Source organism: Calliphora vicina, chromosome 1, assembly GCF_958450345.1.
Source record: "Calliphora vicina chromosome 1, idCalVici1.1, whole genome shotgun sequence".
Taxonomy (NCBI): domain Eukaryota; kingdom Metazoa; phylum Arthropoda; class Insecta; order Diptera; family Calliphoridae; genus Calliphora; species Calliphora vicina.
Window position 1 is genome coordinate 153,361,079 of NC_088780.1, and position 140,532 is coordinate 153,501,610.

Here is a 140,532-nt window from a genome sequence, read left to right on the forward strand (position 1 = left end):
TATCCTACTCGCATCCCACTAAGGGACTAAAAATATCTTAAAGGAACGGACCTAAGCTTTCTTTTGACTACAAAAAAAATTTTAAAAAAAGAGCCCATTTGGAAAAAAAATCGTATTTGCAAAAAAAAAAGTCAAAAATTTTAAGTCTTGAGTTAAAAAATATTTATTTTGATAGATATCCCACTCGCATCCCACTAAGCGACCAAAAGGGTCTTCAAGGATAATATCTAAGCTTTTGTTTGACCTAAAAAAAAAGATTAAAAAAGGGTCCATTTTGAAAAAAAAAAGTCAACAAAGTTTTTGATTTTGCAAAAAAAGTCAAAAATTTTATGTTTTGAGTTACAAAATATTTATTTTGATAGATATCCCACTCGCATCCCACTAAGCGACCAAGTAGGTGTTCAAGGAAAATATCTAAACTTTATTTTAAGAAAAAAAAAAAAAAAATAGCGTATTTTAAAAAAAAGTCAAAAAAGTTTTTGATTTCGGAAAAAAAATTTTTTATTTTTTTTTTTAAATATTTTTTTTCGAAAGATCGAAGAAATAGCTATCTATACTATTTGGAACACATTTTGCTAAGAACAATAGGTAATAAGTTACATGGATAAGAAAAAACCCCTGTTTGACCAAATTGTCAAAATTTTACCCCCTATAACTCAGAGAGTTCTCGACCGATGTTGTTGAAAAATTGTGTCTGAGTTACTATCCAATAGAGCTAACCTTGGTGCAAATTTCATCCCGATCGGAAGACATCGATTTCAAAAGTTGGTTCACTTGACATGAAATCCCCCATATATAAAAATTAAATGGTCCATGTATGTAATGGCATCATGTGAGAACGGCTGCAGCGATTTGGCTGATTTTTTTTTATTCGATTCGAAATTTTCAGGAGATGGTTTGTAAAGAAAAAAAAATTAAAAGATTCCGGGTAAAACTCGGAATTATTTTTTTTTGAGTCCAGTCAACTGTAATAAAAAAGCTCCCTAAAGTATGCAGTACAAATTTAAATATTTTATTTGCAAATAAATAAGAACTGGCTGGTGTAGGTGGGTTGGAGAAACTTGAAGAACTAACATTAGTAAATGCTATCGGGCGAAGCCGGGGCTGTCAACTAGTTAAATATACAAATAATAAGGGTTTAAATTTGTATTTATATGTATCTATAAGCCATTAAAATGTTTCCAGATTTAACTTAATCGGACCATTGTAATATTTTACATTTTTGGAATATGTTTGGTTTAATTTAGTATTAAAATTTTACGTGAATTCAAGGGAATAACTATGCAGATTTCTTGTATAAATTTGTAGTATAAATTTAAATTGTATATAAGTTATTTGACAAATGTTTTGTCAAGGTCTAGAATTATTTGCCAAATATCAAAATTTGAGCAAAATTTTATATCGTTTAAGGATTGCATATTATTACGTTTTAACTTTTTCAAAACTGTGACTTATTTCCTTTAAATAAACCGTGTCTTTTTATAGGGACGAGATAACTTCTAGCAAGTTGTTTTTATTGTATTCGAAATTTTATCGGAAATGCAGATGAGATTTAAATTCGAACCTCCGTGGGCCCGCCATATCTAAAAAACTAAACAAAAATCGTGCAAAATTAAAAAACAAAATAAACCTAAATATCTCTTGAACTAAAAGATATAACTTACATACATATGTACCCAGCGGGAAAAAGATGCAGTAAAGAGGCCTTCCTAAATGCCTCATTTTGCAGACACAAGGACTTGCAAAATCATTTTGCCGCATTGCAAAATCATTTCAATTTTACACGGCGTGTCATTGCGAGCCAAGGCCTTGCATACTCGCTGCTGTTAGAGGGCTGAGAGAAGGCCTACTTATGATGGGCTGTTGGCAGCCAACAAGCTCACTTGTTATTAGAAGGGGATTCATAGGGCTTCTTGAACACCTTCTAAGAGCAGGCAGGGTGGAATGAGTATCGGATCTTCTAGAATGTGTAAGTATGCCTTTTAGAAGGCCTACAAAATGAAGTCCTATCATTTTTTCCCGCTGGATACCTTAAGGACTATTCATATTTGATTTTTCAGCTCATTCGGATCATATTTGGATTTTTGGAGATTTTTTTAAAAAATGTGTCACCAGAGGTGGCGTGTAGTTTTGATAATTAAGCGTAACGTTACAACTTTGGTATCTTTGGTGCCCCCACTGAAATTTAATAAAGAAATAATATTTTAATCCCTAAATGTCCTTTTTCAAAGGATTTTTTTTTATTTTCTCGAAAAAAGGCTCAAACTGACCCCTAAAGAGAGGAGCTAGACGGTTAAGATCTTGCACAAAAATTATCCATATAAAATTCCACAATATAACTCTGACAATAAGAATTCTCTCAGACATTAACTTACAACATTTTTTTTCATTTAGAATAATGCTCCCTTCGATCAAAAAATTAAAACTTCCCATTGTACTTTAAATATTTATATTTTTTTTATAGTATGATTTTGCTAAACAAAAATTAAGGAAAAAGTTTTATATTATTGTGCAAAATCTTAACTAATTCCGAACGCATTATTTTGTAACACATGCGTCACACACAACACATACACATATGCACATATAGAGTCATAGAGTTTATGGTAAAACAGCAGCAAAGTTGTTTGTAGGTAAAGTTAAGTAAAAAAAATTACAACATGCAACATGCATGCAACCGACCATATAAAAACCCTACACACAAACTAAAGAGAATAATAGCAACAACATCAACTTTAAATATAAAATGTTACACAAATTTATGGAAACCGCACATGTTGAGGGTTGCCACTGACAAGCACACAAACACAGTACGACTACAAGTAGCTATGTTAGTAGACTAAAGCACAGCACAGCAGTAGCTGCAACAAATACACAATTTCTAAGGTCAATAAGCAGCATATACAACAGATGTGTCTAGTGGCAACATAAAGAAAAACTAAAAATTAACAAAAACAACTGCAAAAAACTCTTGAAGATGATATTTTGGATGCATGGCTATGAGCACCTAAAACTATGCAACAGAAGATATAAATTTAAAAACTTGTTACCAATATACATACAATACATACATAACAAACAAGCAAAAGTGCTAACATGCATGACTTTCAAATTTAAGCAACAAAGCAGAGGAAAATCGAAAAAAGTGATGAGAAAATATTTAGAAAATACTGAAACTAAACAAACATTTTAGTGGCAGTAATTATAAAATATTATGGCAGCAGCAGCCTACAACCAGGACACACTTTTAAAGTTTAGTTTTTTTTTATATAAAACGTTTGCTGTACTTTTATTTTTCCAATAAAACAATAAAATTAATGCAATAAATTACATTTAAAAAAAATATCATACACTTGTTTTTCTTCCTACAGAAAAGAGTTTATTTATGATATTCAATATTTAATTTCATGAAATGCACTATGGCTCAAAGTTTTTCAAACAATTAAGAAAATACGTGAGTTTTTGTTGTGGCAATTTTAAAAAAATAGTGCAATATTTGTACTGTTGCACATAATAACCAAAAACTCTTTGCAACCCATAGTGCCTCATAAACAACAGCTTCATTTCTAGACGAAGAATATTGTAGCAGCAATAACAAAAACAAAAAAAAAATAGAAAAAACAACACAGAACTTTGAAACTTAATTTGCACATGAATTATGTGTGTTTATATTAGTTTCAGTTTGTTGTGACTACGATTGCTACTGCTACATGCACCCACCACAACAACTCATACAAAAACAATGTCTGCTTCAACCAACACAATTGCATTCAAATTCATACTTTATGAATTTGAGCACTAGGCTGCTTCAAAATTTTATAGGAAAAACAAACTTTATGGACTTCAAAATACAAGCCGATAATCTCCCTACAACTATTTAAAATGTGTCTAAAACGCTTACACTATAGCATCCGCTCTCAAATTTAGCACAGTGACTGGGTAAAAACGAGAGAAGTTGTCCTCGACTGAAATTGAAATTTGATATATAATGATTTGAATAATAAAATAGTATTTTACTACTTTTTTGAAAAATAAAATTTGGTCAAAAATTATAAAATTTTTACTTTAAAAACTCTTTTTTTAAAAAGGTAGTATTTCTACTACTTTTTTGAGTCAAAATTTTTTTTCACTAAAAGTTTTTTTTTCGCTAAATATTAAAAAATATTAAAAAAAATTAAAAAAATTAAAATTTAAAACAAAAAATTTTTTAAAATTTAAAAAAACAATTACAAAAATTTTTTTTAAAAAAAATGAAAAAAACAAAAATTTTGTTTAACTAAAAATAAAATTTTTATTTTGAAATATAATTTGGTGAATTATTAATTAGGAACACTTTTTAAAAAAAGTAGTTAATTTACTAATTTTCTCAATGTTGTTTATACTTATTATATGCTTTTTTCACTATAAAAATTAAGCAAATTTATTATTTTTAAAATTTTTTTTAAATTTTAGAACTTTTTAAAAAAGTAGTAAATTTACTACATTTTTCAATAATCAAATTCCTTAATATTTTTTAAAACATTAGTTTAAATTGAAGCAAATTTATCATATAAAAAAAATTTGATACAAATTTTTAAACTTTAGCCCTTTTTAAAAAAGTAGTATTTCTACTACTTTATTTTAAAAAATAGAATTTTAATTTTAGTGAAAAATTTAATAAATTTTGTTTAGGAAACCCATTTTAAAAAGATTACTTACTATATTATAGTCTAATTTATCGACCTTTTTTATTATTAATTTTATTTAGTTAGTGAGGCCACTTTTTTATATAAATATTTATATTTTTATTTATTTTCGATATTTCGCTACTCTACAGCATCTTCAGGAAAAATAACAACAAAATGTTTTTTAATAAATCAATAAAAATTGTCAAGCTCAACTAACTGAATAAAATTAAAGAGTACTTTCTTTATTTAGTACTTTTTTGAAAATTGTTTTTTTTATATTTTTTAACATTTTGTGTTTAGTTAAATACAATTTTAGATATTTAAGCACTTTTTACAAAAGTATTGTATTTACTACTTTTTCAATAGTCCAATTTTTCGCTATTGTAAAACTTTCATTCAAATTGAGCCAATTTTAATATTTTAGCTAGCTCTTTTTAAAAAAAGTATTGTTACTAATTTTTTAAAAAACGTAATGTTTAAATATTTTTCATAATACATATTCTTAAAATAAATTCTGAATAATTTATTAGCACTTTACAATTTATGTAAAGTATACCAAACAAAAATTTAGCTTATTCTTGAATATACTTGTTATGATTGATTTAATATTACTCATACGCAGACATTGCTCATGCGAAAAATGCAACTAAGATTAATATTGTTGGTTTGTAAAGGGAGGTTTTAATAGAGGCGGAGAACTTTAAATTGAAATAGAACAGTGAAAAAACCATACTATAGGTGTAATTTTCACACACCCTTCAGTTGAAAATTTTGTTCACACACTTTTGGTTAAATGATTATGTCAATAAACAGAATTATTATATTTGGAGCGATGATAATCCTCAAAACACCCAAAATTCGACTTTTGTGAACATACAATTTTATGAATTGAGCTCTTCTAAATGTATTTGAAAATCTGATTTGAGTTCTTTCCTTAGCCATGCTTTTATAATTCCAGTCACATTTCCACAGTGAATTAAATACATTAATTAAAAGGAGTTATTCTCCATAACAACGTGTAGTACTCTATTGCATATATTCTCATTTATGTTTGGGTATATAACAATATGTTGCTATACAAACCTATCAATTTATATATTTGTATGTGTACATAGTTATATTCTAGTAAATATATACATAGTATATACCTATAAATGTAAAAAAAAAAATTGTTCTAACCACTAAGCCTTTATATCACTTTACTGCACATACGAAGCCAACAATAACAAAAACAGTGTTGGTGGCAATATTTATATTGTTGCTAGCCGGTCTCCAACTCATAAGTTGTTGTGAGTGTGTATTTGTTTGAATGGTTTCTTTTTTGTTTGTTTGTTCGTTTATTTTTCTGGTTAATTAAATTTTAACAAATTATTTGATAGCATTTTGGTCTTTGGTCGGTTGGTCGCCCTTTACTTTAGTTCTGTTATTCTCTTTCATATGGTTGTATGTATATATGTATGTACATTAGACCTGCTTTAACAAAATATTAGCTTTGTCTTGTTTGGTTATTTAGTAGCTTAAACTAATTGATGTAAAATTTAAGACCCATCGGATGACGGAAGTCGATTAATTGTTGTAAAATTGGGTAAACAATTGATCAATTCACAAGGTCTCCTATCATGTCATATTCTCATAATGTCCTAATATTTTACAATGGTTAGAAAATGTTATTGCCTTTCCAGCTTAAAATAATACTACTCGGTACGCTATGTTTATTTAGTCAATTCACAAGGTCTCTTATCATGTCATATTGTCCTAATGTCCTAATATTTCACAATGGTTTTTATTGTTTTTCAAGCAAAAAATGTCCTAAAATAATACTACTTTGTATGCTATGTTTATTGTGATATCGTAACCAACAAGCAGAGACCTGCGCCGAATGCCTAAGAGTCGGTTAAGCCGAGCCGTTGAGTCGTATTATATTAGGACATTATGACAATATGGCTGATAAGAGACCTTGTGAATTGACCAATTGTATTATCGTAACCAACCAGCAGCAATTTGCGCCAAACGCCTAAGAGTCAATTTAGCCGAGCCGCCGAGTCGTGAAATATTAGGACATTATGGCAATATGACATAATAGGAGACCTTGTGAATTGACCAAATGGATTGTTTAATACAAAAATGTAGCTATTTTATCATTCTTTGTTTAAAATTTTACATAAGTTATTTTAACTACTATAAAACAAAATAATTGGAATGAAATCTATTTTATAAGGACAGGTCTAATTTATATATGTACCCATTTATCTGAATGTGTGTGTTTATAAATTAGTTTTTATTTAATATTTAACAACATAAAATTGGTTGCAAAATCCTGCTCAAAATCTATAGTTTATAGTTTTAGTTTCAGTATCATGGCCAGTAATAAACTGTTGTTGGTTTACAAAATGGAAATAGAAATTAAAGGATTTTAAATGCTTGATTTATTGATAGTTTGTTAAAGTTATTTAATAAATTGTTTTAGTGAAGTTACCATTTAAAGTTGATAATATTTTGTTATGCTTAGGCCTATACATTTTGTGTTAATGATTGCTGATCATTTACTTCTATGGGTTTGAAAACTGCGGTAATTTTATTGCGGAATTTCGTTTTTTTTAGTTTATTCAATAAGCTAAAACGTTTCTGAGTTTCCTCCATTTACGAAATAACGGTATATCTCGAAAACAAGAGCTAAGCTAGAAAAACGGATTCAGTGTACTTGAATTAGGTTAAACCGCTGGGTACCCTGCTTGACAGAAAAAAAGTGTCAAATTCGTGCACAGTGTTATTAATTGAATTTTGTTTAGCGCAATAACTTAATAAATCAGAATATTGAAAATATATACTTCAAAATTTGTTTAAATTATATTTAAAATAAATTATATAAAATATTAAAATGCATATGTACATCAGACAACAAAGTCAGTTTTAAAACTCCTTATATTCGTCAATAAATACATAAAGATGACACCAACTAATTCAATAATATAATTCTTTCACAACCATATACGTACATTAGGGTTGCCTTTATTTACAGTTTTGGAATTTTTTATGCTATAACGTATAGAGGTTGCACATTTCACTTGAAGAAAGTAACAATATTTTCAAAAAAAAAATAAATGTAAAAAAAAACAATTAAAAATTTATTTTGTAAATATTTTATATATATATGTATATATATATATATATATATATATATATATATATATATATATATATATATATATATATATATATATATATATATATATATATATATATATATATATATATATATATATATATATATATATATATATATATATATATATATATATATATATATATATATATATATATATATATATATATATATATTTTATATATATATCTATTGGAATACGTTATTTGTATACCCACCATCATTCTGTTAATAACACATCAAAATATTTATAGCAGTCCCACATTAATATATGGGCAATTCCATATCATGTGACATTTGTACGCCTATATAGTGGAATAGGTTTGCAAATTTAATAGTATTTGAAAATTATCTTTATGTTCCATTCAGAAGGTAATACATTTTAAAATAATAAAAAGTTCTTTCGAAACATTGTTGTCCAAAATATCGAGCGAAATAAGGGTATATCGTACATGACATAAAACGGAACTCATTTTGAGGTACATGTAGAAATATGCGAAAATATTGGAATCGTGAGATGCGTTATTTTTTTTTTAATTTCTTGCACTAAACGAAATATTTTTCCTTTACAATCCGTCATAATTAAATAAAAATAATCTTTGTATGATTTTATAATAAATACAATTTAATATCATACGTGACATAACGTACGTCACAGATTTTTCTCTTATAATAAAACAATACATATTCTGTATATATATGTATGTATACAAAAACTAAAAAAATTAATAGAAAATATACATTCGGTTTCAATAAACAATTTGACAATAGCAAAAAATCAATCAGAGTCAAATTCTTATCATACTACAAGCTAATTGGGAGCCTAGTTTTCGCCGCAATTTTAGCCTAAAACATATCTAAAACCATAGAGAACATAGAGCGGAAACTCGAAAAAAACTCAAACAAAAAAAATACTCAAAAAAGTTACACATACTAGTGTTGTTTTTGTTTTCACATAGTTTTTTTTACTAATACATTCTCACCACTTAGGTTTTTGACAACTGAGTTAGGTCTTTGAGAAGAGAGTTTCCGCTCTATGTGTTTTCTCTATGCCTAAAACATTAAAAAATTAAATATAATCAGTTTAAACTATTATTTTTGTCTTTAAAATGTTGTAATATAATCTAAATACTTTCACATAAGCTCTGTGCAATAACTAAAAGTTGTTAGAATTGTTACTGGAAAAGCGTTCATTAACTCAAAAAACTTGCAAGTAGAGAAAAAATCAAGAGCGTATAAATTTTAAAGAGTGTTCTCTCGTTGCAAACTATTACAAGTTCTATTTGGAACTCGTAATAGTTAGCAGCTTATATTTCAAATGTTTTGTATTATTGTTTATTCATTTACAATTTTTTTTTGTGGTGAAAAAATGTCAAAAAAAGAATTATCAATAAAATTGATGAAAATGTCAGTATTTATACATTTTAAAATGAATAAAATAAGAAAATTGTGTGTATAAAACAATTGTTACTGGAAAAGCGTTCATTTACTTTTTACTATTATTGAGAATTTAAGAGAGTAATTTTGTAAATTTTGATTTTATTCTCTCTCTGGGAAAGTAAATGAACAGACCTATAGTAATATTTTTTTATTTTCTTCTATTCAAATCATCTTGAAAAAAAGTATCAAGGGTTTTTGTATTTTCATACGTGGTAGGGAATCTCGTGGAATTGCCCATATGTATTCCGGGTCCTCATACGATTTTAAGATGATCTAGATATTTCCAAACGAAAGTCGCTAGTTGGATCACATTTTTTTCAAAATACTCTCTGTTTATGAGCTTTGTTTGGTATTGAAAATGGACAATGTCGGTCCCCTGGAATACTGTTTGAGCACTCATAAATATGTTGATTATGCGGCAATCCTGATAAAATCTTGCACAAATTAGTTCTAAGTATTCTGAAATTATACTGTAAAGTATAGCAAAATTTTGGAAACATTCGTTGCTAGTCCTCATATAAGGTCCCCTCAGAAAATGACTTGAATATTCATAATTGTCTTATAGTAATTCATATAGTGATGAAATTGGACATAAACATGTTTCATATGAACCTAAATCTTTCTACTAACTTTTGTGATGATCAATCTATAACTGACCCTACTCCCTATATAACCAATATCTCAGAAAAATATTAATAACACTCTTACTTGTTATGAATTAAGAAGCTACTTTTTGAATTTCCCGGCTCTTAACTAAAAGTGCTTCTGTTAACAGGCAGTTGAGTCCTGTCAAAATTTGAACAAGCTGCGTCATTTAGTTTCTGTTTGTCAGCCATTGACATAAGACTTCCTCGCGACTTGAGTATAAATTGGAAAAAAGTGAATTTCTTTTTCAATATTGCTAGAACTCGAAACTTCAGATAACATTTGCAACCCCAAAACGTTATCCGATTGTGCTCTAATTTTCAGCATTAGGTTTTCAGATAATGGAGAACAATAGGGGCACCACTAATATACATACACACATGCATTTTTAAATTTTTTTACCAGATTGAGTTTGTGAAAAAAGGATTTTCACAGTAATTACACAGATACTCACATTCAGAAAATATAATAAATATCGGCGAAGTGATTTTTATATTCCAACAATTGTAAGTACGTGTAAATCTGGGAATGAGAAATGTTTTCTTTCCGTTATTTTTTCATTATTAATTTTATTTTATTCATGTTTTCAATTCTGGCTTTTTTTCACTTTTTGTGCAAGTATTGTTGTCGTAATTGCAGAAATGTCGCTTTGGTTTAATTTAATTAAACGTAATCAATTAATGAATGTATGTATGTGAAAGGAATACACTTCCTTTCATATTCATTTATTGCATATATGATTAATAATTAGGGAAGTTCAAAAATGTTTATGGAAAATCAAATCTGGACTAAAATGCCAAATTAAAGCAATATACTGTTGCATATTTCTTACATATTCTATATGTATTAGAGGATTGAAACTAACTAAACTAGAATTAGAACTAGTTGGGAAAATGAAATTTAAAATGGAACTCCCTAATGTATGCTATGTGTTTGAGAAAGTATGAGTGATCGTTTTGAATTCAATGTTTGGTCGTCGAGATTGCTTGTAATTTTATGTAATACATACACGCACAAACACAAACTTATATAGACATATTGAACATGTATAATAAGAAGGATAATTGTATAACATTGTTGTTGTATAGTTTACATGCATACACAGACATATAATGTAAGCATAAATGTAAACTAGACTGCTCCATAAAAATTATGAATTCTCCAATTTACTGCTGTAATAAATTTCTCCCAAAACTAGGAATACATAGAGACTTTTTAAACCACTACACAATATTTATGTATTATAGTTCCAGTAGTACAAATATGGTCCAAATTTTAAATTCTATGTTTAAGTAAAATTGTGAATTTTTTTAGACCTTTCTCCACATAATTAATGATAACTCAAAAACGGTTAGTCCGATATTATTAAAATAAACTTAGACAAATTTAAATTTACATAACCCTTAATCCGTTAATATATTACGTGGCAATCGGCTCAGTAGTTTCAGAGTTATAATAACAAAGTGAAGCAAAAAATATATATTTTTTATGTGAAAATAGCTAATTTTATTAGAATAGCAAATTTGTTTGTTTCAAAAAAACACATGAAAAATCGAAATTTTTGTGATCGATATCTCATTTGATTCCTATTACATGTGTCTTTGTGATAAAGCAATAAACCTGAACAATTTCTGCCGCTATCGAATTTTCACGTATTTTTTAAAACAAAAAAAAATTGCTATTTTCACGTAAAATATATATTTCTTGCTTAAATTTGTTATTATAGCTTCGAAACTACTGAGCCGATTAAAATGCAATATACATATAAGCCGATTAAAGGATATACATATAAATTTAAATTTGTTTAAGTTTACTTTAATAATATCGGACTAACCGCTTTTGAGTAATCATTAATTATATGGGGAAACGTCTAAAAATAATCACAATTTTACTTAACATTTTTTTACAAAAAAAAACCTCTTCATAGAATTAAAAATTTGGACCATGTTTGTAACTACTGGAACCACAATACATCAAAATTGTGTAGTGATTTAAAAAGCCTCTAAAATTTTTTCGATTTCGTTGCCCTGTGTTATTTGTAACTTTCCGCAATATTTTTCCAATCGATTCTCGATACTTGTTTGCATCCATCGCTGTTACATCTGACTGTAATCGCCTATCGTTCCGAGCTCGGTATCCGTTAATAATCTAAATGGCCCACCGCACAGTGGTAAAAAGTGGGAAATAAATCTGTAACTTCTAAACCCTGGACCTCATGAGCGCACCAAGAGCGGGACCAGGGGTCCCCAAAGTAGGACACCTCGGGTATGTTCAATTTTAAAAATGATCCTATTTCTTCGTTTGTGTTCCGATTTCAAAAAACTTACATATCGATGGCTTAATATAAAAAGGCCCTAACTCGTGTTTTTTATGTTGTGATTTTTTTGGCTAATTATGATATATGATTGGACCATTTATCGAAATAAATGAAAATCTGGACTTGCAAAAAAACACGAGTTAGCGCCTTTTTATATTAAGCCATCGATATATAGAATCTTCTCATCGATCACTACATAAAACCTCGTCCAAGCTATCAATTACCTTTTATAGCTTAGGATTTCAAAATTTTATAGCTTAGCATTTCAAAATTAAATTTTCAACATTTTTACCCACCCTACTCCAGTTTTTTGATGACCGCGTTTCCAAATATTTCCTGATTTTCTCCATTTTTCTTTTATGGCATATATCAAATAAAGAAAGAATTGTTTAAAAATAATGACTAAGACCAAAGTTACATGCATTTGAATCTAAAAACATTAAAAAAGGCGATTTTTCGCTATTTTTTTTGGGAAAAAAGTACTTTTATTCTTTTTAAGTTATCTAAAAAATGTCTAAGGTGATGTATAATGAATTTATACTTTTTGAAAAGCTAACTTTACACCAAATATTTTAAATAAAAAAATAAATTATAATTTTTGATACCGAGGGTACCAGGTTCATTCAAAAAACGCCTATTTTTTATGTAAAATTCAATTTTAGGGCACAAATTCTCAAATCGCATAGTCGATATCAAAATATATTAACCTATTATAGATGGCCCAATATGTTCTTAATTACTTTTTAAAGGGTTCCAATAACCCCGCCCCTGGTATGGATATTATAGCTAAAAAAGGAAAATATCCCATTTTTAGAATTTTTCAATACTTTTTTGGGAATTGCCGGATTCCTGATTTTCTATTTTTTTTCTATTCTATTTTTCCATTTTAAATAGAAAAATCTACATAACTGTGAAATTTCATTAAAAAATATTTATAAATAAAAATTTAATTTCAATTTGAAAAATTTGTATCTATGCAAAAACTCAATAAAAAGCATTTTTGTCATATTTTTCAAAAAAGTATTCCATGAATTTTTTAATTGTCAAAAGTTATATACAATTTTGAAAAGTAGACAAAATCCTCTATCCATTGATATATAACATGTGTTTTACGTGGCAAATTAATTAGGGAAAACTTAACAACTCGCTGAGAATTTAATTAGGACTGTTATTTATATTCATACAAATGTTGTTGAATTGTCAAATTGCATTGTCAAAATGCTTTTTTTATGAATTTCTATGTTAAGTAAATTATCTGCAATAATTAATATATGAAAGTTAACTATGGTGGTGTAGGGTATAAAAATGTAAAAAATATGATCCATTTTACATGTTTGGATGGGTGTAAAATTATATAAGCACGAGATAACTGTTAGCAAGTTCTTATTATTTTATTATAATTTTTCATCTCAAGGACTATTTATATTTTTAATTTCAGCTCCAAAGTTTCTTTTTGATTTTATTTTGCAATAATTTTTCCTATATTCACTGTAGAATATAAATAACACTCTTACTTGTTTCAGAATATTTTTGGTATGAAGGAACAATTCTGGAGTAAATTAATTTGTTTCATTGAAGCAGACTAATGTACAGTAGCTGACATGTATTGTATGTACATATGTAAAATACATACATAGTATGTATATGAGTAAACATGTATAACATGTAAATGTGTAATAGTATTATGTTGTTGCTGTTATTATTGCACATGATTAAATTGCATGTAGGAATATGAATAAATGAAATTTACTTCGTTCGGTTCGATTCAATTCAATGAAATTCAACCCGCTACCGTGCGATTCAAGTCAAGTCAATTGAATTCGATTTGTTTGCAGCAGCTCTTTCGTTCGTTCGTTCTTTCTTTCTTTTTTAATTGTAATTATTTTTTGTTGTATTTTTACTAACGCGTAATTTACTCTTATTATGTGGTGCAGTGGTTTTGTTGTTGCATTTTACAATTACCGCCATGTAATGATGTTGATGCTGATAAAACAAAAAGCCAAAATGTATTTTACATATGTTTTAATAAGTTTTCTGATTTTTACTACTCGTTTTTACAATATTTTTTTTATTACATTTTGATTTTGTATGATTTTTTTTCGCGGGTTTGTTGCGACAGGTAATTTATGATATTTTACTTTTAACTTAATTAAAGAATACATTATTGGTTTGGTTGCAATACATTCATTGTCCATTTGTACTTGTACATTGTATACATTTTGTTTGTGTAATTATTCATTCACACAAATAGTTACATGCACTTTAAAATATAAAAATTTAATTTACTACCGTTTGCAATCAGTAGGTTTGAACATGATTACATAAAAAGAAATCTGATTAAATTTGTATGTATGTATATCATGAATTAATTAAGATTCATCGCTAAGAGTTCACAGTTAAGAATTGTAAATTTTTAACATAATATTATTAAGTTACAAAAAGGAAAACATAATGAGATGGGAATACAAACATAAATAGTTCATGATATTGGAACATTTTACTGGAACTGGTAGAAATAAGATGGATGTATTGCAAAAATAGTCTGCCGTTTAAGCATTATTTTTTGCGGAAAAAGCCTACACTCACATAAGGGCAAAGATTAACAAATACTATTGCAACTCTGCACCATCAATTTCAGTGGTAAAAAAGTGGTTCACTGAATTTCATTGTGGCCGTACAGGCACGGAAGATGCCTAATGTTCTGGACTACCAATTGAGGTCTATACACCCGAAACAATTCAAATATTCACAATATGGAGTTGGCCGATCTGAGATTGAATGTTCGAAAGATTGTGGAAGCCATAGGTATCCCACATGGCTTAATGGTTTCAATTTTGAATGGTCACTTGGGTATGAGAAAGCTTGCCACAAAATGGCTACCGAGTTTACATGTGCAGTTTTCATGGCAAAAATCCTGAATTAGACTACGAAATGCTCCCTCTTCCACCCTACAAATCTTATTTTTTGGGAGGGATAAACAAATTGGAGACACATTGGACAAAGTACATAACACTCAAAGGAAACTATGTTGAAAAATAAAATAATTTTTTATCCAAAATCCTGTTATAGAAACTACAACATTTAAAAACATTCCTATATATCATGAACTACACCAAAGAACACAAAAGAAACAAAATTTTTTTTAAATTTAGGTCTTCCAATTTTTACCATATTCTGTAAACACTTCACAATTATTCGAGTTTTATTTGATTCGATTAAAATTTTTGTTTTTCTATTATTCGAGTAATCGATTAACTATTAAAATTTCCTCGATTTCTCGAAAGAACAACTTGTAAAAAATATTATTAGAATAATTTACTAAAATATATTTAAAATCGAAAAAATTTTAATAAATAAAATACAAAATTTGATTCTAAATTAAACTTTATTCATTCGAGATTGTTCAAATACCTTTTATTCGAATGACAACCCTAGTAAACACAATTTGGAATCCTTTGAACACTTCCATTTTAATTCTTTTGAATTTCGTAAAACTCGAGATTTTGAAATGTTTAAATGCCTCTAGGCATCGATCAAAATCAGAAAACACAATGTCCTTCTTATGGAATTTATGATATGCTGAATCTCTTAAAAATCTAATACACATGCATTTTACAGCAGTTATGGGTATTTTCACGATCAAGAACGTGACATTTGAACAACTTTTAATTAAACAAAATGTTGTTTCTTATTTCCGTTTCTCTATAACATTTTAGTCGCACTATGTAATCTTTCTGATGTTTCCAATAAATAGCAATAATTAGCTCAAAAACGCGACAAAAAATAGAATTCGTTTCCGACTGCATCTAGAAAATAGGCAATAACATATGATTTTTTATCTAAAGTAAAATAATGTGGCTTTCATTTGATAGTTCTCATATTAAAACAATTGCATTCGTATTGTACAGCCTTTAGTATAATTTATTACGCGACATATTTCACTGTCATATTTGTAATTTTAACAAAAGCTTGAATTGAATTTATTATTTGTTGGTTCAACATAAAGGCTAAGTTTCAAAACATCAAATTACATTGAAGTTTGAATTTTATCGAATTAAGGGAAACAAACATTTAGTGATCATTTAAACAAACTTTGAGGCATGTAACATTGTCAAAGTTTACACGATTAAGTATAGAAAGCATGATTTTACGGCGTCTTCTCAGCTTCTTTATCGCTATATTTTTTAACTTCCGCATTGTTTTAAACCATTATAAAATATTAGAACATTATGACATGACAGGATACCTTGTGACTCCACATTGAATTTAGCTAAGAACAAAAAAATATATTTTCAGGCCAATCTTGTCATAATAATGTAAAAAAAAGCATATGTAATTTAAATTTTGTTTCAGTTCTGACCATATCTATTCTATTAGAATTGTGGTTGTGTGGAAATCAAGCAGTTACGATGCCCAACCTTGGAAAACATAGTTAAAGTAATAAAAAAATTCTTCAAATAGGATGTTTAAATTTCAATATTTTTAATTTAAAAAATCTTAGCAACGGCGTGAGTGAATTACTGTGTTGAAGTAAATTATAAAAAATTCTTCATTTCAAATTAGAGTTATTTTTTAGTAAACAAATAAAAGTTATAAAGACATAAATATATCAGCCCTAAGTCTCATTCTAAATTACACTGCTTTTTCAATAAAAAAATTAAAAACAGTTACTATTTACTACATTTTCCATGTTAACAATAACAACAAAATAGTTTCTCATTACAGAGAAAAAAACAAAAAGAAAGTAAATAAAAGAGATTACAATAAACACAAACTTGTTCTTACTCATTTGCATTGTTTACATTTTTAATTTAATTATTACTCTATTGCTGTTGTTGTTGTTTCAATGACACTCTCTCTCAAGCAGAGTCATTGAAATTGATCTCTTTATTTAGTCTTGTTTAGGTTTTTGCAAAGTACAATTGCTTTTGATGCATTTTATTAAATGTTCTAAGTGAAATAATAATAGTTTAATTAAATTTAATTTGAGAATACATACAATTAAATGAATAAGAAGTTAAATTCTCTAAATAATTTATTAAATAAATTAATTTGTGTTTGTAAATTGTGCTACAATTAAGTAAAAGATACGTATGAAAGTGTTTGGTGTAATTTGTTGTGTTTAGTTTCAAATTGTAGAAAACAAAATGGTCGCCACAAGAGGGTAAGCATCGTTTATAGTTTTAAAGAAAAGAAAAAAAGAAGACTTTTCGTATAAATTTCAGTTAAAAATTTAAAAGAAACAAAATAATTAATTTACCTTATTTAGATTATATGTATGAATGTAGTTAGCTTTAATGAAATGAAGTTTTGTCTTAACTAGCCGCGTCCTATTTTAGTATGTATTGTCAATTATTGTACAGTGGGATCGATCAAAAAAGTGGTTATATATTTGTTTTCGGATTTGAAATTGTCATAAAAGATTCGTAATATTAATATAAAACAATATTTATGAAAAAAAATAATTTTGGAATAATTTTTATGGAATTGAATTGAAACTTGACTATTTTTAAAAAATCTACAATCCTGACGACGTTGAGCGTTCATAGAGTAATGCCTCAAAAAAGGTTATATTCATCGCTTTCTTTTAACCATTTCATCGGAAATAGCTTCGATTGTTCTTGGAGAATTTTATTCCATCCTAAAAACTTAATAAGGTTTTCATTCATTTATCCAGATTAATTGGAATGTTGTAGTCTAAGCCGGACCATTTTAGAATTGATAATATTAACAAGGTCTGAAAAATTACTCTGATAAGAATGGGTTTATTTTTCACATGATTATCTGATTTAAATTTATTTTTTTTACGGTGTTCCAATTCATAACATAACAGTTATGGGATATCATATGATCGGGTCAAATATGTGTCAAAATAAAACAAAATAAATATGTATATTTTTTTAAATAAAAAAGGTAAAGTTTATTATACTACAAATAAAAAATAAAACTAAAAATAAAGTAGAAAAAATATCTACATAAATTGTAAAGAAAAACTATTAACAATTTTGCTAAAAATCTACTTAAATATTTAATTAAAATGTAATAAAACTTATAAAACATTTGTATAAAAATATAAATAATTCATAATTCGTTTCGTTTTTAAAGCATTTAATATTTCAATAATTGTTATTCGTTGTTATTCTATTATTCTAAAAAACTAATATCAAAGTTTATATAAAAACTGGGATTTGGGAAGACTTCATTACATCACTAAATGGTGGGTTTTGTATAAAAACAAACAAAATTCTTTAATTTTTTTTTTTTGGTTTTAGGAACGATTTTTTTTGTTATTAAATTTATAAAAGGAAGCACTTAAATTAGTTAGCTAGTTACTAAATGTGTAAATATTTTAACTACTCAAACTTGTAGAGGTTTAGAGATCAGTAAAAATATTTGTTTTTTAGAAATAATTATCAATGTCTTTGGTGGAATCTTTTGAGAGAGTTAGATTGATTAAAGTTGCTTAAAATCTAGGAGGCAAAGTATGAGATTTCAAATTATTTTGGTTAATGTCTTTGGTAGGTTTGTTTCGTTAGTTAAATTCTAAGTAAAAAATAGTTAATTAAAATGTAAATTTATATACAATTTTTCAATATCAATAAATGTATGTGTTTTTGTTCTACATAAAACTTTCCAAATAATCCATGTCAAAATTATTGGCAAATTCTTGTTCAACATTTTCATTATGTAAATTTTTATTAGACACATTAGCAACAATTTCATTTGTTTTCACCAATGCTGGGATTGTTGTTGTTGCTGATGACAATGTAGTTGCTACTGTTGTTGTGGGCTTAAGTTTATCCGCACTAATGACACCAATACCACTACTGGCCACAGCAGCAGCAAGTACATCAACACATGTTGTTGTTGATGATGATGATGTAGTTGGTGCAGCCGAGGAGGTTCCTGTAATATTAGTATTTTGAACAATATTATCACAACAACTGTCATTATTATCCTCATCCATATAATCGAATGTTTCGGACAGCAGCTTTTTAACATACTCGAATGAAACAAATTCATTTGTATCATTGTCATTGTCAGTTGTATTCGTCGTGGCTGGAATTGGACTGATGCTGCAGCTGCTGCTGCTGGTGTGGGTTGGATTGTTGATGTTGTTGTGGCATTGTGTGCTAATCGAATTTGTGGTAATGCCGTTTGTTGTAGTTGTTGCTGTTGTATTGGCCATTACATATTTTGCATTGTTATTGTTGTTAGTGATGTTGGTGTTGCTGCTGCTGTAATTTAAAACATCACATGTTAATGCTGTTGAGCCACTGCTAGTATTACTCGCATTCGTTTGTTGCTGGCATTTGGTTGATGATGATTTTACTTGTAGCAATTGTTGAAATTCATTTAATTGATTAATATTTTCATTGATATTGCTGTTGCCAGTTTTGTTTGCTATTGTTGTTGCAGTTGCTGTATTGTTACCCAAATTATATGCGGCTAGAGCAGTGGTTACAGTGGTTGTATTTTGATCACTGCTACTCTTGTCAATGTCATTGTTGCAACTATTTTCTAGTTGATTGTTTTTGATGCCGTTGCTGTTGTTGTATTGTTCAATGGTAACAATACAATTTGACAACTCATTAAAGTTCATTGAATTGTGATTAGCTGTGAATAATAATGATGATTCAGTTTTTGTTGTTGCCACCACCATATGCTTGTGATTATTATGATGCTGTTGTTGCAATTGTTTATTGTTTGGTGTATTATTGTAATTCACATTTGTTAATTTTTGTTTATTTTCATAATTTGTATTTACCATTGCAATGCTGGCTAACGATGCTGATGATGATGACATTTCGCTGAAGCTGTTACTGCGTTGCTTGCTGTGGTTACCATGTTGCACTTGTACGACAATTTCTTGTGGCTGCATGTTATTGTTATTATTATTAGTGTTATTTTTAGTTTTACTGGCTTGCAACACTGATGATTCCGAATGTCTGCGTGTTTTGGCATTTGATTTTTTGTTAGTTGTTGTTGTGGCAGTACTTGCCGATTTTCTGCGTCCCAAATGACCATTGGCATTGCGTAAGGCATGATTTTTCACATGTTTGCGCAAGCTAGAGGGATCAGTGTAGCGTTTGGTGCAGCCGGGCAACTGGCAGGCATAAGGTTTCTAAAAATATACGCAAAAAAAACAATTGAACATTAATTTTATGTAATAAATGTATAAATGTTTGCCCTAATATATTGAGGGAGATTGTCAAATTAGTAAAATTTGTTTTATCTTTTTGTTTAAAATTTGTATTGTAAGGATATCAATTATATTAATTAGTTTTCCAAGAAAGTGCTGCTACAAAAGTAAATTCTGAGAAATTAAATATTTTTTACATATTGCAAATTTAATAAATAGTAAATTATTTAAAACCCAATATTTAATTATTATTAATTACACAGGGCAACACGAATTCTGTGGCACAAAATCTATTAGTCTATAAGCCTATCAATTACATTGTGGCAATATACAGTATTATGTTTCATGATTAAACATTACAAATAATCTCTAACTATATTATCTACAACATTTCTATATCTTGTTATATTTTAAACCAAGCTGAACCTAAGTTAAACTATTTATTAAAATTTAATTAAATGAATAATTTAAATACACATTTAGTATATCAAAATATTTAAGCGATTTAAATACTTGTTTTTGTTAAAATTTTCCAAAAGCTCCTAATAAATTAATGCCTTTGTTATATTATAGCTATTTTGCAATAATTTCTAAACATGCCACAATTTGTGGCAAGTTAAAATTTTTCCAACATTATACAAAATTGTTGTGTTGCACTTAATAATTTGTTGAATTTACACATTAAAACTTACATGCCACAACATATGGCCGACCAAAAAGCAAAAACTGTTTAAATTTTCCAAACCAAAAACTCATTTCAACCGTTTTATTTTTAGCTTAAACCCCGAAAGAAATGTGTCATTATTTTTTAGAACATGATGTTTTCAGTGGAATGTTCACAAAAATGTTTTGTTGGTCAGCTAACAGCGAATGCAAACATTTCATTAACTTTTATAAGCCTTTCAAAACATGGTCGTGGTGCATGAGCTACTCGTTTAATATTGATAAGGCAACAGCGAGCTGAAAGCATTGTTGTTGAAGACGCACCTGTTTCACAATTTCGGCCTTATAACTGTCAAATGTCATTGTATATATGTAGTGAATGCATCCATGAAAAACAGCAAAACATTATGAACTTGTGCGTAACGCATCAAACACTTTTGCTCACACATTCAAAACAAATGCAGTTAACAACCAGTCCTCGAATCAGTTGGTATCCACAATTTTTGTTATTATGAATTTAGCAAATAACAACAAAAAATCCAGAAACGAAAATAACAAAATTTTTAGACATTTTTAAAGGCTCGTTCACTCACAACAATATGTTGCTTGCATATATGTATGTTTGGACTTGTAAGTTTTATTGCATGTTATTTTGCAACTGCATACACAAACAATAAATCACTCACATGTAATATGCCTAAAAATATTCAACAGAACGAACTCTCTATTTTATTGCCCCACAACTTTAATACACACATACGTTTTTTAAATTTTCATTGAAACTCACAGAATTTCAGGCACAAAATTATTACAGAGATTTCGCCGAAAAAAGTGGCCATTATAAAGTTTGATTTTTTATTTTTATTTTGTTCGTATTTGTGTTTCCTTTTCAATTTCTGGCTGCTGTTGAAACATAATTGTATTAGCATATTTTTGACACTTACCGTATCATAGTGGGTCCTTTGATGTTTTGCACGATCTGAGCTATTGCTGAATGCTTTTAGACAGCCTTTGTATTGACAACCATAGGGACGTTCGCCGGTATGTGAACGTTGATGGATTTTTAAGTTTTCCAAACGCGAAAATGCCTTATTACATCCAGGAAACTGTAAAATAAAAGATAAAATTTAAGAAACAAAGTTAGTTTATGCTGACATACGTAAAATGAGAGAGAGAGAGCGAGGAGTAAAGTTAAAATTAAAAGTATAAATAGAAGACCCTAGCTTTTGATATGCAAATTTAGGTTTGTTGTACAAAGCATTAAGGTAAATACAGAAATGGCTAAGGGAACAAATATGTTTTTTAACGTGCCACATTTTGTGGCAGCTTAAAATGTACATATGTTATTTAAGATATTTGTTTAACAAAGTAGTATAGTTTTATTAATTATTTACAAACATTTAAAAAAATTAACAAAATTACAACTTGCAACGTTTTGTGGATATTTTCTATATATTAATATTTTTAAATCTCAATTTAATGTTATTCTATATTTCAACATTTTAGTGAAAATTAAGTATTTGCAACATGTTGTGGCAGTATGTTATGTTATATTTAGCAAAAGTTCATTTTTATATTGATTTAGGGTCAAAGTTAGGCTTTTTTAAACAGTTTTATTACTTGCAACATTTTGTGGCAATTTTATAAATTTTACATTAACTAATTTTCTGTTATTCGCTTTAAAGGCAATTTTTTGCATTCAAGAAACATTTATGTTCTTGCAACATTTTGTAATAATATTTATTTAACATATTTTAATAAAAACCTTGATTTAATGTTGAATTTATTCATTTATGTAAAGTTTTTCAAGTTGCAACATTTTGTGGCAAGTTTCAGAATTTTACAAAAACTCCTAATTTTTACCATTTCATTAATTTTTATTAGTTTTAATGACAATATTTTGCATTTTTCACCTCAGTTTATTAATTATTTGCATAAAATTTGTCTAAGAAATGATTTTTTCCTTCAACTAATAAATTGTATACAACAAAACTTTGTCGTTAGATAATTTCTCTTGTCTATATTTTTCCTTATTTTACAACATATGGCAGTATCATAAGTTTAAATGATGGAGTATAATAAACTTTTTATGAAAACATATGGAAAAAGATAAATTTTCAACAACAAAAAAGTAAATTATAAAATATTAAATATCTTTATTAAACCACTTTAAATAGCATCACGTGCTACTTTTTGGACACATTTCATTTAAAATAAATCTACAAATGTATACAAAATACAAGCAAATCATGTACTGCAATTTAAACCTCAACCCTTTCTTTCTCTTTTTTTCTTTTTTTGTAAATAAACATTAAAATTTGTTGTTTTTTCAGCATGTGTGAGAGTTTGTAAATATAAAGTTTGTTTTTTGGAAAAAAGTAGAAATGAAAAACATTTAAATCATTTTCATCATCATTTATTTACAACAAGTGAAAGACTAATGTAATGAAATGTTATCTATGACAGCTGTTCACGTGCAGCACAAACGTACGAATGTACAACATACATAGTACATGCTTGGGGAAAACATAGAAAAAATATAATGAAAATGATTTTATTTAGAAACAAAAATTTGTTTTATTTATTCTAAACAAAAAGGAACCAAATACAAAAAAAATAAATGAACGCATTTGTAGATTTCATCTCAAATTACATTTTAAAATTAAAAACAAAATTGTTTGGTGTTCGACTATTAATGTGTGCATGTTGCACAGGTTATTAGTAGGTATGTTCGTATGTGGCCATATGGATTTTCACAATTTTTGTTCTTTGAATCTTAAAACATATTTTTAATTAATATTATACAATTCTAAACAATTTATATTAAAAAGCTTTCTAGTTTAAATAAACAAACTATGTAATGTAGTTTGTGGCAAGCTTATTAAGAAAACAATTTTAAAAATTAAAATATTTTTATCGTTTTTTTAAATTTTGCCACAAATTAAGAATAAGTCAAAGTTTTCAAATTGATTTGCTAATTTAATAAATACTTGATAGAAAAATAATTTCATCAATTTCATAACTTAAAAGAAAATTCTGTATGTGAATTTAATATTAAGAAAATTAAAAAATTTTAAGTTTCAACATGTTCTAATTCTATTTAAATAAGCTTTATCTTTTTTATATGTTTGCTCACAATTTGTGGCATGTTTTGAAATTAGCACAACAATCTTTGCTTGAATTTAAATATTAAATTCTAAGAAACAAAATTTGTCTAAGTTATATTTAAATTTAAGAAAAAAAAAATACACCACTCACCGGACATTTATTTGGCTTTTCGCCACTGTGCACCCGCATATGTATTAACAATTTGTAGCGAGCATTGAAGGGCTTGTAACGTCTGGGGCATTCATGCCAGAAACAAGAAAAATCTTCGCCTCTCTTAACATCAACGTGTCTCTTTTCGATATGGGCCACAAATTCCACTTGATTGGGGAAAATTTCATTGCAGTCGGTCCAGCGACAAATCATGGGCTCCTGTATGGGTTGCTCCACAACAGATATAGCTGTAGTAGTGGATGAGGCATTTGAGGTTTGTGAAGTGCAACGTTTTCTGCGCTGCTTATTAGTTTTGCATTTTTCCACTATAAACACTTCATCATTGTCCTCCTCAACACTTTCAGTTTCCAATTCCTCGGGAAATGTTTCAATTTCTTCGATAAGCTCCAAATTATTCTCTTCATCCTCATCGGTGTTGGTGGAATTATCATTGCTGCAGTAGTAGTGATGACTGTCATAACCGCAATTATTTTGTGCGGGTTGTTTGCAAAACTCACTCATTATTTCCTCATTTATTTCATCCAATTCATTAATGGTCCATATTATTTTGTGTTCTCTATTTGGTTTGTCCATATTCAACATGTTGCAGTTTTCGAAATCATCAGCCAAGACGGTGAATGAATTTAAATTTTGTGAATACTGAGCAGAAGTGTTGGTCGTTGACTGGGCAGGAGGACTATAAATATGAGTTCTTTGCTGGCCATAATCGCCGTAATTTGTATAGGAATAGGCACTTAGGGGTTCGTATTTCGGAGTGCCAAAGGTAGACATCATTGAGGGTAATTTGGTTGTCATGACATTTTCTTGCTTTATGCTGGGCTCATAGTTGATCTGTTGTGGAGGTGTGAAGCCAGCATAGCTGGTGTTGATTATTTTGGGTGACTCTTGTCTGGGTGGCTGTTGCATGGAATCGCATACTGTCAGGGACATCCAAGGATCCAAAGGAGGTGAAGAACAGGGTGATTGTTCTTTGGATTGGCAATTTATTTCATCATAATTATAATATTCGATATCTAAATTTAAGCAGTCATTGCTGTTGCCATTTAATGTCTGACATTCTTGCATGGCTGTTGGCATTACCATTTGCTGGCTGTTATAGGCCATGTCATAGTCATTATGTTGTTGCTGTTGTTGTGGCTGATGTGTTGTCGACGGTGTAAATGACATGTAGGTGGAAGGATATGGTGTATAGGGTGTTTGTGGGGTAAACGGTGTCTGGGGCATTACAGGCACACCATTGATATCCTCATATTGACAGGTTTCGCTTAAGCGAGCAATATCTTCAGGCTCAAAACGAAAGACACCTTGTTGTGACTGTTCTTGTATTTGCATCGTTTCACATTTTACATCACCATCCGATAAATGGCCAAATTCTTCCTCCTCGCCACCGGAATAGCACATGGAATGATGGCGTTTATGCAGAAAATCCTCATCATCCATGGCTGGGTTGGCTGCACTGCCACAGTTCATACCAATGCCGCCATAAATTGAACTTGGTGTTTCAACAGCTGCAAATGTTAATTGTGAAAAATCTGGAAAATGAGCATCGGCTGTGGCAAAATCGTTATAATTACTGCCACTGTTGAATGATTTCAAATTGCAGAGGGAAGCGCGAAAATGTTCGCTTATTGGTGTTGCACTCAATGGTGGAGACATTAAATTGCAATTTACTGGAGCTGGCATTGGTGGTGAAAGTGCTGTCGTAGCTGTGTAATTTTCAACTTGTTGTCCATTGCACTGCGATACGGCGGAGTTTGCAAATGGTGTGTAAGGTGGCGTCGATGGTTGTGCCATTTCGTGGTACATATTTAAGGTTGATAATTTTTGTATGGGAATGCTTAGATTTTGGCTATTCATGGTAGTATTAATTTTTAAAGTGGAAGACATTTTTATGGGTTTTATTTTTCTTAATTTTTTTTATTATTTAATAATTTCACATAAACATTTTTTTAATTTATTTTATTATATTGTTTAATCAATCATAACACAATATATAGAGTCACAAAATCGCGTGTATAATGTCACTTTGCCACACTTTTCGCTATAATGTGTTGTTCACTTTATTTAGTTTTTATTTATTTATTTTCAAATAAAATTTTCTTGGCTCATTTGCCAAAAAATAATGTGGTGTTTTTTTCACTTATTTTCTTTAAATTTTCTTGGGAAAACCCCATGTAAATATATATAGCAAAATGTATTTTGTCTAACAACGAACGTTTTAAAGAGGTGCGTCAAATATTCAAATTCACGTCTTTTTTTTATTTATTTGTTTGTCTTTTTTATTTAATTTTACCGATCTTCTCTCGAACGAGTTCTTGATCGCACCACGTTTCGTTTTAGAATAAACCATTAAACTAAAAGATGTTCATTATTTAAACACACGTCTAAGGATCAGTTTGTATACTTCTTCCCCTAACAACCACAAACGTCACGGCTGCTGCAGCTACTACTGCTGCCGCAGCAGCAGAGTCTTTAGCATTTAGTAGTTTCAAAAATTTTATGCTAGATCGTCGCCTTTAGTTTCCTCAGTCACCAGCCAGTAGCTGGTTGCTTGTAACGCTGTTGCAGTTTAAGTACTTTATGGATTTTCCCTTTGTTATGTTGCACAGATATTTATTTATGTGCATGTGTGTTGTATGCTGCATATTCACATTCACTTTTCTTTTTTTGTTTTACATGTGTGCTTTTAGGTTTTGGGTTTTTTTTACTTTTACTCTTTCTTATTGGTTGTTTTTTTAAATTTTCTAATTATTTGTTTTTTTTATTTCAAATTTGTTTTTTATTAGTGCGTATTTTATGTGTATGTTGTTTAGTTTTTGTTGTTGCAGTTGCTGTTCACTGCAACTCATCCAAATTTTAGTGATTTTCGTGAAAAAAAAAGTTTATTTTGATTTTTCTTATTGATTGTCGTTTGTACTTGTAGTAGAAATAGTGCGTGTATCCAATGAACCCCATTGGAATGTTTTTAACAAAATATAAACTGAGATTCTACATTTCGTTAATGGTATCTACCGATACTAAGAGATCGAGGTGGTTATATTTTGAAGCTCCTAGAAAGCTCGGAAATACTTTCTAAATTGACAGTGATGAATTAATCATTCAAATCGGTTCATAAACCAGTATTTTGGTCCTACTGAAATTGTTCATATCCCATTTAGATTTTTACCTCCAATACTATACTCGTAGTTATGAGTTAAATTGCGACATAAATTGTTTATATCTCGCATACTAAATTCTGTACGTAGACAATGTAAAAGTCAGTTTCATAGCAATGTTTATTTTGATTATATTCTAATGTCGCGTTCTTTTACCAAAATTAACTGTTGTTATCAGTACTTACTCCGCGATTGTTCTAATCAAGTGATCGTGTAATCAATTTTAATTTAAATCAATAAATAGTTCATATTAATTTTCAAAATGTGTCGCGTTCGTTAGTGTATTTATTTTATCATTAAGTAGATGGCTGTCAAGAGGAGAATATGGGAAAATTTAAAAGAGATCTACTAAAGTTTAATATTGCGATAAAGCAGCTGCCAATAGCTATCGAATTTAGGAAAAACAAATTGCATTTTTGCTTAAAGAAAAATGTGAAAAATATCATCAAAGGCAGAAAAAGTTGCGTGATCGAAAGAAGTTTGAGCCTTACACATGCAAGCAAACATTGGAAAAGTAGGCTTAGTTAAAAAGTTAATGTTTTGAAGCACTGTAAATACGAAGATTTTGTTGAAATTACTTATACATATCCTTATTACCAACTTGACGGAGAAATATGTCGCGTGCTAAATCATACTAAACAAAAAAGTCTAAAATTAATTTTTTTTTATAACAAAAAAACAAGAAAACTTTTACTTTAAACTAAATTCCATATAAATGCTTTCGAAAAAAGGAAACAAAAAAGGTTCTTTATTTTTATATACTTCAAAGATGTACCAATGTCGCGTTCTTGACCATGGAACTGCCTTTATATAAATATTTCGTCTCATTTGTGTTATGCATTAAATACCACCCAAGTACCAATTTACAGCTTTTTATCTTCAAAACTAAACGTTTATCTTTTTAGAATTGCTTAAGTAACTTCTATTTTGATGGGAATATTTCAATAACTAGTAAAATTTTTCGGCAAACTAAATAATTTTCTGTATTTTTGTTGCTGTTGCTTGATATTGATATTTTTAACGAAATTATTCATTATAAATCCTTTAGTATTCAGTTAACTCTAAACCGGAAGGACGCTTTCTTCGAAAATAATGTTTATTTATTTAAACCTATTAGAAACTATATCCTTTCTGTAAATACCATAAAAAGGAAAGGAAAAGGCATCCTTTATTTAGACATGCATATGTAAACACTTGCCAATAGAAATTGGAAATTTTTCCAATTGACCCTTTTCATACGCTTGCAACAACATCAACAACAATATAAATTAAACAACGTGTACACTCAGTTTAGCTAAACAAATGACAGCCAGCGATCTTGGCACACATGGTACATGTGTTTCTTTCTTCTTTTTTTTTTTGTTGGTATTTTTTTTGTTTTGCCTCTTTCCTTCTGAAACGCACAAAAAATCGTTCGAAAAAAATAGTTGACGATTTCGATTTTTTTTTAGTCATCTTGACTTATTGTTGTTGGTACTGCTGCTGTTGCGGTGTGCTAGTGTGTGTCGTTAATGCTGTCGAACTTTAGCACTATTTACTTGTTTTATTATTGCTGCAGATCAGGGCCGTTATGCATAAAAACAGATTAATTAAAGGATTGATTCACATAAAAGGAAACCATTTGAATCATTACTTGCGATGGATAATGGATTCATTGATGAAGCGTAAGAGATCGTACGAGAAGCTTGGCCAAGTATCCATGGCAGCAAGGTAACGCTCTCTATTTGATGGACCAAAAGTGCTGAAATCTGGCCAAACCATCACAGGGAACCTGTACCTGATTTGTGTGATGCGTTCATTTGCCGAAAAATTCCCAGAATATGCGGCCAGACATGAAACCGTAATATTCCATCATGACAACGTTAGGTCACATGTTGCAATAGCTATTAAAAACTACTTAGAAAGATGTGGTTGCGAAGTTTTGCCTAACCAGCATTTGCCCCGTCCAACTTCATAAATCCCTAATTTTGAAGTCATATATCCAATTAATCAGTCGCTTGGATTTCTGTTATATGCCATGTTTTGTTTTGTTTTGAATATTATAATTGAAAATAATTTATAAATTTCCCGCTCTTATACACATTTAGACCGGTCATGTAATATACCTAGTGTCGAATTTCTCGTAGATCAGTTCAGCATCATAAAATTGTATTTAATAACACCTTATTAGACTAGTTTTATTCAAATCTACACTCTAAAAAATGCATATAAATCTACTACTATAAAGTAAGTAAGTTTTCATGTAAACTTACACAATATGCGTAAATTTAAGCACAATATGTTTATCAAAATCAATTACATACTTTTTTCAGCAAAAATACAAACAAAATGTTTTATTTTAAATTTTTATAATATAATAAGCATTTTATATTTAAAATTACATATATTGTGCATAAATTGAAGTGTGTAAAGCATTAAAGTAAAGTAATTCAAACGTTTAATATACAAATTGTCAAAATTTTATTTCTAAAAAAAACAAAAATAATTTATTATATAAAAAAATATTTGAATTTACACACAACATGTATTTTTACCCTAATTATAGAAGGAGAAAAGTTTCCTACTATTAATGTAGGAAATTTACATGAAAATTTATTAGAGTGTAGAGGGTATCGAAACTAAGATACTAAACGGCAAATAGGAAAACAACAACCTCATTTTTCAGATCATCTGAAATATATACAATTTCTGTATTAATAAATAAACAATTGCATTCTTTTAAAACTCTGATACAAAATTCATATAAAAACTGCTAAAGAATAGTTTAATGTGGAATATTAAACAAAAAAAAAAAACAAAATAATATTTTATAAATATAATAAAAATAATGGCTTTACTTTTAGCATATCTGCCTCAACTTCTTTTGTTGTTGCAATTGTATACAAACTTCAGTTGTTTGGTGTTGTTGCAAAAACAATTTATTAATATGCAAAAAGTTAATGAACGCCAAAGTACACATGTGGCGTAAAATAAAATAGGAAAATGTAATAAAATAAACAACAAACAGCAGCACCAACTACCACCAACAACAACAACAACTACAACAGAAAACATATTGCAACAAAATAAATAAATGCTAAAAAAAATATATTAAAATAAAAAAGTAAGAATTATAAAAAGAAAAATATTGAGATTGAGAACAGTGTGTGCTTATGAAGAGGAGGATAGGATATTTTTAGTAATATTTTTGTTTTAATTTGACTTGTTGTTGTTGTTGCTGCTTATCTGTCGTTGCATGATCCTAGTGTGTTGTTGCATAGAAATGAAATGAAAAATAACACACATGACAATATGTTTTTAATTTGCAACAACACTTCTTGTTTGCAAATAGTTCTTTTCATTATTTCTTTTTTGGTTTTTGTTGTTGAACTTCATCATCATACCACTCCACAACTATTTTTATTTTAAAACTCTTCATAGTTTTAATTTTTTGCATGTTTTTGTGTTGTGTGGTTGCAGCAACAAAATTGTTCTCCAAAAAGGATTTTCAATTTTATGGATTGGTTTTTGAAAAAGAAAATGTACTTGTTGTTGTTGGTTTTTTTTTAACCAGAAAATTTCAATGTTGAATCATTGAAGGGGTTAAAATGTTTTTCCGTTTAAAATTGCACACACTAGCAACATGTTTTTAGTGTTGAAGAAATGGACAGTGGTTGTGGGGCATCAACATTTATGGACGCTTTTAAATTCGCTTTTTATAACAGTAATTAAAAAATATATTTCATGATTTTCAAAGTAAAATAAAAATGTTTTAAATATGAACAAAAAAAAATAACAAGCAAAAAAATCTCATAAAACTGAAAAAACGAAACTAATTCTTAAATGTATATTATAATAAAAAATCTGGTTACAGAGTAAATGTACCCAATCTATATATAAGTTATTGCAGACCCAATAACTTATATACGTATCTATGGACTTTTGACAAAACAACTAAAGTGGAATTTTTCATGAGAACGTATTATACAAAGCTTTCGAAATTCTTTAAGACAAGTAATAAAATAATTATTGATCAATTCAACAGTTTTTGCGTTCTCCTGAAAAATTTTAAAATTCCACTTAAGTTGTTTTGTCAAAAGTCCACAGATATAGATTTGGGGGTGGATAAAAACCACAAAAGTAACATTTGCTTGAAAGAAATCATAGTCAAATGTAAAAAAAATATTTTTTTTTTCTAAAAACGTCTTGAGTTAAAGATTATACGTTTACAACTGATACCAAAGTGCACTAAGAATCCTGCTGTAGTTAACATCTAAATGCATTTCATTGTACTCAGGCTCGGATTCAGAGGGCGAAAAAGGAAGTTTTCCACAAAAACCGATAAGTTTGAATACAGAAAAGGAAAATAAGAAAAATTTTAAAAAAAAATTACTTTATTTCCCCCCAAATGGTTGACATGCATCCACGTCTGATTGCACTACTAGTACGAGTATTTAAAATACAATTTAAAAGTCTAATACGAATAAAATAATATCATACACATAATTACAAAATCTTATTTATTTAAATTTCGTTTCAGAAATGCAGTTATATTAACAAATTTAGTAAATAAGAAATGGCAAGAGCTTAATACAAGATTGGGTAAGTGACTCTTATTTCTTACGTATTTTCCAACTATTAAGAATCAACTTCAAATAATTTCGATATAAGTCGCTTTACTTTCAGATCTTACATATCGAGCCCTTAGCGACAAATTATCGTAAGCGACAAAACACAAATTTTACAGGAGAAGGTTTTTTTTGATTATTTTGAAATTTATACATAGAATTAAAAATGTTATGATGCGATATAATATAATTTCGTTCAAGCTATTTGTCTATTTTTCAAAAATATTGATAAGTTATGACAATTAAAAATTCATGGAATACTTTATAGAAAAATATGACAAAAAATGTTTTTTATTGAATTTTTGCATAGATAAACATTTTTCGAATTGAAATTAAATTTTTATTTATAAATATTTTTTAATGAAATTTCACAGTTATATAGATTATTCAATTTAAAATGGAAAAATAAAAACGAATTTTGAAATTTATTATCAGCAATCCTGCAATTCCCAAAATAGTGTTGAAAAATTCTAAAAATGGTAATTTTTAGTTTTTTCGCTATAATATCCATATCAGGGTCGGGGTTATCGGGACCCTTTACAAAATAATTTGAAACATATTGAGTCACCTATAATCGGTTACTATATTTTGATATCGGATACGCGATATGAGAGTTTTTGCCCTAAAGTTTTATTTTACATACACCAGGTAACAACCTTTTTGAAATTTGTTTTCCTTTAAAATATTTTATGAAAACTTAGCTTTCAGAAAGTAGAAATTCCTTATACATCCTCTTAGAAATTTTTTGCGATAACTTAAAAAAGAAAAAAAGTTCTTTTTTCCTAAAAAAAATAGAGAAAAATCAACTTTTTAAAATTTTTTAAATTCAAATGCTTATAACTTTGGTCTTAGTCATTATTTTTAAACAATTCTTTTTCCATTTGACACATACATGTGTTGGGAAAAACTAAGGCGAGGTTTTTTGTAGTGCTCGATGAGAAGATTCTATATGTATAATTTTATTGAAATAGGAACTCAAACCAAGAAATAATATCGTTTTAAAAATATAACATACCATGAGTTCCATGTTCAAAACTTAAACTCGACAACACTTCTGCTTTGCGCATGTGAAATTTCATTCAAACCAATCTAATAATTTAGAAGTTACATATTTATTTCCCTCTTTTTTTCTATACCACTGTGTGTCGCTTACGATAAAATTTGTTTACTGTAAAATATAAAATTGACTTACGATAAAATCTTACCCCCTATATTTTTGATGTTATTAACAATTTTTATATTTTGAGAACGCTAAGCATCAGTCGGTCCATAAAATTTTAATTTCTGCAATAAAACAAAAATTTTAAAAATGTCGCTTACGATAATTTGGTGCTAAGGGCTCGATATTCATGGAAAGTGGAAATATATAGATTTTTATATCAAAATATATTATTATAAATATCTTGGTGTTCATATCAAATTCAGCATAAAATCACAAATTACACAAGCAACTTTGTTTAAGGTCAGACAGTAACTGAATCGTTTAATTCAAAAACCTGACAAGCAACAAAAAATTCAAAATATATATTTTTTTATAAATATATTTTAATATAGTTAAAAAAGTTTTATGTTTATACAGAAATTGATTATTTTCATAGAATTTTGTAAAACGTTTTGAAATTGCTGATTAAGTAGCTCCCAATGATTTTGCAAGCTCTTGTTGAGTCTGACAGCAACCTTCATCGATTAATGCCTCCAATTCTTGGTTTTCAGACTTTTTTGGCTGGCCTGGGCGACCTTTGTCTTCCATGTCATAATCACCACTTCTAAAACGCACAAACCATCTCTCATACGTTTCGACATTTTCGAAGTAAACAAACTTTGTTGTTTACAGTATAATATTCAATAACTAAGTAAGAATAAATGACAGCTATATACCCTTCAAAATGACATACAGTGCACTTGCGATAATAAGAACTGATTAAAACCAGGCCGGTTCACTTTTGCAAGATTGTTCATATTTGCGAATTGCATCCATCAACAGCTAGGGAAATCCCTAAATTATTATGCAGTTGCATAAGAATTTGGGTACTACCTTGAGGATTTAGATTTCAACTCTGTGTAGATAGATAAAATACGTTAAAAACAAAAAGAAGCTGTTCAAATTTTAAAGCTTTTGCACACTAAGTTAATATTGTAGAGTAGGCAATTATCGCGAGTGCACTGTATAAATGATTAAAAACAAAAAACCGCGTTCAAAAGATAAGCAATCTATTGTAAGTCATACACCCAATAATATTTGTATATTTTATTAAATTTATTGAAATTACCGTATCATTAAATTACGGTAACCGAAAATACCGATACCGAAATAATACAAATTAACCTTTTTACCGTTTTACCGTTTTTAGTCGGTGATTAAAATTTATTGCATATTAGGAATAAATACGTTGCAGAACTGTACTGAAAAATAATACTGCTGAAACCACTGTGCACCATCATTAAATTCATGGAGTTGTAGTGCGAGTATTTAGCATAGAAGTCACAACATAGAGTAGAGGATGTTTATTTCGGATGTATGAGTCAGGTGTTGGAAAATACACCACTACTATAAACTTTAGTTTGTTGTTTTTCTTCTCATATACAATACATAGATACAAATATACATAATGTTGATTTGTAGTTGTATTAAATTTTCTGCGTGTATCTGAAATGGTCATATAATACGTTTATATGACTGTACGTACATACATATATATGTTCAAGTGTTAATTTTTTTTGCCTCTACATACAATTATTTTTCGCGTTTTCAGTTTTATTTTTCTTTTATTTCTTATTATTTTTTTTGGCAAACACTTAAATTTGGCGTACGTCTGCCTTAAGTATCATTATTGTGTGGCAACGTGTCATGACAGGCAACTTAATTCAGAAAAACGTTTAACAGTAGCTAAAACAACAACTACTGCTACAACACAAATCCACTTTTTTTTTAAACATGATGCTGTTTTGGCCACGCGCCCAATTTATAGTGACGCTTTTCCGTTTTTGCAAAAACTTTGTTTTCATTTTGTGAATCTTTTTTGTTGTTTGCTTGGTTTTCTTGCCACAACATTTCGTTTATTTTTTCCATTTTTGAGGGGTTATTCTGTTGAGTGTGGTTGTTTGTGTGTTTTGCGACAAGTTACATCATTGTTAAAATTAGTAAACACACAATTTAGTGTCGTATTTTGTCTTGGATGTGTTTTTCTTTTCTTTTTTGTTTGTGTTTTCTTGTTGATTTTTAGCCAAGATCGCCAACAGTCAGTGTAGTGGCATCATTATTATTTTATTTTATTATTGTTATCATCATCTTCATCATCATTTTCCTCGCCATCCACATCAACAGCAATGTCATCATCTGTACGAAAAACTAAAATACACATCCATTGACTAAAATTCTAATTTGCGGGATTTTATTTGAAAAATGAACAAATTATTTGCAAAACACGAAAAGAAGACATGACAATAAGAAACAACGATTTATTTGGTTCTTAATAATTTCTTTAGAATTTTAAGGTGACAAATGTTGCCCAAATGATTTCAATTGATCTTGCACGTATCTACGTAATTGTGATACATTTAGCAATTCTTTATTTATTTATTTATTTAGTTTTTAAATCTTTAAATGTTTTAATACCAATTTACGCAGTATTATTTTAAAAACTTTATATGACTTTCGCTGCCAAAAAGAGTGGGACCATATAATTTATTTCATATTTGTAGTCATTTATTTATTTCTAAGAAATATACTTTTCATGGGCATGTTTAAACTTCTGGATGAGTTCCAAGATAAGAGCCGGTCAGATTAAAAATATTATTATAATTTTTTTTTTTTTTTTGTAATAATTGAATTATGTTTATATTATACATATTTAACACGTGTTTAACAATCCGTGATGCTGAATTTATAATTTTTGAAATATTTCTTAGGGGTTTTATCAAAATTTCGATAAAAGATGTGATACCAAATCAGCTATTAATGAATTCATAGAGAGAATTTCTTATGTTTTTAGAATTTGCACTTTAACGATAACGAAATATTTCCGATTGTGAACCCTAGCCTCTCCGAAGCGGCTCTGTGGCACCTCAGACATGCAAACTTTGTAAATGCTTGCGAATTTGTGTAGTTCGACCAAAATCAAATATATTAATATATTATTTAAGCAATTTTTCTCTTATAAGTAGTTAGCGAGTTTAAGAATTTTAATTTAAAATTTCACCATACCTTGGCATGTCGTTTATAAATTACTGGACAGAATCTATGACTGTTTTAATTAAATTGTTTCCTGTTAGTTGAACAATTAATACAATAATCATATGAAAAATGTTTTAAAGAAACATCTTATACAAGTCCAAAAATAAGCGATTTTAAATTTGAAAATTAAAAAAAATAATTTTCGTTTTTTTTTTGGCCGAAAACCAGCTATTACTCTATTGGCTTCCTAGAAATAAAGTTTCTTAAGGAACTTGAAATGTCTTTATATTTCTTTTTAAAGGTATATCAGCAAGGATAGCTCTTATACATATATAAATCACATATATTATACCAATAGAAATGCCCATTTTTATCGATGTTAAATTTAACAATTGATTATGAAAAAGACTTTTTTCATATTCTTATTTTTTTTTATAATACTGTTTGTTATTTTATCAGCAAAATTCCCAAAAATTTGCTTTTTGAGAATTGCGTGATATACTTTTCCTAAATTATCCGTGCCTTTTTGAATGAAACACAGATTTTTGGATACACAATTATTTTATTTTTCATTTGAGCTCTATAAACTTCGTTCAAGGTGTCTCCAATTTGTTTATTCCTTCCAAAAAATAAGATTTGTGAGATTTCATCGTTCTAACTAGTCAAATATCTTTCCGCCGAGACATTTCTTCAGATTTTGCAACAAGAAATAGTCACTCGGTGCTAAATCTGGAGAATAAGGCGGAAGAGCGTGCATTTCGTAGTCTAATTCAAGGATTTTTGGCATGGAAACTGCTCATGTGTGTACCCTTTTATGCACCCGATTGTGAGCAAAGTGGAAAGCTTTCTCATAACCAAGTGATCATTTAAAATTGAAACCACACAGCCATGTGAGATACGTATGGCTTTCACAGTTTCTCTCACTTTCCATCTCCGATCGGCCAACACCATGTAGTGATTTTTATACCCTTCACCTTCGTGAGAAGGATATATATAAGTTTGTCATTCCGTTTGTAATTTCTACATTTTTCATTTCCGACCCTATAAAGTATATATATTCTGTCTGTTGAAATAAATTTTCTGAAGACCCCAGATATCTTCGGGATCCAAATCTTCAATAATTCTGTCAGACATGTTTTCGAGAAGTTTGCTATTTAAAATCAGCAAAATGGGTCCATAAATAACGGAGATATGAGCAAAAAACCGGGACAACCTCGATTTTTGACCTATTTTTGATCTATATCTGGATTACTAAGTCATTAATATAGACAATATGGATGTCTAATGATAGATATTTCAAAGTCCATTGCAACGATGTAGATAAGGCTATAATAAGTTGGACCTACAATGGGTCAAAATCGGGAAAAATATTTTTTAACCCGAATTTTTTTTTCATCCAAAAATTTTTGTTGTCATAAATTTTTTTTAAAAAAATTTTAAAACTAAAAAAAAAAAATTTAAAAAAAATTTTAAAAACAATTAAAAAAAAATAAATTTTGTTTACCTAAAAATATTTAAACAAATTTATTTTAAAGTATAATTTGGTGAAGGGTATATAAGATTCGGCACAGCCGAATATAGCTCTCTTACTTGTTTTTTAATTGTTTCGGCTGTAGAGACTTTAACTCGGCGTCCAGAACGTTCGGCATCTACCATGCTTGTACGGCCGCAAATTCAGTAAACCACTTTTTACCGTTGAAATTGATGGTGCAGAGTTCCCATAATATTTATCAAGCTTAGCCTAGGTTTGAGTGATGGCTTTTTTCAGAAAAAAATAATGCTTAATGAGCGGACGAAATTTACTTTTTTTCCAATTTCTACTCAAGTAACTCTGTAGTCTGCTATCAATAGCTGTCAACACACAAACTAAATGACGCAGCTTGGTCATCAACAATTTTTGTTTTATATTTTAATAATGAAAATAATAATAAAAGAGTTTCACGTTCAAGCGTCTAAATTCTATATTTTTTCCATGAAATTCGACAATCGCTAACGTGAACAATTTCACTAACATAAACTGCCTTGGTTTCAATTAGTTCACGTTACCGCGAATGCACTGTAAATGATTTATCCAATTTCGGAGACAATTTTACTCCAACTTGCACTAAAATTAACTCTTTTGTTTGGAAAATCCTCTTTCCTATAACACGAATAAAATTTCAAAACAATATTTTGTACAATTCCAATAATATTCCTTGATTTTTGGTAAAAAACACACATAGAAATATTAGTCCCCAGAAAAAAACAAATCATTAGCTAAGTGTGAAAATGAGCTATGTCCACATTTTATGAAAATTTAGATTTAAATACATAACGCAAGAATAAGTAAAAAAGCACTGTGTACATAAAAAACTTTACAATTATTTCGTTATTTCTCGTTGTTATACTGCGACATGCAAAAGCGCTAAGTCCACTGCCGTATGCAAATGTGTTAAGTCCATTTTATTTTCAAAATTATTATCTCAGTCAAATTAAATTGAGTATAAATACGTTATTTAATATATAATAGCGTAAAACTTGTTTTAAATATTGGTTTATTCATTAAATTTCAACCAAAAAACATAAATCACAATTTGTTTAAGGAAATACCTGATAATTTTGAAATTGTCATCCCGATTACTGATATAAAAAAAGTAACTTTAGTGACTTTAAATCAAAACTATAGAAACAAAGTAAAAACATAAAAAAAAGTCCACTAAAAAATAATAAAATAGAAAATGAGCTAATTCCAAAAAAAAACTTATAAGTCGCCAATACACTTTTTCTAAACTTTGATTATAAATAATTCAAAACAAGTAAGAATGGATGGTCGGTCGATCAAGCCTAAGTAAATGTGCAAAAACATTTTTCTTTTAAAATATCAATAATTTATATTCATGACTGATTTTCGGAAGTGGGCCTTATATGGGAGCTAAGACCAATTATGGACCGATCACCATGAAATTAGGTCGTGTGATTTATATATATATCGAAGTTATTTATGTTGAATTTTGTGTGTATACCAACATTTTTAAGAGATTTATGCACGTTAATTTGTGATTTTCGAAAGCGGGTATATATGGGAGCTATGACTAATTATGAACCGATCGTAACAAAATTTGGTGACATGAATTTTGTATATATAAAACTTATTTGGAGCGAAATTTGTGTTACTACATATATAAATTAAACATTTATGACCGACAAAGTCCACTTTCGGAAGGACATTTGTATGGGAGCTAGGTGAAATAATGGTCCGCTTTCAGCCAGATTCAATAGGCATGGTCGTTGGGCCAAATAAATTATATGTATCAAATTTTTTTGCGCACAAGATTTACATGGACAGACAACCAGCCAGCCAGACGGACATCGTTTAATTGACTCATAAAGTGATTAGAAGTCGATCGGTTTACTTTAAGGTGGATGTTAGATTGGGCGTTAAAAACATCTGCACAAACGTATTATATAAATATTAGAAGGTTTTTTGTGTATAATGTAAAATTTGTACAAAAAAATGTACAATATTTTTATTTTTGTCTAAGAGATATTATTACCGATATTACTTCAATCTGTATGTATAAACAAATGTGTCCATTTTTTAATAGGGGTCCTTCACAGTTCCTTCCAAATTTAACCCATTTTATTTTGGATTTAGCCTATCTGTTCCAAAATCTCAATTTAAAAATGAGAAACTTAATAATTTGTCTGATTTTGACTTTACTTTTTTAAACTATTACAAATAAATCCTCCCTAGTTCATATGTAGTGTGGGCAGGACATTAAAAAATGCCATAAAATTAATCAACAATTAAATTAAAACCATTAAAATTTCCATTTAACTACTTGTTTAAAACACATTTATCAATATCAAATTAAACACAAACTCACAGCTCACAACACGTAGTCGTATCACACACATGAATGCATTTTAAATGGGAAAATTTCCCCTTAAAATACCAAAAACAAAAAATAAAACTAAACTGGAAAAATCAAAGAACAACAAAAATAATTGCATTAGCTATGAACAAACAATAACAACAACATCGAGAATAAACAAAAACATACATAGAAAAAACAAAAATTCACAGCATCATTCGCACCTAATAATCATAATGTTTACAATTACGGCTACATGACAAACTCTCTCGCCCTCTCTCACTCCTTTTTGACACATGTGCTCCTCGCATATACAATTTAAAGTTTCTCAGGGCCAGTTTTTATTACGATTATTCTACTGGTGCGAGTTTATTAGATGATGTGTTTATGTCTACTATAGACGACATCAAAAAAAAAATTTAAAAATATTTCTACTCCACAAGTATCGAAAAGTATTTGGGTGTAATAATAACAACAATAATTTCAATAAACATATGACGCCACTTTCTGCCATTTTATTATAGTGTATAAATGGATGGATGCATATTTGAAATAAACAATAAAATCAATAGTTTCGTAGAAAAGGGTTGAGAAGTAACAAATTAGATTGTTTTTTAGTTGGCATTAAGAATCACATCAACATCGAGGGCAATCAGAAAAGTCTTAAGTTTTTTTTTAGAAATTTGCTTTCAAAAATTATAATAGAATTTACAAATTTATAGCCATGTTTGTAAAAGGGAGGAAACAAACATTTTAGACTTTTCACGTTACAAATTTGTTAAAACGTTAGTCTAGAAGATATTGAGAAAATCATAAAAAATCTTCAGGTTATGATTTAATTACACCTTCCATGATTGAAAGCCTACCAGATGTGGCAATTATTGTGCTCACAGTATTATTCAATGCGATATTGTCCCTAGGAGTTTTTTCCCCCGCCAGTCAAGAATTTGACATTGGTATCATCCTACAGACCGATTAGCTTATTGCCTTGTTTATCTAAACTATTTGAGAAAATAATCCTAGAACAAATTTTAAAATTCTTAAATAATCAAAAAATTAACCGCCCAACTGGAGATACGTACTGTTCGGCAATCTTTCTAGATGTTGCCCAGGCTTTTGACAAGGTTTGGCAAAAAGGTCTACTACACAGGATAAAATGCCTACTGCCTTCTATTACACATAAAATACTAGAGTCATACCTATCTGATCTCTTGTTTAGGATAAAGTGCGGCGATTATGTGACAAGCGATTATTCGATCAATGCTGGTGCGCCTCGGGGATGTGTGCTAGGACCAACAAAATTTCATCTTTCTGGCAACTTAAAAGAACTGCTCATCTTTTGAGGCCAAGAACGAATCAAGCCAATATCGGATCCCAGAAAGAGAGTTCTGCATCGATCGAAACAAATAGTAGTCGGACGGTGCACGGTCTGAACTACAAAGCGGGTGAAGCAAAACATACCAACCACTTCCTTCTAAATACTTTTTAACGGGTATTACAGCATGTGGTCGAGCGTTGTCACGATGGAATATTACAGGCCGCATATTCTGGACGTTTTTCGGCCATTGTTCCCTGTTATAGTCTGGTCAGATTTTAGCAGCTCATAATAGATAGAAAGGACCCTTTTGGTACTACCAAATACACAGAATTAACTTAGAGACATGGATATTTTGCTTCGGTGTCGATTTAGTTGGTTGACCGGTCTTCACGTACGATTTCTTCAGTTTTCATTGTAAGTAATGATTCGGTGCAAAAATGATTCTCTTTTAAAGCATTTAAGCATCATTTCGGACATGAAAAATTATCTTTCAAGGTTTCTCGGCTTCAATTTCCCTGCTTTTGCATAGATCCTGCAACTTGCAAACGTTTTGAAATTGCTGCTTGAGTAGCTTCCAATGATTTTGCAAGCTCTTCTTGAGTTTGACAACAATATGCATGGAGTAATGCCTCCAATTCTTGGTCATCAAACTCTGTTGGCTGGCCTGGGCGATCTTTGTCTTCCGTGTCAAAATCACCACTTCTAAGCCGATAAAACCATCTCTCGCACTTCGAAACCGATGGATTACATTCACCATAAGCTTTGGTGAGCAATTTTACAAGAACATTCCAAGAAAATTATATTAAAAATGTTCTTTAATTTTGAAAACACATTGCAGTCTATCCTCGTACTCAGGGTATCCAAACAAATCACATACATGATATTTATTTGTTTTATTAGTTCAAACATTTTTTTTGGATTTTTTTATTTAAAATTGTTATTCTTATTTAATTTGTATATTCAAACAAGCACACAAATCTATGTCATAGTCGAAAGAAAAATCTGTCTAAATTACTTAAGTTTGTTTTTTATTTTATTTTTTAAACCAAAATATTAAAATTTTATGATGTGGATGTCATCTCCGAATTAAAGCAAGGTGTTTTTTCTGGGAATTGTGTCTGAATGTGGGCATAATACTTATACACACTTGGATCTATACATTCATATATCCAATACATAGATATTTGTGTGTCTTTTGATACAGTTGTGTGAATTTTAATAGCACGATACAATAAATGTATGTCTCTTTCTTGAGCAAACTAAAATCATTTAATAGAAAGTTAAGAAATAGCCTGAACATATATTCTGGATCGTTATAGATAGCAGAGTCGATATAGGCAAATCCATCTAGTCGCCAGTATGTTGAAATCAACTTTTCGAAGCCCCTAAATAATTTACATACATGATTGATACATCAATATATCCGCTATAGTCATGGTTCGGTTGCTATTTATATATTTGAGAAAATCGGCCCACAAATAGCTGATATATATGCAAATAACCACGACTACTCCGATTATTGACCAATTCATAATATATTTCTGGATTACTAAGTCATCAACATGTCCAATATGGATGTTTAAAGTTGAACATTTCAAATACCTTTCCAACGACTTATAAAATTCCATAGAAATTCGTACCAACAATCGGTCTAAATCGTGAAAAATATTTTTTAACCCGATTTTTTTTTCACCAAAAATTAGTTTTCGTCAATCTTATTTGTTTCTCTTTTAAATAATGATTTATTTTTAATGTGCTAAATTCCCAATTTAATTATTGACAAATTCGCTTAAATGTCCACCAAAAAATTTGTTTTCAATCTTGATCTTAAAGTATGGTACCTTGAAATAACTCAGAGGAGAACACCAAAAACCTTTTCTGAGCGAAGCCAGTGGACGGCCGAAGGCCGTCAAGGCCAAAAAAAATTCTGAGCGAAGCCAGTTTTTTATACACCCCAGAGGAGGAAAACTTTGCGCTACGCCATAGGCCCGCAATGCAAAAAATGTTTGGTAAGCGAAGAATAATATCTATTGGCATTTATTTCATTGGGAGTTATTTTGTTTTTTTTTGGGACCAATATTTTTAAAATTATGAAACCGCCGATTATTGGGATTAATTTCATTTTACCCTTTCGCAGTTATTTAATTTTTCAAGTTTGGGAATTATTTCATATTTGATGGGAGTTGTTTCAGTGGGAGTTATTTCATTGGGATTTATTTCATTTGGGAGCTATTTCAGTGTACCTTAAAGTATACCTTGGTGAAGGGTATATAAGATTCGGCACTGCAGAATATAGCCCTCTTACTTGTTTTTATACAGTCTGAGCAAATATATATAAATTAATTCATACTCTTTCAAGAATTCTCTCTTGATCGACGCCGACCATTAATCAAAAATGTTGTATAATTAAAATCTCTCTCCTATTAATGAACTCTTTAAGAGTTAATCTTAATATGTGTCACCTTCTGACAAGTGTTTTGAAAAATAAATATTTAAAAATCCCCTGCTATTTATTCCCTCTTCTATGTGCACTTCAACATTATTCTTATGTATATTATGAATGATTTTTTTTATAATTTAATGACAATATTTTGTCTAATTTATGACTTTAACCAAAATAATGTTTAAATCAAATATTATTTAAAATAACAAAATAAAAATTAGGTAATAAACCCACTATATACTTTTCATATTTATTTATTTGTTTCACCATATTAAATTTTCAACATTAAATAATATTATATTTTTTCTAAATCTCAAAATCCACTTTGAACGCAATAAAATGTCATGCCAAATTTTCTACACATGTTAATCTTAATTACCAAAATTTAACTAATTTAAAATCACTTTAATTTTCATGGACCACTCCACTCGAAACATTTTCTATTATTTTAAAAGCAAGACCAAAAGCAATAGTATTAGAGTGACAGAAAGAAAAAAAGGTCAAGGTACACAATTTATATTTAAACACCCACAAATGAGATGACACTTGAAAACCATAAAATGTCAACATTTAAATTGTGCACTTTTCAAACCTAATAGAAAAATATAAAAAAAAAATAATCCTAAAACAACATTTGACTAAAATCCATATAAGAAAAATTACTTTTCTGTTAAGAATGGTACAAAAAAAAATTAGAAACAGCTGTCAGAACAAATTTATATTACTACAGTTGCATGAACGTAAGAAAAACAACAAAAATAAATAAATAAAAATGCACTTTACTACAAGTTCACTAAATAAATGAGCAACTTGCAACTTGTAATTTTTATTTATAAAAATAGACCATGACTAGAGGGCCCTTCTTTTTTTTGCTTTGGTTCTTTAAAAAAAAAACACTTGCAAGACGCAGGCATTAATTGTATTGTGTATGAAGTACTTTTTTCAAGTTTCTTTTATTTTAGCTCAAGTGTAGTCGGTCAAGAGTATTTTTGGGACAATCTACACTTGATTTGATTATGACATGTTTATGACAAAACATGTAGTTTTAATTAAAGTAGACATTTCGAGCAGATTTTCATTCTTAATACGTAAGTTTGCATGATTTTTTCATTAAGTACTTTTTAAAGAGTAGGCATCCTTGAAATTACTGTTGGTATGCAGTTAAGATGGATTGTTAGTAGATATATTGTACAGATTTTTATCGATCTTCATAGAGTATCTGGGAGTTGTTAATATTAACAACTCCCATATACTCTGTTCTAAAGTGAAGTGTATCCCAGAGAGAGCGTTCTCCATTGGTTGAAACAAATAGTAATCGGACAGAGCACGATCTGGACTTTAAAGCGGTTGAGACAAAACTTCCCAATCACTTCATGCTAAACATGTTGCAATACGCAACATGTGGCCGAGCGTTGTAATGATGAGATATTACGGTTTCATGTCTGGCCGCATATTCTGGGTATTTTTCGGCCAATTATCGCATCAAACTAATCAGATGCGTTCGGTACAGGTTCTACAAATACGATCTGTTACAAGTAATGATTCCGTGTTAAAATAATTTTCTTTTATAGCATTCGAACAGCATTTCGGACAAGCAAAATGGTCTTTCAAGGTCTCTCGGCTTCAATTCGTATGGCACTCAAGTTCCCTGCTTTCGGATGAATCCTGCTGCTGGCAAACGTTTTGAAATTGCTGCTTAAATTTGTTTAAAGTTCCTTAATGAGTTGCTAAATGTTTGGCAATTTCTCGCAGGGTATTAAAACAAATTAAAATGGTTTTCCAATTGTAAATTTCCCAACTCCAACTATAGGGTGCCTACAACAAATTTCAATTGTGCAAAATTTACACGCACTTTGTACTAATTTTTATTTAATTTTTTTTTTATTCGTATTGCAAGTACTTTTTAAGTGAGAGAATCAACAGTTTATTAAAAAAAACTCATCGACCATATTTCTTTCAGGCACAGGCCCAGTCATCAAGATAAAACTACTTTGTAATGAAACTTGTAAATGAAAAATTATTATCTCTTTAAAAGATACAATAAACATATTTTTGAAAATTTGCCAAATTTACAGCCAAAACCAAAGAAAGAAAAAAAATATGAAGCAAAACTACAAATTAAACTGCGAAGAAGTTGTTGAGTCTATTTTATTTTTCTGTTGTTCCTTCTCTAACCATACGAGTGCTGCTTAAATGGTGTGGAATTAATCTTAAAATGTTAACACGTGTAAAACAGTTTACAGTTTAGATGCAGTTCTTGTTTCGGTACTTTTTCCAAAGCTAATCAAACAAATAAACACTTGCATGATGGGCCTCTTTACCACCCCAGTAGAAATGGTCAATATTAGGCGCATTGCCTACAAATACATCAAAAGCAAAACTATTTGATAAGAATTTTAATATTTCTTTTCAAAATTTATATGTTTCTCAAATTGATTAAGACAATGTATAATATGTGTTTGAAGAAAATAAGTTTCTATCTGTGCATTCTTGGAATTTATTCATTCATTTTCATGTACTAATTAAGGCATTCTTTTTTTTTTGTTGGTAAAAATAACAAAAACACAAAAGAATTTTAATTTATCATGCATAATACTAATTTAAACACAAACATTTTCACTAACATCATTATTCAAATGTATTTGTGTTTGTATAAACAAAAAAAAAAACGAAAAGAAATGTCAAAAAGTTGAGAAATGAGAAAAAAAAATGTTGGAATCAAATCAAATTGACATAATGTCAAAAAAATACCCACAACAAGCTACACACACACAAAACATACATTGGAAAATAGTGAAAGGAGATTAAAATTTAATATCCGAGGGCAGCCTAAAAAGTATCGTTAGTAAAAAATACATAATTTTGAATATAGTCACCTAATATTTCCAACAAATGTTTGAAGATTTTTTTAGTTTTTACTTCAGGAGCAGAAAAAAATAGTTGACATGTTTACCATAACTATTTCAATATTTTTGAAAGTTTTTTAAATTTATTATGCTCACCATTAACATAATTGTACATATCATATTTATTTGATTGAAGTAAATAAAGATATGTTTATGGCAATCATGTTCATTAAGGAAACCTTCAATGTATGGAAAAATTTAAAACTCATCTGTTTCAAAAACCAAGGGTAGATTAGTGTTAGGTTAGTATAAAATAAATATTGACAAAAGTTTGAGCTCGATCGGTTAAAAATTGGCATAAAACTTTCAGAGTATATTTAGAATTATCTGGACTATAATATTCTGTATAGGTTTTACTTAAAATTCATAACAGTAAGGGATTTGGTATCATTCACCAAAATATGGCCAACAAATTAGTTTTTAACGAAAATCGCAAAATTTAAGTCGAAGGTACGGAAAAACTGTAAGAGGTATGGACATAATTGCATATTTTTATTACCTATTATATTCTTAATAAATCAATGTGTGATGATCAAAAAATTCTGAAATTTGTTTAATAAAATTTTTTTAAAATTTGTAAATGGAGTTTTGAAACTGCAGTTAAAAATTAAAATTTGTTTGGTCATACCTGCGAATAGGTTAGCGGTATTATCCTACGAAGCCAAAAATTCATATACAATTAAATACGGATATATTTTAAGTAAAAATATACTTTTATTTTAATATTTCTCAAAATATGTTAATTTTGTTCATACATTTCTTGTTCCAGTGGCCTGACACGTTAATGGCCTGGGGAATTTTTAATAACTTTAACATTTTTTAACCAATTTTTGTTTTTTATATCTCATTACAACGACAATTACGTGCACATTTCGATTCTTTTATATTAAATTTGCAAAAGTAATTATTTAATGGCAAAATTATTACAAAAACTGAAAAAATAGCATTTTTCCCCCTTGTAAATGTTCTCACGAACTTTAACCCTCGTGCGGCACGCCAATTTATAACCGATCGAGCTCTTCGTTTTTGGAAAATCGAAAACAAAAAAATAAGGTCCACCTTAATGTTCATAATGAATCATTATATGATAACCATAATTCGATAACCATAATCACCAAAGTGAATGTGATACATCACATCGGTTTCAACGTGCGTGAGATAGTTTGTGCGGTTTTGACACGAAAGACAAAGTTCACCACTACATGAATATTGTTGTCAAACTCAACAAGAGCTTTCAAAATCATTGGGAGCTGCTCAAGCACCAATTTCAAAACGTTTCCGAGTAGCAGGATTCATCCAAATGCAGGGAAATTGGGTACCATACGAATTGAAGCCGATAGACCTTGAAAGATGATTTTGCATGTCCGAAATAATTTGTTTGAAAGAATTATTGAATCAAAATGGATCCATTAGGATAACCCGAAGCGTATGTGAAGCCCGGTCAACCACCATAATCGACATAAATGCCAAATATCCATGGTGCTTTGTATTTGGTGGGAGCCAAAGGATGCTATCTATGAAAATCTTGCCAGACCATTACAGGGAACCTGTACCGAACGCAAGTGATTCATTTAAAGCAAGCATTGGCCTAAAAACGGTCAGTCATGAAACCGAAATATTCCATCATGAAAACGCTAGGCCACATGTTGCAATACCTGTTAAAAACTATTTAGAAATAAGTGGTTGGGAAGTTTTGCCTCACCCAACTTTTCCGACTTTCCCGGTCCGACTACTATTTGTTTCGACCAGCAGTATGCGATGAACTGAAGCGTAAGAGATCGTACAGACCTTGCACCGTTCGAATACTATTTGTTTCTATCGATGCAGTACGCTCTCTCTAGGATACGCTTCACTTTTGAACAGACTATCCGATATTGGCTTGATTCGTTCGTGGCCTGAAAAGATGAGCAGTTCTTTTGGCTCGGAATTCATATGTTGCAAGAAAGATGGGAAAAGTCATGAAGCTAACAATGGCCTATTGCAGATACTCATTTCCTAGATTATAAGTAGTTGTCGTTTCGTTTTTATAGTATATTTCATAGTGTTCCGATCTTGGCATTTCAATCGAATGTCGATTGGAAACTGTGCAATCAACTTAGAATAACATTATAAACGATTGGTCTTGTTCCTTTGAAATATTTTCCTCCAAATTTTTGTATACTTTTATTTTAATTTTATCTTGAAAATAAATTTATTCGATTAATTGGCAATTATTAATCGAAGAATTTTTTATTCTTAATTGAAAAATGTTATTCATTCGAAAAAAAATATATTTCTTCCTCGAATATTCATATAATTTTTATTCGAATGAAAATCCTAGTCACAAAATATTCACACTCCTCGAGAATTAAACATTACGCTGTCACTCTAGTGAACAATGTTTTGATTAAGAAGCCAAAAAATGGTGTCAATGTTCTTCAAATCGAAAAATAGCTCAATATAATATTTAAATACTATTCAAATTGCCCTCGTAGAAAAAGCAAAACTAAAAGTGAATATTTAGAATTCAAGAAAAACTAATGTATACAACATGTAGAACAGCAACAACTCCAATAACAACAATATAAAATGTACGAAATAAACGCATGACATTGACTGCAAGACATCAGAGACAAAATGTCAAGAAGATCAAATTACAAATCAAACAAATACATCAAGAATAAGGAAAAAATAACATACACTCATTTACTAACACACATAAAAAAAACTGCACAGAGCAACTACTCAACTTACCCTGCAGTTTTATAGGCAAACAGAGGGTTCTATTGTTTCCCTCTGCTTTACCATGCACCCAAAAAAACCTATAGATCAATATCTACATAAAGTGGTTAACAAAGTATAAAAAATAGCAAATAAATTATTGTATAAAACGAAAATATGTGGCTGAGTTTTTGGTATGACATGATTTTCTGTTTAAAAAAAATTAACATGAATTATCAAGAATATACTTTTTTGTACATAACACCAAACAACCAACTTTCACTAGAAATTTCAGTTGTAAAATAACTTTTTCTGAATCCTGCAGGGTACTTGCTCTTCCTTTTCACATACAAAAAAGCATTTTAACTAAAAGTATAAAAAATACATAAAATGACAAATTTAACTGTTGAGTTTTGATAGTTTAAAAGTATGTAGTTTTATTTTGTTTTTCCTTTTTTTCTTCCCAACTTTTCAAGTGACTTTTTTTATAATGTTCATTTAAGGGTTTCTTCTGTAGTTTAGTGTTTTAAGTTTGGTTGTTGTTGCTATTGTTGTTTTTAAAAATTGAAATGCACTTGAAATGCAAATAAACTAAAAGAATTTAAAACATTAAGAGGATTTATGAGTAGAAAATAAAATCTGTATAATTTTTGAATCTAATCTACATATTCATTTTAATGAAACTGAAATTTTGTTGAAGCAAAAGGAAGAAAGTTGTTTTCAAATTAATCTTGATAAATTACATTATATGACAAATTAGGGTTCATCTTCATCAGCTGTGATTGTGGCATCTCAAATGGCTCAGTGGTTTCCATCTTGAATGATCACTTGTATGAGAAAGCTTTACGCAAGATGGCTGCCGTTTTTGCTTACAAACGGTTTTAATGGCAGAAATCCATGAATTATTCTAAGAAATGCTCCTTCTTCCGATCTATTCTCCGGATTTACCACCTAGTGACTATTTATTGCTTCCAAACCTAAAACAAAATGTATCAAACAACAAAAAATACCTATTTTGATGACCTCGACAAATCTTATTTTTTGGAAGGGATACAACAATTGGAGAAACGTTGGACAAAGGAGAAACATAGAGCTCAAAGGAGACTATTATCCAAAAACCTGCGTCAATTGTTATTAATGCCTTTTATATAATTTTTTGTTAATTGTTATTAACAAAAATCATATAACATACACGTTGTGCAAAATATGTATTTGATTATTTTCAAATTCTTCTTCAGTGAATACCCTTATTTGTTAAGCTACCTTTGAGAACGTAAAATATACAATATTTATAAGCATACATTACAGTGTTTTCTCATACATATTTCTTTAATATATCCTGTCAGGTTTAGATATACTTACATAAACAAGTGAAGTTGTTATGATTTCATACAGGAATATAACATCCACATAAACAGACACAAATACCAAAAGTTCTTGACAACAAAATAATAAGAATTTGTTAAATTTATAACATTTAATGACAAGCACTTAAAACTACTCTAAAATGAAAATAAGAAAATTTGTAAATCAAGTAAAGAAAGCTGTATAAAATGAAAAGTAAAAGAAGATTTTGTTAAAGAATAATTTAAAAATCAAATTTCCACTTTCTGGGAAATGATTTTGTGGATTAATTAAAAACTCATTAAAATAATCTTTGGCCCCCTTGAAACCCCCTAGCAAAACAATTAAAATTCAATAATTATAATCATCATTTCCCTTATCAGCAACATCCGCTGCTGGTTATGAAAACCACTCAGAAACAGAAACCAGCCACCTTTATTGGATTTCCTTGTTTTCAATACATATTGGAGTAATCATAATATTTATGATTTCAATACCTGTGAGAATTCTCTTAAATAAAAATAAAAGAAAGTTCCTTATTATTTTAATGAGTTTTACTCTATTTATTTTAGTGTATATTGTATTGTATTCCCCCGAATCATTCGATTGATGCTGGTTTCTCACGATTTTCAATCACACGCGTTAATTAACTCCTTCGCGTTCGACTGACAACATCTCAACTCCGGAAATCTCTTGTTTGTCTTCACACACAAAATCCTAAATCTAGCGATGTCGTTGTAACTAACTAACTAAGTAAGTACGTAAATAACTAAGTATGTAAATATTGTGGATATACAGTTTGAATATGTATTGTTGCAAGTACATAAGTACTATTACAATGCCACACAGCCCAAGAACATATAAATGAAAGCCAAAGACGAAGATGAAGAAAATGACAGCGAAAGGAAAATTCAAATGCACATCAGTCACAAGAAAACTACTCGCTCGTAGTTGCTTCGATGCTTGGCTGCTGTATGAAATTTATGTGACATAAAAACATGCCAACATTTCACTCAGCGAATAAGTCATGCGTTAACTTGAACATGATTTTTCCAGAGGATTTTTAATTTCTTTACAGTTTTTTTTGTTCTTTTTTCTTCTTGTTCATTTTTTTTAAGGTCTTGCTGCTGCTCTTGTTCTGAATTTGATGCTGCTTCTTTGACTTTTTATTTATTATTGTTTTCATGATTGTAAAAGAGTTTATAAGATTTTTCTTTTCAAGCGTTATTAAGTATGAAAGTGATTATTGGCCTCATAAATGTGGGGGGAAAATGAATTGATGATGATTGAGGGGTTGTTGTGTGATGTTTAAATGTTAGTATAGTTGGATGCATCATGCATCATGAGCTAATCAATGTTTTGTGTGAAGTAAAATCAATAGGTCTTTAAATAAACAAAGAAATAATGTTATTGCGCAAGGGTGTATTTGGAACGAATTGATTTAGGCTGTAAAAGATTAAATTCAAATGGAGCTTTTACTATTTATTCAACAAATTACCAATATTTGCAAAACCTCCCATGGCGATACATCGAAATGCAACTACATTTGATGCGAGGCTGATAATTGGATTACATGGCATATTTAAAACATATTATAAATCTGTATTTCGTTATTTAATGTTCTGCTTTAATATTTTAAACCTACGTCGGAAGTTTCGATATAATATGGGTTAAATTTAGGGTTTTTAATTTCCCGACCTTTTTTGGTTCCCGGGAATCGGTAATATTTTTCTCTACATTTCCGGGTACCTGGCTATTCCCGAAATATATAATAATACTGTAAACTATGAATATTATATCAAAATTTCATATAAAAACTTAGTGTTATAATCATTATATATAGAGCTTCGTATTAATTAATTAAATTTGAGCTTAATTCTCTAAAATCTTAATCCGTAATTTAAAAATTTCATTCATAGATCCATTCCCAATATCTAATTCTTTAGAATGATTAAATTTTTGTTGATTCCAATGTACTACAAATTGAGTTAAAATGTTTTTTCTTCATTCAGTTTTATTTAGCTTTTAATCATTTTCAAAATGAATTGAAAGAAAATTTCTTAAGCTTTTTAGTAAAAGGAATGAATTCAATACATTTAACTGAATAGTTAAGAGATAAAATTTATGTTGATCTCGAAAATTTCCAAATTATTGGATTCAAAGGTGAATTTTTATAATACATCTGCAAAACACACTCATTGTAATGCTGTCATTATTACCAACGACTATTGCTGTGTTTCCTTTCAAGGCCAAAATCAATTCTATACTTGAAAATACCAAATGGTGGGTCTTTGTTCTACTAGTGTTTTCTGGAATAATTCGCACCGGTCAATCTTGGCATTGAAGATTATTCATCTTTATTTCTAGATCGTGAAGTTTTCCATATGCTTTTTAAATATTCATTCGAAAAACCCCAAATAAATTATAATAATAAGCTCGGCAATAATACCGAGATAAAAAAGAAAAACTGTAAAAAAACTTTTCACTTTTTTTTAAAAAAAAATAGAGTTCTAACTTGTTTTTTTTTGCAGATTTGTCAGTTTTTAATTCCCGGGAATTCCGACTAAAAAGCCCAGGAATCGGGTAGTGGAAAATTGGCAAAATTCCCGGGAAATTTGTCCCGGGAATTCCCGAGATAAAAACCCTAGTTACATTCGAATGGACCTGTGAAGGAACCCATTAAAAAATTCGACATAGCGGCCATCTCTGAGCCTCAAATAGAATAATAGAATTTGGTACGATATTAATCCATATGAGATGCATCCCGATAAAGTCACAGTTGGTGTGCATTTTGGGCTGACGTCATCGGTCCATATTTCATTGAGATTGAAGTTGGGCAGGCCATCATCATCAACGTGCATGGTCATCTCACGTGGAGGTGATTTGAACTCGCCATTTGACCTTGTTTGACTTTTTCTTGAGGGGTTTTCGTTAGTCACCGGTCTATGCAAATAAGCCACAAACAGCAGCGGCCATAAAAGCAAACATTAGCCAGGTTATCAAATTCAGTCTGCATTGAACGAAATAAAGATTCAATAGTCTCCTTTGAATTATTTTGCCATTAATTGCATCTGATAAAGCTTCCATTGAGGTATAATTTTGAGTCCCTATTTTGTGATCTTGAACTTGACATAAGTATCCTATGGAATTGAGACCTGATTTTTGCGTGGCGATTGCAATCAAGACCAGCCTCATTTGCCCTGTGGTTAACAGTTCGGGAACTATTTTCCGATTTTAGATTATTGATAACCTCCCGAGGAGACTATTTTGGGTATTTCTTAAACTCTCTTGCTAATATATTATGTACCAAAAACATACAAAAAATCATGATTTTCATAATTTTAAAATTTAAAGTGGATTATTTTTGGACTCGTAAATGCTATTGATTTGAAACTTTTTTGTGAGTGTTTCTTTATATTTTAACCAACAGGAAAAATTTTAATGAAGTCGTCCATAAGGATTTTCAATTTTTGAATTTGAATTTTTAAATGCGTATAACTCGTTAACTAGAGATATTTAAATTGGACACGCAAGCATTTTTATAGACCTTACCGAGCTTTAAGAATTTATTAAAATAATTGATTTAAGACGAACTGCAAAAAAAATATTCATGCCTGAGGTGTCCCACTTAGAGACCAGCGGCTGTGACCACTCTATATCTAGAAATCATAAATTCGCATGCTGGCATATTTTTAAAATCGGTTCTCGTTATATTTTGGTTGTGTTCAAAGTTATACATATTTTGTTTTCTACAAGTATGTAGTTATTTTAGGCAATTTTAAATTTTAAACCTTAAAGGCCTTATTCATAATACATTTTTAAATTTATTACAGATTTATAGAACGAATTTTGTATGGAAATTTTGTTTTATAAACCTTTTATAAAATTAATAATTGTTTATGAATAAGGGGGTAAATAGTTTATAATACATATTTAAATGTAAACCTTAAACTATTGAAATTAATAAACTGTCGAAAATAATTTCCACATTTGTTTCAAACACAACCACATATCCTTTAAAATTAACTCTAATATTCATATTTATTCCTGTTTATGTTTATTAACTATTTATGAAGTAAATCTACACTTTGGAAATCAAACTCTTCAATATAACAATTTAAATTATATCTATTTATTTATTTACATTTATACAGACACTTACTTACCAACACGAATTATAGCTAAATATGTATGTATGCATGTACATTAGGGTGTTTCTAATGAAGGAAAATAAGGTGGTAAATGTTTTTCAAGACTTCAATTTCTAATATTTTTGAATTTACACGATACGACATACGATTTATGATACGGTAATAAAATCTTTCACATGGTTTCATATGTTTCCTATACATTTTTGTTTCTGAATTACTCAATTCCATGAGCTTCGTCCACATTTATGTTGTATATATGTTCCTTAATTGTCTGAACAATGTGAATGCCTAGGAACATATAATTTGATAGTCATGCTCCCGAGTAAAGTAAGAACTTACAAGGTAACTCTTAATGGTACTTTGATCCTAGATATCTGAAAGTTATAATAGTGGTGTGAAATGTTTTAATTTTAGAAATTAATAATCCTGCCGAATTTTCTCAGGATTTCAGTATGTGGCAATAAATGGCGATTGCTTTTAATAGGGCATTTAAATTAATGAAATCATACGAACATATCTACTTGAGAATAGTAATTAACCACAGGACTTAATTATACACCATATTTGACACAATGTAATGGATACAGATTTTTTGCAATGAGTGAGTTCTGCTTTAAAACAAAAATATTTCACTTAAAACTTATATTTTTTGCTTCAATTTGTTATTATAACTCTGAAACTACTGAGCCGATTGAAACGCAATATATATAATATATCTCATTTTGTTCTTATTACATGTGGCTTTGCGATAAAGCAATAAATTTGAACAATTATATTATATGTGGCTTCGCGATGAAATAATAAACCTGAACAAGTTTTGCCGTTTTCGATTTTTCATGAGTTTTTTTAAACAAAAAAATTAGCTATTTTCATGTAAAAAATAATTTTTTTTCTTCAATTTGTTATTATAACTCCGAAACTACCGATCCGATTAAATTGCAATATATAAACGGATTAAAGGCTATATGAATTTAAATGTTTCTAATTTTGTTTTACTAATATCGAACTAACCCTTTTTGAGTTATCATTAACTGTACTACATGTTGTTCTTGCTTACAGGATACGTCACGTTTATCAAAATACCATTTTTTTTGTTCACATACTTAGTACTCACCAATACCTAATGGGAGATTGTGTGATCGCATTATTTTTTGCTACTATTTTTGAATTATTGAATTTTTAATTTGTGATATTTTCATAATGCCCATATTCAGTCATTATGGTCATATCTCGTTTGTACGGAAAGTAAAATTTTGTACATTTACAAGTGAATAAATACTATATTTTTTTGAAATTTATATTCATGAAGAGTAGCTTGATTGTTATATGCATGAATGTTTCATTATTGCGTTTTAGTTCTGTTGTTGTAACCCCAATGTCCTATATTTAGGACCACTTAAAAACCACTTTTTTAATAAATTTTTAAAAAACTATAATTGCACTGTTTTTTATTTCTCATTTGCTTCCAAAATAATATAAAAGTACTTTTAAAATTATCAAGCTCAAGCAATGGGTTAATTATGTAAAGAAATTTCTAAAAAAATTTAACCCATTATCGGCCACTACCAGAATCCGACGGAGCTTATTAAATTCCTTTTAAAGGCATGGTTTAAAAGCTCCAATTAAGAAAAAAAAATTAAAATTTTTTGCCCCAGGGTTGCCATATTCCTAGTATGGCTTGGTCGAAAAATCGACCATTGGCCGAAAACGATATAATTTAAGAAATATAAATATTTGCAATTAATAAAAGGAAATCTTTTGTTTGAAGGAAAATATTAAAGTAATGCGGTTTTATTTAAAATAATTATCATTTCTGAATATGTGACATTTAAAAAAAATGTATGGTATTCATCAAAACATTTGATGTGTAGATAAATATTGCTCTTCTTACATGTAAATAATGTGGGCTTTTTGCATAACTTACACCAACTATGTTTATTCTACGCGCTCTTTGATACGGCGTGTACTTTCTCATTGATTCGAGGAAAGTTTGTGGGATATTCCAAGTTCTCATTTTCAGACTCATTTTCGTATGTCAATAGTTTACTTATGACTTCAGAATGAAAATCAATTTGAGATAATTGTTTGTTGTTTTGAAGTTTTTCTATTCTTTTATCACTTTCGGCTATAGAATTGTTATGGTTTTCTTTTGCTTGCGACAATATCTTTTTGCATTGACATGTGGTTCAACTGTGGAGTTATTGTTACAACATTACTGTTGACTATCAACTAAAGGAACAACTTCTCCTCGCTACCTTTCTTTAGATTTTGCAACGTAAAATTTTCCATTCTGTTTTCACGTATAGTTCCAGTTGCATAAAATTTTCGCATAAAAAGACACGTAAGCTGATAAGTAGAATAAAAAATTGTCAAAGGAAACAGTATGAAACTCCGGATCAGGTACGTTAGTAACTGAAGCAAATTTAAAACTTTTTGGGCACCAGGACATATGCTCTTACTATAAGATGTGGCTGAACAACCCTATAAAATACTATAAAATAAGTAGCCCTTTTCTGAACATAAGCACCACGACTTAAAGCGGAATCGAATTGGCTTTTATTTTATAAACGTCTTACATGAGTGCAACAAAACGATCTGATATATCCAAATTAGTACTATCGGCAAGATGCAAATACCTGTTTCAATATCGATAATGCCATGTCGGATTGAGAAGACCAATAATGATCCATATGTGGTAAAGTATGATAACCAGACAAATATAAAATTCCAATGAACCTACGCAATTCTGTTGGTGTAAGGTTAGCAGTAGCATTATTTTCACGCGCATAGACATTTGCAAAAGCAACCATTAACGCAATAATGGAATTATCCAAATATAGTGCATAAATACCAAAAGGAGATTTAGGTCCCACAAAACAAAATGATATGTATTTATCACACAAGAATTATCCAAGGGTAAAAATAAAACATATGTTATGATTTTGAAGCATTTTAATATAATAAGAAAATAAAATAATTAAATTAGTATGCATGACGCTATATGATGGGTTTCGGCCATTGGTCGAATTTTCGACCACCAAAAATTACGGACTCTCAAAAATAAGAGTTTTATCATTTTGAATTTTATTTCTTTCTTCTCTTATAATTTGGTATTTTGTCTTCACGGAAAAGTAATAAAAATAAATTACATTTTTATTTTTTTAATTTTTTTAACATTTTAGAAAAGTGACTAAAAATTGCATTTTTTGCTTCATCAAGAAAAAATTCTGGTTTTACTTAAAGACAAAAAATAAATATATCAAATATGTTAAAATAATATTAAACTTCATTTCTGTTAAAACACATTTAAAAAAATATGGTCAGCTTCATAGATATTCACTTACAAAGTTGCTGGTCGAAAATTCGACCACCAGCCGAAAATGGGTTAAAAAAAATCTCTCCATAGAATTGAAAAATGATTCAACAAATCTATATATTGGTTATTCAAGCCTTTTTTTGCTGTTGATCTGTGTTATGAATGTTCAAGTCATTTTCTGATGGGGACTAGGGACAAAAGTTCCCGATTTTACAGTATAAATTCAGAGTACAGGCTTAATTTGTAGATTTTAATAAACTCTATTTTTTGTATTTTTATTTCCACCAGCTAAAAGATTGTGGTACATTGAGTTTGCCAACTTTTTTTTGTAATTCTAAACCTGGTTAATAGTTTAGTTCAGACCGGAATTATCGGTCATCAATACAATACTGACATAATAGCAAATACCGTTACCAAAATAAGCAAAAAATACCACTAAAATACCGTTACCGTTTTAACATTACAAAATTGTTTTAAGAAATAAAATCATAACAAAAAATTTCAGTTGAGAATATCGAGACTTTTTTTAGGTCTCTGCAAAATGGAACCATGCTAATTAGCATACATACATTGTATGTATGCTTGTGTGCATAGAGACATATTTATCATTTATTAATTGTCTAAACTTAATTATATTTTTGGTGGTGATTATATTACAATTAAACATTAATTTGGTATCAATACCAACTAATCGATGGTCATAAATTTGTTGTAGACAAACTTAAAAACAACCACAACATCAATACACAACAAAATTTACATTACATTTACATACAACAAATTTACAATCACAACAGTCATTTACATACAAACGTAGATAGATAGGATACATATCGTCACCTAAAATGCAAAATAACATAACATCACTTTTCGTAAGTTTGACCCTTTTTTGGAGAATGTCAAAAAATCCTTTAAAAAAGTACGTTTAAGGATTAAAATATTCTACGAAAATGTTTGCCGGAAAATTTCAGTGGGGGTCACCAAAGATATCAAAGTTGTAAATAAAGCTCTTTACGCTTAATTAGCAAATTTATACTCCACCTTGGGTGTCACATTTTTAAAAAAATCTTCAAAAATCTATTTATGATCTGAATAAGCTGATATTTAAAATATAATTAAGCTTAAAGAGCTTTATTTACAACATTGATATCCTTGGTGACCTCCACTGAAATTTTCCTGCAAACGGACTTATTTTGATTTTCTCGTAAAAGACTCAAATTGACACCTTAACAGTGGAGATAGATTTAAGATCTTCCACAAAAATGAAACCCATAAAATTCCACATTATAACGCTGACAATAAGAATTCTCTCAGACATTAACTTACAAATTTTTTTTCAGTTAGTAATGCTCTCTTCGTTCAAATCAAAAAGTCTCCATTTGTACAGTAGAATTTCTTAAAATTTTATTTTGAAGTCTCTCAGCGGGAGCTAGGTTTTGATTTTAGACCCATAGTTTCTTGGGGAAATTTTCTTAGAATTTTTCGTAGATTACGTTTTTTCTATACGCCTGTTGACCAAAAAAATTGACCCTCCCTAATGCGCATTAAACAAAACATCATTCGATGTCAGTTATCTTGTTTTTCGAAAAATGGAGTTACCTAGTTTTTCAAAAAAAATTCGTTTATTTTGATTTTTTACGGAATTAAGGCAACTTTAGTAATCATTTGTAGTAAAACATTGACTATGACTCAGCACGTAAAATGAAGTTACCCAGTTTTATCAAAAAATATTTTTTCCTTTTATTCTTATATACATATCAACAATAAGCCGAGTTATTTTTCTTTTTTTAGGTTCAAAATGTGGACCTAAAGAGCTAATTTGTTCTCTCTTAGTTTTCTAAACAATGTCGTTTTAAATTTCTAATTTTTCTGTTTTTTAAGAAACTTTTAAATGAGAAACTATATCAAAATTTCGATCTGAAACGTACTTTGTATTTTGGATGTTATCTCCATTTTCTAAAAAGTGGAGTTACATAGTTTTTCAAAACGACCACGGACTTGATGATACTTTGAATTCTGATTAAAACTAAGTTATTTTTGATAGTAAAAGTATTAAAATTTCGTACACATATGTATGTAATATGATGTAGGGAATCGTAGTTAATTTCGAATTATTTGATGATACGTTTTTTTATGCATTTTAGGTGACGATATGTTTAATTACAGTACAAAGCTTATTTTTGTAACGAAATACTATAAAATATATAGTGGACAACTACAACGACTACATTGACACTTGATGACACTAGCACACAGCTACACTCAGACATTTATATGTTTGTATGCGAACATTTAATTAAATAACTTTGTAATTTTACAATAAAATAATAAAAAAAAGAGGAGAAAATAAAATAAATGGACAAAATATAATTACTGGGCTCTTTATTACATTTGATATTTATGTTTGTAAAAACAGACACACATTAGTAATTTGTAAATGAAATTATGTTGGAATATACAAATATATTTAGCAAATATTTGTCAGAGTTTGTTATTTAATAGAATATAAAACATTATAGAAACACACTCTGGCGTTCGTAATTGCATAAATTTGAATTTATTTGCATTAAAGCAATATGACATAAAGTTAATTGTATTAATAAGTAGACATTAAAACTAAATGTTCATTTACTTGTAATAGGAAATAATGGCCTGAGAAAACTGTTTAAAATACGAAAAATTAATTGAATACATGGTAATTTGTAAAGAAATTAGTTAAAGTTGGATAGGGGTGATTGTCAGAGTCAAATCCTAATAAATATTTTAATATTGTATTACCATGCCTGGTGACCCATCTCATATTGACCAAATTTTCAATCCTACGCTGAATTCTAAGTTTCCAAAAATGTAGTTTGCCAACTTTTTTTTGTAATTCTAAACCTGGTTAATAGTTTAGTTCAGACCGGAATTATCGGTCATCAATACAATACTGACATAATAGCAAATACCGTTACCAAAATAAGCAAAAAATACCACTAAAATACCGTTACCGTTTTAACATTACAAAATTGTTTTAAGAAATAAAATCATAACAAAAAATTTCAGTTGAGAATATCGAGACTTTTTTTAGGTCTCTGCAAAATGGAACCATGCTAATTAGCATACATACATTGTATGTATGCTTGTGTGCATAGAGACATATTTATCATTTATTAATTGTCTAAACTTAATTATATTTTTGGTGGTGATTATATTACAATTAAACATTAATTTGGTATCAATACCAACTAATCGATGGTCATAAATTTGTTGTAGACAAACTTAAAAACAACCACAACATCAATACACAACAAAATTTACATTACATTTACATACAACAAATTTACAATCACAACAGTCATTTACATACAAACGTAGATAGATAGGATACATATCGTCACCTAAAATGCAAAATAACATAACATCACTTTTCGTAAGTTTGACCCTTTTTTGGAGAATGTCAAAAAATCCTTTAAAAAAGTACGTTTAAGGATTAAAATATTCTACGAAAATGTTTGCCGGAAAATTTCAGTGGGGGTCACCAAAGATATCAAAGTTGTAAATAAAGCTCTTTACGCTTAATTAGCAAATTTATACTCCACCTTGGGTGTCACATTTTTAAAAAAATCTTCAAAAATCTATTTATGATCTGAATAAGCTGATATTTAAAATATAATTAAGCTTAAAGAGCTTTATTTACAACATTGATATCCTTGGTGACCTCCACTGAAATTTTCCTGCAAACGGACTTATTTTGATTTTCTCGTAAAAGACTCAAATTGACACCTTAACAGTGGAGATAGATTTAAGATCTTCCACAAAAATGAAACCCATAAAATTCCACATTATAACGCTGACAATAAGAATTCTCTCAGACATTAACTTACAAATTTTTTTTCAGTTAGTAATGCTCTCTTCGTTCAAATCAAAAAGTCTCCATTTGTACAGTAGAATTTCTTAAAATTTTATTTTGAAGTCTCTCAGCGGGAGCTAGGTTTTGATTTTAGACCCATAGTTTCTTGGGGAAATTTTCTTAGAATTTTTCGTAGATTACGTTTTTTCTATACGCCTGTTGACCAAAAAAATTGACCCTCCCTAATGCGCATTAAACAAAACATCATTCGATGTCAGTTATCTTGTTTTTCGAAAAATGGAGTTACCTAGTTTTTCAAAAAAAATTCGTTTATTTTGATTTTTTACGGAATTAAGGCAACTTTAGTAATCATTTGTAGTAAAACATTGACTATGACTCAGCACGTAAAATGAAGTTACCCAGTTTTATCAAAAAATATTTTTTCCTTTTATTCTTATATACATATCAACAATAAGCCGAGTTATTTTTCTTTTTTTAGGTTCAAAATGTGGACCTAAAGAGCTAATTTGTTCTCTCTTAGTTTTCTAAACAATGTCGTTTTAAATTTCTAATTTTTCTGTTTTTTAAGAAACTTTTAAATGAGAAACTATATCAAAATTTCGATCTGAAACGTACTTTGTATTTTGGATGTTATCTCCATTTTCTAAAAAGTGGAGTTACATAGTTTTTCAAAACGACCACGGACTTGATGATACTTTGAATTCTGATTAAAACTAAGTTATTTTTGATAGTAAAAGTATTAAAATTTCGTACACATATGTATGTAATATGATGTAGGGAATCGTAGTTAATTTCGAATTATTTGATGATACGTTTTTTTATGCATTTTAGGTGACGATATGTTTAATTACAGTACAAAGCTTATTTTTGTAACGAAATACTATAAAATATATAGTGGACAACTACAACGACTACATTGACACTTGATGACACTAGCACACAGCTACACTCAGACATTTATATGTTTGTATGCGAACATTTAATTAAATAACTTTGTAATTTTACAATAAAATAATAAAAAAAAGAGGAGAAAATAAAATAAATGGACAAAATATAATTACTGGGCTCTTTATTACATTTGATATTTATGTTTGTAAAAACAGACACACATTAGTAATTTGTAAATGAAATTATGTTGGAATATACAAATATATTTAGCAAATATTTGTCAGAGTTTGTTATTTAATAGAATATAAAACATTATAGAAACACACTCTGGCGTTCGTAATTGCATAAATTTGAATTTATTTGCATTAAAGCAATATGACATAAAGTTAATTGTATTAATAAGTAGACATTAAAACTAAATGTTCATTTACTTGTAATAGGAAATAATGGCCTGAGAAAACTGTTTAAAATACGAAAAATTAATTGAATACATGGTAATTTGTAAAGAAATTAGTTAAAGTTGGATAGGGGTGATTGTCAGAGTCAAATCCTAATAAATATTTTAATATTGTATTACCATGCCTGGTGACCCATCTCATATTGACCAAATTTTCAATCCTACGCTGAATTCTAAGTTTCCAAAAATGTAGGGATATACACCAGTATTCCAATCCAGTTGTACCTATAAATTATTGTCAAGCCCATCAGTCTTTATCGATAGAATCTCTTCCTGCTTGATATGCAGAAATGGTTTCTGTTGTCGTTTGGAAAAACTAGGTAACTCCAATTTTTGAAAACACCAGAAAACCATATTTAAAGTTTTTAACATATTTCACTATTTATTTAATATGAATTAATGTTATTATGCATAATAAAACATAATTTTAAATAATATTGATGAAGACATTTACCTTGTTTATCGAAAAATGAAGTTACCTAATTTTTCCGAAAAAAAACTTTTATTCTAAATTTATTTTTCGGAATTAAGGCAATTTTAGTAATTATTTGTGGTAAAACATATTTTTCCCTTTTATTTTTATATACATATCAAAAATAAGCCGAGTTTTTTTCTTAATTTTTTAGGTTCAAAATTTGGACTCAAAGAGTTTGTGATCCGAATTTGTTCTACTTCGCTCTTTCTCTCTTAGTTTTCGAAACAACTTCGTTTTAAACTTCTAATTTTTCTTTTTTAAGAAACTATGAAGTTACCTTGTTTTTACAAAAAATGCATGGAGTTAGTAAGTTTTTATATAAAAATAACTTTTAAATGAGAAACTATATCAAAATTTCCATCTGACAGAGTGATAGTAAATGAAACTTATTTTCTATTTTTGGTGTTATCTCAATTTTTGCAAAAAGTACAGTTACCTAGTTTTTTCCATACGACCACAGATTTATACTTCTACCAAAAGTCATGTAAAAACATTCCCTCATCGCCATTATAAGCCATTGCTCCATTGCGAGTCCATTCGAGGGTGTAGTCCCAAGAACACTAGTACATTTTGTATCCATACAAAAGAATCATACTAACAATAGCTTTGTGGACCGTGTATACCTCCCAATGACCTTTTTGCAGAAGTAAAAATTTACTGTCGCCTTTTTCGCCCTTTCCATTATATTTGTATTTAGTAAAGCTGAACTTACCAGGATGTTTATATGAATGGTGTTGTTTAAACAATGACAGTCCGGCAACGAGTTTCGTGTTGCTTAGTTTTATGGCAAGTCAACTGATAAACTTGCAGATTGAATTTTTCCTCCATAACATCCCGAATCTCTCTCGGTAAAGATTTTTCAACTTAGCGATAGCTGTATCAAGTGTAATTTTTCCCCAGGGAAGAACTTTCGATGACAATACATCCACAATAGCAGTCCTATTCCACAAAAGTAGTCCGAGTATTCACGTATGAATGCCTATTTTGTTAGTGTTTTTTACCATTTCTATAAGCCTTAAAATACTGCTTGGTTGAGAACCTTGTCCCCTCAATATAGTTTCTAAATGTTTTCCAATTTTAATAAAAGTTTGGAATAGTTTCCATATAAAATGTTTCGTCACAAAGATTAAGTCATAGTCTTCACAATCTGAATCCCTAAGACAATCCAAATTTGATGATGTGTCCATGTAAACTTTTTCGTTTCTAATTCAATTAAATCCACGATATTGGCATAGTTAGTTTTCCACGCTCTACAGATCGTATTTTTAGATGAACTATCAACTCTGTAAATTCAAAGAGTTTTGCCCTTTACAGGTTCAACATCTCCTTTGTTATCTTTAGGTTTGAGTTTCCCTATAGGATTTCTGACAACTTGATATAAGTATTTGCCATTCTTTTAGTTAATTTTTATTCCTACCATGAAAAGAGAAGCGGGCTTAATTTCTTGTAACATATCGAAGTATTGGTCGTAGAACCTAGAAATATAATATATTCATAAGATTTTATGACGATATAGCTATGTCCGTTTTTCTGTCCATCTGTCTGTTTGTTGAAAACAAACAAATTAAATGATCTAGCTATATGATATCCACAAGTACTCTTTATTGGTATTAAAAATGGCCAAAATCGGTTCATGATTTCACCTAGCCCCCATAAAAATGGCCCCTTCGAATTATATGTTGATTATGCGGCAATCCTGATGAAATTTTACACAAATTAGTTCTAAGTACTTTTAAAATGTAAAGTATGGCTATAATCGGGCAACATTTGTCCCTATTTCCAATATAATGTCCACCTCAGGAAATGACTTGAACATTCATAATTTTTTTATAATAATAATAATATCGTGATGAAATTCGACATAAGCAAGTTTAATATGAACCTAAATCTGTCTAAAAACTTTTGAGAGGATCATTCCATAATTAACCTTACCCCTCATATAACTCCTACATCGGAAACATATTTTACTGTCACGATTCGGCACAATCGAATTTAACACTCTTACTTGTTAAAATTTAGGAAGGGTTTAACGTCTTTCAGGATGACGGTATTCATACTTGATCCCATCCTGATAATGCTAGGGTTACTTGAGACACTTATCATCTCACGATTTTCACAATTGAAGTAAAAGTAGGGGTTATGCGGGATACAAAGTGATTTGGATTAATAGTTTTTCTCAGTCCACAATATTTTCCAGTGTCAAAAGAAAAGACAATATGTTTAATTCGAATTTGATGCGAATTGTTAATACAGTGAGACCTCGATTATCCGAAATGGTCGAGACCGATAGCATTCTGGATAATCAATTTTCCCGGTTAATTGAGTCCAAATTTAAGTATTTTTTTAATACATATAATGACATTTACGGCTCTATATTGCACCCTGATGCATCAGTTGGATCAATATCGTCCAATATGGTGGGCACAATTTCACAATAACGTTTTCAGCATTAAGGCAAACTGCTCTCAGGTAAACAATTTCAAAAAATGTTCCACGAAAATTGTAGCAGCTATATAATCAGCTGCATATTTTTCTCCTGCTGCATTAAGTTTGTGAATACAATGTCGCTTTTTATTTAATTTTGAGTGAAATATTTTAGCCTTTTCTTCGCTGTTAATCCAGAAATTGGAGTTCCTTTAAATCTTTCCTTCCGGAACCATTCATAAACAGCAAAATAGAGGGAATAGAGGGTATGCAATAGAGGGAATTCCCCTTTTTCGTTTTATTCACATTGTTCAAAGATAATCGAAAAAAATTATGCTTATAATCCTGGATAATAGAGGTAATTACGGTTAATCGATGCAAAAAAATTAAATCGATCCAAATATATTTAAAATTTCTTTCCCGGTTAATTGATGTTGCCGGTTAATCGAATCACGGATAATCGAGGCCTCACTGTAATGATATCGAAAAATTCTGAGGAAAATAATTTACAAATTTCAAAATTCGGAAATTAATGCGAAGCATTTTAATAATTCAGGTATTTCTGTACGTGCTTCGAAATTTCTTGTATATAGTTTGACGATCTTTTTACAAAATCGGCATATCGTAGTGCAAAATGTGAGAAAAATCAACTAAATACCACTATCTCATTTGAAACATTAATGAATTTTGCTTAAAATTCTTAATAATTTTAAGTATTCTACAATTGTATTTTTTAAATTGTTTAGTTTCTTTGAATTTAATATTAGCAATAAAATCATACAGACATATTCGTCAATAAAATTAAATACAATTGACCATGTCTCAACAAGATTTTAAACTTAAATTGCAACTGATTTATTTAATGATTTAATGTTTTTTTTATTGTGTATCTGCAAAAAAAAAGTGGAATTATTTTTATTTGAGCTATAAAATCAATACATATTAAACAAAACACGAATTCTAAACTTACACTTTACAATTTAATGACTTTTGTCATACATGTGTCAAAATAACAGTAAACAAAATAAAACTCAGTGTCCCCTCATTTTTCTCCTACATATACATCATGCTCACACAACTATTGTTGTTGGTGTGTGTTTGATATTTTCTTTCCGTTCATTATTTTCCAATATAGTCAATTTAATGTCAACTCTCTTGAACTCAGACATGTGGAAACATTTTTATTGTACGTTCAGACATGGCATTGTTAAACGTATCAAAAGGTCACCGAAAGCCAGAATAATGATGGGACGGACGGAACAGACCGACATGCAGAAGGAGTTTCACAGAAATTCAATTCATGCTTTTCAATTTCGAGCATGTAATGAAATTTTATAATTAAAAATTAAAGAATTTTTCCACTTTTTTTTCATTCTGAGAACGAGTGTAAAGGACTTTTGCTTTATGTTGAGTTTTAATTGAATTTAATTTATTTCAACAATACAAAAGAATAACACTTGTATGGCTTTTGACTTAAAAAGATAATAATATTTTAGTTGTTAATACTTTTTGTAATTTAAAAAAATATCTGTGGATTACAACTGCTGTTATTGTTTAATTTTTATGTGCCTATAAGTTTTCTGGTCTTGCAGCTAATTTTGAAATGAAATACAAATTAACTGGCATATTATGCATTACTGAACACATACAGTGAGTGTTAAGAAAAATTAATAAAAAAAAAAGTTTCCAATCAGTTCATTCATAAATACTTTTTAACAGGTATTGCGACATGTGGCCAAGTGTTGTCATGATAGAATATTACGGTTTCATGTCTTGCCGAATCAGTTGCAGATTCCCTGTGATGGTCTTGTCAGATTTCAGCAGCTCATAATAGATAAGATCCTTTTGGTCCCACCAAATACAGAGCATTGCCTTAGCGCCATGGATATTTGACTTTGTTGTCGATGCGGCTTCACATACGATCTCTTACTCCTCGGGTTATTGTAATGGATCTATTTTTAATAGCAAGTAATGATTCGGTGCAAAAAAGATTTTATTTTATAGCGTTCAAGCATCATTTCGGACATGCACAATCTCCTTTCAAATTTCCCTGCTTTTGGAATCTGCTGCTGAATCCTGCTGTTGGCAAATGTTTTTTAATTGCTGCTTGAGTAGCTCCCAATGATTTTGCAAGCTCTTGTTGAGTTTGACAACGATATTCATGGAGTAATGCCTCCAATTCTTGGTCTTATTTTGAACCTCGATAAAAGACAAACTAAAGTGAATTTAAAATTTTTAAGCAACCTAAAATTGTGTATGACCATAAACAACCTGTGACTTGGTACACAAATTTGGAAAGGTCATATGTCTTGTCGAAAATGTTTGTTTCCTTTCTATATGTATGTGAAACAGTTATCGACACTTATTTTTTAATGAAGGTTAAAATAATTAAAGATTATAATCAGGTCTTAAAACTACATCTATTTTACCCTCTAACACTGCTAGTTATTGCCAGAATTTCATTCAATTGTATTAAACTGTGTCTCCCCATTTTCTCTGAACTTTCACCTTTTACAAAATTCTACAAACTTATTTTGTTACCCACTGTAATTATGTATATGCTGAACTGTTGATTTCACACTTTAACTGTCATTATTTCAATATTTCTTTAAAAATTATTAAAAACAAACTAAATTGAATATTAAAGTGTTTAAACGCATACGTATGTCCATAACAGCCACGCTTCCTTTAATGAACACAAACACAAACTCTTACAATTATTGAATGTTGCAAAGGCGTAGGTAGTATGCATGTGTGTGTGTGTAAAGTCAAAGTTTACAACTACGGAAGATGATATTAACATCGTTATCGCCGACGTCATCGTCAGCAACATCATTATCTGTATTATTATTGTTATTATTATTATTACTGTTGTGTGGTGTGGTAGAAGTAACTGCTTTTTCGCTCATAATTAAATACTACATGCAACATCTGCCCGAATATCCTGCGTGTCAGTCTGTTTCTGTTTGTTGCATTCATAAAGCCATTTGTTGCCTTTAAAGTTTATTCACGTCGTCGTATAAATGTTTAAGAATGGCATGGATGTTTGTAAAATGGTTTGGCTTAGTTGGGGGGCGGGGCGTGAGTGAGTTGGGTTTATTATTGTTATTTTTGCTGCTCATTATTAAGAAAAAACTTTTATGAGGTCATTTCAGATGTGATTTATATATTTTGTAAAATTAAAAAAAATAATCGCCGCTTGTTGGGGCACTTAACAAAGGATTTACTTTGTATTTTTACCATTTAATATTTTCTCTCCTTGCTCACCCACATTCACACACGCACATACACACGTATGTATGTGCGTTAACAAGGATCTTGCGTTCTACATAAAGGTGACCCTAAAAAAAGCGTTCTGGATGTTCCCAACTAAAATAAAAGTGAAATTCATTCTATGATATTGTTTCTCAAAGTTGTTTGTTCTGGATTCAGTATTTGGTGAGTTGGATCAAAGGATTAATAGGTCCTTGTTTAAGGACCTGATTTATCGAACGAATAACGAGTAAAAAATATTATTCGAATAAATAACATACAGTGTACCACACAAACAAAAAATTACAAGGTCCGACCAATAAATTTTGATAGAGGAGACCAAAAAAAAGACATGTGTATCTTCGTTTTGAAAGTTTACATCTGAATTTCATTTGAGGGAGGTTAAAGTTTCCCAACTCTGGCACATTCTTATTGTTAATCGACATAAGAAACCATGTGATCCTTACATTTTACGTATAAAATGTGTTCAGCAAATTTATGTAAAATATTACGGAGAACATTTTTGTAGAATATATTAACCCTCTAAATCCTCAAGGCATGGGTATTTTTTGTCCTTCTTTTAAAAAACAGCAAAAAACACCATTAAAACAGGGATTTAAGGGGTTAAAATGTTCCACAAAAATATTATACGTGAAATTTTGCTATAAGTCCCTGAATACACCAAAACCGAAAATTCAACCAGAAAGCCTGAAATAAGACGTAACAAAAGATAGCCTAGGGTTAATTTCGCATTTATTAAGAATTTTATTTTAAAGTACCCCACAAATTTAGCATGAAATTTTTTTTTTCAAATTTAACTAAAAATCACTAACATCTCTATTATTTTAACTTCGATAGCAAATTTGGATAGGAAGTATTCATTAATTACATCTGTTTAAGTTCTAGGCAATTCCACTTCATTACCATACAATGTCTAGCATATTTCAGCGATATCATGATGGATCCACCGCCATCATGATATAGGGGTGTTTACTAGGGTATTCAATCGATTAACCGTAATCGGTTAACCGATTAATTTTTGTCGGTTAACTGTTCGAATAATTTAAAATTGACGATTTTCAAATAACAAATAAACCGATTAATTTGGGTCGATTAACCGATTAACCGAAATTTCGTTTTTTTTGCACTTTATATAGAAATATATCATGAACATTTCCTTCTAGCAATACTTTTTTGAAGTATAGTACGAATATTGAAACTAAGGAATTTGGAAATGACATTTTTTCTATAATGTTTCTATGGTGAAGTTTGTCCTAATGAGGACATGATAATAGTCGAAAGGGTACTGAAACGAGTCTTTTATCAGAACTTAACGAAACTATTAAAGTATTCAAAAAATAAAAAAATCAAAAAGGATTCCAATGGATGGAGGATTTTATATGCTTATCAAAAAATTAAAAAGAGAAGTATGAAATTGGATATTCTTTATCATGACTTACTTATAAAAGGAAATCATTTAAATTATATTCTTTATTTAAAATATTATTTCAGAAAATTTTTTTTTTGTTAATTGTTTTGTTGAATTGTTATGTTTAGTTTGCTTTTTATGTTTTTGTTCTTTTTATTAACAAAATGCTTATATAAGTACACAAAATTCGTGTTTTCCTTTCAATATAAAATTAAAATACAAATTATTCGGTTAATAGAATAATTTAAAATTAACCGATTATTAACCGATTAAATCTAAACCCCGAATAATTATTTGCTCGATTAACCGATTAAACCAGAAACCCGATTAATTGAATACCCTAGTGTTTACGATCTTCTTGGGCTGTGGTCATACGAAACAAAGATAAATTTGTTTGGATCCGATGGGAAACATTATGTTAGGCACCCTGACAATAAGGCATATGATCCAAAATACACCAAGAAGACCGGACAACATGGCAGTGTATTGGGGTGTTTCTCCTCTTCTGGTGTCGGTCCAATATATTGGAATAAGAACAAAATATGCTTCGCAGTCATCGGACCTTAACCCAATGGAACACCTTTGGGGAGTGCTCTAGAGGAAGCTATAGGGTTTCAGTCCGAAAAATAAGGACGAATTATGGGAACAAATTCAGGAAGAGTGATTTGACATTGACAAGAACATTTGCATAGAAATTGGTTGATTCCATGATCCGCAGATGCAATGAAGTTGTGAAAATCAAAGGTAGAGCAACAAAATATTAATACAAGATTGTTTTTTAACAAAAATATAAAGATGTGCCTCTGAAAGTTGAATCCTTTTACGCGTTTCTATCATAAAAAGGACATTTTTATTATTTGATCCAGCTCACCAAATACTGACGCCAGGAAAAACATTTTGAGAATTGGTCTCCTCAAACAAGCTGAACTTTAATTTTAGTTGGGACGCCCCAACTAGTTAATTTCCATTTTTGTGCTGTTATTATAAGAAAATACTAGACTTCATGTTATATTTTTCTTAAGTTTCATCAAAAGCGTTCCAAAAATGTATAACATTTCGCTATATTTCCATGAGCAATTCCAAATATTGAACGACAATTACGTACACATTTCTATTCTTTTAAACTTAATTGCAAAAATAATTTTTAAATGGCAAAATTTTTACAAAAACTAAAAAAAATTGCACCTCAAAACTTCAGCTTCACGCCCTATACCTAAACCGATTCAAAAATCAAACTTTTCTTTATTAAGGGCCACCCTAATGTGCATACATATGCAAGTAGTTGTGTGTTCGCTTTATTAAAAACACACACAGTATAGCATAACTTAAGGCGCATAGCAGCATAAAAATTAAAAACCAAAATAATGAAAACAATATACCGTTAAATTACAAAAGTAGCAGTAGTTATTGTGATTGTTGTTGTTGTAGTAGTAGTCGTAATTGTAATAAAATATAAAAGAAACAACAACAACAACTACATAAAACTCCAACAAAATTAAAAACTTTAATAATAAAGAGCACTTCGCTTGGTTTGTTGGGGGTACTACGGCGGACGTGTGTATGTGCTTGCATTGCATTTATGTATTTACTTGTTTTAAGGTTACGTTTATTTTTTCATTCTGTTATTTAAATGTTAAAATATCTTTACCACCACATATGTATGTATGTATGTACTTGTATTAATTTTAATACTTTTTTGCCAGGAAATTATGGTAATTTTTCTGTTTGTTATGTACATTTATTTTTATTTTATTTGTTTTATTGTAATGACCTTAATTTTATTTATTTTTTATACCTACATACATGCATATTTCATTTAAAGTAGTGCTATTTAATTCGTTTATCCAATAATTTTTATTTAAATATGTTTCATAGAGTTTTAAAATAAATAAAACACTTCATATTTATTGTGACCTCAGAAAAAATGCAATTGTTTTGTAAACAGTTTTTAAGTTAAAAAGGACATTGTTACAATTATGTTTTATTGAGTTCGAAAATACTTATAGTTTTTCTCTATCAATTCGCTTAGTACTTTTTTTTATTAGCAAATGTAGTGAAATAGCGATATTCCTAAAGTTAAAACTTCCAAAAAATTATAAGTGTGTTGAATTGAAATTCATTTAAAAATTATTTTCTTTATTTCAAAAACACATACAACTATATATTTTACTCTTCCAACCGAAGAACATTTTTGAAAATCGCTCTATGTTAATCGTGAGGCTGCACAGTAGAGTGCTCCAAAAAAATAAAATTGCGAATTTTGACCGTCCCCCCCTCTAGAATGGTTCCATGTATTGTAGAAACACGTTGTGTAAAATATTAGGGTAACGTTAACTGGTGCCGCAACGACGCTGAAGTTTTGAGATGCATTTACAAGGGGAAAAAATGCAATTTTTTCAGTTTTTGTAAAAATGTTGGCATTAAATAATTACTTTTGCAATTTAATTTAAAAGAATCGAAATGTACACGTAATTGTCATTCTAATAAGATATAAAAAACATAAATTGGTTAAAAAATTTCAAAGTTATTAAAAAATCACCAGGCCATTCACGTGTCTCAGGCCACTAGAACAATAAGAGCCAGTTTTTGACTTCGTATTTAAATATGAATTATATTTAAGTTATATTTAAATGCGAAAATGAGTTTCTCAGTGCTTTTTTAAATGATACTTAAATGGCCGACGTTGGTCATTTAAATTCTATTTAAGTTTCATAAACTACCATATGTTTTTGACAGCTGACTTTTGTTGTTTGGTTTTTTTTCACTCTATTGTAGTAAAAAAAAACAAACAACAGCGTCTTGCTAAAAAAAGCGTCTTGCAAAAACTACAATTCCGATGCGGGGCAATTGGAGCTTCTTTTGTGCATTTTTCTACCAATAATTTTATTGTTTAATAAACTTTTATTTCTTATTGGGCAAAATGTATCAATTTTTGTTTTGGTTGAACAGCTGTTTTAAGCAAAACTATCGATAAATTTTTGATATTTAGTAGTGCTACCATACTTTTATCTTATTTAAATAAGACAAATTATGTGGCACTGAAAAACTCAAACTGTATTTAAATACAACTTAATTTTAAGTTAAAATTAACTAAATACGTATTTAAATAACAAGTCAAAAACTGGGCATAAATGTAGGAACAAAATTAACTTATTTTGATATTAAATATTAAAATAAAAGCTTATTTTTATGAAAATACCTCCTATAGTTTTTCCGTACCCGCGATTTAAATTTTGAGATTTTCGAGAAAAACAATTATTTTGGCCATATTTTGGCGAATGAGCCGAATTTCTTTACTGTTATGATTTTTAAGAAAAAGATTTTCAGAATATTATATTCCAGGTAATTTTAAATATAGTCTGAAAGTTTTACTGAAATCGGAAGGTCAAAGGTCAAAGTTTTCAATATTTGGAATTTCTCATGGAAAGATAGCAAAATGTTATATATTTTTATGCCGATTTTGATGTAACTTAAGAAAAATATAACACATAGTCTTGTATTTACAAAAACAGCAGACAAATGAAAATTAACCCTTAATAGCACTTGGAGTTAAAATTACCCTCAAATTTTAAAATCACGAAAAACACAGTCTATGTGAATGGTGCTAACTTTAATGTTTTTCCGAATTAAATAAACTGAATCATTCGAGTTATTTTTTAAATCTAATAAATCAAAAGTACACTAAAGGGTTAAAATCAATTTTATTATTCAAAAATCCTCAATAAAATATTAAATACGTTATTAAAGCAAAAATCAGGTATAATTAAAATATTTTGTCCTTTGAAAAATGTTTGGTCAAAATTGAACAAAAATGTGAACATTTTTCAAAATGGCTTAGTAATACTATTTTCTAATACACAATACAATATTTTAAAGTTTGTTTCCTATAAACAACAATTTTTGATCAGCACTATTGAAATTGACAATTTTGTTTATGGTTTTAGAAGTTTGTGGTCAATTTAACCCCAAGTGCTATTAAGGGTTAATTTTTTTGCTGTTTTTGTAAATCGGCCCAAAAATGTATAACATTTTGCTATCTTTCCATGAGAAATTCCAAATATTGAAAAATTTTAACTTTGACCTTCACGATTTAAGGGTTAACGTTTTCCGATTTTAGTAAAACTTTCAGACTATATTTCAAATTACCTGGAATATAATATTCTGAAAAGCTTTTGCTTAAAAATCATAACCATTCTAAAGGGGGACGGCCTGTACCTAGACATTTTTTTTCGTCCATACAATCTTGGAGCACTCTACTGCACAGTGGTTTAGAAACTTTTTTTTGGGAATTTTTAAGTATTTTCATACAATAGCTAACTATAATTTGCTTAAGTTAGGGAGTACCTGATTTTGAACTACCGTAATTCAGTCATTTTCCCACCGGTTTTTTACAAATCTTTTTCTGTTTAAAAGTAAAAGTTGTAACTTTAAGAATACTGTTATTTCACTAAAGCCAAGTGATCGAGAAAAACTATAAGTATTTCCGTACTCTATGGAATCCAACAAAATAAAATTGGGCCACCGCATATTTTTTCGTTCACTTTTGTATCAATATGTGTTATTAAAACCACAAGTTTTCAGTAGTGTACTGACAACGCCACTAGTGTATTGATAATGAAAGTCGTTTAATTTGGTCCTGTGACCTTGGAATTATGATATGTATTGTAGTAAACAAAATTATTCTAAGAGGAATTCTATCGAACATTGCCTTCGATGCCTTGTAAGTATTTAATTTTGAACGAAATGTCTTTTTAAGAAATAATCTTTTTAACAAATTTATGTCTAAAAAATAAATTTTCTTGAAATCCGCCAATTTCAAATCGGTTCCATACTAACCCATGAGTTTAACAGTTAATATTTGCCTTTCTAATCCTTATTTTCAGCACTTATTAGAATCAAAATATTTTTTTTTAATTTTATCAAATTTCTTAAAAAAAAAATTTTAAAATGTAAGATTTGGGTTTGAGATATGCATGAAATTTTGTGATTTTTTTGTTATCAATTTATAATAGGTTGTCGATGTCAGAAAATTTGTATATTATATCCAGTGTTAAATGAAATACAAGAGCTATTTTTAATTTTATTATTATTTTTTTAAATATTGCCAATTTTTTTTAAAGTTTCAAATAAAATGTGCAATGGCATATCGTTTAGAATATCTGATTTTGAATTTAGCAATTTTCAGCATTTGGTTTTTATATGACGGAGAACTAAATGCCAACCTAATGTACAATGTTAAACATTAATGTATTGAAAATAATAACAAAATATAAGAAACAAAAATAAAATCTGAGTAGGTACATAATTGAGAAAAAACTATTAAATGTGTAGATTGGAATGTCAACAAAAACAAAACAGAAGCTTGGAAATAATACACTAACAAATTAATTAGAGCAAGCTGGAAGAGAGATTAACGCTTAAAGAAAATATCTCCTGATTTTACTCTCCCCCTGCATCTCACAAAATATGCAAATTTGTAAAGAAAACAAAAAATAGTGGTAGGCAACAATGTTTGACAAAACCCTACATGAAAATTTTTATTTTAATTATAATAAATAATGGATTGTATTTGTTCTAATTTAATTTAATTTTGAATTTATTTAATTTAGAACAAATAACAAAAATTGTTAAGATTTTATTTTCTATATTTTTATATGTACATTTATTTACTTAGCCTTACTTTCAACTTTAATACAATGGCAAAATTATAACAAAACTGAACAATTGTATCTGAAAGTTGTTATGAAAACAGTTTTGGTATAACATTGTCATTGAAATAAAAGTTTAAATATTTAAATATGAATGTTTGGGTTAACTTATGTATGTCACTTGACCTATTGTAGGGCATATTATTAACGAAAGCAAAAGTTCCGTTAGGAATTTTTGTTACTTGTTTTACAATTTTTTTAATGAACATTTTGTTGTTGCTTATTAAATTTGTCTCACATATGTAGATATGTATGTATGTACATTTTATTAATTACAATTATTCTCTTTCTCTTGCAGAAATGTTTGTGCGCCTGGTATTCATTTACTGATTTTTGACAAAATATTGATATTTGTGACAGAACATAGAAAGAATGAGAAGGATGGAAGGAGGAATGAATCTTTTTATTGTTGGTGTAGTTTAATTTATTATACATATTATAAATTTGCATCTTACTAAAAATTCTTTTCGACTAGTAATATAATAATAAATTTCTTTGTAGTTAATAAACAATTTTACGAATAACCACCAAACAATTGGTCAATTCACAAGGTCTCTTACCAGACATATTGTCATAATGTCCTAATATACCACGACTCGGCGGCTCGACTTAACCGACTCCTAGGATCCCTTTCACACTATGCAATTTAGTTGCGCAAGTCTCTTGTGTTTGTAGATGGCAGAGGTAATGTCGGGTTAAGGAGAAGAAAATTTTACATGTTGTTTTGTTGTTGGGCAAGAGACTTGCGCAACTAAATTTCCTAGTGTGAAAGGGGTCTAGGCATTCGGCGCAGGTCTCTACTGGTTGGTTACGATAACACAATAAACATAGCATACAGAGTAGTATTATTTTAGGAAATTTTTTGCTTGCAAAGCAATAACAATAATTGTGAAACATTAGGACATTATGACAATATGACATAAGATACCTTGTTCAAATTCTAATTTCAATAATAATAATAATCTGCTGTTATTTTAAAGTATTATTTTTTACTTATTTATAATGTTTATACAATAAAATATAAAAATACTTGGTTAAGAAAGAACATTACATGCAGTAGGGTGTATAAAATTATTTATATAAAAATAAATGTAAAACAAAAACTCTCTTGCTATTTTGCTGTGCTCCTAGTAAATTCGAAGTATTTATGTCTTTCAAATTAGGTTTCACGTAAGTATGTATAAATTGTTTTATATTTTATAAAATCAACTTACTAAAATTTATGATAATCTAGTTATTTTGTAAAAAATAACCAATAAAAAAAACCACGCGGCTTGTAAAAAAATATCATCTGTTGGTTTTATTTATTATACTCTGTAACATAATTAATACTAGGTGCTGATGAATTTTAGCAGTTATTTTTATGTGACTCTAGTAGTTGCTATGAACGTACATACATACATACATATGTGTTGGTTATTTTTATTAATTTATTTTATAAAATCAGCTTGCTAAAATTTATGATAACCTGGTTATTGTCGAAAAATTTTGGAATAATCGACCACAATTTGTTTGTTTTTTATTTTATAAATTAGCTAGTTACTAATATTTATGACTACCTAGTTATGCATTCCGAATTTGATGGCTGACTTTTAAGAATTTGTTTTTTTATTTTATTTTTCAATACATAAATAATTCTGACATAATACCAGATGAAACTTAAGAACTTGTTGATTTTTCTGGGCTTCCTATATTAAAAATTATACACACATACAAAACAACTGTGATAAAAATTATTTACATATCGACCTGTTAAAAATCATGATCTCCTGGTAATATTACAAAATCTTTTGTAGAAAACAATAAATTCACCTGATATTTTTTTTACATACTGGAATTTAAGAGATCCTTCCAATTTACTCATGTTGGACATTAAACATAATTGAAAGAGAATCGAATAAAAAAACTAAGGGAGGAGAGTTATTATTTTATATTGCTATTGATATTTGATTTATGTTCACCAAAATCTAAATTAAATAAAGAATAAAAAAATGCGTTTCTTTTTGTTTTTTATTTAACAGATTTTATTTATTATCTTTTAAAAATTTTAAATGTAACTTATTAATAAAAAAATATAAAAATAAAGATCTCAAATCTATTGAATTTGTCTGTCTTGCCTTCCTTCGAGAGTTCGAGGTTTAACGTGATACACGTTTTCTCGATTATACAGCTGGATAAATATCAATACTAGAATTTATCAGTAAGTCTGTATGATTACATATTTATAAACTCCATCTGCAAAACAAAAAATAAGATGTATATTGAATTATCATAAATATAATATAATGGATAAATATTTAAAAAACATGTAATTAATTTAGCATTTATAATAGGTGATGGACAGTGTATGATAATGAAGTGCAATTGCCTAGAGCTAAAAAAATTTAATTAATGAATACTTCCTATCCAAATTTGATATCGAAGGTAAAATAATAGAGATATTAGTGATTTTTAGTTAAATTTCATGCCAAATTTTTTTGGTACTTTAAAATAAAATACTTAACCCAGATATGCCGAAGGCTTGAGCTTGATCATTTTAAAATTACTTTTGTATTATTTTGGAAGCAAATGAGAAATAAAAAAAGTGCAATTAGAGTTTTTTAAAAATTTATTGAAAAAGTGTTTTTTTAAGTCGTCCAATATAGAGGACATTGGGGTCACAACAACAAAACTAAAACGCAATAATGAAACATTCATGCATATAACAATCAAGCTACTCTTCATAAATATAAATTCCAAAAAAATATAGTATTTATTCACTTGTAAATGTACAAAATTTTACTTTCCGTACATACGAGATATGTCCATAATGACTGAATATGGGCGTTATGAAAATATCACAAATTAAAAATTCAATAACTCAAAAATAGTAGCAAAAAATAATGCGATCACACAATCTCCCATTAGGTATTGGTGAGTACTAAGTATGTGAACAAAAAATGGTATTTTAATAAACGTGACGTATCCTGTTAACAAGAACTACATGTACTACATGTAGTACAGTCGGCATATCTGGGTTAATAAATGCGAAATTAGCCCTTGGCTCTCTTTTGTTGTGTCTTATTTCTGACTTTATGGTTGAATTTTCCTTTTTGGTGTACTCAGGAACATATAATAAAATTTCATGGATTTCCCTAAAATCCCGGCTTTAATTGTGTTTTTTGCTCTTATTTAAAAGAAGGACAAAAAAGACCTATGCCTTGAGGATTTAGAGGGTTAATATATTCTACAAAAACATTTTACATAAATTTGCTGAACACATTTTATACCTAAAATGTAAGGATCACATGGTTTCTTATTCCGATTAACAATACGAATGTGCCAGAGTTGGGGAACTTTAACCCCCCCTCAAATGAAATTCAGATGTAAACTTTCAAAACGACGATGCACGTGTCTTCTTTTTTTGTCTCCCCTATCAAAATTCTTCGGCCGGACCTTGTAATTTTGGAAAAAATTTGATTTTGTTTTATAGTGTAATAAGCTTTTTTACTGTTAGTGCTCCATAATTTAATGGCGCACAGTGGTTTAGAAACTTTTTTTTTTGGAAATAATTCGGTATCTCGGGAACTATTGGAGATATTATTACAAAATTTCACATGGTTAGAGCTGAGGTATTTCTGAGTAGAATTACATTTGTTGAGCTTCCTAGGGGTAATACGGGCCAGTTTGTGCCCCCTCAAAGTTGGTCACCTCGGGTCTCAAAATTTTTAAAAAAAATCCCAAAAAATTCATATATAAATAGTCCTTGAGAAGATCTACAAAAAATGCCCTTACATGTGTTGGTTATCTCCTTCAGTTGAAGAGATATTTAGGTTTATTTATTTTTTTTTAATTTTGCTCGATTTTTTTTGTTTTTTAGATATGGCGGCCCTACGGAGGGTCGAATTTTTTTTCAAAATATCAGCTATATTGGCAATAAAATTCTAAATAAAATAAAAAAACCTGATAACAGTTATCTCGTCCGTCTAAAAAGTTACACGCATCCAAAGTTGGAACATGTAAAATGGGCCTAATTTTTTACGATTTTTCCTAAAAAAGTCCCTATATTTTTTCTTTTGTAGAAACAAATTTTCTTTGGGACTATATACAATTTTTATATGTTCCGGAAAGAAAACTTAATGCAAAAGCATGTAAAGTAAAATTGGGCTCACTTAAGCGGACACAGTATCCCCCAGACCTATCCAAACTTGGACAATTTAAAAAAAAACATTTAGGTTTCAGTAAAAAATTCTAAAAAGGCAAAGCACCGATCCTCGAAAAAGTTCCGTATTTATATAACCCTATATGTTGTTTAAATACTTAGAAAGTCGTTTTACTATCACACGGTAAATAGCGTCACAGTAGGCACTTTTCTAAAAAACTCAGTTTTTGGAACACATTTTCCTCGTTTTAGGAATTTCGGTATTTGAAAATAAAAAGTGTCAAAAATTATAATGTCATTAATTTAAGGACATTTTGATCTAAATTAGTTCCCAATTTTGTTATGATATCTTTAACCGTTAAAATTTTACATTAAATCAAATTTTATATTTTTATTCGTGGAAAATCACCATATGAAAGTTTTTTTAGTTTTTAAGGTAAATGAAGTCCCAAAATTTTATAAAATTATTTAATTTTACTAAAATATCAATCCTCAGGTCATAATGTTTTCAACAGTATCAAATACTTATATAAAAAGCCTTTATTTACTCCTCAGAAGTTCCACAAACCTTGCCCGCTTTGACAAATTTGTACATTTTTTCACTGGCCCGTATTACCCCTAGGAAGCTGAACAAATGTAATTCAACTCAAAAACACCTCAGCTCTAACCATGTGAAATTTTGTAATAATATCTCCAATAGTTCCCGAGATTTCCAAAAAAAAAAGTTTCTAAACCACTGTGTGGCACTACTTTGTTCAAATTTGTTATCTCTCCAAAAAAAAATTAAGTTTAACTCTTTCATCGCAATCATCAATATTACGATGACATGATTTCATGATACAAAATTTACATGAATAGACGAAGCATTTAGAAATTTAAGAAATGTCCTTTCCATAGGGAACATTTTATCATTCATTTATTTTAGTATTTCCACATTAAAATCTTTTCGTATATCTGTTAAGTTTAGCTAGGACGTAGGGACCATAATTTGTTTAAGTGTACATATGACTTTATTTGGTTTTTTTACAAACACTCTACTATTTAATGATTTTAAAGTAAAACCACAAAAAAGAACTACTCGTGCACTTGTTTATTATTAAAAAACACACAAATAAACAAATACATACTTAAGAGTACATACACACACATATCCTTACATAAGTGCAGGAAAGGTGACGTTTTTCCAGTTCAATGCAAATGAAGAAATAATAAAACATTAATTTTGTATCGCTCCATAACATTATTTAAAATTTAATGTTTTACGAATATGAACATTTATATATTTTATGCACTTCCCAGCTGTTCTAGGAGAGAGTACCGAACTAGTGATTTTACCCATCATTTAGGGTGGGAGCTAGTTACTTCAATAGCCACGTGACTAGTCATTTTAACACGGGCATGTCCTAGGAAGGGGGTCAATTGTCTCTTTTTGATTACAATGGGACTGTCTAATAGCTGGTCCAAAGTAGGCAACGCATTGGATTCACAAACTGGTTACATAGCGTCAGTTACCTTGCTAGCTTTGTAACTGGTTACTTGATCAGCTACTTGACTAGTTATTTTAACACGTGCATGTCCTAAGCAGGGGGTCAATTGACCCTTTTGATTACAATGTGACTATCGGATAGCTGATCGGAGTTAGTCAACGCTTCTGGTGGGTAAAATAAACTGCAGTACAAAAAAAAGTTTGAAGTGACTTCACCATAGGTTACTAAGAGACACTAAAGTGACTATTGACTTCATGCTATGTTACATGCGATATCAGTATAATTAAGCAAAAATAAAAATAAACTGTATGAGAATTATATTAACACAATTTGTAAAAAACCAGTTTGTACGAATTACTCACAAAACGTTTAAAGTGACTACACTCTAGATTACTTAGAGACACTTAAGTGACAATTGTCTTCACGCTAGATTACTTGGGATGCATAAAGTAACCAATTGTCTTCTCTCTGCACTAAAAAGTGCACACACGTGTCAAATGACCAAAATATATAAAATGGAGTCAGCCAAGTGATAAGACATTTGTGACAATTACTGTCTTTAAGGGATACATTGACTACTTGCTTAACTGCTGGGTTACTACAAACATACAGCCACACTACACTTAATAAAACATTGTTGTTGTGTGTTGCACATACACAAATAAATAAAATATTGAGGCACGCCTAAAGTCCTACAACACAAGTGCATTTATGATACTGATCAAGTGTATGTATGTTGATGCTGCTGTTGCTCATATTGATGCTGCTTTTGAGTTTATTTGTTGTTATTGTTGTGCTGCTATTCAAGTGTTTTGGAATTTTTGTTGTTTTCTTTATTTTTTATGAATAAAAAAAAATTGTTGCTCCCGTGAAGATTTTTTTGTCAAATAAAAAAAGTCGTGACAGATTTTATTATAGGTTTGTGTTATTTTTTTTGGTTTTGTTGTGTTTCTTTAATATGAATTATGAGCTTTAGGATAAAATTGATTTTCAATGGAGATGTATGGCATATAAAAAAATTGGAAAATTTTTGAGGTTTTTTTATTATTAAATTTTAGTTTGTATTTAAAAGGAGTAGGTATGTAAAAAGAAAAAAAGAAACAGAACGCAAAATGAATAAGAGACGTGACACACTTCTTGCACGTGTTGGTTTAAAGAAAAACTGTATTTGAAGTGACAACAACCCAAGAAAAAACAGCAAGAATTTATACAAAAAACTGTTAAAGAATGATATTTTTAGTTATAAATAAATACAGCAGACAATATCAATGCTTATACACATTTAATGCGATTTTATTATAAATTTAATTAAAATACAATATTTTTTTGCAAAAATTTAAAGTTTTAAAATTGGAAATTGTGTCCTGGAGATAATGTAAAATATGCTTTTTAGGTATTAATATTAAAGATATCTTTATGATATGTATATTAATGCTTTGTCGAGCTGATATTGTTGCAGTAAAATACATATTGCAACCATATATTAGGGAAGTATCAAACAAGTTGTTAATGTTGACAACTGGTACAATTTCGAAACATGTTCCTTGGACCATTAGCCGCTGTTATACCCACCCAAACTTTCCAATAACAAAATATATACACACACATTTTTTATAGAAACAAAACTATTATGCACACACTTTTCTATAGAATTAACTGTTATATACAAAATAAAAAACTCTTAAACTTATACACAAAATTTTCTATAAACAAAAACTGTTATACAGGAAATTTTCTATTCAAAAATCTCTTATGCAAAACTGTTATACACAAATTTGTCAATAAAACATATATTTTTTTATAGAAAAAACTGTTATAAACAAATTTTTCTGTAGAGCAAACTGTTATACACAAAGTTATCTATATAAGAAACTATTATATACAAATATTTATATAGAAAAAACTGTTATACACAATAGTTCCATAGAAAAACAGTTATAAACTAATATTTCTAAAGAGAAAACTGTTATACACAAATTGTTCCATAGAAAAAACTGTTCTACACAAAATTGTCTACATAATAAACTATTATATATTAATATTTATATAGAAAAAACTGTTATACACAATTGTTCCATATAAAAGCAGCCATATACAAATTTTTCTATAGAAAAAACTGTTATACAGAAGATTTTCTATAAACAAATCTCTGGTTATGTACAAATTTTTCTATAAAATAAACTGTTATACTCAAATTTTCTATAAAAAAAATCTCTTATGTACAAATTTTTCTATAGGAAAACCTAATTTTCTTATATAAAACTGTTATACACAAAATGTTCTATAAGAAAACTATTTTTTATCGAAAAACTTCTATAAAATACTGTTACATACTTAATTTTATTAAAACAAGTAAAAGAGATATATTCGTCTATACCGAATCATACTTTAAAATGAAATTTTTTAACATTTTTAGGTCAACAAAATTAAAAATTTTTTTTTCTAAATTTTTTGAATTTTTTCTAAATATATTAGTGAAAAGAAAATTTACCACAAAAAATTTTGATGAAAAAAAAATTCGGGTTAAAAAATATTTTTCCCGATTTTCACCCATTGTAGGTCCAACTTACTATGGCCTTATATACGTCGTTACATATGACTTTGAAATATCAATCATTAGATTATATATCAGCCATTTGTGGGCCGATTTTCCCGATTTGAAATAGCAACCGAACCTGGTCTATAGCGGATATATTAATGTACACAGAAAAAAACTATTTCTTAAACCGTTTCAATACAAATATTTGTCACATATTGAACTGGTTTCAATTATTTCTTAATTAAATCAAGTATTTATTTGCTCAAAAACAAAATTTCTTTTTTTTTTTTAAAACAAACACAAACTGCGAAGCGTTTTGCTTGTCTTCAGTTACACCCAGAGTCTCTGGCGAGAATCGAATAGTTCAGCACACTATCGACTGGTCTATCGGGGCACCCAAAAATCTTGATATTTTCTATTGAATTTTGAGTTTTGAATTTGATTATTTTGACAATTGAATATACAATTTTCGTTATTGGTTGAATTTCAAATACAAAAATTATTGAGTAGATAATTTTCGTAATTGAAAACACATTTTTGTTATTTTTTGTGTTTCAATTACGAAAATGTTGATTTCTACATACAAACGGACATGTTTGTATTGACTCTGCAGTCTATAACGATCCAGAATATATATACTTTAGGGGTCGGAAACGAAAAATGTAGAAATACAAACGAAATAACAAACTTATATATACCCTTGTCCCTCATGGTGAAGGGTATAAAAACAATTAAATACAAATATTACACATTGTATGGTACTTTTCACATAAATCAGTATCAAAAAAGGACAATCGTATAAACTTTTCTGTACTTAAGCCGAAAAAAAAGAAACTAAATGTCAGTGTCAACGGAATTACATTTATACCACTTCGTAGGACTAAGTGTATATTTTGAATTTTTTTGATAGATTTTAAAGAATCTTATTCTAATTATAATGACATAAATAACGGAAACTAAATGTCAGTGTCAAAACTTTATATTTTTGTATAAATATTAGAGTGTCCAAAAAACCGGCAAATTTAAAAAACCGGTTTCCGGTTTAACCGAAAAAGTGTGTTTTTGAAAATACCGGTTTTGAATTTTGTCTTTTAAAAAAACCGTTAAACGGTTTCGATTTCGACCGGTTAACCGGTTTATATTAAATTTTTATTCAAAATAAAAATTTTTGGAATTCTTAAGGCTCTATCTTTATGCAATTTCTTTATATCTTTTACGAAATATTGTCAAATGCTACAATTTTCTATAAAATAAAACAATATTTTTAAAAATGGTATCAAAGTTTTTCAAAAATATGTTTAAATGAGATTTCATTAAAACTGGTTAACCGTCTTACAAAAACCGGTTTCCCAAAAAACCGAAAAGTTAAAGAAAACCGAAACCGGTCGAGTTTACAAAGATGAAAAATCCGGTTGACCGGTTTTCGGTTTTGGATAATAAATATTTAGAACATATGGAATAGCAGCAAAGTTAAGTGAAAATGTGGTTTGCAATGATATCAAAATGAGGATTAAAAATTATATCGACTACACAGCTTAAAAATCAATGAATATCAATCATAAAAAAGGATGCATGTTATAACAATCCTGTTAAATTTATTGCTTCAGTGGTAAATTCAAAATATTTGATGGTTCTTTAAAACAGGGTTTACAATTGCTACTATATTAGCCGTCAATTGCAGTAAATATACATTTTTATCAATCTGCATACTAAAAATATAGTTACTATTATAATTTTGTATAACTCTGCTAATATAAATTGCTGTTACTATTCATATATTACTATACAAATTGCAAAGTTAGTTTGCAATTTCTAGTAGCAGATACAACCAGTTGTCAACTCGTTATTGTAGCACAACAACCAAAATATATGTTCGTGCTATAGCAGCATACACACTTTTTTGCCGAACTAATATTGCGCGTCAGCATTCGTTTTTGTTTTGTTGTGCTATCAATTTTCTCTGGCAGCAATTTACATTTCTTTGGTTGCTTTGCTATGGTTGCATTGATATTTCTTGTTTTTTGGCTATTTGGATGCTGCTAGTTATTTTATTGTCAAGTATGTAATACGAAATAACGATTATTCATTAGTGTAAATATTTTTGAATCTAACTGAGATATTGACTTGCATTTTTTTTGTAAGACCAAAAATTAAAATATCTAAACAAGAAAAAAAATGTTCGGAATAAATGTGGATCAAATTGTTCCTAATATGTATTTGCAATCCTATTAAAATTTTGATAAAAATTTTAGTTTTAGAAACTCAATAAATATGTAATCTGTAATAAAATCTTTATTTATTAGCAAAACTCAATGAAATTTTCAACGTTTTTTAAATTTGTCATTCCAAATTACAAAGTGTAAAAAAACTTTTCAAAAGGTTAAAAGGAATCCCACAATTCCTAAAAATTTAAGCGAAAATCCCGAAAATGGTATTTTTTACAATTTTAACCATATGGTCTACATTTCCTTCGGGGCTGGGAAAATACTTTGGGGATAAATAGGGAACAAATCAAGGTTTCTAAAGCTGCTTTCCGTTTTTTGATCCCAACTTTGGGATTTTAGAACATGTGGCCCAAAGTGGAAATTTTTATCAAAAAATAGGTCAAATTCCGAAGGACGAAAGGGCAACATGTTCAAAAAATAGGACATGTTTTTTATATCAAAATGTTTTCTGTAAAGCTACCTTACAGAAAAACATAAAATTGTTATATGTTCTTAAAGAAAGTTTTTTTTTAATAAAAAAGATTTAAGTCACCTTTTCATCCAAAAAACAGCAAAAATCTACTATTTTTTGAATTCTTAAATTGAAAATCGTTTATTTTTGGATCTATAATCGATATTACTCTGAAATATTTTGTATATTACTGATAATTTAGTTGTCTAACTAACAAAAAAAAATCGAGCCCGTTCGGTACAAAAGTACGACCTATATTTTTAAAAAAGCGGACCAAGGTATGGCAAAATTTTAAAATTTCAATTTTGAAATGCCTATAACTCGAAAAGTATAAGAGATAAATAGCACACACAAGCATATTTTTTCAAGACATAGGCGAGCGCTTTCTAAACATATAAAACTCTTTGAAATCGAATGGGAAACAAAAAAATGGCACGTGTTTAAAAATTTTGCATGACGAAGGTACCCTATTCTGAGCCCCCATAGCGCCGCCCCTGAGGCATTTGTAGGTCCCATTTCAATAATTTAAACTCGAATACTCCTTGGCTATGCCCGCGTCAAATTTTATCCTGATCAGATCAGCCGTTTAGAAATGCCAGATATATTTCAAAAAAATTTTGATTCTGCCCAACTGTACATTGGGTGTGTTTACTGATATGTTGTTATGCACTTATCAAGAACAGCAACTGATAGCATCAATTGCAGAAATGTCAATTGTGCTATAGCACAACTACAGAAGTGTGTATTTTTGCTAGAAAAGTTTGCCAGCACAACAAAATAAAACGAATGGAGTGCAATATTAGCACGACAGAAAAACTGTGTGTGGTACTAAAGCACGAACATATATTTTGGTGGATATGCAATGGATTGTGTTTGCTACTAAAAATTGCAGACTAGCATTGCAATTTTAATAGTAATACGAACGAACAGTATGAATATTTATATTAGCTGATTGTGATGAAATGAGATAATTTCATATTTATTGCATAGTCAAATGTAAGAAATATGTTGCTAGAGCTGAATATCGAAACCCTGCTTTAAAAGTTATTTTTTCCTGAAATACATAATATGTTAAAACAAATTCGAGAGCTATCGAAATTTTGTTAATGAATCCATTTGTTGTTGCACGTAAGTATACAATTATTGACTAACATTATTATACAATTTCTGAATTGCAATCCTTTTAACAACCTGACTTTTTCAAGTACATATATATTAATAACATAACTAAAGTATCCATATGCACACATACGATCTTATTCTACAACTAGAATTTTACTTCAACTGCATAAAGAAAAAAAAACTAAAAATCACACACTTTAAGTCTCTTTCAAGTATAATTTTCACTTGTAATTCAATCAAGGACATGTGTTTTAAATCAAAAAAAATACAAAAATTTTTAAAACAACATAAGAATACACAACATTAATAAATAGTTGTACAAACAACCATATGGAAATAATAAAATACACCTTGAGTTTTCATTTATTTGTTACTTGAAACATCTTACTAACCTTATTATCCTTAAGTAAAGGACTAGACTAAAAGGACCACTTAAAAATTCCCACAGTAGTTTAATGTTAAATGTTACATGTTAGAGCATTAGGATTTGATTATAGCCTCTCGATGTAGTTCGTATTTAGTTCGTGCAAGTTGGGGAGTAGCACTTCAAATTAGTGTTGACAGTTTATTTTGAATAATTGCTTTTTTCTCTATTTTTTCCATTTTAGTTGGCTTTAAGTGCATGTTGCTGCCGCTGGCTCAGCTTCTTGCACAGGTTTCATATTTATATTTTATGTGAATATTTGTTTTAACATTTCTTTTGGCATCTTAACTCTAGACAACCATAAAAAATTACAAGTACCCAGCAGAAAAGTAATTATGAGTTTTGTAAATAATGTTAAAAAATAAAAACAGGAGTTGTGACTTAATGTTTAAAAAAAAAAAAATGTACTTGAACTAAAGGATTTAAGTAACAATTGTTTGTTTAATTTCAAAATGATTTATTTCACTTTAATGCAATTAATGCGAGCATGTTAATTTATGTATGCATACAAATTTATTATTAATAAATTTTATTTTTAGTTAAAATTAAACGTTTCTCTAAAAAACAAAGACAAAACAAACAAAAAAGAACTGAAATATAGAAATTGAAATAATCACCTCCTGCACAGATTCATTTGAAAATATAAAGCATATATAAAAACAGACAGAAGAATGGATGGACGGACAGACGGATAGATACACCAACAATCGGCTGTTCAATATTTAAAATTGAGTATGAGCTGGTGAATGGATGGATGGGTTGTGTTTGAACTAAATGCAGAAACAACAACAGCTACAATATTAATAATAACAACATCATCGATGTTCAGCAACAACATTAGTGACAACTATTTTTGATACTGTGAATAATATGAACAAGGCAACAATTATTAGTTGCTCCTTTGTTAATTTTTTTTTAAACAAACAATATAAAGAATTTAGTAAAAAACTCATCATATTTAGTAGGGTATTCATTCGACTAATGATCGTTCGATTAATCGAATAATTTCTTACGAATAATTATTCGAACAATTTAAAAATGGCCATTTTCGAATAACGAATAATTCGAACAATTTTATGAAGAATAATCGAATAAAACGAATAAATGGTCATATATATTTAAATTTATTAAATTGCTTAAAATTTTTCATAATTTCAATTTAAATACGTAATAATGACTCAGAAAGATTGTATTGTTTCTGAAATTCGACAAATAACTAAAGACAAAGGGACTTTCGATCACTGTAGATGAGTGTTCCGATAGCTCGTTCTATAAATATTTAAATATTACTGCAAGAAGTTACAATTCTAAAAACAAATCTTTCAAAATTTTAAAAGAATCGCAATTAATAATCAAAATATTAACTTAGATTAAAGTGGAGTTGAATGTGATGGAGAATGCGATTTTGAAACTGTCGTCGAAAGTGATATTGAGGATGACATTTATAATGATTACATTGAAATAGATGAAGACCGTGATCTTAAAATATATGTATATAAGTGATGTTATTAACCGCGTACGTAAGTGTTGCAAAATATTTAATAAATCGAATGATAAACACAAATATTGCAAACTATAGATTTTGTTGCAAGAAAAACATGGAGTTCGTCTTATACATGATTTTGAACATCGTTGAACATCTTTGTCTAACATGGTAATAAACTTTTTGCGTATTTGTAAAGGCGTCAATCATGAACTGCCTGACTTCAAATTAGCCACATTCACTAACATGATATCAAACTTTGGACAGATTCCCTTTATTGTGTAATTCCCCAAGACCACTTTATTAAGCAAACATTCGGCATTGATAGAGCTTGATGTATAATACAATTTGTTATAAATAATTTAGAAATAGTGAATAATTAATTTACTAAAGAATTAGTTACTCAATTTAAAACCCGAATTAATGAACGACATAAAAACGTTTATATTGTATTTGAATTCAGGATCATGTCCAACTAGCTCAAATTTTTTAAAGCATAGCTCCAAAACTAATCAATTGTTTTGTAGATTGTTCGGGAGTTAAACTGATCAGAATATATCTGTTGAAAATTTAATGATGGACTTTGTTTTCAAATGCTCTTTAACATTATCAATACTTGAATTGTTAACTTTAACGTTTTTTTTTGTTTTTCTTTAACAATAAAATATTAAAAAACCGACATCAAAACTTCATTCTTTACTTTTTTAAACAAATTTAAATTATTCGAATAATTCGATTAATTTTAAACGTGTGATCGAATTATTCGAACAAGTTAAAATCTCTTATTCGAATTATTCGTTTTATTCGAACAAGAGAAAAATCGAATAATTCGAATACCCTAATATTTAGCATATTGCTCCAATAGTTCCAAAAGTAGACTTAATGACAGGTATTATAGACATTCGAATAAAAATTATTCGAATAATCGAGGAAAAAATGTATATAAACACAAATTCATACAAAACTATCTCACTCCAATCGACTTTGGATTAACTAATCAAGATCAGAACATTATGATCCTTAACAAGGAACGAAAACCTTTTGACTACTACATACCTTGGAAAGGTTAATGTGTCAGCAATAGACATAGAATAATTTTCTAACAATATAGATATAATTTGTAATCTATTCGAGTTAAACGACTAAAAAATTTACTAAAAAAAAATTGACGAATTTAAAAATACTCTGGACTATTAAGTCTTTCATTCAATAATTTCATAAAATATTTAACGAGACTTTATATAATTAAAATGCTTTAATTTATTATTACATATTTACAAGTATTGGGTGTACGACTAAAAAATTAGGGATTTTTTTTTCAAATTTCTAGCTTTTATTATGACACATTTAAACAATATAAATTTATTAAAAGTATTGGCCATTGTTAACTATGATATTTTCCCATCTTTCTGGCAACATATGAATTCCGAGCAAAAATAACTGCTGATTTTTTGAGCCAAATCGGATACTCTGTTCGAAAGTGAACCGTATCCCAGAGAAGCGTTCTGCATCGATCGATCTGCTCCCACTAAATACAGAGAATTACCTTAACACCATGAATATTTGGCTATGGTGTCGCACAGTGGAAAATTTTGGTCATTTTCGGATCAAAAATCTGTAACTTTTGAATGGATGAGTATTTCTGTAATATTTTTTCTCTCTTGAATAGGCAGGACTTTATACTTTAATTCGTATTTTCGAACACAAAAAGCGAATCATTATAAAAAAAAAGTTAAGTACGCTTAAAAATACATTTTTTTTTTTTAATTTTTGTATAAAATTCAGATGTTAAGACAAGTAAAAGAGGTGTTTTTATATATTTTCTAATTAGATTTATAGGTCTCGCTGAGTATATTAGAAATTGTTTCAAAAAATTCAGAAACACACTCAGAAGTTATTCTAAAAAACCGTATGAATAAAAAAACAAAAAACTATAAAAAAAATATTTGTACAGTTTTTAATTTTCAAGGTAAATTTTTTCGAACTTTTTTCGAAAAAGTTTAATAATTTTTGCAAATATAAACCGATTTCTGCAAGTGATGTCTCATTTATTTCTACATAAAATTATCTTTAAGACACTGTGCAAAAAAATAGGTTTTCACAGAAAAAATTCAAATTACTATTGTTGAATTTGAAAAATTATGAAAAAAAATTAAACAATATGCGAAACTTTTTAAAAAAAAGTTATATAATTTCTTGGAATGTGCATTTTATGCATATATTTTATGAAAGCTTAATTCCTTGTCTTTCCATAATTGTTTAAATTATATTCTTGTTTAATAAGAAATGCAAAACTGCCAAGATAAAAAAGCTCATTAAATTTACTATTTTTTGCTCAACATTTTTGCATTCCATTTGTCTAAATCCATGGTAGGCGTTCATATTGTTCAGTTTACGATGATTTTCGTCAAACAACCCGAATGTGAACAAAAGAGCGTAATAGAGCGTAAAAATACACACAATTCATTCAGTTTCTTGATGTTGTTGTGGATATTTTATTTTTTACACAAAAGATCACACAAATTAAATGCCTCTTTTTGCCTACCAATTAAGAATTAAGCTTTAATTCTGTGTTAATGCTAGATCGGCGGCAAACGGTGTCAAATGAATAAATTTCAAATCTGCTAACAACATATACAAAACTCATAACCAAAATAGGATCTGGACATGCCATTTCAACAAGGTATAACATTTTTAAAAAAAAATAATTATAAATATTCAAAATACGCTCTTGAATATTGTATAATTTGAACTCCCCAAATAAAGTCGAAAGTAGTGTGTTCTGTCGCCATTTTCGAATACTTCTGTTGACATAGTAACTATTATTTCTGCAAATAATTATTGATTGATATCTTAGCTTTACGATAGAACTTGTTTTATGGATAATTTCAAACATTTGCAAAAAATAATTATGATATGCATTCACCTTATATTATCCACTGTGTGTCGGTTCGGCTGGTTGGTCGGGCTTTACTTACGATCTCTGACACTTCGGGTTATCGTAATGGATCCATATTTCATCGCAAGTAATAAGTCGGTGAAAAAATGATTTTCTTTTATAGCCATCAAGCATAATTTCGGACAAGCAAAATCGTCTTCGGCTCTCAGCTCTCGTCTTCAAGGTCTCTCGGCTTCAATTCGAATGGTACCCAATTTCCCTGCTTTTGGATAAATCCTGCTGCTTGCAAACGTTTTTAAAGAAGTAAAGCAAAACTTCCCGCATATGACGATTCGTTGGTACAAAATTCGACATTTTCAAAGCAAAAACTTTGTTGTTTACACTTCAGTTTTCAAAGTGAAATTAATAATTCTTTGTAATTATTTTTTTTTTAATTTTTAATAAATTTCTGTACCATAAAATTCACTTTTGTTTTAATATAAAAAAACGCTGTGAAAATAAAATTTTTTTTTCGTTTTAAATATTAATTCATGAACATTATAGTGACTTTTGGACCTATGTATATGTGGACTTATGGTTCGAAACATACAGAAGTTATTGCAGCGAGTTAAGATTAAGAGGACCTTACTTATATGGGGGACTTGGAACAATTAATGACTGATCCACACATAATTTATGTTCTATGTCGACATAAAAAAAGATATTTATGGGTATTGAAGTGATTTTCTATAGAGGCCTTACAAGGACCGATCCTTATAAAATTTTGGTAAAAGAACTTTATCTCTACTAACCTTCTGTTGATTTTCGAAAGTATCCGTTATATGGTGTCAATTGTAAACCGATTTCCAAAAAAAATTTTTGTTTGGCCATTTTCAATAGTGTTTGCCCTTGCGATGAAGAAGGCATATGCATCAAATTTAATAGGACTTCGTTAAAGAAAATAATTCTGATTCGAGTCCCGCGCTAAAGACTGAAATCGGGACAATCCCGTTCTAAGGACTAAAAACGATACAATCCCGAGAAAGTTGGGATATTTGACAACATTACTTTTAAGAAAACATCCTAAGTGACAATTCTATAAAATAAGCCATGCACTTATTGATTGCCGCATTCAAAAACTCACAGTGTAAGTAATTATAAAAACTGTTTCTTTTTATAACAAAGTGTTTGTTTTTTATTCATTCAGACAGATTCTATACAAAATAAAAAAATATAAACCAAAAATATTTAATAAATATCCGAAAGAATATACAAATACGAATCCACAAGAGTTGTCAAATAAAGCATTGAAAATTTTCCATTAAACATAATAATGTGATCTATATTTATGACAGCCTTAATTGATTTTCTATAATGAGACCCATTATTTTTATTTATGACAAAAATATAAAATTTTGGGATAAGTATTAAGAACTTCAAGGACCAGGTTATTATGACACTTGATATAACAATACCACTCTTAAAATTTTAGTCAAATAATAATAACTCGTGCAGCAAAGAATCTTAAATTTTTACACAGCAAATTAAATATTTTACTTTAATACAAAATTTCTTAGAAATGTTGTTTTATAAAGGTTTTTCTTTAAAATTATTTTCTGTTATTAATTAACAAAAAATCTGATAAATCAGAAGTTATTCTAAGTTAATTTTAAATTCAATTTATTCCCTCAATTAATCATTTAAATGCTCCAGAATGTTTCCTTAAAAACGTGACCATTTTAAATATAAAATTAATATGAAATTTTCTTTTAATTTATCATCTTACTTATCTCCAAATATGTCAAAGAATTTTTCATACTCATATTATATGAAATCACCAACCAAGTTCTGCATCATTTAAATGGTCATTTATTAAAGAATTCTTAAGAATAAAGTAATTTTTCTACACACGCCCAATGTGTAATCAAATCTCTCACTTTATTTAACCTCTAACATATTGTTAAAAATTAAAATAATTATTTAAAATTTTAGAGAAACTAAAAATTCATGTTTAAAAAATTATTCAACCATACGATACAAAGTTTTTTACATTTGGTTGCATAAACCATGCATAAATATGTCAATAGGATTATCCCACTTTTTACACACTCTCACTCTAAAACTCTAAAACACTTTAGAGTTGTAGAAGTAGGAAAAGGCAAATGCAACATAAATAGAGAAATTTAAATGAAAAATTATGTTATTTAAATAAAAACAACTAACAGCAGAAACATTAAAAAAAAGGAAAAAAAACCTCAGTTTAAATACATAAATAAACAAAAGACCAGTGGCAACTGCTCCAATTACAATATTTACAGCTACTACTCGTACTTTACTTTACCTTTTACTTCAAATACTGTGTGTAAAATTTACACTGTAAATTGTAGTAGTTGTAGGTTGTTGCTGTTGTTGTTAATGTGGGTGTTGAAGTTTTATTAGAAAAAGAAAGTGAAAATGTAGAGGCACGAAACGACTAGAAAATATCCTTCACTGTAGCAGGGAACTCTAGAGTAGTTCAAAATACTTAAATTTAATTAATTTGAAGTTACTTAAAAATTTTAAATTCGCTTTGGTTTGTCTTTTATCGAGGTTTAAATTTTAAATTTTACATAAGAACTGTATAAAATAAATTTTATATAACTTTTTTAACGTTAATCCAATTTTTACAATATTAATCTCATAGGAATACTTATTGTAAACTAATTTCAACATATTGATCAAAAAAAATGTCCTTGAAAAAAGGATATCTCATTTCCTTAAGATTTTTCTCTATTACTTATAAGCCATTGTATTATTGTCAACACCTAAAAAAATCAAAGTGGGACCATGATAAACTAGGTGTCCCCATAGACTGGATGATAGTGTTCTGGGCTATCAATCTGAGGGTTGTGGGTTCGATTCCCGCCAGAGACTCTGGGTGTATCTGCAGACAAGCAAAATGCCTCGCAGTTTGCTTGCGTTTGTTTAAAATAGTAATAAAAAAATTAGTGGAACTCGAAATACAGTAAAATGTTTCTAATATTTCTAAGAATAATAAGTCCGTGACTTTTTTAATTCCCCACCTCTTGCTCATATCAACTGGCATCTGTTAGTTGACTCCAGTTAAAATTTCAACAAGCTGCCTCATTTAGTTACATGAGGAGAAAATGGAAAAAAAAGTGAAGTCATTAAGCATTATTTTTTGCATAAAGAAACCATCACTCAAGTCAAGGCTAAGCTTGATAAATACTAGAGAACTCTGCACCATCAATTTCAATGGTAAAAAATTGGTTTACTAAATTTTCGTTCGTCCAGTTGAGGTCTCCACATCCAAAGCAATTGAAAATATTGACGTTATGATTTTGACCGATCGGAGATTTGATGTGTGAGAGATTATGGAAGCAATATGCATCTTGGTTTAAATTTTTAATGATCACTTGGGTATGAGAAAGCTTTCCGCAAGATGGCTGCCGCGTTTACTCACAATCAGTTGCACACATGTGCAGTGTCCATGGCAAAAATCCATAAATTGGGATACGAATTGCTCCCTCATCCGCTCTATTCTCCGGTTTTAGCCCCTAGTGATTATTTCTTGTTTCCAAACCTGAAGAAATGGCTCTGTTGGAAGAGATTTGACTCCAACTATGAAATCATCTCACAAACAAATAGCTATTTTGATGACCTCGACAAATCTTATTTTTTGGAAGCGATACAAAAATTGCAGAAACGTTTGACAAAGTGTATAGAACTCAAAGGAGAATTGTTGAAAACTACATTATGTTTTATCCAGAAACCAGTGAATCATTAAAAAAATCACGGACTTATTGACCCGAGAGAGACCTTTTTTTATAAACTTGTCCAAATTTTATAAACTTAGTCTTACATATTGTTCCATCGGTTTCCATGTGCGAGTGAAAGTTTGAAGGCCCAGAATTGAGGCATCATTGGAAGCTACTCAAGCATCAATTACAAAACCTTTGCGAGCAGCAATATTCATCCAAAAGCAGGGACACGAATTGAAGCCGAGAGACCATGAAATCTTTTTTGCACCGAATCATTACTTGTAATGAAAAATTTATTCATTACGATAACCCGAAATATAAGTCACATGTTGTAATGCCTGTTAAATACTATTTCGAAGGAAGAGGTTTGGAAGTTTTGCATCACCCGCCTTATAGTCCAGACCTTGTCCCGTCCGACTACTATTTGTTTCGATCGATGCAGAACGATCTCTCTAAGATACTGGGAATTATGGCTGGGGAACCAGAATCCACCTATGGGGCGGTATATCGGACCATTTTTTATGTCCGGTATATGTCAATAATCTTGACATATGGTTCCAACAAGAAAAAAAATAAAATTAAAAAGTTATTTCAAATCAGTGCGTCGAAGTTGGCCCACCCTGGACAACACCGTTTACTTTTGATCCTAAATATACTTAGTAAGTTGTATAACTCCATGTCATACTTATTATATGTTCCAACTGCTCAACATGACAGACTATAGGGTACAACCGAAATAAAATAGAAATCACATAGATACACGTTTAATAAACATTTCTCCTGTATGTTGTTTTAAGATTCATTTTTCATACACTTGATATTTTCAAATGTGAAAATGTTGTTTGTTGTTATTTTTGTTATGCTCATACAGTATGTTTTTGTTATTACATCAACCATTTCAAGCTGTTAAATTATGACATTCAACTGTCAAGTGTACATTTCTACTACCACCAAACACACACACACAACTTCATGCACCATCTCTATATAAATATGTTCTCATGTAGTCGTATGTTGTTGCATGTGCAACATATTCATTCAGTAGCATTCAAACGAATAAAATGCAAATGATATCCTATACTCTAAACTCTGGTAGGGATTACAGCTCATCCTTTGACATTTGAAATAAAAGGATCCAAAAATAACAACAACATTGTTTTAAAAGCGTGAGAAATGGAGACATTGTTATCCTTTGCACCACCTAAATAAACACATTTATTTTGTATTTCTGTTTCTAACTATTTAGTTATTTAAACAATTTTATTTACTGTGCAGTTTATTTTAGTTTGAATGCAGTTTTTGTATAATGTATAAAGTAATGTTTATGGTATTTATTGTAAAAGACATTTTAAATTACAGATGGGTGTTAAATTTTTCTTTACACTTTTACGATTTTTAAATATTTACTCTTCATCAACTGTTTTATGTGTAAGTATATGAAAAAAAAAACAATAAAAAGGAGGAGAAACTGTTAAACAAAATTTGATCCTTACAACAAACTACTAGAAATACGAGCATACATTGGACTACTTGTTTATGTTACAGTTTGGGAATTTATTTTACATGTGGAAAGAAATCCATCATTTTTAAATTCAACTTGTGAACATTTTTTTCAAGAATCAAAACAATTTGTGATGAATGTAAATTTATTTCTAATTTTATTATTTTGCTTATTGAAAATTTTATGAAATGAACGATTAATACATTTTTGCAAAAATAGATTTTATATTCGAACAATTGGAAAAATCCAAAATCGATTAAATATAACTTTGTTAATGTTGCCTTTTTCGTGAAAAGGATGATAATTTGTGATCTTTGAAAGGTCTACAAAAAAAAACACACATTTTACATAATAGTTTTGAAAAATCGCTTATAACTTTATTAATATTTCGTTTTTTATGAAAAGCACGATCACCTCTGAACTTGTGTTTTTTTTTTGGAAAATTGTATTAACATAGAATTTTGTTAGTATAGAGTTTTTCATGAAAAGGATGCTATTCATTATTACCCAAATAAAACAGTTTTTTATTACGAATAATTTAAATAAACAAAAAAAAATATTGAAAACCGCTAATAACTTCCTTAATATTGTGTTTTAGTTAAATAGGACAATAACACTGTGCACGAAATTGACACTTTTATTTGTCAAGAGGGGCATCCAGCGGCTTAAACTAATTCGGGTACGCTGAATTCAGTGGTGCTAGCCGTTTTTTAGGTTACCTCATATTTTCGAGATATACCGTTTTTTTGAAATTGGAGGAGGTTGCACTATATATACGCGTAACTCAAAAACGGTTTAGTTTATTAAATAAACTGAAAAAAGCAAAATTCCGCAATAAAATTGCCTTTCAGTAAGGCTTAACTTGTTTTTAATCTTTGCAGTCGTTTTAGAAATACAATTTTTTTTCGACAACAAAAAAATATTTTTTTTTAGAAAAATTTCGAATTTTTAGTTTTTTTTATGAATAGGACGAAATCGGTTGTTGCTTTGTTAATAATGGATTTTTTCACAAAAATTACGAAAAAAAAAGAAATATATAACATTGTTAATTGCCTTTTTCGTGAAAGATTTTGTTTTTATAACCTACACCACCATAGGTGGAAGAATATAATGCGTTTGTGCAGATGTTTGTAACGCCCAAAAATATTAGTCTAACACTCACCTTAAAGTATTCCGATCGACTTAGAATCACTTTCACTTGAGTCGATTAAACGATGTCCGTCTGGCTGTCCAGAGTACAGGTGGCAATTTTGAAGATATTTCGATCAAATTTGGTACATATTATTTTTCGGCTCAAGGACGAAGCCTATTGAAACTGGCTGAAATCGGTTCATAATTTCACCTAGCCCCCATACAAATGTCCTTCCGAAATTGGATTTTATCGGTCATAAATGTTTAATTTATACATGTATCTCCACAAATTCCGCTCCAAATAAGTTTTATATACACAAAACTTATGTCACCAAATATTGTTACGATCGGTCCATAATTAGTCATAGCTCCCATATAGACCCGCTTCCGAAAATCACTTTAACGTGCATAAATCGCTTAAAAATGGTGGTATACACACAAAATTCAACATAGTTAACTTTAATATAGACATAAATCACACGACCTAATTTCATGGTAATCGGTCCATAATTAGCCATAGCTCCCATATAGACCAGCTTCCGAAAATCACTTAAGGTGCATAAATCGCTTAAAAATGTTGGTATATACCATAGCTGACTTTCATATAGACATAAATCACACGACCTAATTTCATGGTGATCGGTCCCTAATTGGTCTTAGCTCCCATATAAGGCCCACTTCCAAAAATCACTCAAAAATATAAATTATTGAAATTTTAAAAGAAAAATATTTTTGCTCTTTTACTTAGCGTAGGGTATTATATGGTCGGGCTTGACCGACCAAACATTCTTACGGTTTTATATGGAAATTGTATGAATCAAAAATTGTTTATAATTTTATTAATATTGAGTTTTTAATGAAAAAGAAAATAATCTGTGAATAATTTACTCACAAAAGAGCATTTTTTATACAAAAATTCTAAAAAAAAACTTAAAAACGAAAATCGCGATTTTTATCCCAAACCTTTTTTTATAAGAAAATTTGGAAAAATCCAATATCGTTTATTACTTATTTTCGTTTTAAAAATTATGTTTTAAATCTGTGATCTCCTCTATGTTTCCCCAAAAACTCAACATTTTATATAAAAAATTGGAAAAATCTTCAATGTCTTATAACTTTGTTATTATTGTATTTTTCATGAACAGAAAGACAATCTGTCATCACAATATTTTTCTCCAAAAAGTGATTATTAAATGAATTTATATTATATTTTTCCTTATATTTTATCCCAAAAATGATTCATATTGGATATAAAAAGTTTTAAAAATCTAAAATCAGTTATAATTTGGTTTCTAATATATTAGAAACCATCGCATCCCACTAAGGGACTAAAAATATCTTAAAGGAATGGACCTAGGCTTTCTTTTGAGCAAAAAAAAAAATTAAAAAAGGGCCCATATAGGAAAAAAAATTTGATTTTGCAAAAAAAAATTAAAAAATTGTATGTCTTGCGTTACAAAATATTTATTTTGATAGATATCCCACTCGCATCCCACTAAGGGACTAAAAATATCTTAAAGGAATGGACCTAAGCTTTCTTTTGACTACAAAAAAAATTTTAAAAAAGGGCCCATTTGGAAAAAAAATCGTATTTGCAAAAAAAAAAGTCAAAAATTGTAAGTCTTGAGTTAAAAAATATTTATTTTGATAGATATCCCACTCGCATCCCACTAAGCGACCAAAAGGGTCTTCAAGGATAATATCTAAGCTTTTATTTGACCTAAAAAAAAAGATTAAAAAAGGGTCCATTTTGAAAAAAAAAGTCAACAAAGTTTTTGATTTTGCAAAAAAAGTCAAAAATTTTATGTTTTGAGTTACAAAATATTTATTTTGATAGATATCCCACTCGCATCCCACTAAGCGACCAAGTAGGTGTTCAAGGAAAATATCTAAACTTTATTAATATATTAAAATATTAAAAATTTTTTATTTTTTTTTTTTAAATATTTTTTTTCGAGAGATCGAAGAAATAGCTATCTATACTATTTGGGACACATTTTGCTAAGAACAATAGGTAATAAGTTACATGGATAAGAAAAAACCCCTGTTTGACCAAATTGTCAAAATTTTACCCCCTATAACTCAGAGAGTTCTCGACCGATGTTGTTGAAAAATTGTGTCTGAGTTACTATCCAATAGAGCTAACCTTGGTGCAAATTTCATCCCGATCGGAAGACATCGATTTCAAAAGTTGGTTCACTTGACATGAAATGCCCCATATATATATATTACAATAACATTAAGTACTAGGTACATTAATACAAGTACTTGTTTCACTTTTACTTAACATTATCCATTAAAAACCATGCAACCAACCCCTCTTTAAAAAACAACCAGGTGTTTGAATGTAAATTTTTCATTTTCCCAAAACTTAAACTCAAACAAATAACACCCAAAAAATATCAATAAAAAATCGACAATAAATGAAAATTAAATAAAAAAAATTTCTCAAAATTTACATAAATTATCTAAAAGACACGGTTTATTTAAAAGAGGATGCTGCTGCAAACAGCGTACAAGTGTATTTATTTTAATGTAAACAAATTTCCTGCGTTTTTACGTTATTTTCCAACTCCCCACGAAAAACCAATAAATTTTGTTCATCTAAACACATGGTTGTTTCATTAGAAGACAACACCAGAAAGAATGAAAAAAACACACAAAAATCAATATGTTTCATTTTAAAATTAATTAGTTTGGGAAATTTTTCTTTAAAATACGTTACAAAATTAAAAGTGTAAAAATAAATTTAACTTTTTTTTTAAGATTTGTATGTTTTTGGAAATTCCTTTAAGTTAAATCCTTAAAGAGAATTTTTTAACCAAATTTAAACAAACGGAAATGAAATCTTCAGTTTTTTTTGTGTGACAAAAATGAGAAAAGAATTCAACATTATGTTGCATGTATACAAATACTTGAGGTTACGGTGTCAGTGTTGGTTAAATACACTAAAGTGTTGTTGTTGGAGAAGTGTATTTGTGTATGTGAAAATTTAGACTACAAACAATTAAAAAGTTGAAAGGATTTTATAACAAATAAAGTCACATAATAAACAAAACAAAAAGACACTCTTTTACACAGAGCGAAGCAGGACCTCAACAACAGGATTAAACAATAGCAACACATACATACATAAATACATCTAAACTAACACAGCAATAGAGCTCACTCACATCTATATAGACACACACGCAATGAACAATACCAGAACATAAAACAATAACAAAAGGAGCTTTATACTATGAGCCCTAAAAAAGCACAGTGGCACCTTTTATATGAAATACAACTGTTAAACTTTCAAATCGGTATTAAGCTCGTAATTTTTATGGAGGAAAAGTCAAGCTATAAGTTGCTATTAACTGCAACTGGGTTGTGGTTTCGCATATCTGAGCCCTGATACTAGGAATTGTTTTTTTTTTCTTATATCCTTTTTTAACCCTCTAACCCGCAATAGTGCCTCAAAACACCAATTATCTCAAAAAGTAAATTTAACTGTGACTTTAGTTACAAATTTGTTAACATTTCCCTCGAAGGGCGAAATGCATTCTGACTTTTAGTTTTTGTTCTGTCAGCTGCTTTGGGAGTGATGGCATAATTTTAGCACGTGAAATTTTGTGTTCTTTTTTTTAAATCAAAGTTTAGCTAACTTTTAGTCGCCCAATCTATTTGAAACATTTTTTATTAGTTCCTTTTTATTAGTTTTTCAATAAAATCGTAATCGTTTTTTACACCTAAACCGGCAACAATGCCCTTAGGCACTCTTCACCTTTTTGCACCTGGTTCCCAAACTTAATTTGAAAATTAGTTTCTGTTGGCTGTTCTGAGTTTATTGGGTCATTTTTAGCTTTTTAAGCAAAAGGAAGCCTGCGATGAAAAGATGATCGTTTCTGATCATTCATTTTTTTTCTACAAAACTCTACATTTTATATAAAAATTTAAGAAATCTGAATTCACTTATTGTCAATTTAGCCATATTCAACGAAAAGGACAATAATCTGAGATCACTTGTATTTATTTTATGCATAGCACAATAAATGTAATCATTTATATTTTTCTGCAAAAATGCCATTTTATTTACATACATAAATCTAAAACGGATTATAACATTTTATACTACTTTTTAAAACAAACACAAACTGCGAAGCTTTTTGCATGTCTGCAGATACAACCAAAGTCTCTGGCGGGAATCGAACCCGCAACCTCCAAATTGATAGTACAGCACACTACGCTCTAGTCTATCAGGGCAATTTTCTATACAGGAATACAAAATTCCAATTGGTTTCCGAGATATAACCGTGAGAAAAATTGCATGTTCTTGCGAAAAATCAAGTTTTATCCAAAATTTACATGCGGCCATAAATCTAGCAAAAAACGTATGGGATTTTCTTAGTTTAGATAAGTATTTCGAGAAAAGAGTTTGCATTCGATGACTTCAAAAATGTTACACTGAGTAATCAATTCTTTTTTTAAACATTTTTAACAAATTTAAATCATAGCCTTATTTTAATTTTGAAATGAAACCAATATTATTGCTTATGTAATTTGAAAGTACTACCTACACCATTTCCAATTGTATTTCAGAAATTTCTAACTATATTTCAGAAAATTCCAACTGAAGTTCAGAAATTTCCAATTGTATTTCAGAATTTTCCATTTATATTTCAGAATTTTTAATTAATACTTAAAAAATTTCTAATTGTATTTCAGAAATTTTCATTTGAATTTCAGAATTTTTAATTTATACTTAAAAAATGTCTAATTGTATTTCAGAATTTTGCAATTGTTTTTCAGAAATTTCTATTTGTATTTCAGAAATTAGCATTGATATTGCTATTAGAATTTTCTGAAATACAAATTGAAATTTCTGAAATACAATTGCAAAATTCTGAAATACAATTAGAAATTTTTTAAGTATAAATTAAAAATTCTGAAATACAAATGGAAATTTCTGAAATACAATTAGAAATTTCTGAAATATAAATGGAAAATTCTGAAATATAATTGGAAAAGTCTGAAATATAAATGGAAAATTCTGAACTATAATTGGAAATTTCTGAACTTCAATTGGAATTTTCTGAAATATAATTAGAAATTTCTGAACATCAATTGGAAATTTCTGAAATTCAATTGGAAATGGTGTAGTTCCACAACTAGTTCGGATGAATAATTTTTGTCACCCTCGGAACTAGTTCTAGAGAAGCTTCATGATCTGTGGATGTATGGAAGGATGGGGAGGAGTAGGTAGTATTGAACTTGTAGATTCAAAAATTTATTTATTTGTTTTTCTTGACATTCTAAACAGAATTAAAAAGACAAATTGGGGTTGCCTTTATTTCCAACAAGACAACGACCCTATGCACACTGCTGAAATCGTAAATCTTTAGCAGTTGTACAATGTCCCTAAAATTTTGCCTACTCCTTCACAAATTTTGCCAATAATAGGACATTAAATGAATACGTTATCTAGAATCTAGATTCTAGATGTACGTATAACTTACATACACAGAAAAAACAGATTCGTAATAGCGACCGAATATGTTGCCAATTTTAAAATTAGGTTGCACACCTAGAATTTTTCAGTTCTATCAACAGAAAGTCGGTTGATGAAGAAGAATTCTAAAATTTTGTACCCACAACTATAAAATTCGTTAACTAAGAATGAATCATTCGATTGGCTACAAATTCGGTTGCTACCAAGAATCTGATTTCTCTTTTATATGAAATTTCGTTATAATATTCCTAATTTACATTATAATTTTCGGGAATTCCCGGGTACCCGACAACGTTTTAAAAAAATTAACGATTCCCCGGAATCAAATAATGTCGGAAATTAAAACCCCTAAGTGTTGCATTTCATCCTTCAATGCACGGTTGGCATAGCTATATGACTGATAATTGAATTATTTCATGGTTTGTATTGTATTTAGCTTTTTGTTGAAAACATATATCACCCACATCTATATCATCCAATTAAAGCAGAAAAGGAACTTTGATAACATGTCGCCAAATACGAGATCCACAGTAACTGCTAAACAATTATTTCATATCGTTCACAATCTAAATGGCCCACTGTACATTTAATACAGCCACATAACAGTCAGAGTCATGTTAATGACAACAATGACAATGTCTAGCTGCAATGACTTTAGGTGTTTGTTATTAAAATATCAACAACAGCAACAGCAAAAATAAAAACAACTGAATGGCTAAACATACAATGGAATAAAAAAGCCCCTCTTGTTTTTATTTGCAGGATCGTAGAATAGAATAAAATGTTAAACAAAAACAATGAACATCAAAAAAAAAATTGCGAAACAAATAAACCCTTGTTATATGTTAATACAAATAACAAGTAACAGAGCTATATTCGGCTGTACCGAATCTTATATACCCTTCAACAAAGTACATACTTATACTAAAACAAGTAAGAGATCTGTAATTATACTTAAAAATATTTTTTTTAAATACTTTTATTTAACAAAATTAAATTTTTTTTAATTTTTTTATATTTTTTTTTTAAATTGTTTTAAAATTTTTTTTTCCAAATTGTTTTTAAATTTAAAAAAAAAAAAAGTTTTTCCAAATTTTTAATTTTTAAAAAAAAAAAATTGGAAAAATAATTTATGAGAAAAAAATTTTTGATGAAAAAAAAATCGGGTTAAAAAATATTTTTCCCGATTTTGACCCATTGTAGGTCCAACTTACTATAGTCTTAAATACATCGTTGCAATGAACTTTGAAATATCTATCATTAGATATCCATATTGTCTATATTAATGACTTAGTAATCCAGATATATATAAAAAATAGGCCAAAAATCGAGGTATATTGATGTATGAATCCTGTATTTAAGTTATATACTTTGTGGGGTCGCAAATGAAAAATGTAGAAATTACAAACGGAATGACAAACTTATATACACCCTTGCCACTCATGGCGAAGGTTATAAAAATAAGGATTGAAAATATTTTTTTGTGAAACATTTTTGTGTTGAAAAATATTTTTCAGGATTTTGACACATTGTCCGTCCTATTTACTATGGCGTTATACACGTCATTGGAAAGTTCATTGAAATATCGATCATTAGATATCCATATTGTGTATATTAAAAACTAAGTAATCCAGATAGAGATCACAAATATGTAAAAAAATCGAGGTAGTTGTGGTTTTTTGCGTCTATCTCAGCCATTTGTGGGCCGATTTGATCGATTTTAAATATCAACTAAATGGGGACTATAGCGGATATATTGGGGACTATCGAAAGTTGATTTCAACATACAGACGGACTGGCAGGCATGGCTGTATAGACTCCACAATCTATAATAATTCAGAGTGGGGACGCAAATGTAGAAATATCAAACGGAATGACAAACTTATAGTTACCCTTGTTAATCATGGTGAAGGGTATAAAAACACAACAAAAATGCAACACGTGCGTTTTATAAAAAGGATTTTTTGATGTGAATAGGTATGTGTGTGTGTGGTCATATACACACATCCACATAAAAATCCGTATATATCTCAACATAAAGGAAAAACCAACCTACACTACAGGTCACTTCACTTAAAAAAAGTGGATGTCTTTTGAAAGGACTTTTCATTGTTTTCATATGGAACCTATAAATTACACTGACAGTTTAAAATAGTTTCATAAAGTTGCATACAAAGTTTAGCTGCAAGAATTCTTCAAACTCTATGAAATTTGAATTATATTGAATTATACCAAATTGATAAAGTACTTTTACAGTACATTTTTTTTTTCAGAATCTAACTCTTACTTCATTTCTTAAATTACTAGTTTTTGTTCGAAGAATCAAAGATCCTTGTTTTTACTACTTTGTTTATATAAACAAATAAAATATGTAGAGTAAAGTTAAATGTTGTTTGTTTATATCACTTCCTGTTATCCTCTGCAGTGTAATTTAACGACGCTGTAGTTTTATTGTGTGTGCTAGTGTGTTTATGAATGAGTTTGCGTGTAAATAATACTAAAGTATTTATATCCTTGTCCTGCTGTAGTTGTTAATGTTTTTGTTTAGTAAATAAGTAAAAGCTGTTAACTACTTTGGTATTGTGCAAACAAATCGTAGTATGTATTTGCTAGTTAGTAGCTTCTACTACACTAGACAATAATAGAAAGTAAACTGTAGGAGAATTCAAAAATGAAAATATATAAAATAAATCTCATACTTTTCGTTCTGTTTATTCAAAAATATAAATAGTATTGATTGGTACTATTGGCTGAAATACTTGCTGCTCAAACGTTGTTCTGATAAGAATCATTTTCTTTTATTTGATTACTGTTAATTCTATTTATAAAGTGCGTCATAATAATGTATATATGTATATTCTGGATCGTTATAGATAGCGAAGTCGATATATCCATGTCCGTCTGTATGTTGAAATCAACTTTCCGTAGCCCCCAAATAACTTACAAACATGATTGATACATCAATACATCGGGAATTCTCCCGGCTCGGCTGCTATTTAAAATCGAGAAAATCGGTCCACAAATGGCTGAGATATAGGAAAATAGAGACAACCTCAATTTTTGGCATATTTTTGATCTACATATATCTGGATTACTAAGTCATTAATATAGACAATATGGATATCTAATGATAGATATTTCAAAGTCTATTGTAACTATGTATATATGGCTATAGTAATTTGGACATACAAAGGATCAAAATCGGGAAAAGAAATAACCCGAATTTATTTTACCAAAAAAATTTAGTTCAAGTTGGAGTTCCAGGAGTGCTTTGAAATTATTTTGTAACACAATTTTGACAAATAGTTTTTGCTCATAGTTAATGTTAATGTGTTCAAAAATGAACAAAATAGGTTGAGCGGTAAAAAGCTCTGGATCCAAATATATGCCAAACTTTGTTCGTACATTTAAATGCATGAATCTAGCAACATGAAATTCACCACTAAATATGGGATAAAGAACGTAACAAAAAATATAATACGATCTAGAAAAACTGTTGATAGTTTTCACGTCGAAATATTTGCATTGATTAGCAAGGTTTTCAGCAAGGATTAGTTCAAGTAATTTCAGTTCAAAATTACATTAAATAACACAGTGCAACAGTGCAAAAAACACACGATCATCATCAGTATAGGTTCGACTCTACTACCTAAGGGTAGTAAAACCCTATACTCAATTTGTATATTTTCGTGACAAATTTTTTTTGTTATGGGCCACCAAAGATTCTGAAAATTTTGTCATAATTTTTTGGCCAATAGCTAACTCAAACTTGGTGATACCACTTAATTTTATATGGCAATGATATAGCTAATAGTCCATCAAATAAATTTTGTTAACATCTTTTCCCAAAAAATAGCTTTTTCGTGCACTTTTTTTAAAAAAAAGAAGAAAGAAAAATATATTTTTTTACTTTTTTTTATAATAATTTCCATAGACTCCTCATTTTTCACTAACAATATTTAGCAAACTTGTAGCTACGGTAAAGCTGAACAACTCTTTCCGGAGAATTCCCGCCTAGAACAAATTAATCAATTTTAAGCAGTGTTTAAAAAACTGGTCGTGCTGTAAACAAAAGTTCGGCTTTTTTGTTATACACACAGAAAACACGATCTTTCTGTTAGCAACACGAACATCTGAGACGAATAAAATCGAATAATTCTTTCAAACTCTCTCAAAACAAAAACAACACACAGTGTTTAATTCTGTCAATTTTGGTGTTATGACTGAAGATTTTATTTTTTGACTACTTTTATTGCTACCTTAACTGCTGCATCAACTGCTACTTTACTGCTACCTTAAAAATTAAAACTCGATATAGAGCAGTAGCAATGATTTGTATTTTTATGCTACTACTCCATTTACAATTCATGTTTTATTACTACTGCTCTGTTAAGAGTTTTATATTTTGAAGGTAGCAGTTGTTTTAAAAAAACAAGAAAACGAAAAAAGACAAATGCTACTGCTACCGCTACATACACTTTTTTGAAACAGTAGTTGTAGCAACAGTTAAAAATTTGTTAGTTATCGTAGCTTTTTAAACACTGGTTTTAAAATGTAATTGGATACAAAATAAAATCGAATAAAAATTTAATATAAAGAGATGAAGTGACTCGATTTCTAATACTGGTTGTATACTCACCTGTCACTATTTGTCATTTGTATCGGAATGGCTTAAATTTTCATTAGATTTTGTAAGTAAAGATGTTAATTAAAACTTGAAGAAAACCCAACAAAATTCAATTCCACGGAAGGTGGTTTTATTACAAAAATGTTCGTTTTAATCTTTTTGAAAAACCAAAATACTAAAATAATTCCACTTTCGGAATATAATTAAATTCACGAGTTTTTGGAATAATTTGAATAATTAAAAAAAAATCTTCAGCATTTGTTTTGCAGCTCTAAGCAAAATAATTCCCGGGAATTCTCGCAAAATTTGCCCGGATTTCAGAATTGAATTACGGAATTCCAGTGAAAAACTCAAATTGCATGAAGGATTCAGAGAATCATTCAAAAATTATTCATTCTTTTACAGTTTTGCCAATGAAAAATATGTATAAAAATGTTGTTTACTGACTGGTTTCATTAAATTTTATAAACAATTAAAAAGCAATTTTCCTTAAACAACAGCAAGGCCAATACGAATTGTTAAAGTCCTTATTAACGTTAAGTTATACACAACCACACACTCAAAACAATACACTGACAAAAACACACACTTTCCTTTATTTACACTTACACGCATAAATGTTGTCAACCAAAAATACCCAACAGTTAAGCAAGTAGACAATATATACCTTATAGACAGTAATTGTCATTAATGTCTTATCACTTGGCTGACTCCAATTGGTTACTTTATACATCCCAGGTAATTTAGCGTAGAGACAATTGTCACTTTTGTGTCTCTTAGTAACCTATAGGGAAGTCTCTTGAAACGTTTATTTTTACTGCACTTTAGAAAGTAGTTATTTTACCCACCAGAGAGTTGTCGGAAAAAGTTTGTTTACAAGCAATCTGTGATATGGGCAATTCCATATCATCGTACGTGACATTTGTACGCCTATAGAGTGAAATAGATTTTGGAAAAATAAGAGTATCTGAAAAATAATTTGGTCTTTATGTTCCATTCAGAGGGTACTATATTTTAAAATAATAAAAAGTTCTTTCGAAATATTGATGTTCAAAATATTGAGCGAAATAAGTGTACATATATCGTACGTGACATAAAACGGAACTTATTTTGAGGTACATGTAGAAATATGCGAAAATATTCGAATCGTGAGAGGCGTTTTCTTTTAATTTCTTACACTAAACAAAATATTTTTCCTCTACAATCCGTCATATTTAAATAAAAATAATCTTTGGAATACTTTATAATAAATACAATTTAATATCGTACTTGACATACCGTACGTGACATATTTTTCTCTTATAATAAAACAATATCTATTCTGTAAATATATGTATACAAAATCTAAAAAAATTAATAGAAAATATACATTCGGTTTCAATAAACAAATTGACAATAGCAAAAAATCAATCAGAGTCAAATTCATTTCATACTACAAGCTAATTGGGAGCCTAGTTTTCGCCGCAATTTTAGCCTAAAACATACCTAAAACATTAAATGGTAAATTAGCACCCGTGCATGTTAAAATAATTAGTTATGTAGCTGATCATGTAATCAGTTAGATAACCAGTAAAGTAACTGTCGCTATGTAACCAGTATATGAATCCAATGTGTTGACTACTTTGGACCAGCTATCGGACAGTCTCATTGTAATCAAAGAGGGTCAATTGAACCCCTAAATGATGGGTAAAATCACTAGTTCCAGACTGTCTCCTAGAGCTGCTGGGATGTTACACACACAAAACAATACACTGACAAAAACACACAATTTCCTTTATTTACACTTGCACGCATAAATGTTGTCAACCAAAAATACTTGTTGTTTTTGTTGGAATTTTATAATAAAAATTCTTTTATTCACAAGTGTGCGTACATGTACATGTATTTACTTGTAAGTGTGTGGAAGTCTGTATTTGTTAACAGAATATTTTTCATTTTATACAAGAGAAAATGCCGAAGAATTAAAAGAACTGCTAGACGGAACGGTCAACTAGGCAGTGTCCCAACGAGCAGCCCAACAATCTCATTTATTCAACTCCATTGGAAATTTATCAGACAACAACAAAATGTTTGGCATTGAAGTCCCATCAAAAGGTTAAAAAGTCTACCGAACAATAAACCAAACATACAAATAACTTTCACATATTCATGCAGAATGTCACACATATTTACTTACAATGCACAGTGGGTCGATGAAAGAGATTCTCATTATTCTTTTATCACAAGTGATTAACTCAAAAATATATTTATATTTGGATTGTTTGCAAACCTTGATTGATGTTCCGAGTCGTTAGTTTAGATGTAGTTTAGCTCTTATTATTCAATTAGCCCCACTGTGCTAACTGTTGGTATTGTAAGTATAATTTGGTTCGTCGTTATACTCTTCTCACTAGCGATTATTTTTGGTGTTGTTGTTGTTGTATTTGTAGCTGTTGCCTGTTTATGTATAAACATGCAGATGATGTCCTTTTTACTTACGAATACTGACACATACTTTTCTGTTGCTGCTGCTTTCATTATTATTGTTGTTGTTATTATTATTTTTTGTTTGTTTGGGGGGGACAACAACAATTTATTGTTGGTTGAGTGTATGTCATTTTGATGTTGCTGTTATATTTTCAGTTGACCACATAAATAGGAGCCATGTTGATCATGTTTAATGATAATGAATTTTCATTGAAAAAGACAACAGGATGTCAAATGGATTTTAAAATATTATTGTATGTCTGAGAGTGTGTGATTTTGTATGAATATGAGTGTGTGTGTGTGTTTGTAAATGTAAATGAGCAAGTGTTGTTGTTGAAAATCATACATATAGACACCAACAACAACATAAGCTTTAAATATGGCAACTTTTTAAGAATTTGTAAAAATATTTATGCAAAAACATGAGAAGCAACATGATAAAAATATGTTGCTATATCTGTTAGTTTTGTTGCTGCTGCCTTTTGTGAACAATTACATACATACTTAAAACATTTGCTAAATGGTTGATTTATGTGCTCGTCTTGGCTTATTTTTTTGTTGTTCTTGTCAGTGCTATTTTCAAAATATGGGGCTAAATATGTTTAATTTAAAAATAAACAGAATGTATATTAAAGTTACATGTTTTGAGAAAAAAGGTTGTCAAGGGTCAAAAGTTTTGACTTTAAATAAATGTGTATGTATAACTGAATTTAAATTTTAAAGTAATGAAAAGAAAGTTAATATACAATGTTATAAAATCAAGAGAAACTTAAACTCAATACCGTAACATTTCATAATTTTTATAAAAGGTCCATAAGTCGGCAAATCATTAACTAAAAATAAGGGATTTGTTTAAAAGTTTCTAAATAAATGTGTTTTGTAAAAAAAGTATTAAATATTTTAATATAAACGAATAGAGCTAAGCTTTCTTTTGAGCAAAAAATTTAAAATTTAATGTCTTGAGTTACAAAATATTTATTTTGATAGATATCCCACTCGTATTCCACTAAGCGACCAAAACCCTCTTAAAGGAATGGACATAAGCTTTCTTTTGAGCAAAATATTAAAAAAGGATCCACTTTGAAAAGTCCAAAAAATTTTTGATTTTGCAAAAAAAAGTCAAAAATTGTATGTTTTGAGTTACAAAACATTTATTTTGATAGATTTAAAATTCGCATCCTACTACTTAAAAAAGCGCCCATTTTTGAAAAAAAAAGTCAGAAAAGTTTTTGATTTTCGAAAAAAAATTTAAAAATTTTATATTTTTTTTGAAATTTTTTTTTCGAAAGATTGAAGAAATAGCTATCTAAATTATTTAGGACACATTTTGCTAAGAACAATAGGTAATAAGTTAATGGAAGAGAAAAAACATCCGCTTGGGCAAAATGTTAAATTTTGACCTCCTCTAACTCAGACAGTTCTCGACCAATCTTGTTGAAGAATTCTGTCTGAATTACTATCCAATAGAACTATCGTTAGTGCAAATTTCATCCCAAATTTCAAATCGGAAGACATCGATTTCAAAAGTTGATTCATATTCAATATTTTGTAGCTTTAACTAAAAAGGTACTGTACTAAATAGTGTATTTTGATTTTCAAAGTTTGTCGCGTTTGCTATCGTAAATGTATATTTATTCAAAAGCTAATGTTAGTACATATTATATTAAAATGCATGAATATTTATATAGATGGGTAAAACGTGAGACGAAAGAAGAAGGGAATGCGGTATTAAGGAAAAATTTCAAGAGCTCCACTAAGCTATAAAGAATATTGTGATACGGCACCTAAGACTTTGTGAAAAGCAAGAAATAGCAAGACGCGGAAAAAAGGAAAAATATCGTATAAAGGTAGACAAAGTTGGGCGATAGAAAGAACATTTATGCTAAAGAGACAGAGAAATTTCATAGCAAAGAAGGCAGAAATTCAAAGCCAATGCTTTAATTAAGAAATACGAACCTTTAATAACTAGTTAATGCAATTTTGAGGTGAAACTACTTGAACTAATTCATATTGCAAACGTGATTGGAAAATATGTCGCGTGCTTAATCATACTAAAGGTTAATATTTCAACATGACAACAATCCACAGAAATCCACATTATTTAATTTTAGCTTAAAAGATTTTTTTTAATTTTTTACACAATTGTATTTCCTAAATCTCTAATTAAGTATATTTTAGAAATTTTCAAATGAATTTCAAAAATTTCTAATTGTAATTTAGAATATTGCAACTATATTTTAGAAACATTCAATTATATTTTAGAAATTTCTATTATATTTGCATTTCAGAATTTTCCAATTGCTTTAGTCATTATACCCTACACCACCATAGTGGGGAGGGTATCATGCGTTTGTGCAGATGTTTGTAACGCCCAAAAATATTAGTCTAACACCCACCTTAAACTATACCGATTGACTTAGAATCACACGTCTGGTTGGCTGGCTGTCCATGTAAACCTTGTGCGCAGAGTACAGGTCGCAATTTTGAAGATATTTCGATCAAATTTGGTAAATATTATTTTTTCGGCCCAGGGACCAAGCCTATTGGAACTGGCTGAAATCGGTGCATTATTTCACCTAGCCCCCATACAAATGTTCTTCCGAAATTGGACTTTATCGGTCATAAATGTTCAATTTATAAATGTATCTCCACAAATTGCGCTCCAAATAAGTTTTATATATACAAAATTCATGTCATTAAATTTTGTTACGATCGGGCCATAATTAGTCATAGCTCCCATATAGACCCGCTTCCGAAAATCACTTTAACGTGCATAAATCGCTTAAAAATGTTGGTATACACACAAAATTCAACATAATTAACTTTCATATAGACATAAATTACACGACCTAATTTCATGGTGATCGGTTCATAATTGGTCATAGCCATATAAGGCCCACTTCCGAAAATCACTCAAAAATATAAATTATTGAAATTTTAAAAGAAAAATGTTTTTGCTCTTTTACTTAGTGTAGGGTATTATATGGTCGTGCTTGACCGACCATACTTTCTTACTTGTTTTTTAAATACAAATTGTAATTCTTCGAAAACTGATTTTATTTTTTGTGGTGTTTTTGAACCTGTATTTATCGCTAGTATATCGGAAACAACACAGCTACAAACGTTTGGCACTAAAATCCTATCAATAAATTTAAACATAAAAAATATTGTTAAAATTTCTCTTTTTCATTTCATTTGCGTACAAATATCGCGTTCCTTAACGTGGAAATACACAAATGGTTTCGTTTACAAAATGTATAAAATTTTATGAAAATAGATTAAGAATGAGTGTGTCAATAAGAGAGCATAAGAAAAAACGCAGTCAAAATAAATTATATTCTATCTCAAAACTGTATTAAATGTCATTAAATTATTTTAAAAGAACCCACGATTATTAATTTTTAAGCTACATCTTTTAAACTAAATTTTGTTATTCTTTGTTAACTCAAACACGTTTATTTGATACAATTATCAAATTAACTTTCAAAAACCAATTGCTACTCGAAAAAACTGGATTAGAAACGAAATTAAAGCCACTTAAATACTTACTTATGTATGTATAAGAATACATACTCACTTTCAATACATTTATTACACAAATATCCACTTGTAAATTACAATTTAACAAATGAAATGTAAAGTGAAACAATTATTCATTTAATCACAATTGTTTTTGTACTTGTGTATCTCAAATACTCTTATAATTATTGTCATTTTATCGTTACATATTGAAAATGCTGTACAACATGAAGAAAATCGAAATAAAAAATAAAAATTAACATCATTATAACTTTGCACGTACGTGTAGTCTTACATTAGGGTGTTTCGATAAGGACAATTTGACAGCCATTGAATATTTAAATTTTAAAAGGGTACTGAAGCAATGACGATGTACGCGAGTGGTGGTTTATAAATGATTTGATATATTGGTATCAAAATATCACATACTATATTTAAAAGAACTTTTGTATTGAAAATAAACACAAAAAACCACGTTTGCCTAGATTTATAAAAATATACAAACATTTATTTTAGATAGGTGTCAGATAACTTATAGTATTCTCTGATATTTGTTAATGCAGTAGTCGGCAATGCAGTGCAAAATAATATATTACAAAACGGCAAGATTTTATAAATTTCAGTTTATTGTTGATTTTGAATTCACAAATTTGACTAGTGGAACAGAAAGGATATACATATAATATATCAAGGTGTAGGAAATTGTGTTTTCTTTTCAAAAATTTATAAAATTTTTAAGAATGTAAACAGAATGTAGATTTTTTTAAAAATATGGGGAAAAAAATGCAAAATTAAAAAAAAATAAGTCAATAAACCTAAATATCCCTTCAACTAATAGAGATAACCAACATATGCCAGCGTATTTTAAATTTAAATTTCAGCTCATTCGGATCATAAATGAATTTTTGGCGATTTTTTTTAAAAAAATTTGAGAACTGAGGTGACCAATTTTGAGGGGCTATTATCCCCCACTAGCGTTAGGAAGCTGAACAAAAGTCAATCTACTAGAAAACACCTCAACCATGTGAAATTTCGTAACAATATCTCCAACATTTCCCCAGATACCGAATTATTTCCAATAAAAATGTAAAGCCTATTTAACTAACATTTATTTGATAACATTAATTTAACAACTTTCACATCAGTCCTGCATTATCTACAAAAGAAATCAATGTATCCCATTAAACAGTAATTTCCCTAATGTCTTATTACAATTTATATAGTTTTGGGTCACTTTAATGTCACTTAGTAATCAAGGATGTAAAGTCAATTGGAGAATCAATTGTCACTATGTGTCCTTTTGTAATTTCACATATTTTCATTTAGAAATTTTTATAAGAAATCGCAGGGAAATAATGTACCTCCTAAATTATTCATTAAATTCTAGCAATGTCTACAATAATGTTTTCGGGACAACCTAAACTCCATAAACAGAAACGCTTAAACACATGCAATGAACAAGTATTGGTAACTATGTATAAGAATCATTCAAAGTACTAGATAAAATTTAATTGAAATTTAGAAATTTTTGTGATCCAAAATGATGATGAAAAGAGCTGGTTGGGGTGGGAGTAGCGAGCGTAACACAAGAACGCGTCTCAACCATCTATTGTGGTGAGTTTGGGTGGATACATTTGTTTCCAATGAAACGTATACAACAATAACACAACAACTATGGTAACAACAACACCAGTAACAGCATAATTAATACGTATAATCACTTTTTTTATTATTTTGCCGGCTTTTCACAGGGAAGTGAAAAGATGAGCAACTGAACGGAGTTAATCTCTAAACACACGAGAAGCAATGAAGCTAAACGAAAACATTCGATTTTAATTCTACGATTTGTAGCTTCCTTTATATTCAAACAACCAAATTTTTAGGTTTCAGATCATGGCTGTGAATGAAACTTGAACATGTTTTCAAAATAGAAAAACAAAAAAAGATCTCCCAAAAAATTCAAAAAAAATTTCAGATCATCTCTATGTACAGCGAATGTAGTTGGTAAAGTTTTTGGAAAATATTCATACATCTAAACACATATGATACATCTATGTGGGTATTGGGTATGTTTCCATTTGTTTTCGAATTTTTTGCTCTTGTGTCTTATGGAAGGTGGCGCACTTTTAAAAACGTAATTAATTGCATTTTAGAAGTTTTATATTCCCATTATTACTCGTACGTATTACTTTGTATATGATGGTAATGGATGCCACCATTATCATTACCATAGCAAGTGAATTTCCATTGGAAACAGTAGTCAGGTTGAACTTCCGTTTTCTATAAATACACTTGCAATAAACAAATTAATAATTTTAATAAATTTCTTAAGGCAGCAAACTTTTCTTTTACGTTTTATAAATACTGCTTCCTGGAATATTTTAATTAATAGGTTATTTTATAATGTAATAAATGAAATAAAGTTTAAATTGAAAATATTATATTACATTTCTGCGCCAAAGGTTCGCTAATGTATTAAAAACATATCAATACATTAAATATATATGTACATCAGAATTATGCTATTAAAAACTAGCAAATTCGGTTAATAAACTGGTAGATATTCAATCGTATAACTGATATAATAATTCCTGGCCGAGCTCCGGAAAATTGATTTCAACAATCATACTGCTATATCAACTTCCTTGAATATATGGCTCTGAAATATGTATTGGTTGACAATTCAATTAAAACGTTTCCAAATATTCAATTCACAGGTCAAAATACAAACAAAAATGCCGAGTCTTGTACCAACAAAGCGTCATATGCGAGAAGTTTTGGTTTACTTCTTTAATTTGAAAAAAAAGTGCCGCTGAAGCCCACCGATTGGTCACCAAAGCTTATGGTGAATGTGCTTCATCGGTTTCAACGAGCGAGAGATGATTTGTGTGGTTCAGAAGTGGTGATTTTGACACGGAAGACTAAGATCGCCAAGGCCAGCCATGAGGAGAATGTAAAATCATTGGGAACTACTCAAGCAGCAATTTCAATACGTTTGCGAGCAGCAGGATTCATCCAACAGCAGGGAAATTGGGTACCATACAAATTGAAGTCGATAGACCTAGAAATACGATTTAGCATATCCGAAATAGAGCTTGAACACTATAAAAGAAAATCATTTTTACACCCAATAATTACAAGCACTGAAAAATGGATTCACTACGATAACCCGAAGCGTAAGAGCCCGGCCAACCAGCCGAATCAACACCAAAGCCAAATATCCATGGCTCTAAGGTAATTATCTGTACTTGGTGAAAAATGTCCATACCATCACAGGGAACCTATACCGAATTCAACTGATTCGTTTGAAGCTATCATTTTCTTAAAATTCCCAGAATATGCGGGCAGACATGCAACTGTAATAATCCATCATGACGACGCCCGGCCATATGTTTCAATACCTGTTACAAAGTATTAAGAATGAAGTGGTTGGAAAGTTTTGCCTCACCTTCTTTATAGTCCAGACCGTGTCCCGACCGACTACTATTTGTTTCGATCGATGCAGAACACTCTCTCCGGGATACGCTTCACTTTGAAACAGAGTATTCGATATTGGCTTGATTCGTACTTGGCATCAAAAGATGATCCATATGTTGCCAGAAAGATGCGAAATGGACATAGCTAACAATGGCCAATACTTTGAATAAATTTATACTTCAATATAAAAGTTAAAAATTTAAAAAACTTCAGCATTTTACACCCAATATTTATTTTATTTTTACAAAATTTGTTAGGCCCTTTTAGTGACTCATTATTTTGTTCGATATCGCATGCCACTGCTTCACAGTGACTGTACACTGAACCAATTAAAATATCAAACGTTTCCTCGGCGAATATGGAGAGTAGGGTTTTTATCCCGGGAATTCCCGGTACAAATTTCCCGGGAATTTTGCCAATTTTTCACTACCCGATTCCCGGGATTTTTAGTCGGGAATCCCTGGAATTAAAAACTGACGAAAATACATAGAAAACAAGTTAGAATTAAATTTTTTCACCAAAAAACAGTGAAAAGTTTCTTTTACAGTTTTTTGCTTATATCTCGGCAATAATAGACCGCTTATTATTATTTATATAGGGTTTTTCATATGAAAATTTAAAAAGTGAATTCATTATTTATAGAATTTATTTCTTATTGAATCATTCCAATTTCTTCTTCAAATCCATAACAAAATAGCTTCAAAAATGTATTAAATGATTAAATTTTTCTTCAATTCAAATCTAGTACAAAAAGGCTTAAGACAATTTTTTAAATTAATTTTGGAAATGATTTGATTTAACAAACATTTAATCATTCATAGTTTGAATAAACTCTGTTATTAATTAACTTTAAAATTAATTCAGTTTAAACAAAGGTTTTGGAATGAATCTAAAAAATTAAATATTAGGAATGGATTTATGGAATGAAAGGCTGACATTCTTTAATTACGGATTAAGATTTTAGTGAATTAAGCTCTAATTTTATTAATTAATTCGAAGCTCTGATATTTAATAATTATATATTTTTATATGAAATTTGGCTATAATATTCATAATTTACAGTATCATTATATATTTCGGGAATATCCGGGTACTCGGGAATGTACAAACAAATTATCCGATTCCCGGGAATCAAAAAAGGTCGGGAAATTAAAAACCCTAATGGAGAGATAACATCGTTTATAATAAATCTGTATTCAATACCAGTCATAGAATCTTTTATGATATGAAACTCTTGACTCGCAAATTTATGTACTTGGGGTCCAGTCTCTTTTCATTCAGTCGTCTTGCAAATGTTCTTTACATTTACCCGAAAACAGAACAGTATTTAATTTCTGTCTCGACCAGTTTAAATGTACTTTGGCAAATTATAGGAGCAGTAAAATTTTTTTAGAAATAATAGATTTTCCGAGGGGCCAAAGCAATCTCGAGAACTAATTTTTAATTTTATTTCTTAAACTCTCTTGCTATTTAATTATCTTAAAAATTAAGAAATTTAATATTTTAAGTGAAAAACCTAGTAAATTTTAATTTATCTTGAAAATATAAATATGGGGAATTTCATGTCAAGTGAACTAACTTTTGAAATCGATGTCTTCCGATCGAGATGCACTAAGGTTAGTGCTATTGGATAGTAATCCAGACACAATTTTTCAACAAGATCGTTCGAGAACTCTCTGAGTTAGAAGGGGTCAAAATTTGACCTTTTGGTCGTCCATGTAACTTATTACCTATTGTTCTTAGCAAAATGTGTCCCAAATAGTTTAGATATTAATTTCTCCAATATTTCGAGAAAAAAAATAAAAAAAAAATAACTTTTTTTTCAGAAATCAAAAACTTTTTTGACTTTTTTTTTGCAAAATCTAACTTTTTAAAATGGGGCCTTTTTTAATATTTTTTTTGCTCAATAGAAAGCTGATGTCCATTCCTTTAAGAGGTTGTTGGTCGCTTAGTGGGATGCGAGTGGGATATCTATTCCATTCCTATCGGAAGACATCGATTTCAAAAGTTGGTTCACTTGAACCAGTACCGAAATTCAATTGAAAATTATTTCACAACAAAATAACTTATAAACCACTGTGCGAGTAATTCCGTGGCACAGAGAAAACAAACTTCTTGTATCCGCTAGAAAATAGAATATATATTCCAATGTTGTAATTTGCGAATGTTTAAAAGTTTATACTCGTACACTAACAACCACAACGAATAAAGTACAAGTATCTTTGGCTTTTGTTGTTATACTTTATATATTAAGTATATATTGTTTTTATTGTTGTTGTTGTAGTGTTTTATTCAAATACTATACACAACAACATTGTACAGCAACAAACAGCTAACATACAAGTGGTTGATGATAGTTTGCCATTGAGGTTCTTTCATGGTTCGTTTTAACTGTTTATTCTGTTATTGTTGTAAGTATTTTTTTGTTGTACAATAATAAGGACGTCGATGGTGATGATGATGATGTTCATCATGGTAGGGCAGAATGGCTGACGGACTGAGTGACTACTGACTGTTGGTTGTTTGGTTGGCTGGCAGTTTGATTGTACTCGTGACTTGTTCATGAATACGCGTTCCTATTAATGCTTGAATTGAATCCTTGTTTGCCAAAGAATGAAAGTCATTAAAAATCAATTTTAATTAATTTGAAGTTTATTTTTCGCAGTGAAAGAAACGTGAACAAAAATTTACTAGAAAAGTTTTCATCCTCTTTTTTCTCTCTATTAAATAAATACGAGTGTTGTGTATATATTCGATATTTTTAGTAGTTGCAAATTAAGGCAAATAGATAATATTTCATTAGGTAAGATGAAATTGTAAACGACACTCTACAATTAAGAAATAGTTTATACCTATCATTAGTAATTTTTAACAATGTATTAAATTTAATTTTTAACATATCGTAAAAGTGCAACTCTTTAGATTTTACTAATTATAAAAAGTACATCCAAACTAGAGTACCAAAACCGAAAACCGGTCAACCGATTTTTTCATCTTTTTAAACTCGACCGGTTTCGTTTCTCTTTAACTTTTCGGTCTTTTGAGAAACCGGGTTTTGTAAGACGGTTAACCGGTTTTAATGAAATATATTTTCTAAAGCTCATTTAAACGTATTTTTGAAAAACTTTGATACCATTTTTAATAATATTGATTTATTTTATAGAAAATTTTAGCATTTGACAATATTTCGTAAAAGATATAAAATAATTGCATAAAGATAGACCCTTAAGAATCAAAAATCCGAGAATCCGAAGATTTAGTACACAATTCCTTACATATTTCTTATTAGCGTCCATAAATAATAATAAATTTAAGTAGACCTTTTTTAATAATAAAATAAATATTTAATACAAACCGGTAACCGGCTTTTTTAAAAGACAAAAATCAAAACCGGTTTTTTCAAAAACACACTTTTTCGGTTAAACCGGACACTCTAATCCAGGGAAGCGCAAAAAGAGAAATTGTAGTTTGTGTGCATGTATGGGTTAAAAATAAAAAAAATCGCAACAACATCAAGCAACAGAATGAAATATTTATATTTTTACGCTCTATTGTTTGCAACTAAATGAGTTATTTGTATTTTTTATGCTCTTGCTGTGTGTTTTGTTTACTTTCGGGTTGTGTACGTGTAAATTCACGAAAATGTTCGTAATCTCAACAATATGAACGCCTACCAATGCTCTAATCCAAACCGATTAGGTTACATGTTTCACTAGTAATTGGCTAGTATACCCGAAAGCTCATTGTGATACCCATAAATTAGTTCACGCATAATGTGAAACAAATCGTCCACTCTAATCCAAATGACTTTGCAACTCTCGTGATTCACGGAACCAAACGGTACTTTCTACACATTTTTTTTTCAGATACGTCAGTGAAACATCCCTGAGATAGCCTAGATCAAGAAGGCCCCTTTCTTCCTCTTATTCATCTAGACAACTTCTGAAATAGTTGTTACGTGGGTAATCATTAGGGTGATCGGCCCGGTTTTTAATAACCGGTTATAACCGGTTTTTTTTGGTTAAGTCGGTTTCGGTTTTTTTGAAAAGCTCACATTACGAATATTGAAGAAACCGGGTTTTTCTCCTCGAATAGCCGGTTTTTTCTAAAAGTGTGTTTTTATGAGTTATAGTGTATTAAAAACTTTAAAAATTAAAAAAACTTGGTTAACAAAAATGCTCCAACTATTTTAGAAGACTTTTTATATTTAGAAAAATGTCAGAAGCGATCTGGAAAGCTTGAAAACTTACTCAATTCTTTGTTAACTACATATACGTCCTACAAGTACACTGAGTGAAAGATCATTTTCAATGTTTAGCTTTATAAAAAGAAAGGAAACAAATCGATATACTAAAAAGCATTTAAACTGTGTTTTATAAGGTCTTCAAATATTTGTCAAATTTAACCCGAATAGAAAACAAATATTTTTTCTATTTTTTTTAAACCTAACGTAGTTGTTGTTGACTTTTGAAATTAAGTAAAAGTCGTAAAATATTAACCACTCACTTTAGAAAAAACTCAATTTTAATTTAAAATGTGTCAATAAGTAATTCGAATCATCAGTGTAGATTGATATCACCCAGAGAACAGAGAGAGTTTGATGCCAATACATTCCTTGTCGGTATACTAATCCCAAACATCCTATCAGTGTCCAATAATGTTTTTTTAGCTTCGTAAATGTGGAAAAAAAAGATGATAATTTTGACACGGACTACAAGGATCGCCCAGGCTAGCCAAAAAAGTATGAAGACCAAGAATTGCAGGCATTACTACATGAAGATGGTTGTAAAACTCAACAAGAGAATTTCAAAACATTTGCTAGCAACAGGATCCATCCGAAAGCAAGGAAATTGGGTACCATATGAATTGAAGCCGAGAGACCTTGGAAGACGATTATGCATATCCGAAATGATGCTTGAACGCTATAAAAGATAATAATTTTTGCACCGAATAATTACTTGCGATGAACCCGTCACGATAACTCGAAGCGTAAGAGTTCGTATGTGAAGCCCGACCAACCAGCCGAATCGACACCATAGCAAAATATCCATGGCGCTCTGTATTTAAAGGGTTATGAGCTGCTAAAATCTGACCAGACCATCACGGGGAGCCTGTACCGAACGGAACTGATTCGTTTGAAGCTAGCATTGGCCGAAAAACGAACAGAATATGCGGCCAGACTAACTATTTAGAATGAAGTGTTCAGACCTTGCACCGTCCGAATTTGTTTCTATCGATGTATAACGCTTTCTCTTTGGAACAGCTAACAATGGCCAATACATTTTAAAGCCAAACATTTTAAAAAATCTCATATTTTTAAGTCATACAACCAATATAATGATTTAATTCTATAATATTTCGATGCAGAATTCTGAATATAAAATTAAAATTTCTTGTTATTCAATAAAATTGAAAATGTCTAATAGTTTTTCCTGATTCATATAACAACCTCAAAAACATTTCAAATTAAAATAAAATAATGTCTAGTTATTAACTGAGAGTGTGTATGTGTATATTAGTCTAAAAAACGTTTATTCGAAAAATACAATTTAAAATTAAAATTAAAATAAACATCATCAATACACTTGTACGATTATACACGACTTGTATTCATTAAAATTTTGACCCCATACAAAGGTTTGAGATTTTTTTTGTGTCTTTAAAAATGTTCTTTTAATTTTTTATAGTATTTATTTATATTTATTTTGTATTGTTGTAGTATTATTTCACTAAATCACACAAATTGAAAGATGCCGGTGTGTAGAAGAAATTAAAGCAGAGTTTTCAAAGAATTGAAAGAATTTGAAGAGAGTAGACTTGTTCTATATTTAAGAGGAATCAACGTGCAACTATATAAAAATGTAGCAAGTTTGGCTATCGAAGCGAAAGGATTTAAAGTTAACGGTAAAGGTTAAATTGGAATATTTAATGGTAGCTAACCTTGACTTCTACAGAAAGAAGCAAACTCCTAAAAAATATTAAAAAATATCTTTTACATATCTCTTGTTTTTCTAAACTTAGTGGAAGTAGTAAAGCAAGCCTAAGTGATTCAAACGTATTCCAAATCAACAAACTTGATTGCAGTTGTGGAGTGGAGTAAAATTCCTACCATGGTTTTGAGGCAACCTGGTTTTAAGACGAACCTATATTAGGACTTCTCTCATAGGACTGATAAGCTCATTAAAGCTCAAAAAATTTTGAAGACTTTCAGTATGACACTTGTTTCAACATATGGACCTCTTTCATATGACAGGTATTTTCATTGAATACACTCTTTAAAACTCTGACTGCAGTATAAACTTTTTTTATTTTTAATATCTTCAAAGAGTTGTATACATAAGTATTGTTGATGAGCATTTTGTGTTTAAACTAAAAAATTGTCGTTTGTTTTTATTAAAACAAAAAAACCACGAAAAAAAAAACTACATAAAAAACAATGGAAAACCCGCAATAGGAAAATGAACACCCGATTTATATTGTGTTTTTATACGATTGTTTATATTAATATTGAGTTTAGCACCAAAAAAAAGTAGTCAAACAGAATAGAAAGAAAAAGTTTTCCCAAAAACAAATCCGAAACACTTGAAAAGTGTCACATGTGTCAATGGAAATTAATTGATGTTTAGTGCGATCGAACACGTTGATTTGAATTTTATAAATAGAGTGGGAAAAATGGAGTAAATGGCTGTAAACAAATTAGCTGTGTTTTGTTATTGTTGTTATATTCAGTATTTATTTTAGTGATTTCCGGTTAAAATTTTGAAATACCATTAAAAATTCTAATGTGTCATAAATAAATATTAAAAAAATATTTCATGTGAAAACAAAATTGTTGAATATTTATTGAAAAGTGAAAACATTTTATTGCTTTTAATTGGAAAGAAAAGAAATTTGTCTTTAATTTTTAAAATTTCAATAACCAAAGTAATAATTTTATTAATGGAAGTTATCACATGATTTTTTAGAGATATTACAAAAATGCGGGATTTTTTAAAATTTTTAGCTTTTATTTTGAAATATTTCTACAATATAAATTTATTCAAAGTATTGACCGTTGTTAGCTATGACATTTTCCCATATTTCTGGCAACATATGGATTCCGAGCCAAAAGAACTTTTCATCCTTTAAGACAACAACGAATCAAGCCAATATCTGATACTCAGTTCCAAAGTCAAGCGTGTCCCAGATAGAGAGCGTTCTGCATCAATCTGTCTATACTATAAAGTGGGTGAGGCAAAACTTCTCACCATTTTATATTGTCTGAGCGTTGCAATATGTGTCTGAGCGTTGTCATGATGAAATATTACGGTTTCATGTCTGGCCGCATATTCTGAGCATTTTCGTTCAATGCTCGCTTCAAACGAATCAATTGCGTTCGGTACATGTTTTCTGTGTTGGTAGCTCATAATAGATAGGACCATTTTGCTCCTAAAAATACATGATTATTTGGTGAAGCCCTGCCTACTAGATGAATAGTAGGCAGGGCTTCAGGCATTGGGTTAAAAATGGATCCATTTTTCACCGCAAGTAATGACTCGCAGAAAAATTATTTTCTTTTATAGCGTTCAAGCATCATTTAGGACGCGTAAAATCGTCTTTCAATGCTTCAATTTCCATGCTTTTGGATGAATACAGCTACTCGCAAACGTTTTGAAATTGCTGCTTGAGTAGCTCCCAATGATTTTGAGTTTTGTTTAGTTTTACAACAATCTTCATGGAGTAATGCCTCCAATTCTTGGTCTTCAAACTTCTTTGGCTGGCATGGGCGATGTTTACAAACTAAGTGATAATAAATGACAGATATGGTCCTTTCAAAAGATACGCCATCTATTGTAAATGCCGCATTTTTAAGTCATACACCCAATAATTTACAATAAGTTCATCTACTCTTCATAACATAATTCTTATTAAACCGCATTAATTAAATATTTATACCCTACACCACCCTTTGCAATGACGTATATGACAGCCGGTTCTACGCACCGGAATGACCCGAGTTCACTCGGCCAAGGGCTGTCAACTCAGCAATCACTGCTGCTGCAACAACAACATGGGTCAAAATCGGAAAAAATATTTTTTAACCCGAATTTTTTTTCACAAAAAGTTTTTTCGCTAAATATTAAAAAAAAATTTAAAATTTTAAAATTAAAAAAAAAAATTTTAATTTAAAAAAAAACAATTCAAAAAATTTGTTTACCTAAAAATATTTAAAAATTTTTTATTTTGAAGTAAAATTTGGTGAAGGGTATATAAAATTAGGCACAGCCGAATATAGCTCTCTTACTTGTTTTTACTTTTATTTTGTTTAATTTTCTAACTGATTTCATATTTCTTTCCTACATTCTTACCTATTTCCTTACCTATTTCCTTACCTACTTCCTGTCCCGTAGGCTGCCCCTAGAAATACTAGACGATAATAGTGTGCTGATCAATCTGAGAGTTGTGGGTTCGATTCCCGCCAAAGACTCTGGGTGTATCTAAAGATAAGTCAGAAGCCTTCACAGTTTTTGTTTGTTAAAAATAAAAAACTTCTTTTCCTACTTCCTCTCCCACTTTCTTTTCTACTAACTAACTTTATCAACTTCCTTTCTAATATTCCTAAATCTTAAACTACTCCCTTCATTTAATTTCTTCCGCGTAACTGCTGTGATACTGTCATCATATCTAATACTTAGTATAGGACATTAAATGGTCGGGCTATACCGACTATACCTCCTTACTTGTTTTCTTTTACTTTTATAAATTTAACAAAATAAAAATTTGGCACAAATTTTTTAAAATAAACCCTAAAAGTATGCTCATAATTTTTTTAAATCTGTAATAACTTTAAAGCTTAATTTATTTCATAACCTTTAAAATATTCGTTTTTTATTTCCTAAAAATTTTTTTGCCATATAAAATACTAATTTGCACAACAAACGAAAATCCTTTTTTTAACATGCCACAAAAAATATAGCTGATAACAAAACAAAAAACTCCAACTCGTTTGCATGTTTGTACATATTAAAATCAAATCATCTCAATCCGAACAAAGTACAACAAATAGGTTTTCAAACTGAAACCACAACAATAAAAAAAATACAACAACGACAAATAATCGTTGCAAGTGTAAGTGAATACGAATAAGAATAAGCTTATTTTGTGTTGTTGCATGCAACATTAGCAACCGTTATATGAATTAGAGTTTTAAATTACATTCGTGATGCAACAAAATAATCTAAAGTATTGCACTCAATATATGAATACATTCAAAATTGTACTGAACTAAAAAACAACAATATAATTGAATTGAAAATAGACCCCATATGGCGTAATGATTTTGAATTTAAAATTGAAACAACAACCGATAGACCAAGAACAAGTAATATTAAAACAAAAAAAGTGAAGAAACAAAAATCTATGTAAATAAATTTTAAAATACACTTGTCACAGGCCAAACAACAAACATTAATACACACAGTCACTCATTCGCTCACTTATGACACGTTGCACAGTGGTGGCGATCGTAAAAAAATTTAATAAATATTAATATTGAATTAAACAATTAATGAAAACTAAGTATTAAGAATTCTATGCTGGTTCACACAAGATTTTTAGAGTTATGTCATAGTACCTTAAAAAAAATGTGTGATAACTTCCATCAAAATTAATAAACCGTTTGACTAATAGAAATAAAAGATATAAAAGTGTCATATCTTATCTAAGACGGGTACCGATTTTTATGCATTATGAATAAAAAATTGTTCTGGCTCATCCGATTTAGTTAGTTTTATATTTTCATTCATGCTTTTAAATATTATAGTGGTAAGTCCGAACAGTGTTTTTCATATATTTCAATCCAAAACCTTTTACCAGTTCAACCTATTTCTATACCCTACACCACCAAAGTGGGGAGGGTATATTGGGTTAGTGCTGATGTTTGTAACATGCCTAAATATTGTCCCAAAACCCACCTTAAAGTATACCAATCTGCTAAGGATCACTGTCTGAGTCGATTTAGCAATGTCCGTCCGCCCATGTAAACCTTGTCGCAAAAGATAATTCGATAAAATTTGGTACAAGCTCTTCTATTACCCCAAGGACGAAGCCTATTGAATTTGGTAAGAATCAGTCCATTATTACTCCTAAGTCATGTCACTAAATTTTATAACGATCGGTACATAATTAGTCATAACTCCCATATACTGCCCACTTCCAAAAATCATTTCAATGTGTGTAGATTTCTTAAAAATGTTGGTATTTTAATAAAATTCAACACAAATAGGTTTCATATATACAGAAGTCATGCCACGATTGGTCCATAAATATAATGGTGTAGGGTATCATATGGTCGGGCTTGACCGACTATACATACTTTCTTACGTGTTTCATATTTGGTCATATCGACCCTTCAACAGACAGACGGACGTACATAGATGGATCGCCTTAGAAAAGAAACAGAATTTAAATACTTGTATGGGTCTACGAATAAACAGAATGAAATAATCAATATACTCCTTTTGGTGTGACCACATTCTATTTCAAACCAACCAACTGTTTAAAAGATTCATATTAATTATCCCACTGTGCGTTGTAGGAATACACAAGTGACATGCAATAACTAGATCTTTGAATAAGTGAATTCTTTAAATGATAAACAAATTTCTGTTTACAGTTATAGTAATGACATCTGATTTAGATGTCAAAATTTCTGAGTTAGAAGTCAAAATTTGACATTTTGCCAAACATGATTTTTTCTTAGCAAAATGTGTCCCAAATGGTTTAGATAGCTATTTCTTCAAAATATTAAAAAATAAAAATTTTTTAATATTTTTTTTTTCAGAAATCAAAAACTTTTTTGACTTTTTTTGCTTAGTGGAATGCGAGTTCAATATCTATCAAAATAAATGTGTTGTAACTCAAAACATGAAATTTTTGCCTTTTTTAAAAAATCAAAAACTTTGTTGCCTTTTTCTTCTCAAAATGGACCCCTTTTTTTAGCTCAAAAAAAAAGCTTCCTTGAAAACCTTTTTGATTGCTCAAAATAAATATTTTGTATCTCAAGATATACAATTTTTGACTTTTTTTTCAAAATCTAAATTTTTTTAATTTTTTTTTTGCTCAAAAGAAAGCTTAGGTCCTTTAAGAGGTTTTTGGTCGCTTAGTATGATATCTATTAATATAAATATTTTGTAACTCAAGACATACAATATTTGACTTTTTTTTTGTAAAATCTATTTTTTTTTCCAAAATAGTACTTTTTTCAATTTTTTTTTACTCAAAAGTAAGCTTGGGGATTTTCCTTTAAGACCTATTTGATCGCTTAGTGGGATGTGAGTGGAATATATATATATCAAAATAATTGTTTTCTAACTCGCATAATTAGTCATAGCTATCATGTAAGGCCCACTTCCGAAAATCATTGTAACGAGTATAGGTTTATTAAAAATATTTTTATCCAAAAAAAGTTTAATGCCACCTAATTTTATGGCTATCGTTATTAGTCACAGCTTACATATACATTTAAAAAAACTTGACCGGCTATACTTTATTACTTGTTTAGATTTGAATTGTGCCACAACAAATTTTGCCATAATGGAGTATTTTAAGATTTCAATATCGAGGTGTTTTAAAGAGGGAAATTGGAAATTGGTACTTTTTTTACTAATAGCTCTTTTTAATATTTTAAATTATTTACTTATCAACAACAAATTTAGCGTAGAGGGCTTAATGGAAAAAAGGTTGAACTATGGTACATTTTTTGTTTATGAAAATTAAGTTTTATTGTAATGGTACTTTTTAATTTTTTAATTATAATGAACCTAGAGTCATAATATTGGACACATATGATCCAGAATGCGTTAGAATACACAAAATGTGGATTTATACTGGTACTTTTCTGCTTTATATAATAATGAACATAGAAACGTAGTCCTGAGTGACTGAGAACTATCTTATTGATGATTAGAAGATGACACCAGGAAACTAACATTTAAACTCGATATAGTTAAGTAAAAATTATTTCGTTTACTGGAATTGGTAAATAATTAGTTATTTACCAATTCACGAATTTCGCAATTTATAGAGCATATACCAATCGTGTGATGTTGGTTCAAAAATCAAAACTGACTGGCCTGTTTGTACCTAATATACTATATAATTTGTGTCATCGATATAAGCCAAAGATTTAACTCCTTTTTAACTCTGTCCAATTGCTGTCTGTTCAAAAAAAAGAATTGAGATCAAATAGAAATTGAAATATACGCCCAGAACATTAAAACAAGACAAAAAGCTGCAACAACAACAACACAATGCGGTATCGTTAAGTACGAAGAAAATAAATGTGCATGTTTAAGTACACAAAATGGACGGACAGTGGAGCAGTGGTGGAGAATTAAATCCCTTAAGACAAGTGCCGTAAAGGGAGCAAGTAAAATTCTAATTACAATTATGACATTTGGGAGCTAGAGACAACTTCAATTACACAAACACACACAACCAATAAATACACTTGTAAATAAATAATAAAAAAAAGACCCCCAGCACCTGATGATGACTTGCAACACACTCATACACAAAAACACTCGAACATAGACTGCAAATGCACCAATCCCATTAATTCTAGGCATACGAACTGCGCATGTGCAACCGTTTATTATTGGTTCACTTAAAATAGTTTCTAATTTTAAAACAACTAAATAATAAAAACATATAAAAAAAATGTTTTTTTTTTTGTTGTTTCATGTGCAACATTAGGGTGGCAGTTGTAGCAAGTAGTAAATGCCACTGAGTTTATAAACTCTGCATTTAATGTTGAAGTTGTTGTGTTTTGTTTTACAATTTGACCCCAAATTTATTTGTAAACAAATGATGCCTGTACCATTCCTCATAGCAATATAAAACAACAACAGTATAGTCATTCGTATGTAGCAAGTGAAATAGATGAATGCAACATTTGCAGCACATCATAAAAAAAGACGTTTGTCGTTGCTTTTTTATTTATTTTTATGACATCAGCTTAGACTTGTGAAACCCCTTAGGTGGGGTAACAAATTCAAACTCTTCTAAACATTTTTTTTAATAGTTTTTCTTTCTACAGAATTTACAGTTTATACTAAGTATTTATAAAAAAATTTTTATTTTTTAATGTAGTTTTAGCAAACATAAGGTTAAGGATTGAAAAGTTTTTTTTTTGGAGGAAAATTTAAATTCTTTTTTAAAATAATCTTAACTTAAATATGAAATGATTTTACGAATAAAGTATATTAGGAATAAATTGTATTCCCCAAAAAAAATTTAAAAATAGCTAGAGCCAAGATTTGCGAAAATATAAAAAACAAATGCTGGATTGAAGCAAACAACTATCTTTGATAAATATTCAAAAAATACATAGGTTCTGTAAAAACTCAATATTTGGGAGAAAGGCCAAGACAAGATAATTTAATAGCAAGAGAGTTAAAGAAATTCCTAAAAATTACTACCCGGGAGGTTATCAATAATCTACCTGTTAGCCTCAGAGCAAATGAGTCTGGTCTTATTGCTAAAAATTGCTAAAAACTGTCGTCCTCAAATACAATTCGCAAAAGATTTTAGACTCCTCGAGACAGAAATATGGGATGAATCGAAGGGAAACAGAATGGATCAGAAGTACACAAATCAAACAATAAAGTTTTTCAGGGCATGGTATAGATCCACTTTATATCATATAAGATCCATTTAAAACCGATGTTATACATACATACTGCAGGCGCGGATCCAAGTCAACCATTTGGGGGTGAACAAATTAAAATTTGTTCTACATTTTTCTTTTTATTCCTTTTTTTATATGAAAACTTTTCGGTTTGGGGGGGAAACTTCCTATTTCACTCCCTCTGGATCCGCGCCTGCATACTGTGAGGAAAATATGCACCAATTTTGGTGTTTCCTGCACGATTATGACCTTAAACCCAGCTATTGGCTTGTAACCGAGTGGTTACAATCCAATGAGTTTGAAAGTGTGTTTTGAAGTGACCTGCGCAATCGTAGATAGCAAAATACGGACTCAATATTAAAACACGAAGGAAGCTTCATCTGAAGCGGTTATATGGAAATGACAGAATATTTCAAACGAGACGATGGACTCTTTATTTTGTTCAATGTATCGTTGCTGAGAAGTAGTAATAAAAAACAAGGGATATATTGGGTGTATGACTTAAAAATTTGTGAATAACTTATATGTCATTTTGAAGGGTACATTTCAGTAATTTATTCTCACTTTATTCTCGTGTTCGACTCCTTGTTACTTGTTAAGGGGGCTGTGCGCGAACAAAATCACAAGTAATAGAAAATTTTTAATCACAAATCAGGCGCAAAAATCATTCCGTGTGTGGCCAGCTTTAGTTATTGAAAATTATAGTGTAAACAAGAAAGTTTTATTTTGCTTTGAAAATGTCGAATTTTGAAAAAACGTTAAAAATTTTCAAATAAAGACTTTTTATATAAGTATTTGATATTGTTGAAAACGTTGAGACTTGAGGATTGATATTTTAGTAAAATTAAATAATTTTATAAATTAAAAAACTTAAAATATTATAATATGGTTATTTTCCATTAAGAAAAATATAAAATTTGAATTAATGTAAAAATTTTAACGGTTAAAAATATCGTAACAAAATTTGGAACTAATATAGGCTCAAATGACATTATAATTTTTATAATTAAATCAACGACATTATAATTTTTGACATTTTTTATTTTCAAATACCGAATTTCCTAAACCGGGGAAAATGTGTTCCAAAAACAGAGTTTTTTTTAGAAAAGTGCGTACTTTGACGTTATTTACCGTGTGATAGTAAAAAAAACTTTGTAGGTATTTAAGAAGCATATAGGGTTATACAAATATGAAGATTTTTTTGGAAGATCGGTGCTTTGCCTTTTTAAAATATTTTACTCAAATCTTAAATTTTTTTAAAAAAATTTGCCAAGTTTGTATAAGTCTGGGGGTGTTGTGTCCGCTTAAGTGAGCCAAAATTTACTTTACACGCTTTTGCATTAAATTCTCTTTCCGAATCATATAAAAATTGTATATGAGGAGCCGCAGAACAAAAGGTACTTTTTCGAATTTTTTTACAAATTGATTTTTTGGTATTTTTATAATATTGTTACGAAATTGTACATGAATTCAAATATAATGATTTTAACGGCTGATTTAAAAGTTGCATAGTGCTATCAAATAGCAGTGCCTCTCAAACTGTAAAATATCTGTGGGCATTATTAACATTGAATAAAAGCTTTCAGTTGACCATTGATCGTAAGTATATTCGAATTCGAATATTCAGTTCAAAAACATTGTAGAAAGTACACCACAGATGGCGTATGTATTAGAAAGCTCTCGAATATACGAGCTTTGACAGTTAAAGAGCAATCTAGAGTGCAGATGGCAGTGTTATAAATAGTGGCAGAGGTTGCAGTCGTTAGTCAGTTTATCAGTGCCTTAAAGTGTCTGTATTTTTCAAGTGAATTCGTGTACATTATAAAGTGTATCTGTATTTCTGCGAATTTATAAACGTGTATAAAAAACATTGAGTGACTATTTAATTCTGTGGTTGATGTACATTTAAAATAAATAAAGAGTTGTTACAATTTTTAAACTACTAAACGGCTTTTATTTGCAATCAAAAGTATCCGGTTTATTTAAAGGAAATAAACCAACGTTTTGAAAAAGGTTAAAACGTAACAACATTTTGGTTGAAATTTTCTAGAAAAAATCAACTTCCCAAAATTTTTAAATTTTCAAAAAAGTACCTTTTGTTCTGCTGCTCCTCAAATAGTGCCGAAGAAAATTTTTTCTACAAAAGAAAAAATATATAGGCCTTTTACGGCACTTTTTACATTTTCCAACTTTGGATGCGTTTAACTAATTATGGGGACAAGATAACTGTTAGAAAGTTGTTTTTATTTTATTTATAATTTTATCGCCAATATAGGTGATATTTAAAAAAAAAAATCGACCTTCCGTAGCCCCGCCATATCTAAAAAACCGTGAACAAAATTAAAAAAAAAAAATAAAAAAAAAACTAAATATTAGCTGATGGCCTAGGCAGCCAGTGCTACTATTTTATATATTAATCTTGTATTTATATAAGTTTAATATCGTGTAAATAAATAAATAAACCTAAATATCTCTTCAACTAATAGAGATAACCTACACATGTAAGCATATTTTTCGGACCATAAATGGATTTTTTTGAGATCCGAGGTGGCCAACTTTGAGGGACAACGCACTGGCCCTGAACAACTGCAAATCAACTCAAAAATACTTCAGCTCCAATCATAGTTCCCGAGATACCAAATTATTTCCAAAAAAAAAACGTTTCTAAACCACTGTGCACTGTATATCTGGTTTTATTTTTCATAACAACCTATTTGAATCAAAGCTATTTAAGAATAATACAAACACTTCAAATTTTTTATCTGAAACTCTGTTTTTTTTAGTTATGTACTTAAAAACTTTGACATGTTTATTTCATATAAGTATTAATTATAAAAAAATATATTAATTGCAATTTTAATAGTCATAAATACCAATAAAGTATTACATATTTATTAATTTGTTTATAGTGATTCTTATGACAACTTGAGCCCAGCACACAATGGTCATCTATAAAAGATTAAAAATGTTTAACAATAAATTTATTTATTTATTAATTACAATTAAATGTATCTTGTTCTAGTGCATACATTTTTATTATGTCAAAGCACTATAGGTCAAATGACTTGATTTGCTGAGAAAAAATTTATGAACAAAAAAGACATATTGTATAGAGGTTAATAAATAAAAAAATTTCGGACTCCTTTTTTAATATCATCATAATATTAATATAACAAATAAGACTGTGGCATTCCATTTTTCATATATTTTGTTCCAAAACTTTTTACCGGTTCAACGAGTAAGCAATATCTTTTTCGACTTGTAAAATATTTAGCTTTAGCCATCAAAAAAGATGGGGGTATATTGATTTTGTCTGTTGAAAACATGATAGGACGCAAATGAAATTTTCCACAAATACTCTCTGTTCATAAGTTGTATTTGGTATTGAAAATGGGCAATATCGGTTCATGATTTCACCTAGCCCCCATAGAAATATCCCCCCGGAACACTGTTTGAGTAGTCATAAATATGTTGATTATGCGGCAAACCTGATAAAATTTTACACAAATTAGTTCTAAGTACTCTAAAATTATACTGTAAAGTATGGCGAAAATTGGACATCATTGGTCCCTAGTCCCCATACAAGGTCCCCCTCAGAAAATGATTTGAAAATTCATAATTGTTTTAAAATTATTATGATATTAGCCATAAACAAGTTTTATTTGTATCTAAATCTTTCTACCAACTTTTGTGAGGATCAGTCCAATATAACCCCTATATAAAAAAAATATTTTATTTTCACATATTGATGATGGATATACAAGATTCAGCACAGCCGAATATAACACTATTACTTGTTTTATCTTATACTTAACTAATAATAATTTATGTGTGAGATATTGTTAACCAGGCTAAGGCATGGTCACATTTTTAAATTTGAATTTTAAAATGCATATACATAACTCGCTTATCATAACCCCCTGTCTATACTTGACAAATATTTATCATAACAATTAATGACGTTTGTTGTCAAGACAAAGTTGTCTGAGCAAAAGCACTAACAATTTTATCATTACGAAGCAATAATACTAATAAATGGAGACTATACCTAATAATTTTTTATCTTGACAACCATTTTGAAGTTTATCATGATAAAAATTTATCAGGTATAGACATGGGGTAAGAGATAAATAGCACAAGCAGGCATATTTTTCATAGGCCTAATAGAGGTCTTTAAGAATATATTAAAATCTTTGGTTTTGGATGAACCACAAAAACTTTGCAAGCATTAAAAATTATGCATTTCTGAGGTGCCCTACTTTGAGAACCCACAGCGTCGCTCCTGGGCTACAGGGTAGGTAAAATTTATGTTTAAGAATTAAGTTTTATTAAATACAAAGTTAAAATGTTTTTATTTGTATATTACTGCATTAAAATTTCATGAACCCAGTCAAAGTTGTGCTTACAGAACCTTTATTAAAGCAATAACAACATTTATTTCTACTTGTGAATTTGTCTGCAACTAAAATAGATATTTTGAATAGCAACAAATTGCCACTGCTACAATAAATATTAATTTCATGTTTTGTCTATTTGGAAAAACTTGATTTAATTTCGAAAAAGTTAACTGGGAAATCCCATAAGTAACAATATATTTAAATATATGTAGATACAGCATACAGTAATAAATATAAATATTTATGTAGTAATGTCCTGCATACGAATGCATAAAATTTAACAAATATTCACACAAATTAACTCTTAAATGAGTAGTAAACAAAAAAATTATGTTAATTAAAAGTTAATATTTTTTAAAATCCCCTGAACAAAAAAAAATAATCAATAAATTATTATGCAATTTAAATATGGCATAAAAGCAAATATACTTTGTAAAATTGTATGGTAAAGTATTTAATTTTATACAGAATCATTGTTACAGTTAATACTTAAATGCGGAATTAATTAATTTGTTTTTCCAAAGGTAATCACATTAAATTGTTGGGAGAATTTCAAAAAGATTGTAGTTTACAAAATTCGTAAAGAGTAATTTTAAGATTAATTTAAACGATTTAACTGTTTGACGAAAATATCCTTAGAATATTTCCAGAATTTATTTTGAGTTAGAGTTTCATGGGTTATACTGATTACGAACCTATTCCGAAAAGAAACCGATTTAAAACCAAATTTGCGGAAGCTTGAAAACAAATGTAGCACCTTACAGAATACATGACTTTTGTCTCAAAGCAGGGGATTCCTTGCTTTGATATTTAAGAACAAATATATTAAATACGAAATAAAATATACGGGTCTTTGAAGGATCCTTATTAAAAATTGTCAACATTTTTAATGTTAGAATAATTTCTACATTAAAATCTTTAAAACTATATTAAAAATATTGTACATTTTAAAATGTTTGTCCACAAGCTTAGATTTGTAAGTGCGTTTTGATCAAAAATATATCAAGTTGAAGTAGACTAATTTCGAACTCATACAAAATATTTATTTGAAATTATTTTCGTGTGATCGGAAAGCAGAGTACGGAAATAAACAAATCGAAACGTTTGCTATCGTTTGTTTAGTTCTTTGCAGTGAGTAAAACAAAAACCAAACATAAGAATGATTGTCCCATTTTGTTTTGTATTGTTTTTGCTCATGAGCGCAAACTGTACATTAATATAAACGTACGCAGCTAGAAAAGAAAAGAGTAAGAACAATATTGAAACATTCTGATAAAAAACGTTTGGTAAATGATTTACTCATTATAATAGAGAACACAGTACAAAAAAAAAACAAAATGAATAAAAAATACGTTTCTCTACTTCTCTACTACGTTTCATACTCTGTCGGAAAGAGAATCCTTTTCAAAAGATTGAAAAGATTGGCGAGTTAACATTTCACAATGAAATTTCTTACTTTTTAATAGAAAGTGTAAAGCTGGATTTGTTTCCAGGAATTAGGATAATCAAATGCCTCAATTCCCAAACAAAAATCCAATTTTAGTTAGTTTTTTTGTTCTGGAATTTGATTTTTAGAATACGAAGCCTAATTCGGAAGGGCCTAGAGAAAACTCAGATAGCAAATGTCTGCCGTTTTCTATTTATACCCTACACCACCATAGTGGGGAGGGTATATTGGGTTAGTGCTGATGTTTGTAACATGCCAAAATATTGTCCCAACACCCACCTTAAAGTATAACAGTCTGCTCAAGATCACTTTCTGAGTCGATTTAGCGATGTCCGTCCAGGTAAACCTTGTAATTAAACTACAGGTCGCAATTTCAAAGATAATTCGATAAAATTTGATACAAGCTTCTTTAATGCCTCAAGTACGAATCCTATTGAATTTGGTTAGAATAGGTCCATTATTTCTCCTATCCCCCATACGATTGCCCTATCTGAAAATAGTTAAGCTCTCATAAATACCTTAGTTATATAGATATCCAAACCAAATTTTTCAAAAATGAGTTTTATATAAGTCAAACTCGCCTCACCAAATTTTATGATGATCGGTCCACAATTAGACATAGCTACCATATAGGCCCACTTCCGAAAATCACTTAAACTAACATAAATCTCTTAAAAATATTGGTATCCTAATAAAACTCAGCACAAATAATGTATATATATACAAAATTCATGTCACTAAATTTTATAATGATCGGTCCATAATTAGTCATAGCTCCCATATAATGCCCACTTCCGAAAATCATTTTAATGAGTGTAGATTTCTTAAAAATGTTGGTATTCAAATAAAATTAAACACAAATAAGTTTCATATACGCAGAAGTCATGCCACCTAATTTTATTCTGATTGGTCCATAATTATATTGGTATAGGGTATCATATGCTCGGGCTTGATCGACTATACTTTCTTACTTGTTTTTGGTTGTAATTGTCAACCTCCGTGGTTTGAAACGTTTTTATTTTGGAAATAATTCGGTATTTCAGGTACTATAAGAGATATTGTTACGAAAATAGGGTTGAACTGAATGTGTTTTCAAGTTGATTTATGTTTGTTCAACTTCCTAGCGCTGATGGGGCCAGTGCGAAGTTGGTCACCTCAGGTCTAAAATTTAAAATCAAAAATCCATTTAAGATCCGAATGAGCTGAAAATTTCAATTTCGTCCCAATAACGATCTTTACAAGAGTTTTATGGTTGTTAATGTGTTTTTCGGAACTGATCCATATTAGTTGCGACAATAATACGGACACCAATGGCATGAAGTTTCAACTGGACGTTGCTACGTACCACACAGTTTATACCACATTGGACATTCTGCACGCAGAGAAAAAATATAGTTGGGCATGGTTACTGTAACCATTTCAATATTGTTACAAGTTTTTTAACTATATTATGGTCACAGTAACCATTTACATGATTGTGGTAACCATAATATGGTTAATTTACGATTCACATGATTGTAGCAAC

At 29.3% G+C, this 140,532-nt stretch overlaps 1 protein-coding gene and 1 long non-coding RNA gene across 2 annotated transcripts; one reads left to right on the forward strand and one right to left on the reverse strand.

Annotated features, from left to right (window-relative positions):
* The first annotated feature begins 17,252 nt into the window (after positions 1-17,252).
* On the forward strand, positions 17,253-77,744 carry LOC135959189 (uncharacterized). The gene is made up of 3 exons (XR_010576511.1): positions 17,253-17,396; positions 31,992-32,053; positions 77,070-77,744. It is a non-coding gene; the product is annotated as an uncharacterized LOC135959189 (long non-coding RNA).
* Positions 18,612-26,227, reverse strand: lmd (lame duck). Its single transcript, XM_065510267.1, has 4 exons — positions 24,297-26,227; positions 21,983-22,144; positions 19,775-20,357; positions 18,612-19,708 (listed from the first exon to the last, which is right to left on the reverse strand). The coding sequence occupies exons 1-4, from the start codon at positions 26,202-26,204 to the stop codon at positions 18,852-18,854; spliced, it is 3,510 nt and encodes a 1,169-aa protein (XP_065366339.1). The 5' UTR covers positions 26,205-26,227; the 3' UTR covers positions 18,612-18,851.
* Positions 77,745-140,532: the final 62,788 nt, after the last annotated feature.

Excerpts from the sequence above, each read along its gene's own strand:
- lmd (XM_065510267.1), bottom strand. The coding sequence starts at position 26,204 with ATGTCTTCCACTTTAAAAATTAATACTACCATGAATAGCCAAAATCTA. Across the intron at positions 20,358-21,982 it reads AAAGGACCCACTATGATACG|AAACCTTATGCCTGCCAGTT; the intron begins GTAAGTGTCAAA and ends GTATATTTTTAG. Across the intron at positions 19,709-19,774 it reads ACAATACAACAACAGCAACG|ATACAACCACTGTAACCACT; the intron begins GCATCAAAAACA and ends GCAGTGATCAAA.